Here is a 142773-nt window from a genome sequence, read left to right as displayed (position 1 = left end):
CAGAACCTTTTTTTTTTTTTAGATTCCATATATATGTGTTAGGATATGTTATTTGTTTTACTGTTTCTGACTTATTTCACTCTGTATGACAGACTCTAGGTCCATCCACCTCACTACAAATAACTCAATTTCGTTTCTTTTTATGGCTGAGTAATATTCCATTGTATATATGTGCCACACCTTCTTTATCCATTCATCTGTCGATGGACACTTAGGTTGCTTCCATGTCCTGGCTATTGTAAATAGAGCTGCAATGAACATCGTGGTACATGACTCTTTTTGAATTATGGTTTTCTCAGGGTATAGGCCCAGTAGTGGGATTGCTGGGTCGTATGGTAGTACTATTTTTAGTTTTTTAAGGAACCTCCATACTGTTCTCCATAGGGGCTGTATCAATTTACATTCCCACCAGCAGTGCAGGAGGGTTCCCTTTTCTCCACACCCTCTCCAGCGTTTACTGTTTGTAGATTTTTTGATGCTGGCCATTCTGACCGCTGCACCTTGATCTTGGTCTTTCAGCTTTCAGAACTGTGAGAAAATAATTTCCTGTTATTTAAGCCTCTTAGTCTGTGGTACTCTGTTAAGGCAGCCTCAGCAGACAAACATATAGATGTTGTGTCCAGTGTAGCAAATAATATGTGTTGTTTGAAAGATCTTTGCTTAAGTTTTTTGCTTATTCGTTAGTTTATAAAATCTTGGTAGGGTTTCTTTAGTACTCCTTGTACGTATACATTTTTTCTTATAATTAGGAAGTTATAAAATAATTTTGAAAAGCTCAGAAATAAGAAGTTATGATTTTTTTTTTTTTTTTTTTTTTTTTGCGGTACGCGGGCCTCTCACTGTTGTGGCCTCTCCCATTGCGGAGCACAGGCTCCGGATGCGCAGGCTCAGCGGCCATGGCTCACGGGCCCAGCCACTCTGCGGCATGTGGGATCCTCCTGGACCGGGGCACGAACCCATGTCCCCTGCATCGGCAGGCGGACTCTCAACCACTGCACCACCAGGGAAGCCCAGAAGTTATGATTTTTATTGCTGATTTTCTAGAATTTAATTTCATCATTATAACTGACCTACATTTTAATAAAGCTAATACTATAATTTAGGAACTTTAACCTTAGATTTGGCTTTTACTTAATTTGTTATTTACCTAAATAATAACTTTGTGATCAGCTAGCTTAAGTTTTAGACACTAAAATAACTCACTAAGTGATATTTTGTGGATTTATAATACTGTATTTTAACATCTACGTTGTAAATGTTATTTACCAAGCATTTGGGGGTGGGGGGAATGCCCTGATTGTTTAATCTTTCATTAGTTTAAAATGTGCTTTTCTAAATACCCCAAAGTAAACATAATATTCAACCTTTTATATAGTATAAGCCAATCTACACGTCTTCTCTGGGTCATATAATTTGTTTAAAGGGAAATAATGAAGACTATTTAGTACTTTAAAAAAATGATAAAATGTACAAATGACTAAAAATTAATCTCTCTAAGCCATTTAGCTAAATAGAACCGAAAGCTGATTTATAATACTGGGCTGTGGCCTTAAGATGGCAGTAGTTCTGCACTAGGAATATATTTCATTTAATTTCTTTAGTAACCTTACAATTTTTTAATAAAAAAATACATCATTTTCTACTCTCCATTTCTGCTCTTGCCACAAGAAGAGAAGCCTACTAAGAAATTTTAGTGTGCGTTTTTTTTGTGAGTCTAGTTATTTTTGATGGTGGAGAGGGAAAATGTGATGGGATGAGGTCCTTTGGTAGAAAACTTCTGATTAAGGTGTGTGTGAATAAAAAACCAAAATGTTTAGAATGTGAAATAAGCTCCTCTTGGAGAGAGAGCTAAAATACCAAATGGCAAAATTGTGATTCAAAAAGATCTCAAACAATGTAGCAATGGATTGAAATTTAATTGGGACAAATGTTGAGTTTTGGGTTAGGATCAAGTAATTAACTTTATCAGTATATTATGGAGCATCTTGATTTATCAGAAGTTAAGTCAGAAAAAAATATGGATAAACTCAAGATGAACTCTGCTAGTTATGATTGGAACTCAGTTTCTCTTTAATTGGCTGTCACTTCACAATACTTCCCTTTGCCTTGGCTGTCCTTCTGGGGTGTGAAGGTTTCTACATTGCAAAAGGGCTAACATGTTGTCAAGGAGTCTGGGAAGAGACTTTAGGTCCTTGGTTAATAGCATCCATACAACTGCTTTTCCTCAGCTAGACCATCCCTGTCAGTCTTTGGTTGCCTCTGGTCACATTGGCCACACCATCAGCAGCCATCCCTGCTGCATAAACTCTGAAACACCTCTAGTTACAGTGTCATCAGGAAAATGTTTAGTTTCACTCAAACCATGAAACCATTCCACACTCAGCCAACCTCTGTTCCTCTCTCGAGCAGTTCCAGGAAACTTTCACAGGAGACTTTTGGTTTCGTTATGGTGGAGTCTGGCTACCTCAGACCCTTTTTCTACCTAGTTGTGACCCACCATTCCTATTCTAGTGATTGTCCTGTGCTGTCATAGGACATTCTGCAAAGCTTTTTTTCTCTTAGAATTTCAAATGAGAATTAAGACTCGATTCTCTCTTTGGGACTCTCAAGCTCATGTGGAAGGTTCTGTTGCCTTCCATACAAGGGATTTAACCTTGCAGTGGGACAGAATGTAGGGTTCCTTTCTCAGAGACCCATACAAATGGCTCTCTCTCATGCTCTCCATCCTGTTTCCCTGGGACTCACATTGTCAGATAAGGTACAGAATGCCTTTCAAGTACTTAGGTGAGTAAGAGTTTCGATTCTTCAAAGGCATCCAAATATGAACATATCTCAGAAACCCCTTATGAAGTGTGGTCCAGTCAATGTGGAGTTCCCCATGGCTCAGGCATGAATCCATAATTTCTTTATCTCCGAACCTCTTAAGCAGGATGTTCACTTTCATGACAAATACTGAATGCATCTTATCTGTATATTTTCATTTTGACCTTTTATCTCCTTCCAATCATGCATTTTTTTATGATGTACAAAAAGTTTCCTTAAATGAGTAACACCTCTCATAACTTAATATAGTTTGATTCTTTACTTTGCCACAGTTTCCTCATCTGTACAATCAGATATTTGAAAGTTTTTTAAAATATATTATCTATTTATTATTTTAAAAAACGACTTTCAAAATTGATTATTTTATTGCTCATCCACCCTTCTTTACCAATGTTTTTTCGTAAACACCTGGTAACAAAAATATTCCACACCAGCCCTTTTGAAAAGCAATATACAAATGAGTATCAAGAGTCTTAGAAATGGTTTATATGTGTTGACATCTTTAATCCAATTCTAGACATCCATCCTAAGATCTCTATCCCAGAGAAACATCAGGTAATAGGGTAACTGGGTAATGGTACTGATATACTTTTCCATAATTTGACCCACTCCTGTGTTTCAGCTAAACATTCCAACCACTATTCCTCTAAAATGGATTCTTAAAAAGCATTCAATTAATACAAAAGAAGGCAGACAAAGAGAAGAAAATAAAAGGAATGCTGAACAGTTGGGAGCAATAGAAAGCAAGTAACAATATGGTAGATTTAAACACAGGCATAATGATAATTATATTAAATGTAAATTATCTAAAGACTGCAATTAAAAGTCAGAGGTTATCAGGTTTGTTCAAAAAGCAAGATCTGAGTACAGCATCTAAAGAAACCAACTTTACACATGAAGCTATAAATACCATTTGAAAATATTGGAGATGCACCATGAGGTATCTGCCATCATGAAAGACTTTAGTAATCCGCTTTATTAGTTTTCTCTAACATATTTCTATATAAATTGACTTGTTATAAACAAAAATAAAAGATATAAACAAAGAAAGACCGTTGCTTAGATTTCTAAATTTCTGGATCTTAAAGCAAAATCAGTTTAGTAGTCAAAAGATTTGTTAGGCAGGAAGCAAAAAGCAAATCATGTATTATCTCCCCTATCTTTGTTTCTGAGTTGCTTTTAACCTCTATTCTCTATACTTCATACCTACCTACCCACAGAAACTGGTATTGGGATTTGTGGAAACACAATCACAAACATATCTGGTTGGCTAAGGTGGGTTTCCAGGCCACACCTGTCCCCTTCTCCATCACCACAGTTCCCACTCACAAGTGGCTTACAGTCCTTTAAAAACGTGGCTGGGCTTTTCAGGATCAGAGATGGGAAGTACAATGAGCAATTCTGTGGTCATTCTGTGGTTGCTGCTTCTTAATCCTTTCACCATTTTTGTTAGCATGAAGAAAAGCTCTACTCATTTTGACCATATTAGCTAGTTCTGCCTCATAATAGGAGCACTAGTTAGAAATGGAGTTGAGTAATAGGAAATCCTCCCACTTCTGTAAGGTACATGTTCCCCATTACTGTTAAGTACATTAAGTATTTTTTCTTTAGGGTTGTTTTATTATTACCTGTTTTTGTGTCAGGCTTCTCTACCAGCTGTAAGTTATTTCAGACTGGGACCTGTGTCTTGTGCATCTTTGTATCTCAGTCCGTAGCACACAGCCTGGCACATAATGCCCATTGGATGAATGTATGAATTTCCATTTCCTAATTTCCATCTTCATCCATTGTGAATTTTTGAATGGGTTCAAAGAAGCTTTTACTTGGAGGCAGGAGACACTATATTTCACTGACACTCTAAATCCATGTTCTCAGTAATCAATAAATCAGGATTTTACAGATTTATAATAAAGATTTTAATCTCTTGGAGCCACAGTTTCAGGCAGTGTTCTGACAACCATTAATTTTTAGTCCTGTCAAATACTAGTATAAGTGTATCAGGCACTAATTTTTCATTTGACCTTTGGTAGACTCTTCACTGTCTACATAAGAGCTCTCATGCAGGCTGTATAAATTATCATAGGGTAAAAATAGCCTATGCTAACATTTTGGGAACCTAAGAATTAACTTCCCCAGTCACACTTACTTTTTAACGGTGCATCATGTAGAAAAATACTCATTTTAAAAGCTTTGGTTTATATATTTTATTGTGAGGTTCACAGAATTTTTCTAGTTTCTATTAATAGATGCTGCCTATATTAAGATAATACTGCCTATTAAACTCTTCATTCGAACTGTTGACCCTTGGAAAATAGCATTTTTTTATACACTGTAATTTATTCTTGTTCTTAAAGCTGTATTTTAAAAATGTCATTTGGACATGCAAACAGTTCTTAATGAGAACGGTTGAATAAATTCTGCTTTTGGCTTGCAGTGGAAGTGTCAATATATGCATAATTTATTATTATTAGTTTCTTCTGGAAATTAGCCAGGTAAGCAATATAAACAATATGCCCATTTTTTCCTTTTTTTTTTTTTTTTGCCCCCAAATATGACAGTACTCCAAGGAGAGTACACAAGTGCTACAGAGTCTCTGGGTGCACACGTGACCTCTGTCCTCTCTCTCTCTCTCTCTGTGGTGTATGGGCGTGCACACACTCACACAGCGCACTTGCACATGGGTAGGGGGGCTTGTCAATGAGTGGAGGAATAGCAAACAATATTGAGCTTCTTCCATGCACCAGTCATTGTGTTAATAAGAACATCAAGTAATGACCTCACTTGATCATCACAACATAGAGGTAGGTAAGAGCATACTCATTTTACAGATGAAATTCAAATCCAGATCTGTGTGACAAGAAGTCAGCCCCTTCTTTTTTTAAAGCTCTATTTCACTATAGTTATTTATGCATAATACATGTGTGTGGTAAACAAAAATGAAGCCAATAGAATGAAAGTGAAAATTGTCTTTCACCATTACTCAACAAGTTATAATTTATCTTCCTAGAAATAACTGCTGTACAGACCTATTCCGACATACAAAAATGTAAATATTATATATTTTTAATATTTAAATATATATATATATATTTATCAACCTACCTCAGTCCCTGCCTTCATATTTCCCATTCCTGAAGATTTTAGTTCTTAGCTCATTGTAATTTTTTCCATCTCCACTTCTCTCTTAATTTTGAATGTTTCCAATACCCTAGCCTCTCAATTCCTTTAACTTCTCTTCTACAATGATCTTGTCACTCACACCGTTTCAGTGGCCCACTCCCACCTTCTTTATCATCTCAAAAACAAGCATCCCACTCTCTTGCTACCCGCTTCTGTTTTCCAGCTCATGTCTTCAGGTTTCCAGCTCCAACAATACTTGAGTCCACTGATATCTACAATCCAATGATTCCCATCTCCTCTTCCCTGTCCTTCACTGTCATTATGTTCTTGCTTCTTTTTGCCAAGCTGAATATTCATGGAGAATCATTATCACCACTTAGTTGATACATCCTTAATTCCTATATTGTTTTTTCACCTCTTAAAAAAAAATCACAACACTGGTTGTGGTAGATTTCAAAAACAACCATAATTCTTCTCTTCCTTGTATCTATGCCCCTTGCAATATGACTCTGTAGGCTGTCTCAGTAGGGGTCACATAAGTGTTATTTTCCAACAATTCATTAAACTGCAAGTTTAAGTTTTATGCACTTTTCTGTATGTTTGCTGTACATCACAGTTTTGAAAGTTTAACTAAATAAGGCATTTATTTCACATGGGGTGTTGTGTGTATTAAAATACATAACACAGGGCATTCCCTGGTAGTCCAGTGGTTAGGGCTTCCACTGCAGTGGGAATGGGTTTGATCCCGCAAGCAACGCGCATGGCTAAAAGAAAAAAAAGAGAAAGCAGGGGAGACTACTGCATATCAGACAAAATAAACTAAGAACCCAACCCAAACTAACTCAAGAGACAAAATACATTTAAAAAAAAAAAAAAAACTAATACAAAGCCTGGAACCATAAAAACTCCTCACCAACATTTGTTTTTAGGAGTCTGTGTGTCCATCCCAAACTCTTTATGAGTCCTCCTATATCTAATAACTGGATTCCGGCCTGGTTAGACTCATTTTTCCAGATTGGTCAAGAGGCATTAGAAGCAGAACAAGATTGTCCCTATGGGAGTGTTCTTTTGTCTTTGATCTTGGGAATAAACAATAATGGTAGCCAACAAGTTAAATACCTCTGTCTAACAAATCCTTGGATGCCATGCTCATAACTGTTGGAAGATATTGAGGGTGTCCAGAAGATGTGATACTCTACTCCTGGATCGAAAAACCATCTCCTCCAGTTTTCATTCTCCAATGTACATTCTCTTGTAAGACATGTCAGCGTCCAGCTTTGTGTAACTGCTGTAAGAGCATAAGTTGATCTGGCAGGGTCAGAACAAACGAAGGAATCTGGTCATAGGCAGGATTTGCATCAAGCTCTATGACCAAGTGAAGGTGATTCTCCATCTTCTTTGCAAGAAAGAAGCACAGGCTTTCTCCAGTGCCAGCAGAGTCCCTGGAATATAGGAAGTAGTCAAAAAGTGTTTGTTTAACGAGTAAGGGAATGTATAAATAAATACAATAATCAGGAAAGAAGTTAAGGGGTAATTACAGTTTAAATCAGAGGAGAGGAGACCATAACTTACAGAAAGATCATATTGAAATAGCACTGTGAACCTACTACAAGGATCAAATTACAAATCTGAATGAGGTAAGAGGTGAGAAGAAAAGCGTTGTTATTAGTTTCGTAATTCTAAAGCTTGGATTTAAATAATCACAAGAAGATAAATGATATTATTAACTATCTTTTATTGAGGGCTTACTTTGTGTCAAAAATTTTATAAGCATTTTACATCTATTATCTCATTTAATCTTCACAATGATCCATGTGGTGTAGATACTATAATTATCCTCATTTTTACAGATGAGGAACTGGGCATCACAAGATTCAAAAAAGAAAACCTCAAACTTGCTCACAGTCACGTAGATAGTAAGTAGCCATAGAAGCGACAAAAACCTCGTGACCTAGCAGTCTATTCCATCCATAGCAGAGAAATGAATGGATCATGATGTAAGAGCCAGTTCTTCTCCCAAAAGGAGAGAAGAGTTCAGCAAGCAGGTGGAAGAAGAGAAGCAGAGGGGCCTTGGTGAGAGCAGAGACCCCCGCTGGTGGTTGCAATGAGCCTAATCTCTGCGCCTCCCCTTCTGGCTGAGCACTCACGAGGGAGAGGATGATGGGGGCACCCCAGTGCAGTGAGTGTTCCTTGCTTCCCAGGGTGTAACCAGAGAAGACCTCACCTAGCGAGTCACAGCAGAGAGGAGCCGTTGCAGATAAAACAGGGCAGCAGCTCAGCTTCTCTTGTATCCTGGAGAAGAGTAGGAACTTTCCTTTGTCCCTGAATAGAGCTCTGAGGTAAGACTGCGGAGAGCTACAGATGAGAAGAGGCCTTGGGATGGGACAAGGGGACTTAGATCTCTCCAGTCTGACTCTTATACAAGGAAAGAATCTTAAGACAAGTTTTCAATATGGCTTTTTATGCCTACTGGTGGTCCCCATGGCAATTTGAATACTGTATATGAAGTTTTGCTATCTATGAAAATTTGACCATAATGCAATAAAAAAGTATTTTAAAAAATACTTTAAAATTTTTCCTCAAATTTAATTTTGCCCCTTATATATCTGATTACTTGCAGAAATAAAGCAACTGGATAAGCAAAGAAGAACCAGCATATTTCATTACCGAGAGGTAAGCTCATTAACTATATGGATTTGCCTGAGACCTCCCCAGTTTTAACACAGGTAGTATTTTGTGCCAGGAGATCCTCAGTCCTTGGTAAGCCAGGACCCTTGGTCAGCAGCAGCTGCATACAAACCACATCTCCCTAACATTAAAGGAATTCAGATGAGTCAGTCCCAGTATGACTGGTTGTAGCTCTGCACAATATTCCTTCTTAAGCTCTAAGTAGACTTTCCTCATTCGGACTCATTGAGGGTTTCTTGAGTCGTCAGCAGCTCTCTGAATTGCGGATTTAAAATTTTTAAAAATATTTTCTAAGGAGATGTGAGATATCTAACTCTATGAAACACCAAGGACTAGGCTAGAAGAAGCGTCTGTGGTAGCTTTGCTGACCAGGCAGGTGTAATGTGGGAGCAGATGCTTTTGACTTCTGTGTCACTGGAAGATAGGAGTCAGGACAGGACAAGAAATTCTCTGACAGTCTTCTTTGCCCTAGCAACAGCCAGTAGCCAGGATTCTGGACTTTGCTGTCAGCTCTTTTATTAATTCCCTCAGCAGTCCTTGGCATGTTGTCAGCTCTTTTATTAATTCCCTCAGCAGTCCTTGGCATCATAGCCAAACATCATTTTAAACTCTCAGTCCGTCAACTCTGGATAATTCTTAGCTATCTCACAGTGTTGTTGTGGGAACTGATTAATATTTATGAACACATTTAAATGGAAAAGTGCAGTAGAAATATCATTGAATGAATTGAAAAATTGTTTCCTATATAATATTATGCACAAAGGAAAATAAGCCATGGACTGTAGTGTCTTCTCGGAACAGTTTTAAAATAATGATCAGTTATCTGCCACTTCCCCGTTCATCTTTAATAAGCTTAGTGTTTTGTTATTTAATGTTCTCAACACTGATTTCTGCTAAATTTATTTTTATTATTATTGTATTGATACATTTTGTTTCCTGTTAAATTCAGTACATCTCTTTATTTCCAGTTAAGATTTTCTAAATCATTGACTATGATTTTCCTCCACTGAAATTTGTCCAGTATACAAGGGACATTTGTCATTACTTAAGAATAACTATTGAAACCCACTGCTTAAAAGAATAGATATTTCTCTAGCCAAGATCATTGCATCACATTTCTGTTACATGAATTCTTGCCCCATCCTTACATTCTTCTGAATAAAATTAAAAGTATATTTAACTGGAAGAAAATGGGATTTTCAGCATAAGAAAATTATACTTAAGGATTTGGTTAAGCTCATGAATTATGTAAAATAGAGAAATAATACCTTTCTCATAAAACATGTATTAGTAACAATTCTCAAAATATTTGTTTTGATAGTATTTTACAAATGGTAAAAAATAAATACATTAACTGTGAAAAGATAGTCCAGTTCAGAAAGATTATTTAAAAAAATTCTGCCTCATGTGTTGTGACAGCAGGGAAGTAGCAGTCATTTTAACAATTTAGCATTTAACAATTTAACTTCTGTATCATGTTTAAGACAAAAGTTATTATTGTAAATGTTTCTCTCATTTCTCATAATTTCAACCTACTTAACTCTTTCCAGCCACAGCTGCTATTTAGTTAAGACACTGACAATGTTGTCTCCAATCACCAAATGTTGGAAATTGTTACCAAGCAGATGAGAACTTCACTCTAATATGTCTTAGAATGGGAGCCTTTCTCATTCTTACCAAAATTCTATAATTATAACCGGTAACTAAAAGCAGAGTACATACCGTAGAGACATATTGAAATGTTCTTTTTGTCTACTCTTCTCTTTCAATATTTCTTATTGGTAACATACACAGAAAATCCTTCATAATTACATAACGAATTTCCTCATGACAAACATATTACGTTTACTAGGATCTATTTCAAAGGGATACTTCCTTTTTCAGGGAGTACCCTAAGCGTTTTGCTGAGATTTGAGAATCGCTCTAATCTTATCAGCAGTTTATTTAATATACTTCTAGATGTCTTCCCACTGCCCAACCCCCAATCCCTGGTACACTTTCTGCAGAAGTCTAACTTTTATCAGTCAGTTAGCGTTAGGTTAAGCTCTATGAGAAACAATACTTAAAAACTCTAAAGCCTAAAACAACCAAGGTTATTTCTTCATTAATTTATATGTACCTGGCTGGTAGTGAGGCTCTGTGCCATGTTTTGCTCAGCCAGGGATGCAGGCTAATAGATCACCTTTCATCTGGAACATCGTTGTCATGGTAGGGAAAGGAAATGTAGTTAGTTGCACACTTCCTCTTAAGTGTGCAATTAACTACATTCTTCCTACTTGGAAGTGATACATACTAGTTCTAATAACAGTTTTGTTGGTCAGAGCAAGTCATATGGTCATGCTTATCTTCAAGAGGATAGGAAAGTACAATTTTACCATGTGCTTGGCGGAGGAGGACTAGAAATGTCCTTGAACAGTAATAATAAATACCACATCTAGTTATTTTGATTAATATTTCCATTTTTAAGGAGTACTGTTTTCTGACATGGTTCTCAAATTAAGGGCTCAGTCACTCAACAAATTCTTAAGTGTCAACTTTTTCAGTCTACTTTGCCAAGCTCTGTGGAAGATACAAAGATGAAACAAGTATAGATCTAAAGACTGGTATATAATAGAGTACAACAGTCTTCTTAATAGCACTTGGTACTTCTGCTTCATAGTCCTTAGCAAGTGGTGATTAATTATTTCTATAACTATTTGTGTAATGCTGTCTCATCCACTACATTATAAATTCTATATAGGATATGGGCTGTATCTCTTTTCCTGTCTATATTCTCAAGAGCAAGCACCACCATGCCTGATACCCAGTAGGTGATGTTTCAATGATTATGTACTGAATATATTATAAAAGAGGAAAATTCTTGTGGAAGTCAAAGAGGGAGACATTACTTCCAAACAAACTTATTCCTTATTTAGATCTTTGTCTCCCTTTGTACTGACAGTATTGATCTGGTCACATTTTTGATTTGCAATAATGTCCTTACACAGGACAGACTATGCTTTTTTTTTTAACTTAATGTTATAACCCCAAGCACTAGCCCAGTGCCTGACACATGATAGGAGCTCAGTAAATATTTGTTGACTCAGTGAAGCAAAGGAGATAAGCCCTGAGGATGACTGAAATAAGTAATTGCCAATAGGCAAGCCACAGTTTTATGACAGTCACTAGAGTGTACTTCCTTCAACCAGTCCATTAGTAACATATGGTTTAATCTTCCAAAGTGTGAGTGTTACACACAATTGCTTCTGATAATTTAGCAGATGAGTGTTTTTGTAATTGAACAAAATTCTGATTGCATCGAACACTAACTGGGCAATGGAGCTTTAGCAGATGACCTCCAGTGGCTGGAGACAGACCCTCTGCTGGAGGCCAGAGGGAAGGGTGATAAGAGGGAGGTTTGTCACATTCTATACATTTGGGGCTAGGTTTGTAACATGGCTTTGTAACTCAATTCATATGTACTCTTTTAAGTTTTGATATTCTGTAATTTCTCTTAACTGAGGAGATGTAAAAATGTGTACAGTCAACCGTACTGTAATGAATACTCCTTTCTGAAGATGAGCATAGCACACAGATTATAGGCTTTTCATGCTAACGTGAAACAAATGCATAGATCACTCTGTACATGGGGGTCAAGATGTTACTTATGGTTTAAATTCAATTGAGGAAATGCAAACTACCTTCTAATAGGCTTTTATAATATGTTGAACATATTTACCGTGATGATTCTCCAAGGAACATTAATCCTCTAAGACCTGGTTACACTTCCAAGATGATCAACCATTTTTCAAGGTCCAGGACAGCAATTACACCAAGTACAAGTCTGTAAATTGTTGTGCCATAAAAACCTCTACATATTACCTGGTTTAACAAGAGATTTTCAATATAAATTGCTAAATCATCATTATTATGAGCTTAGTTATTAAAATTCCAAGAGCTTGAAAAAAATCTAACCATCTAAAGTCTTTTATTATTTTTGAAAATTTATTAGAGGTATTTATCTGAAGTCAACCAAAATATTTTTTTAACCTTGACTTTAAATAGTAGGAATTTATGAAGATAATAGGATTGATTTTTCTTTTAAATCAAGGAACAAACGAAAAGAAATGCTTAAAAACATGAGACAATTAGACAATAACCATTTATATGAGCAGTGGAAACCTGAATGTGGTTACTTAGGAATAGTTCAATATCAAAATAAAGAATGCCAAATATACTACTTATTTATTGAGACACAAAAAAAGGCCTAGCTGAACAGGAAATTCTTGAAGCTCTGCCCAATTGCTTGGCATGGACATTGGAAAATTCTAAATCTGGGAAGTTTTGTATAATAATTTTTTAATATAAATAATAATTTGTTTTTATATAAAATAATTTGTTTTTATATAAAATCATGTATATATAAGTAAGAACCAGTACATTTGTTATTGTTGCTAATGACTAACAGAAATAAATCTATTACAATCTCTTTCAATTGGAGAATGCCTATTAGACGTATGCAATATTCTTTTCACCCCTTGGGTTAGGATTTTGAAAATACTCTTGGAATCTTTCAAATACTAAGAAATACTAAGAATGCTAAAAAATGCTACTGGGATTTATTGTATCATAAATGCAGCATTATAAGAAAGGGAAACCTGGGTTCAGGCTACACGATTCATGGACATCATAATTAGAAGGATACAAAATAAGCTGTCCAGACTGAAAATCAGGAGATTGGAGTCCTACCCCAAAGCTCACATAATCCTCTTCTGGGATCCTGGATAGGGTCACATCAAAATGATCCTTGGTCCTTTCATCTTCTACTCCTTAAGTCCTCTTTCCCCCAACTATGACAACCACAGATTGTATGGAATCCTCTTTTGACTGGAGTTCTTGAAGAGGACTGCCGTGTGGTGGAGAGGAAGGATCCTCCCGGGCAGGAGTGCTGGGTATTCCTTTATCATCAATATAGTAGCTCAGTGACCTGAAGCAAGTCACTTCCTCATTTCTGAGCTATTTCCTTCATTCTAAAACGAGGTAATTGGACTAAATGGTCTTTAAAATCTCTTTCAGGATAGAAAGAGACTAGACAGTGGCATTACTTTCAAAGGTAAATGATTGTCAGCTGAGCATTTGCTGATATCCCACTCAGAGAAGCAAGCTGTCACTAAATTCTGCTACACAAACTGTGGTCTAGAAATCAGCAGCATGGGCATCCTCTGGGACTTCGCTGGAAATGCAGACTCCCAGGCCTCACCCCAGATCTACGGAATCAGAATTTACATTTTTGCATGATCCTCAGATGGTTCACAAGCACATTCAAGTTTGAGGAGCAGCTCGATCAGGTTTGTGAATGTTGATGCCTGCTCAGCTCTGCTTTGTGTCAAAGGTGAGAGCGAGAGAAGGTAGCCCAAAGCCCCAGCCAGTTTCCCTTAACCATCTGCAGGTCTCCCAGCCTGAATCCTTTCTTGTTTGATGTGACAAATTAAGCAGAGTTGAGTCTGCTCTGTACCTGGATAAGACCTCCTGGAAATGTCAGGTGAGGGTGGCCTTTAGTTCTCAAAAGACACCAGCTCTTGTGTTTCCTCTGGATCTTTACACTTGCTTTCCCTCTACCTGGGGCACTTTCTTTCACTCCCCTTTTCACTTGAGTAACTCATATTGTTTCTTCAAGTCTCAGTTTAGATGTCATTTCTTATTTCTAACTGCCCTCTTTTCCCACATGCCCATCTGGGATAGATTTCTCTTCTGTATGTTCCAACCTATCTCATTAACAGAGAAATTGGGGTGCGTGCATGCATGCGTGCACACACACACACACACACACACACACACAATCTATTTACTAGTGACGCTGTTAACTTACATGGCTCATACAGACCTACTCTCAGACTTTTCAGAGGTCCTTCCATGCTGAAAGCAAGAGCAAGAAAGAGACTCCTCTACCCCATCCATGGGGCTAGGACATAATAGATGGAACCAAAGCATCCTAGTGTTCTATAACATTATTTTATCATTTAAAATTTTATAATAAATGTTGGTATTTTGGAATCTTTTAATGCCAAATCTTAACATAAAATATAAGATTGAAACATACTTTAGTTGATCTACTGGGGGTGATGCAGGTGTAATTTTATTTTATTTTATTTCACTTATAACTATTATTATTTTTGTCTGTGTTGGGTCTTCACTGCTGCACGTGGGCTTTCTCTAGTTGTGGTCAGCAGGGGCCACTCTTCATTGCAGTGCGCAGGCCTCTCGTTGCAGTGGCTTCTCTTGTTGTGGAGCACAGGCTCTAGGCGTGCAGGCTTCAGTAGTTGCAGCACGCGGGCTCAGTAGTTGTGCCACGTGGGCCCTAGAGTGTGCAGGCTTCAGTAGTTGTGGCGTGTGGGCTCAGTTGTTGTGGCTCGCGGGCTCTAGAACTCAGGTTCAGTAGTTGTGGTGAACGGGCTTAGCTGCTCCGTGGCCCGTGGGATCTTCCCAGACCAGGGATCAAACCCATGTCCCTGCATTGGCAGGTGGATTCTCAACCACTGTGCCACCAGGGAAGTCCTGTAATTTTAATTTTAGTTCATACAAACTTATAAGTTGATATTTTCCTGAAAGAAATATGCGAATGAACGGATGATGAGAGATGGGGAGAGGGATACAGCTGCAGAGGGTGAGAACTAAGAAATGATGGGTGGGATAGCAGTCATATGGAGAGAATTTCTGGGGAAAACCAGAGATTTTAAAAGAGGTTTTAAAAGGATGTTTTCCCATGCAGTGTAACTGTCTCCTTCACATCCTCACAGATCCATAGTTTTAGCTATGTATGTAGCAGTGCTTTTGGAATTGGATATGTTGCCTGCATTTTGCTTTTGTTTGAAGTGGGAGTGAGCTGGGAATGTGATAATTTCCTACAACTGTTTTTAGTAGTACAAGGAGAGGGCACAGGTACCCCAGGGGTGGCCCAGTTACATATTTTCATAATAATGGCTAATATTTATTGGGCAGCTACCACGTCCTGGACCGTGGGCTAAATATTTTAACGCATTTTCTCATTTAATTCTTATAACTCTACGAGGTAAATGTTAGTGTCTAGGAATTGTCAGCATTTTACAGATGAAGAAACTGAGGCTAGGTGGTCAATAATTTATCCAAGACCACAGAGCCAAAGAGTGCCAAGGGAACAGGAATTCTCACCCCCAAGCCATGCTGCCTCCTTGTGATAGTGCACCAGAGACCTGCACTCAAATGGCATTGATTAAACAAGCTATGCTATTTGGGTTCATTTCTTCAGGCAGTTGTGATTCTATCTAACTTTCCTGTTATCTCATGTACATTAGAAAAGTCTTTTCCATAGCAATATTGAGTAAGGGTTAACCTTTTGAGAAGAGTTAGACCCCAGCAGAGTCATGGCTCTACTAATCTTATTTTGCACATGGAGTTTGGAATTAGCCAAGAAACTTAAAAGATTAACCCTAGGAATCATACTTTAACACTATATATGCTCATGCTCTGTCTACCCAGCCACAAATTTTCTATCGCAGGTTTGTCAAAATATCAGAAGGGCTTAAGGAAAACAGACAAACAAACAAACAGACTTCTAGGTGTTTCCGTTTTCTATCATTTGGGGGAATTGTGATGGTCTTTAACAGACTGGAGAGAGTCCTCAAGATTACTAAAATAATTTTGCTGCTAGATAGATGAGAACCTTGATTAATGAAGTATTTGTTTAACAGGCAAGGACAAACCACCTGGGTGAAATGTGTTTACTTATTTCCATTTTAGAAAAGGCTTATCAGCTGCTTCTAGGAGATTGTATACATGAGAATATTCAGTCCTTTTTGAAAGCAAGTGGGATTTCCCTGGTGGTCCAGTGGTTAAGACTGCGCTTCCACTGCAGTGGGCACAGGTTTGATCCCTGGTCGGGGAACTAAGACTCTGCATGACGTGCGGTGTGGCCCAAAATAAAAAATAAAAAATAATAAAAAGACAGCAAGTTCTTTATCCCTTTACAGATATCTCTAGAATATTTTTTCAGTATCATGCTGAAATCTAGACATACTATGCCTATTTCATGTCTTTGATAGTGCCAAAGAAAGAAAAAAAGAGCTTTAACCATTTTTGAATTAAAATTTTTTAAATTTTTTCTTCCAAGCTGAACTGATTTACTTGCAAGCAAGAAAACTCATATCAGTAAAGAAATTCACTGCATAGTTCATAGTTCACTGAGGGGAAATGTCATGGTTTCTGAAGTGTTAGAAATGGAGTTTCCTGGTTATACTCTTTAAGTATTGAAAACATACCCTTTGGATAGGACAGAATGAGTCCCGTGTTGGCTGATGTTTAAAGTAGTCCATTGTCATTGGTCAGGAGAAATACTTCAGTTACGAACAGTAAGGATCTAACGTGCAACGGCTCCTCAAAGTTCATATCCTTCAACAGTTTTAGCTTGTTTCAACTAATGCTGAACAGCATTTGACTTTAATATTCCCTAAGTGCTGCTGTAAGTGAAAAATTTCCCCTTTATAATAGCAATTCCTATGACAAAAGAAAATTGAGGTTAATTTGGCATCTTTTTTTCTTTTTTCATTTTTGAGTCCATGTTGGCTTCTAATAATTAATATGTCTGCTGGAGGTCCAGCCATCTCAACTGAGTTTCAGAAGAGAGGGAAGGGAAAGAGAGTAGATCCTCCAGCTGAGTCTGCCTTTTTTAAGGAACTTTCCTGAAACCCCACCCAATGACTTTCTGCTTACTTTCTTCTTGGCCACTTCTGGTTGTAAGAAGTCTGCAGCCTTTCACTTCTATAAAAGTAAGGTTCTGTTAGTAGGAAGAACAAACTGGACATTGGATAGGCAAGTAGATGTTTTTGTCTCAGGGAGAAAGAAAGTGCAAGGATTTGCAGATGTGGATATATTTTTTGATGTAAGAAAAGGACATTGAATCGGTTAATATTGAACAGATTTGGAATTTCTGTGACAAGTTCATCATTAGAGAAAAAGGATATCTGCAGAGTCTAAGAAGAATGGTGGACGATTTGGAAGAGTGCTACTAGAAAATGAGGAGAACTGCATCTAAGTGGGCCGGCATGTAAAAGAATGTTGAGCAGAGCTAAGGGCTTAACAGGAGTTGGAGATCATTAATTTGTCCTGGTATAAAACTGAGTAGCTGTGGGATTTTTTCTGTTGCAGTGCTCAGCAAATCAGATACAGGAGCATGGCTAAATTCATTTAATGCTGTGTGTATGTTGGATGTGGGGTTGCAGGAGCTAGTAAAACTCAAGGAAAAGAAAAATTATTTTGGCAGAAATGGACAAGGAGTTTCTAAAGGAGGTACGGGATTTTTATTCAGGCCTCAAAATGCAGGCAGAAGTCTGTTGGGAGGAGAAGGAATACCAAGAAAAAGCATGGCAAAGGAGACGGGATCAGAGGTGGGAATGAACAAGACCTATTGGAGACACAGTAAACCTATTTGGCTGAGTGAGAGGGTTAACATAAGGCAGTAATGGGAGGAGGATGTTGAAAGGGTACATCTGATAAAGATCGGATAAAGTGCAAATTTTTCGTCTTGAATTCCAAGCCGTATCTTCCAGGCAATGAGGATCTGTTGAAGGTTATTGTGCAGGAGAGTGATTTAAGGTTCATGGGGTGCCAGTGTGCGGTAAGGATGGGAAGGAGAGTGGCTGTAGGCAGGAAAACCGGTTTAGGAGGCTGGCAAAGGAATCTAACATTTGGGAAACAATGCGTGGAAAAAAGGGGACTAAGAGACAACAGACAGAAAGTCACTATCCTTTGTGGTCCCAGCTCTTTTCACGCTCTTTGCTCTCATTCGTGAACACTTGTACACGTGTTTATCTTACCCCAGTGGCTCCTTCCCTTCCCTTCCTTCCCCTTCCTTCCTTCTTTCCTTCCTTCCTTCCATCCTTCCCTCCTTCAACAAATACTTATTGAATATTTACTGCTTACATACTGGACATTGTACAAGGCACTGAAGATTCCAAGAAGGAAATTTTATTCTCCTGGGGAAAACAAACAAGTAAGGGTATCAAGTGGAATTTAATAGGAGACCAAGTAGAAGTGTGTGTGCCAGGTTTTAGGGGCACACAGAGTAGAGGCCCCTAATCTATTATGGCAGAGAAGGTGCTACTTGAACCTGCCTGGAAAAATCACAAGGAAGTCACCAGGGGAGCAGGTAGAGAAAGGAGCAAAGGTGCAGCAGGAAAGAGGGCCTTGGGCTTCAGGGGCGGCTGGTGGCTTGGTGAGCCTGCATCACAGTGTGTATATGTAGGAGTAAAGGGCCGAGAGGTTCGAGAAGTTACCAGAGCCTTGTGTGTCCTGATAAAGACAGCAGGTTCTATTCCAAACATGTTGGAGGTCCCTGAAGGATTTTACACAGAAGAATATTAGCCTTTTTTTAGAGTCATTGAAACACAGGAGTTAAAACCTCAGACTCTGGAGTCAGATTGAGACCAGGGTGTTACTCATGGTTCAGCCACATGGGGGCTGTGTGACCTTGGGCAAGTTACTTAACCTCTCTGCTTCAGTTTCTTCTTCACTGAAATTAAAAAAAAATACTACCTGCCTCACAAGTATTGTTGTTTTTTATTTTCTGAGAGTTAAATGATGTATCATTTGTAACATTCTTAGCACAGTGCCTGGCACATAGAAAGCCCTCAAAACTGATAGCTACTTTTACTAGTACTCATATCACCTCTGACATTGTTACTATTATAAAAACTGCTCTGGGAGTGGTGTGCAAGATGAGTCAGAAATACGAGATAAACTGGAGGAAAGGGGATTAGTTACGAGCCCTCTGGAATAATCTAGGGAAGAATATTTGTTTTGTTCAACACCCAGCTGTCATTCAGAAGGAATAAAAAAAATGTAGACTAAATGGAAAGACAGACAAGTGGAATTTAGTGATTGATTAGCTCAAAGAAACCAGGGAAAGAGTAAAAGATGACTGCAAGGCTTCAAGCTTGGGTGGCTGTAGAATTCTGGTGCTGTCGACACAAGGAAACCCTTTCTCTCCCCACCCCTTGCCTCAGGTTTCTCAGGCCATTGCTTACCTGATGTCTTTGTATGGCTGGTTTCTTTTTTCAATTTCATTCACTAGCTCAGTGACTGTGCTGTACAGGTCTGCCACTCTGTCTTTTTCTGGAATGCCTTGTCATAACCATAAAGGAGGCATATTTGAATTTAGAAACTTCAAATTTCTTAAGTCTTAAACTCCACTTACAAATTGGTTTTGAATACATCTCTCTAGTTGCTTCCAAATCTTATTTCATATTCTAGATCATGTAGATATCTCTGGAAGGACTTTAGCATCTATGCCTCTGTTTAGGGGCATTAATAGGATCCTACACTTGTTACAATTAATGTTGTGTTTGGAACAAAATGTTCTTATGGCTTCTCAATATTATATAATCATTATTTTCTCTTCTGTTTTATATTGGAATTATATTTTCGGTCCCATATCACAAACAAACAAACAAACCTGGCTTGGCTTTTGGCTTTTCTCTTCCTGCCAAATTAGTACTTTCTACTCTGACTCTGAAGACAGTTGGAGAAACCTAGAACATGAGATCTTGTTTTAACCAAATGATCTGTCTGCCATGAATGCCTGATTTTAGTACAAGGAAATAGCAGGAGGGGCTAAGGCCACGGTCCTCAGGTTGTCTTTCTTTTCTTCTTTTTTTCTTTTTCTTGAGTTCAGTTATTCTGATTACTAAAAATGCCTTGCTATTTGACAAAGAACAGGAATTTTGAGTTTGTACTGGGGTTAGGTTAGCCAGGTTAAAGGCTCCAGCAACATTTAGAGAAATTGTTTTTAAGAGAGCAACTTGGTAATAAAGGCCTTATACCAAAAGAAGTGACACCTCATAAACAAGTCTGCAGGGTTCTCTACTAGTGAAAATGGCCTTGTGTTGACCCATCTAAACTCACTGCCTAGGTGTTCTTTGGGATCCAGGGCACCCATTTGTGAGACAGCTGCCCTGAACTAGGGGAAGTAGAGCAAAACTCACTCCCTATCGCGATGGCTGCGCTGATGTCAACTTCATTAGTTCCTGAGCTCCTGCCAGCGAAGTTAGCAAGAACTAGTGCAGACCTGGAGTCAGAGTTGAATAGAAGGAGCTTCCACAGCAGCTCACATGCAGCCCTCCTACTCTTTCTCTCCGCTGGTCACCTAGTCTGTGCGTGTGCGTGTGTGCGTGTGTGCGTGTGTGTGTGTTTCTGAAATAGTACATGAAGGATGGGAAATTACATGTCTTTGTGGGAAAATGCAGTGTTTCGGTTTCTCACCGTTTTAGTCAGCTGCTCTTGTATTTTTCCAGACTGTAAATGTATTTTGAGGCTATTAAAATCTATTCACAGTGATTAAAAAAAAAGGTAGGAACTCAATGGCTCTTTCCCAATTGCCCTTTTGTCCAGTAACAAATACCCACTTTAATTTTCCATTTTATTCCCCTTAGTGGTGGCAAAACTATCCTACTCGTCCTTATGGAAGAAAAATATCTCTGCCTTTAATTTCTGTGCTGGTAGCATAGCAGGACAAAATGCTCCCTGTGCTGGCCTATCTGTCCAGGAGCATGATTTTTTTTTTTTTTTTTTGCAATACGCGGGCCTCTCACTGTTGTGGCCTCTCCCGTTGCGGAGCATAGGCTCCAGGCGCGCAGGCCCAGCGGCTCCGCGGCATGCGGCATCCCCCCGGACCGGGGCACGAAGCCGTGTCCCCTGCATCGGCAGGTGGACTGTCAACCACTGCGCCACCAGGGAAGCTCAGGAGCATGGAATTTGACAGCTGCTTTTAAGAGTTTGGCTCCCTGGTGAGGGCGCTAGTCTCTCGGGTGTGGGAGAAGGGAGAGGTAGAGAGGACGGGAATTCCATTTAGATCACAGACACAAAAGAACCAGGAAGTAAGAAGAAATTATTACAGTCTGTTCCTAGCTCAGGATGTTAAAGGCAGAAGCCTGGGCCGGTTGGTTATTCATTGGCAAAAAAGAAAGAGCAGTGGGGGTCAGGACTGGTCAAACCACAGAGACAGACCTGACGCGGGAGAGAGCTGCTGGCAAAGGTAAGACGTGGAGATCTTACCTGGAGTTCACCTCTTTCGCTTGGTAACTTTTTCTTGGGACAAGAGGCAGGAGGACTCTTTTCTGTTCTCAGACGTTTGTCTAAATAAAGCCCTCTCAAATTTATTTTTGTGGTGGGATTCCTAAGCAGACAAGAAGAAAAGTCACTCTCTCACCGAGCAGCTGCCCAGCTCCCACCAGGTTTTGCTCTGGGGCAGCAGCTACGGGCACAGAAAGCAAGCCGGTGAGCCTCTCCAAGCAGGTCCGCCGGACTGCTGGGAACCAGGGCTTGGTACACGCTCCCCAAACCTGGAGGACTGGTGCTGATTTCAGAGTTTCCAGGTGGAGGAACAGAAAGTGGATCTGCAGAGAGTAAGGGGAGAGGGAGAAGCCCCTCTCCCCCACTGCCCACGGGGGCGCCATGGGTAACATCTGCCTGAGGCTCCGGAGGTACCTGGAGCCCTGTCTCCCCTGCTTGTCTCAGGAGGCAGACAAGTCGGTGGTGATTCAGAACCCGTGGACTGTCTGCCCCCCCGATCCTCCCCGGCCGCCGTGTCCGGAGCCCGAGAGAAGCCAGGGCCAGTACTTTGTGGCTCTGTTTGATTACCAGGCTCGGACCCCAGAGGACCTGAGCTTCCGCGCGGGCGACAAGCTCCAAGTCTTGGACACGTCCCACGAGGGTTGGTGGCTCGCCAGGCACTTGGAGAAAAGGGCAGACGGCTCCGACCAGCAGCTGCAGGGCTATATTCCTTCTAACTATGTGGCTGAGGACAGGAGCCTCCAGGCAGAGCCGTGAGTAGTACACACATTTTATTTCTCAGCTCTCTGAGGGCGGGTAATGAGGTTTCCTTCTTACCTATCTGCAAACCCACTAATTTTCAAAGAGCTGCCTAGAAAGTATAAGGAAGTACTGGCAAGAATCTTCTAATTGAAACACAACTCCCCTGCTAGGTGAGAGTGAAACTGGAAGGTAGCTGTTGAAATGACTTCTATTAACAGTTTGTATACCTACAGGCCCTGGGTGCATTTTCATCAACATAAACGAATGGTGCATTTAATGCTCTATCTTTTCTTTGGCTGTAAAATAAGTCATGCCTCACTTTAACATAGAACTGCATCTCATTTGCAGGTATATCATAGATCTTCCTTAAACTACACTTGCAAATCTAAAGTCCAGCTCTCTCTTTTTTTAAACTTTTGGAAGCATCAACTCCAGTTCTGAGAGGCACACACAGGGGTAACTAATGTAGAAGGTCAAATTTAGAAGATGCTACATTTTCCCAGTGAAATCATGACTGGATATTTTTCTTTGAGTCCCAGATATGGAGTTATGCTACCCAAATTTTGATATCTTTTGGGTTTTATTATGATTAGAAACTAGTCAGCTACAGATGTTTAGGAAGTTTTAACAAGAAAAATAATGACATTATTTCTCCAGAGAAGGAGATTAAGACTTTACCCTGATATTTGAATAAATCCTATGAGTTATAGTGGAATCAAGGAAGAAAACTTTATGTACTTATGCACGTATCCATCCGTCCATCCATCCATCCATGCAAGTGTCAGGTGGAGTAGTGGCATGGGGGGAGAAGGGGCAAGGTTATGCTAGTGGTAGTTGAATATAAAGTAGATAAAGCAAGGTCTTGACACCGTTGTCATAATTGGGGTCTGGTGTGTTGAGAAGCAGGCTCAGACTGCTACTTACCCTAAACTTCTTGCTGCCTGGTTCCAGTGAAACCTAAGACTGGGAATGTCTCTCAGGACTCATTTTATAGAGTGGGTCCTTAGTAGAGGAACCTCTGGGGATTCACTCATTTTCTCATGTGTTTTTTCTTTTGATGTGAGCTGCAGCATCCCTTACTGGCCCAGGTAATAAAATTGTAGGAAGAGCCATGGTGCATTGTTGCTGATTTCCAAACTCAAATTCAAATACAAAAGGGGGTTGGGGGGCTTTTGAGATTCTTTCCAACACCAAGGGCCTGTAAATGTTAGGAAGTGTCTTATTTTACACCTAGATAGAAATCTCTTCCATTCCTATACACTAACAATGAAAAATCTGAAAGAGAAATTAAGGAAACACTCCCATTTACCATTGCAACAAAAAGAATAAAATACCTAGGAATAAACCTACCCAAGGAGACAAAAGACCTGTATGCAGAAAACTATAAGACACTGATGAAAGAAATTAAAGATGGTACCAACAGATGGAGAGATATACTGTGTTCTTGGATTGGAAGAATCAACATTGTGAAAATGACTATACTACCCAAAGCAATCTACAGATTCAATGCAATCCCTATCAAACAACCAATGACATTTTTCACAGAACTAGAACAAAAAATTTCACAATTTGTATGGAAACACAAAAGACCCCGAATAGCCAAAGCAATCTTGAGAAAGAAAAATGGAGCTGGAGGAATCAGGCTCCCTGACTTCAGACTATACTATAAAGCTACAGTAATCAAGACAGTATGGTACCAGCACAAAAACAGAAATATAGATTAATGGAACAGGAGAGACAGCCCAGAGATAAACCCACACACATATGGTCATCTTATCTTTGGTAAAGGAGGCAAGGATATACAATGGAGAAAAGACAGACTCTTCAATAAGTGGTGCTGGGAAAACTGGACAGCTACATGTAAAAGAATGAAATTAGAACACTCCCTACACCATACATAGAAATAAACTCAAAATAGATTAAAGACCTAAATGTAAGGCAAGACACTATAAAACTCTTAGAGGAAAACATAGGCAGAAAACTCTATGACATAAATCACAGCAAGATCCTTTTTGACCCACCTCCTAGAGAAATGGAAATAAACACAAAAATAAACCAATGGGACCTAATGAAACTTCAAAGCTTTTGCACAGCAAAGGAAAACATAAAGAAGACGAAAAGACAACCCTCCGAATGGGAGAAATATTTGCAAATGAAGCAACTGACAAAGGATTAACCTCCAAAATTTACAAGCAGCTCATGCAGCTCAATATCAAAATAACAAACAACCCAATCCAAAAATGGGCAGAAGACCTAAATAGACATTTCTCCAAAGAAGATATACAGATTTGCAACAAACACATGAAAGGATGCTCAACATCACTAACCATTAGAGAAATGCAAATCAAAAGTACAGTGAGACATCACCTCACACCAGTCAGAATGGGCATCATCAAAATATCTACAAACAATAAATGCTCGAGAGAGTGTGGAGAAAAGGGAACCCTCTTGCACTGTTGGTGGGAATGTAAATTGATACAGCCACTATGGAGAACAGTATGGAGTTTCCTTAAGAAACTAAAAATAGAACTAGCATAGTACCCAGCAATCCCACTACTGGGCATATACCCTGAGAAAACCATAATTCAAAAAGAGTCATGTACCACAATGTTCATTGCAGCTCTATTTACAATAGCCAGGACATGGAAGCAACCTAAATGTCCATCGACAGATGAATGGATAAAGAAGGTGTGGCACATATATACAATGGAATATTACTCTGCCATAAAAAGAAATGAAATTGAGTTATTTGTAGTGAGGTGGATGGACCTAGAGTCTGTCATACAGAGTGAAATAAGTCAGAAACAGTAAAACAAATAACATATCCTAACACATATATATGGAATCTAAAAAAAAAAAAAGGTTCTGAAGAACCTAGGGGCAGGACAGGAATAAAGAGGCAGATGTAGAGAGTAGACTTGAGGACACGGGGAATGGGAAGGGTAAGCTGAGACAAAGTGAGAGAGTGGCATGGACACATATACACTCCCAAATGTAAAATAGATAGCTAGTGGGAAGCCGCCGCATGGCACAGGGAGATCAGCTCTGTGCTTTGTGACCACCTAAAGGGGTGGGATGGGGAGGGTGGGAGGGAGACGCAAGAGGGGGGGGATATTGGGATACAAGTATACGTACAGCTGATTCACTTTGTTATACAGCAGAAACTAACATAACATTGTAGGAATTATACTCCAGTAAAGATGTTAAAAAAAAAAAAAAAGAGAATCGGATCTTGTTTTTGTCCTGATCCATCGTGGTCACAGAGTGGCCTTTTCTGATGTTGGTATTCTGTGACGTTGTTTGTGTTCAAGAGGAGAACACCCAGGCCTAGTCATAAGTGCCATGCAAACTCCTGGACGCTAGGGTCTGCTTTTCTCTTTTTCAGCCAGCATAATACAGATGCTGCTAAATGCTGTAGAGTCACACAACTGTCTGTCATGTAGCATGCACTTAAAAATAATATCTTGGGCTTCCCTGGTGGCGCCGTGGTTGAAAGTCCGCCTGCCAATGCAGGGGACACGGGTTCGTGCCCCGGTGCGGGAAGATCCCACATGCCGCAGAGCGGCTGGGCCCGTGAGCCATGGCCGCTGAGCCTGCGCGTCCGGAGCCTATGCTCCGCAACGGGAGAGGCCACAACAGTGAGAGGCCCGCGTACCACCAAAAAAAAAAAAAAAAAAAAAAAAAAATATATATATATATATATATATATATATATCTTAATGGATGAATGAGGAAACAAATACGTGGCTGAATGTATGCAGACGTAGAAGAGACAAGTCCTGCTTTGGGGATAATCACACCTTTCTTTCTTTCAGGGTTCAGCTCTCATGACCCCCTTCCAGCCTGCCTCTGGAGCTTGTACTTTTATCGTATAATGGCTAGTTGTACAACCTCTCTCTTTCATATAAGACTGTGAAGTCTTTGAGGGCAGGATACTTGTGTTTCCTGTATCATGCCTGGAAAACTATTTAAAGCAGTGCTTGTGCTCCAGCGAATTTATAATCTCAGGAGGTGAGACTCTCTATTTCCTCTTGAAGTTGTAGATTCTGTGTAGTAGAAGCACTCTCCCATTCAGTTTTACTCAATGCTTATTGACGGGACAATTCAGCACAAATTGTTGAACATGGCAGAAGGGAAGTAAAAGTATATTCAGGGAATGGGAAGTTGTACAGTTTAGTTGAAGCATTTACGGAGAGAGCAAATAGAAATCTGGAAAAAGAGGTTGGGACTAGGTTTTGGAAAAGACCATGTGTGCCACGTTAAAGAGTTTGGGTTTTGTCTGATAGGAAATAGATGGAAGTAAGAACTTTGAAAAGGCAGTGATGATGTGAGAATGGAATGGAGAAGAGAGAGGCTAGGGAGGAGTAGGGAAGTTGTACCAAATGTCTTCAGCATGAGGTTGTCAGGGTTTAATTTCTAATTGTGGTACTGTTAAAAAAAAAAGAAGAGTAGGAATATGAACAATCTCATGAATGAAAAATCAAGAGGACTTAGGGGAAGGGAAATAATTAGCACTTTTAAGTACCTTTGATGTGCTGAGCACACAAAACCATATATATGAGCTAATTTAATCTTTATAATAGCCCTGCAAGGCAGGTTTTCTTATCACTGTTTTTAGGATGAGAAAATTGAAACTCAAATTTAAATAAATCCAAGAGCATTCTTATCTGGTAAATAGTAGAGGCAAAACTACAAATTAGATGTAGAAGAGAAAGAGAGAGAATTAAAAATGTTATTTGGGACCACGTGAAATGGTAAGAGAAATATACATTTCATAAAGTACTTCTTATTAGGGGGTGGGGTTGAAACAGAAAAGCTGACAACACATTCGCTTTTAGGCATGTTGAATGTGAAGTACTAATAAGTCATCTCAATGACCATGTCCAGGAGAAATGTAGAAATACAAAACTTTGGGCAAAAAGAAAAGTCTATTCCGTGAAGATAGATTTTTGAAGGCATTCACACCGAGGTGTTGTAGATATTACAGGAATATAAGAACTGCAGGGCATTGTAGGCTTTGCAAGGATTATGAGAACCATAGTGTGAGACTCTAAGAAACAGGAGGGGCCAAAGATTAACTCTTTAGAAATGCCCGTCATTTATGTGAGTAGATGCGGTGAGTAGATTGTAGTAACGGCCCGGTTTTTTATACCTCCTTACTACACACTCTCGGGTAGTCTCCTCACACACAAAATCTTCGTTGACCACGGAACTTGCTTTGGCCAATGGGACGATAGTAAACGTGACAAAAATAGAGATTGAAATGTTGGGGCTTGCTTTCTTATTGCTCTTGGAGTTCTGTAACTACTATGAAAAAACTCAAGCAAACCTCCTGGAGGAGGGAAGACCATGTGAAGAGAAGCCCTATTTTGTCCCAGCTGACTTACCAGCTGAGTGGAGACTCATGATCCCAGCTAAGGTCAGTGGAGCCCATCCCAAATTGCGCACCTTTAGATTCCTGAGTTAACCAAACACAGTCAGTTCTTCATATCTATAGGTTTTGTTTCTGTGTATTCAGCTAAATGTGATAAAAACTAGTTGGAAAAAAAAAATCCAAAAAGTGAAACTTGAATTCACCACATGTTGGCAACGGTTTACATAGCATTTATGTTGTATTAGGTATTATAAGTAATCCAGACATGAGTTAAAGTATCTTTAAGGGATGTGCGTAGGTTATATGCAAATAGTACACCATTTTATATAGGGGCCTTGAGCCTCCACAGATATCAGTATCCTGGAACCAATCCCCCTCAGATAAGGAGGGAAGACTGTAGTTGTTATGAAGCAAAACCTAACTCATACAGGAAAGAAGAGCCCCTGAAGGAAACAATGAGCATCTTACTCAAAATAAGAAGACAAAATGTCAAGAAGGATGTTTTAGGTCAAATGCTAAACAAAGGTCAGAGTAATGAGGAAGAGGTAAAGACCATTAGATTTGCTGGAAGATTACTGGTGACACTAAAAAGCAGTTTTATAATGTAAATACAGATGATGTCATTCAGTAAAGAGAGTGAGTGAGTTATAACAAGGAACTTCATGCTGTGTCTGGGACTCTGAACTGGGAGGTTTAGGCTGGGTTGAGCCATAGAAAAAGTATTGTTTGTTAGGGCTCTACACGTGGGACTTGGGTCCATCCTGAGAACCTGAGACGAGGAAAAGCAAAATTAAAAGAGGCAGTGGAGCTTAGCTGCCTCCGTCTCTGAGCAGAGTATGCAGGGTCCTAAGGACTATGTCTGTTTGGTTGGGATTTACCAAAAATTTCACCTTCTCTAGGGCATCAAAGTTGGTAGCTTTTAAACATCCTCGGATAAGTTTAGATATTTCGATTTAGAAGTTGGGGCAGAGCGAGGATAAGTCAGGGGTTTATCTTTAGTGCAGTTGGGCCTTCCCAAGATTGCCGGCAAAATTAAAGAATTTTTCTCTTGAGTGCTATCCTCCCCAGTTTTGGGGTCATGTGGAAAGACTGAGCTTAGTTCAAGGTCTTAAAGTACAGGCAGCAAATATATGTAACTTTTAAAGAAGATTGTCTGTGAAGGTAAGCCCTGTTGTCTTCTATGATATACTATAGTTATAAGATATTCCTTGGTTTAACTTCAGGCTATTATCATGCAGAGAATACAATGATGTTTCAGATAAAAATAATAGAAAAGTGACTCAATATCTTGTATCTGCGTTAGGCAGTAGTTTATAGGAATCAGGCACATATTGGTGTTGATGCTGAATCACTCTGAACTCTGTACTACCTCTTATTAAAAGCCTCACTTTAAAAAGCAGTAGTTTAGGAAAATGGAGAGTCATGCTATTGATTTAGCAGGTCCTGGTAAAATGGTAGAAAACAAAATAGTTACATGATAATTAATGGAGATCAAAGGATCCCAGTAGACGATTTTTCTCTTATGATAATTTTGGTGCTTACTGAAACCCCTGATATCTTTTAAGGCAAAATTGTCCATTTTCTGAAAATTTTAATGTTAGAAAATATTCTAGTTTACCGATGGTTTTTAAAAAAACAACAACTTTATTTTTAAAAAAAAACATGTTTGATAAATACAAAACAATATGTGCAACTTTAAGGTAAGATTTAAAGCATGATGATTTATGAACATCCATTTAACCAGCTAGCCTATGACCTAGACTATAACTAACAATGAGCCTATGAGTTCTTCCCCTCCCCCATCTCTATAGTAAAACCCTTTCCTAGGCAATGTTGATAGCAATTCAATTTCTAATAGTGAAAGGCTGGAATCAATCCAAATGTCCATTAATAGGAGAGGGATAAATTGTGGTTTATTTATTCAATGAAATATTATACAATAGTGAAAACGATGAAGTGAGTGGCATGCAACAGCATGGGTATGTTTTTGAAATATGTTGAGTGGAAAGTAAATTTCAAGAGATGGCATATAATATGATTCTAGTTTATAAAGTCTGCAAATAAAACCAAATAATATATTGTTTAGGCATGTATATTAGTAAACTATAAAATAAAGTAGGGGAATGATAAACAGCTATTTGATTTATTTATCTGAGTATTGTAGATTCTATGCTTCTGTTGAACATTTAAAGAAATGATTAAAAGAATGATTTTCATGATTCAATCATGAAAAGTAAAGGTAACAAATATTCTGGCCAAAAGTTCAAATGTAGATATTGTGATTGATCAGATATTGTTTATGACTCTGCCCTCCTCACAATACAATTTTCACTGAATTATCCTTTAATATTATCCTCCTAATATAAGAAAGACATAAAAAATTATAGCTTTGGGGACTTCCCTGGTGGCTCAGTGGTTAAGAATCTACCCGCCAATGCAGGGGACGTGGGTTCGAGCCCTGGTCCGGGAAGATCCCACATGCTGCGAAGCAACTAAGCCCGTGAGCAACTACTGAGCCTGCGCTCTAGAGCCCGTGCTTTACAACAAGAGAAGCCCCTGCAATGAGAAGCCCGCACACCTCAAAGAAGAGCAGCCCCCGCTCGCGACGACTAGAAAAAGCCCGCGCACAGCAACGAAGACCCAATGCAGCCAAAAATAAATAAATAAATAAATTTATTTAAAAAAAAACACATAGCTTTTGCAATTACTGTTGTCATTATCCACTCTGACTTTTTTTTTTTTTTGTGGTACGTGGGCCTCTCACTGTTGTGGCCTCTCCCGTTGTGGAGCACAGGCTCCGGACGCGCAGGCTCAGTGGCCATGGCTCACGGGCCCAGCCGCTCCACGGCATGTGGGATCTTCCGGGACCGGGGCACGAACCCGTGTCCCCTGCATCGGCAGGCGGACTCTCAACCACTGCACCACCAGGGAAGCCCTATCCACTGTGACTTTTAAGATACTCCTTCCCCAAATTCCAGTGACAAGAATTCTTAACCTTAGACCATGGACTCCTAAAGGTTACAGAGAGGGGCTTGAGACAGTCTATGAACCCTCTGAAATTGCATATAAAATTTGTGTGATGTATATTTGTGCATTTTCTAGGGTAAGGGGTTATAGGTTTTACGATATTCTAAAAGGAATGGTGTTTAAAAAGTGTAAGAACCTGTTGTAAAATTAGCACAGGCAAAGTTTGTTTGTTTCTCTTGAAAAATTGATTTACTTCCTTATAGCAGATAATAAATTATTAATTTATTATACACCACATTTTTATTCTTAGCTACGAGGAAGCTCAGAGTCCAGTTAAATGCTTGTTCACAGTAACTGTATTTGACCTTAATTCTGGCTTATTTTCTTCCTTCTCTCTCTCTTTATTTTTTTGAATTCTTTTTTATTTCTACTTTCTAGAACATAATATTGAGTTTTGTAGGGGTCTGTTGTTATAACCTACTTTAATACGTAAATAGTGATGATCAGTCTAGACATGTTTTATGATCTTAAATTATAAATAAAAATAATTTTATATCTTTATATACTAATTAAAGGGTACTTAAAAAAATTCTGTTTCTGCGCTTTGTTGAGCGACTAGTTCTAAGCCAAACTGACAGGTTGTTTGATAGAATACAATTAAAGACTGTTGGCCAAAAACCTACCTTGCTACTCCCTTACTTCGCTCCCACTTCGCTTTTCTGGCTCTAACACTGGTTGGTGCTGTTTCCCCTGCCTCTTACTTGTTTGTTTCATTTCTTTTCAATTTCAACCAAGGGCACACATCTTTGTCTGCTGGAGAATTTGATACAACCTCCCCGCCATTTCTCCTTGTTTCCGGGATTGCAGTCAGCTTGTGTTTGTGCACATGTGTAGGATTCATTCTGGTTATCTCTTGATCTGCAGAGTGAGGCAGAAAAGTGCCCTCACTAGAGGCTTCAGCCCTGTGTAAGACCCACATGCATTAGAGGAGAAACACACAAGGAGCCAAGAAAAAAAAAATAGAGACAAAGGGAAGGAAGGGACATAGTAGTTTAAAATGTCGGTAAAAAAGGCAGATGAATTTTTAATAAACATCAGAAAAGGAGATGTAAGGAACAAACCGAAGATCCCATAAGCTAAAATAAAATAAAATAACGTAAAATAAAATAAAGTAAAGCTAATGTGTAAGGAATACAAAGTGAGAGTATGTGAGAAATTAAAGAGAATAGGAAAGAGGATTGAGGAGCAGACAGACAATATGGCTTGGTTTGTAGTTGAGGGAAGACTAGGTAAGGATACTTAGCATTTCCATGCTAAGAATGGAAGTATGTCAGACAAATGTGTTCTGTAGGGAAGTTCATGATTCTAGGCTTATAGTATTTAACTGTATTAAAATAAATATCCCTGGAGCTTTTGCTTTTGTGTTACATAAGCATTTATACTAAGGAGACTATAGCCAACGTAACTTTTCAAAGGCAGACTTTCTGTTGGGTCCATCCATAGTGAAGAAAATAAAATGCTAATCATTGTCACTGAAAGTGAGTTAAACCCTTTTCTTCCCTCATTCTGTACCCTCTTTCTACCACCCAAAAGATATGTTATATTTTAGGGTTCATCATCTTTCACAATGTAAAAAGAAAAGAACCCACAAAATATGCATATTCATCATACAGAGAATGAAACCAAGTGACTTCATGGACCTAACAATGAATTGGCCTCCTGCCTGGACTGTGGGCAATTTGGATGAAAGCAAATTGATAGTGATATAAGAAGTCTTTTACATTCACTAATGGAAAATTGGCTGTATAGGCAAAGTGGTAAAACAGAAGACTTCTGTAGGGAATTAGAGGAAGTTAACAGCCTTGCTTGCTCCCACTGGTTGAGAAGGTCTCACAAAGAAAGTACTCCATTAGGGCAAACAAGAAGGATTTATTATTTGCTGATTTAATTGTCAAAGAAATACTATGTTCATAATAGTAAAACCAACTGTTGTTCTGCTGACATGTTCACATGTAGACTATGAAATCTCTTTTTGAGAAAATAAAAGAATAGATAGCTGAACATTCATCAGCGAAGGTTTACATAAGCTTCTGCACAGTTCCAATGATGACTTTTCCTAGGACAGAGGTCACTTACTTTGCTTACCTTATCTATACATTTACATTTGCAGTTAAGACTAATATTTTTCTTGTAAAGCTATTTCATTTATTTAATGCACAAAATACTATTTTTTTCCTTTTCAAAGGAACATTTTCAGTTTGACTTTGAAATTAACTTAATAGAAGCTAATCTTCTTCAAATGCAAAGAAAGAACATCTCCCAGGAATCTTTGCTTAACAGTTCTAGGAAGATAAAATATTTCAAAAAGCATTTCGTTTTAACATTCTAAGTGCATTGTTGCAGCTGACAGAGATCACTGAACATGCTTAGTGGTTTAGTTTTGTATAGGGGTTGTTATGAGAAAAATGATCCCAACTTGTTTTTCAAACCTATGTTCTTATCCATTCGACATATTTTAGTAACTTTTGGTTATTATAATTTTGTACCATTGTAAAGAAATAGGAGTATAAATAATATACAGTTTAGTTTGATCCAGCAGAAAGTAAGTATATTTGCTAAGGGTAACCCAAGTAATTGGCAAGGTTACTGCATTCCTGGAGCTTAACCTATCTGACGGATCTCAGTCCCAGCTGAAAGAGGGGAGCAAACTATCCTTATCACTGGAGGTTTTGTCATGGAGAGAGGCTTTGTCCAAGCTAAGAAGGTAACTTTGTCATTTCTTCTTAAACTGCTTTTCTATTTTTAGAAACCAAGTATTTGGTCAGACAAACTTATTGAAAAAGAGCAGACAGATCTCCTACTGCATGTCCTTTTTCTGTCTAGACACTTTTCCTAGAATGGAAAATCGAAATGAAATCATGTTTAATGGAACTTAGAGGTAATGGCCATTGAGAAAGAGAGCCAGATGAAGAGAAAGAAAATAGATGGAATGAAGACAAGACAGAGGAGACGAAGGAGAGCATAAGGAGGAGAAGGCAATTTCTATTACAAAGGAAAGTAACAAGTGTCAAACAATCACTGAGCATGTTCTTCTCTACTGTAAATAGAAACCACAGAAACAGACATTCACCCTGCTCACTATTTATTTGTGAGAATTTGTTGCAACACAAAAATTCATTACCTGTTAGCTTAGCCACTAATATTGAAAAAAAGAAAATCAGTACAGTGGAGTATTAAGGAAAACCTTTAATAATAGCTCGATTAAGAGGTCAATGAGTTGGAAAGCTTGATTTTAATGAGTGGCTACACAATTTACATGACAATTTCTCTTGCTTCTACCTTTTTTGATTCAGTCATTTTGTTACATTTAGTTCAAATGTATTGACTATCATGCACAATACTTTGCTAATCAAATATGTTAGCAGATTATAACTTTGAAACAGAATTTTTCAATCAATGTTATTAGGTGAAAAGTTTCTGGTAGTATGTATTTGGTGGGTGCATAGGTGCATAACGGCTGAGGGGGCATATTGAAAAAGAATTAGCAAGTTTAGAATGTGCCTGAATCTTAAGCATTCTGTAGGTTCAACTGAAATTGAATCTATGGATATTCACTTCTTATAAAAATTCTTGACCTCTCTTAAGGTCACCACTATCATTTAAATTCCAGTTAGTAAAGAATTAAATTATTTTTCAGAACTAATTTCCTCTTGGAAAGCTATGCAGCAGCAAGCAAATAAAATCAACATTCTTAACTCTTAAAAACAACCCTTAACTCCTCTCCCCCTCGGGCTATTGCACATAATCTCTTCTCTACAGCAAACCTTTGAAAAAGTTGCCTTTACTTGGGGTCTTTTTCATTTTTTTTTCCCCTCTATCTCTCTCTCAACCACACTCCTTCTTTAAATGTTTTTACTATATGAATTTTCCAACATATACAAAACTGTAGAAAACAGTACCCCGTTGTCTCATCACTCAACTTCCACAAATATCCTTATACTCCTTTTTCCCACCTCTACTCCCACCCCACCATGGGTTATTTTGAAGCAAATCCTAGACATCATATAATTCTATCTGTAAATTCATTTGTAAGTATCTCTAAAATGCATGAAATTCTCTTAAACAAACAAACAAACATAATTGAGTATAATGATCACTCCTAAAAATATAAAATAACACTAATATCATCAAATATCTGGTCAGTGTGAAACTTCCCATAGTTTTATAAACCTTTTCTTAATATTTGGTTTGAATCTAAATTTTCGTGGATTTATTTTGTGATTTGTCTGTGGATGCAAGTAAAGCCCATACATTACAATTGGTTTATTTGTACCTATTAATCTCCCTTAACTTGGATTCCTTTTCTATGTTCATCCTTGGTACATTCCTTGAAATGTATTTCCTTTGCTTCCGAAGCTGGATTTTGCGGACTGGTTCTCTCTTGAATTGACTGCAATTAGACTTTATCACTCCAGGAAGCTGCTCTTATTAAAGGTCACCAAGAAACTCCACATTGCAAAATCCATTGGTCAGTTCTTAGTCTTCATCTTAGTTATCTTACCAATACTATAATATTTAACACACTTGATAACTCCACCATCCTTAATACACTTCTTTTAATTGATCTCCAGGATACGCAGTCACCTGGTTTACTCCCGCATAACTGAGACATTTGGGCTGGCACCCTCTCTTCTCCCAGACCATTAAATATCGGAGTGCCCAGTCCTCTGACCTTGATCCTCTTCTCTATCTGGCCTCATTTTCTTGGTCATCTCGTTCAACTTGAGACATGTATACTTGACATCACTATATCCTAATGGAAGTTTCCAAATTCCAGGCATTTCCAACACTTCCAAAACTGAGCTCCTACATTCCTCCTATGAACCTGTCCCACTGTCTTCCCCAGCTCTGTCAATAACAACTATGCCTCCATTTGCTCAGGCCAAATATCTTGGAATCACCAACAGCCATTTTCCTTTCAGACCTCACTTCTCATCAGTCAGAACATCATTTTGCCTCTATCCTCAATAAATATCCACAAATCAGTACCTTACCAGCCCCTGCCATTGTCTGGTCCAACTCATCTTGATCTTTCAATCTGGCTTAGTATGATAGCATCCTAACTGGCCTCTCTGATTTGACTGTTGCCTTAAAATATAATCTATACCCAACCCAGCAGGCAGAGTGACTCTGTTAAAATGCCAAAAAATTAAAATTACTTCTCTGCTTGAAACTCTCCAGCAGCTTCCTGTCTCACTCAGAGCTAACTCCCAAGTCTCCTTGCAGTGACCCCCCCCCCCCCATTTCTACCATTACCTCTCTGGCTTCACTCCTCATTTCTTTCCCTTCTACCTCTGCCACATGACTTTTTTTGTGGGGAGGGGGAGTGTGGATCTAGCTGAAAATGATTTTGTAAAATTTTGTTTGGAGTCTGGAATTTGAATTATTATTGCTCATTAAACTTGTAAGACATAGGGAGAAATAAAGAACTTTGTAGGTGTTCTCATAGATGCAATAACTTGCTCTACCCTGCACCATTGATATACAAGGTGTGGCCAAATTACTCCTAAATCATTAATTTTGATATTAAGGGAGAAGAAGTCTTTCTTGGTCCATGAATATGTATATTCATCCTAAGAATATTGGAGAACATAACCAGTTTCAGGTCTATTGATCGGGTATGAAAGACTATTATTTTCACTTAGATTTTGGAATTGAAGAGTGGCCTTTTAATTAGCTTGTGCTGATGTTTCATCTGTGTTTGGCATTTCAAACTGATTCTCTTTAATAAGGGACAGCCTATATGCCACTGTATAGTTTTGAGAACACAGTCTTTCTTGCTCATTGATGCTGAGGGCAAAAGGGGAAAATCTGGGAGTTGAACAAATTGGTCTCTTGTACTAACATCAGCAAAAGGCTGTGTTATTACTAAACAGGTATTTAGATTTCAGTCCCAGGCATTTTAAGATCCTTGACATTGCATTTGCTTTTCTCTTATTTATGTCTTTATAGGAGAATTTTTCTTAATGAATTCAATGCAATGTATGCACATCTAAAAATAGCTCTAAACACACAAAAATAATGAGTAATTCTGTTGTCATCATGTAAAATTACCTTCTGCATCTCAAATGTTTCTCCTTCCCGTAAGAAATTAAACACAAACATGAATATATAAACAAATATGTTCTTGCTGTAATGCTACTTGACATTTTAACTGTAATTAAAAGGACTTCGAATATTAACCAACATTAATTAACAATGTAAAGTGCCTTAAGCATGAAGTGTAATAACAATGCTGAGTAGATTAGGCACATTCATCAATACACTTCATGCTTATTAAAGATTTGTTTTTGAATGCTGCATTATTAAACAGGTTTATTATGCCTACTATATGAATCTTGAGTTTCTGCTATATTTGTTCTGTAGATATTACTCCTTCCTGAGGCTGTTGTGGTGTTGAGGACAGGCTCCATGGTCTGAGTATGCAGGGTGAGAGGCTGATTGGAGGTGTGGTTCTGGGAGAAGCAAAGCTGCCTTGTTTTTGATTTTGGTTATGCTAGTATTTTATTTTTCCTAAGTCCCAAAGTGCACGGGGGAGTTGAGGGGGGAAGCAGAAAGGAGGGAGAATAATACCTCAGGAGTCCCACAAAATGCTATTTCTTTTGGTGTGGTACGCCTGGCACTCTATGATATTGCTAACTTACTTCCAGTGAATCCAAGAACTTAGCAAAAAAGCATTCCCCAGGTGGTGCTATTTGTGGATTCTGTTCACTTATAATGTCTATGCCGGTAGTTTTCATTCAAGCAGCTTGTGGCTAGAATGGCTTTGTGCCTCAGCCGCCCATCCTCTCATGACATTATGTTGCACAGTCCCTGCCTTGGACACTTTTTATGAATATTATAATGATTTTCAGTTTTCCTTTTTTGTAGATACTGGCAGGCTTCTCCCTCGACCCCTGATCCTACCTCTGAATAGTTCTTTTTGACCAGTGTCTCTAACTACCCTGACTCACTCCTGTACATTAGCATTAAACGAAAAAAAAAAACCCTCAAAAGTTCTTGTTTCACTTTGAAGTTTTCTTCTAATTTTTAAAAATCTTAATCTTTTTAATCATATTTTTTCTTCTTTAAGCCATTAACATTTTTTTGTTTACTGAATCTGTTGCAGACCTATAATACTGGATTAAAAATCTTCTGTTTTCCCTTTTAATTTCAAGTACTTCTTGCTTTATGTTATTTTGATTTATACTATTTTATACATATTAACATTTTAATTTTTAATTATGATTATCAATTACAATGACCTTTTTATTCTGATGCTTTCAAAAACCTCCAAAGTCTACTTCTTCTAAATTAATATTGTTTATTCAAGATTAAAAAAATTAAGTGGGGCTTCCCTGGTGGTGCAGTGGTTGAGAGTCCGCCTGCTGATGCAGGGGACACGGGTTCGTGCCCCGGTCTGGGAAGATCCCACATGCCGCGGAGCGGCTGGGCCCGTGAGCCATGGCCACTGAGCCTGCGCATCCGGAGCCTGTGCTCCGCAACAGTGAGAAACCCGCGTACCGCAAAAAAAAAAAAAAAAAAAAAAAAAAATAAGTGGATAAGCGTCTATCTAACAATCTACTGTTATTATTTCTGTATCTTTTTACCTTTGGTGCCCCAAATAGTAAAACATGCAGTTATATTTGGTCTTTTAAACCAGTCTTAAATTCTATGACTTGATGGACCATTTAGGCTGCTTATATGCATTATTCATTATATAATATTCATTTGCTTACATAATATTTATTGTTATAAGTATTGTCATTTATCATCCTATTTGACACTTTAAAAATTATAGCTCCTTGTCTCTTTTCTATCGAGGGTCTTTCTTTGGGACTGTTTTTATTTTGCTCTACTAATATGACAGATGGAAGTTATTTCATCTTAAAGGGTAGAAGTGTTTAAACACTACTAGATGATTTAAATATGTTTTCTCATTAGTCCTTTCATCATGTAATTAGTAATTATTATCTACGACACATCAGTCAGTTTAGGGTGGTCCATGGCCAACTCTTTAAGGCCTGATCCTAACCCTGTGGGAGCACATCACTCTGCATAAAGCAAACATGATGGCCATGTCCAATACTTTTTGAGATTTATTATGAACTCCTTATCATCTCTTCCCTACTCCATACCCTTATTTCTTGCGCCATATTGATACCTTTCCTCTGTTTCTCCAGGTCCCAAGTCATGGCATCCTTTACTTACAGGCTGCATTTCCCTTCTTCTGGTAAATCATTTGTGAGGATTATCTCTTTAATAGCTCACCTTTTGTCTTCTCAAGATCTTTCCTTTTCTGATTATTCTTGTGGGAAGAGTAGCCAGTTTTCTCTAACTTGAATCCCTAAGAACTTGGCTCCTTGAAGGACCCATTATTCACAAACCTGACCCTTTTTCATCAGTGAAAACAAATCTTTATCTATCATCTGTTATTTTCTTATGGTAACTGATGTTTGATCTACTCTGGCCCCTTTATTGTCCCTATTATGCTTTGACCATGAATGTGGGAACTACTTAAACGACAACAGCAACAACATCAAATTTCTGGACACTGTTACTCAAGAATTACTCTAGGTGCATCTCTTCTTCAGTCACTTAGAATTTCCTTACTAATCAGTATGTCTTGCTTGTCATCTCACTGACTTCAAACATTTTACTGGAAAACTGAGGCACAGGAACTGGTGCCCTGTGGGTTTTTCTCTGTCATCTTTCCAGAAGTGGATGTTTATCTCCTCCTTGTTCTTTTTCTTTACCTTTTTTTTTTTTTACTTTATCAGTATATGTTATTTTTGCTTGCTGTTCAAATTTGGTTCCTTGAAAAGAGTAGCAGCTCAATTTCAACTAATAATTTGGATACCTTTAAATATACCACACAGTTGATATTTTGACATCTTGTGCCACAGTAATTTATAATTGCTACAACCATTAATGCCTGCAGCATAGATAAAATAAACCTCAGTTTCTTCTTTCTAGGTCTTTTATTTATTAAACAAGAAAGCATATTAAATTATATACAAGTGGGATAACTGATTCCACTCTGAGCTTTAAGAGACTGGGCAATTTATAAACATCAGTTTAATTTAATTTAATTTAATTTTTTTAACATCTTTATTGGAGTATAATTGCTTTACAATGGTGTGTTAGTTTCTGCTTTATAACAAAGTGAATCAGTTATACATATACATAAGTTCCCATATCTCTTCCCTCTTGCGTCTCCCTCCCTCCCACCCTCCCTATCCCACCCCTCCAGGCGGTCATAAAGCACGGAGCTGATCTCCCTGTGCTATGCGGCTGCTTCCCACTAGCTATCTATTTTACGTTTGGTAGTGTATAATCAGTTTTATTTTAATTGAAGTAGAGTTGATGCTGTGCCAATCTCTGCTGTACAGCAAAGTGACTCAGTTATACACCAAGAGACATTTTTTTAAAATATTCTTTTCCATTATGGTTTCTCCCAGAAGATTGTATGTAGTTCCCTGTGCTGTATAGTAGGACCTTGTTGTTTATCCATTCTAAATGTAATAGTTGTAAACATCAGTTTTTAAGTTAAACATTTTATTTTGAGATAATGGTAGGTTCACATGGAGTTGATAGAAATAATACAGAGAGATTCAGTATATCGTTTCCCCTCTTTTCCCTAATGGTAACATCCTTCAAAACTATACTGCAATATCAGAACCAAAATATTGATATCGATGTAGTCAAGATTCAGGCAGTTCCATCACCACAAGAGTCCCTCTTCTTACTCTTTTGTAGTCAGCCACTGCCCTGCTTCTCACCACCCCACTCCTGTTCCCTCCAGCTCCTGGCCCCGTCCCCTGAAAACTACTAATCTCCATTTCTTTAGTTTTATTTCAAGAACGTTACATAAATGCAATTATACATTTTGAGATTGGATTTTTTTCCCACCTAGTGTAGTGCCCCGACAATTCATGTAGGTTGTTGTGGGTATCAGTAGTTTGTTCCTTTTCATTGCTGAATAGTATTCCATGATGTGGATGCACACAGTTTGTTTAACCATTCACCCACTGAAGGGCATTTGAGTTATTTACATGTTTTGGGTATTATAAGTAAAGCTTCTATAAACATTCTTATTCAGGTTTTTGTGTGAACATAAGTTTTCATTCCTCTAGGATGAATGCCCAAGAGTACAATTGCTAAGCATATGGTAGTTGCATTTCAGTTTTATAAAAATTAGCCAAACCGTTATCCAGAGTGGCCACAGCATTTTATATTCCCGCCAGCAATGTATGAGTGATCCAGCTGCTCTGCATCCTTACCAACATTTAGTATTGTCATTTTTTATTTTAGCCATTCTGATAAGGGGTAATGATATCTTTTGATTTTAATTTGCATTTCCCTAGTGACTAATGATGTTGAAGATCTTTTTATGTGTTTATTTGCCCTTTGTATATCCTCTTCCATGAAGTGTCTCTTTATGTCTTTTGCTCATTTTCTTAAAGGATGTTTTTTTCTACTGTTGAGTTTTAAGAATTCTTTATATATTCTAGACACTAACCCTTTGTCATATATGTGGTTTGCGTATAATATACATATTTTCTTTCAGTCTGTAGGTTGTCTTTTTATCTCCTTAATGGGATCTTTCACAGAGCAAAAGTTTTTAATTTTGCTGAGGTTCATTTTATCATGTTTCCCTATTATGTATCATACTTTTGGTGAAAAGTTTAAGATCTCTTTGCATAGCCCTAGATTCTGAAGATTTTTTTTTTTTTTACATTAGTGCATTTTAATTGGAGACTTACTTGCTGCACTCTTCTGAAGTGAAATCAGTAGTCTTGATTCCAAAGTCAAAAACTATGTAAATGAATAAATGTATGAATTAGCCATAGTCTATATTGCTGGAGTCTTTAAAAAATATTTTTGATGGTTTTAGCATTGTGAAGAAACACCAAGTGCCTCTACTGTAGGTACCGTCATGAAGGAAGAAGAGTATGGAATGATAGGACTCCTGCTCTCTGTGCCTTATAGAGTTATTGGTAGATTACCAGAATAAGAGGCATCCAATAGAAATGTAGAGAAGGAAGCTAAGGTCAGAGGTCATGCAGCATGTAAAGCATATTCATTTCCAGAGAGTAAATGGCAGACTTTGGACTCAAGCATAAACCAAGAACTTTTAACTTGTTCTCCTAAGTGTGTTTACTGTCCTGTATTACAGAATCAATGTAACATGACTGATAACAATAAAGGATTATAACCTATGAAAGGTTAGTAATAGGTGAGAACATTGCTGAAAAATAGACTATCAGAGAAAGATATAATCACATACCTTGGGTGTTTGGGCCTTCTAATAAGCCTGGTCTTTTAAAAAGGTCAAAATTATAAGGGTGTGGCTTCAAGCTTTATTATTTCTGAAAAGGGCTTGATTACTTTGAAAATATGTTCAAGGTTCAGGCAGAAGTTCACAATGCCTTCATCAGTAGTGGTAGTTTCCTTTTAGAACTGAAAATTAAAATAATTTTTTACAGTTAAATAAGCATAGAGTTCATATATAAACTTTAAGATGAAGTTTATAGTCATTTTTCAAATAAAAGTGAAAGCAAACAATGTATTTTTGTTTACTTCTTGGTCTTAATATTTCCTTCCTAAAAAAACTAGCTAACCAGAAGCATAGCTTTGTATGACATATTGAAGATTAGATATTTACTTTCTTGACTTCAGGCTTTGAGCACCAGTTAGTCCCCTGAAAATGCGAGTATGTCTATACTGTAATAATCAAAGAAGCAGTGGCAGCCTATGTGGTATCATTTGACAGATGTTATGAGGCTGCACTAATCCCAGCTTCTCCTTTTCATGGAGCCTGGAATTTTTTGCTGCCCTTTGAGTTAAAGCCTTCTGTGCAGAAGATCTTTTTTAAAAAGGTAAATATCTTACCAGGGAAGTAGATATTAATATCCTCAAGAGACTCACATTTCCATACCCATCCCTTACCTGAGAATAGAATCCTAAAGAAGCAGAAGCCAGGACAGTTATATTCATATGGGGTATCTAAAAAGGGAGGGTGGACATTTGTAGGTGCCCAAGGCAGCACAGATACATTTTATTAAAGGGAGATTTCTGAGGAGGTCAAACTTTCCAAGTGAATCTTTTTTGCAAATGCCAACCTACTTATTTTCAAGTATAACTAAGGAAATATTGGCATTATAAAAGCTACATAGTATGGTTTTTTTAAAAAGTAAGTTTTATGAAGTACAGATTACATACAGCAAAATGCATGGATCCTAGACTTACATTTCGAAGAAGTTTGATAACTGTATGCATACGCCCATATAAACAACACAACAATTAAGAAGTAGAACATTCCCATTACCTCAGAAAGTTCCGTCACTGTCCTTTTCCAGACACTCTCTCTTCCCTTGCCCCTGGACAAACACTGTTGTGATTTCTTAGTTTTGCCCATTCTGGCACTTCACATAAGTGCAGTCCTACATTTATTTTTTTGTGTCTTGCTTGTTTTGCTCAATATAATGGTTTTGGGACTCAACCATGTTGTTGTATTACCATTAGTTTGATTTTTAGTGTTAAGTCCTAGTTCAGTGTATGCTGTACCACAATTTGCCTTTTCATTTTCGCTTTGATGGATATTTGGGCTGTTTCCCATTTTTGCCCATCATGAGTAAGGCTGCTATCAGTATTTTTTTTTTTTTTTTTCGGTACGCGGGCCTCTCACTGTTGTGGCCTCTCCCGTTGCGGAGCACAGGCTCCGGATACGCAGGCCCAGCGGCCATGGCTCACGGGCCTAGCTCCGCGGCATGTGGGATCCTCCCGGACCGGGGCACGAACCCGTGTCCCCTGCATCGGCAGGCGGACTCTCAACCACTGCGCCACCAGGGAAGCCCTGCTATCAGTATTTTTGTGCAAGTCTATCTGTGGACATGATTTCATTTTTCTTAAGTAAATACCCAAGAGTGGAATGGCTGTGTCATAGGGTCAATGTATGGGTAACTTTATAAGATATTGCCAAATAGTTCTTCAAAGTGTTGTACTATTTTACACTCTTACAACAACATATGAGGGATGCTTTGTATCTTGCCAGTGTTTGATATTCTTGGTCTTTTTAATGTTAGCCCTTCTACTGGGTATAAATATCTCACTGTGGTTTAAATTTGCACTTCCTTAATGACTAATGAAGTTGAGCACCGTTTCCTGTGGGTGTTGGCCAGTCTTATACCTCCTTTTGTGAAGTGTCTGTCCAAGTCTTTTGCCCATTTTTAAACCCAATATCTGGGCCTACTTGGAGTTAATTTCTATTGACTGCATTTTTTTCTTGAGTGTGGATCACACTTTCCTGTTTCTTTGCAATACTGCTAATTTTTGGTTGAATACAGGACATTCTTGCAGCTACTCTAGATTCTGTCACATTCTTCTGAGAATTAGTGGCATTCTATCTTAGTAGACAGTTAAACTTACTGGGCTTTAGCTGCACACTTTGCCTCTTACAAGGTATATAACTACTTGTATCTCTATCCTATTCTTATTTCACCATTGACTGTGATGTTAGGTTATGTAGTTTTTATTTTTAGTCCATTAACATGGTCAGTTACATTGAATTTTAAATATAAATCAACTTTCTTTATCCCCAAGTGGGAATAAGCCCCACTTGATTTGTGAGATATATATATATTTGGATCTAATTTACTAATATATTTTAAAGGTTTTGCATCTGGACTAATGAGAGATATTTATCTGTAGTTTTCTTTTCTTGAAATATCTGACTTTGATATCACAGTAATTCTGGCTTTATAAAATAAATTGGAAAATATGCTTTCTTCTTGTATTTTCTGAAACAGTTTGTATGTAAGATTGATATTATTTCTTCCTTAAATTTTGGTAGAATTCACCTGTAAAGCCTTGGGGACATGGAGTTTCCTTTGTGGGAAGGTTTTAAATTATGAATACAATTTCTTTAACGAATGTAAGGCTATTAAAAGTTTATATTTCTCCTTGTGTTAGTTGGGTAAGATGTATTTATCAAGGGACATGTCTGTTTCATCCAAGTTGTCAGATTTATTGGCATATAGTTGTTAACAATAGTCCTTTATTGTTATTTTAATGTCTTTGGGAATCTGTGATGGTCCCTTTAACTGCAGATATTGATAATTTGTTTTTTCCTTGAACAATATTGCTAGAGGTTTATACCTTTTATTAATCTTTGAAAAAAATCAATTTTTGTCTAATGGATTTTTTTCTATTTTTTGTTTTTTCCACTGTTGTTTTTATTATTTCTTTCCGTCTGTCTCTTAGGTTCAATTTGTTCTTCTTTTTTCTACTATTTTTAAAGGGGCTCTCTGGTACAGTTTTGAAAAAGCACTAGGAAGATATGTATACGTTTGCTTAGAAAATTTATGTTAAACAGTTTTGCAATCTTATTTTTGTTATCAGGGATTTCTTTTCAAGTGACATGATTACTGCTGTAATTTAATTTTCAGTTAATTACATACAATGGACATGAAGATTGTAGGCAGCATGGAGAAATTATAAGGCAGAAAAATCCTTGTTTTTCATTTGTCAAATCAAACTCCTAAAAATAGCACTTCAATTTGAAAGTAGAAGTATAGTTATATATTTCAGGCAATATACAGCACTAGTCTTTTTTTTTTTTTCATGGTCTCTGCCTTATCAGCCACTATATGTGAAATTTTTTCTGCACCATTGACATATTGATCATACATGTCAATTATGAAACACTTCACAATACATTGCTCTTAAAATGTATTTCTCCAATTATCTGACATCAAAATGATGTATGATATGGTTAGGTAGTGTAAATGTTTTGACGTTTTTTTCTTTTTATACTGATCTACATGTATGTTTTTCCAATTATAATGTAAATTTGTAAAAGCAAGCATAGTCTCAGAGTAGGCCTCAGTAAATGTTTATTTATTTTAACGTTTTTCCTTTAGATATTTCTCAGCATTTAAAACATTTTAAAATTTATTTGTTTAGTTTCTAAAGAATATAAAGAATCTGATTTTAAAAGTTAGTTGATATAAAATATCATTTTTAAAAACAACATAAAACCATTGAAATTTTTGTAGTTCTTTTTTTTTTACTCCAATTTTCCCACCAAATATTGGAAACGCTGTGTTGAGTAAGTCTATTGGTGCCATTTTTCCAACAGCATTTGCTCACTTCATGTCTCTGTGTCACATTTTTGTAATTCATGCTGCATTTCAAACTTTATTGTTATTAATACATTTATTACAGTGGTCTGTGATCAGTGATCTTTGATGTTACTATTGTAATTGTTGGGGGCTCCACGTACCACATATAAAACAGAGAACTTGATAAACATTGTGTGTGTTCTGACTACTCCACCAACCGGCTGTTCCCTCATTTCTCTCCCTCTCCTCCAGCAGGCATCCCTATTCCTTGAGACACAACTATATTGAAGTTAGGCCAGTTAATAACCCCATAATAACCTCTACGTGTTCAAGTGAAAGGAAGAGTTGCATGTCTCTTGCTTTAAATAAAAAGCTAGAAATGATTAGCTCAGTGAGGAAGGCACGTTGAAAGCCAAGATAGTCTGAAAGCTGGGCCTCTTGTGCCAAACAGTTAGCCAAATTGTGAACAGAGAGAAAAAGTTCTTGAAGGGAATTAAAAGTACTGCTTCAGTGAACACACAAATGATAAGAAAGCAAAACCACCTTACTGTTCATACGGAGAAAGTTTTAGTGGTCTAGACAGAGATCAAACCAGCCACAACATTTCCTTAAACCAAAGCCTAATCCAGAGCAAAGTTCTAACTCTCTTCAGTTCTACGAAGACTGAGAGAGGTGAGGAAGCTGCAGAAGAAAACTTTGAAGCTAGTACAGGTTGATTCATGAGGCTTAAAGAAAGAAGCCATCTCCATAACCTAAAAATGCAAGGGGAAGCAGCAAGTGCTGATGTAGAAGCTGTAGCAAGTTGTCCAGAAGATGTAGCTGAGATAATTAATGAAGGTGGTTGCACTAAACAAGAAATTTTCAGTGAAGATGAAGTAGCCTTCGGTGGGAAGAAGATGCCATCTAGGATTTTCATAGCTAGATAGGAGAAATGGTTTGAAAGGATGGGTTGACTCTCTTGTTAGGTAGGGGCTAATGTAGCTCGTGACTTTAAGTTGAAGCCAGCGCACAATTTTCCATTCCAAATATCCTAGGGCCCTTAAGAATTATGCTAAATCTACTCTGCCTGTGCTTTATAAGTGGAACAACAAAGCCTGGATGACAGCACATCTGTTTACAACATGGTTTACAGAATATTTAAAGCTCACTTTAGAGACCTGCTGCTCAGAAAAAAAGATTGTTTTCAAAATATTACTGCTCATTGACAATGTACCTGGTCACCCAAGAGCTCTGATGGAGATGTACAATGAGATTCATTTTGTTTTCATGTCTGCTAATACAACATCAATGCAGCCCATGGGTCAAGGAGTAATTTCTACTTTCAAGTCTTACTATTTAAGAACTACATTTCATAAGGCAATAGCTGCCGTAGATAGTGGTTCCTCTGATGGATCTGGGCACAGTAAACTGAAAACCTTCTGGAAAGGATTCACCATTTTAGATGCCATCAAGAACATTTGTGATTCATGGGAAGAGATCAAGATATCAACATTAAAGGAGGTGGAAAGAAGTTGATTCCAACCCTCATAGATGACTTTGAGGGGTTCAAGGCTTCAGTGGAGGAAGGAACTGCAGATGTGGTAGAAATAACAAGAGAACCAGAATTAGAAGTGGGGCCTGAAGATGTGATTTAATTGCTACAATCTCATGATAAAACATTAATGGATGAGGAGTTGCTTCCTAAGGATGAGCAAAGAAAGTGGAATCTACTTCTGGTGAAGATGCTATGAAGATTGTTGAAATGACAACAAAAGATTTAGAGTATTACATAAACCTAGTTGATAAAGCAGCAGCAGAGTTTGAGAAGGTCGACTCCAAATTTGAAAGCAATTCTGTGGGTAAAATGCTATCAAACAGCATTGCATGCTACAGAGAAATCGTTCATGGAAGGAAGAGTCCATCGATACGGCAAACTTCACTGTTGTCTTATTTTAAGAAATTGCTACAACTGCCCCAGCCTTCAGTAACCACCACCCTGATCAGTCAGCAGCAATTAACATGGGGGCAAGACTCTCCCCCAGCAAAAAGATTACAACTCACTGAAGGCTCAGATGATGGTTAGAATTTTAAATCAATAAAGTATTTTTTAATTAAGGTATTACATTGTTTTTGTACACATAATGCTATCACATACTTAATAGGCTACAATGTGTAAACATAACTTTTATATGTACTGGGAAACCAAAAAATTCATGTGACTCGCTTTATTATTGTGATATTCACTTTATTTCAGTGGTCTGGAACCAAACCCTCAGTATCTCCAAGGTATGCCTGTGCTACAAGAAATAAGATTTAAAAAATTTTGATAATTATTAAAGTTGGCTGTTGGGTAAAAGTGGGTCATTAAACTATTCTCTGCACTTTGGACTGTGTTTGAAACTTACTATAATGCAAAGTTTAAAAATGTTATGAGTATGTACATGGAAACTAAAGGAGGTGGGAAACTTGTGTCTTGTCATTGAGATTTTCTGTCTAAGAAAATATTTCTGAACATGGGTGGATCTAGGTTTCATGGGCCTATAGCTTATATAGTCTGGAGGGGGAGGTTCTCTTTAAAAATAGAATTCAAAATTATGTAGACAAACTTTGGTAAGAAGGGGAATATTTATCAAGAACAGAAGGTGAAATCACTACAAATTATTTAAAGAAGCTGACAAATAATAAACATTATAACTATAGTAAGATATTAATGAACTACATTCTCTATAAAGTTTTCCCCTGCTTTTTTTTAACTTCATTTTCTTTGATTGGCTCTTCATGTGAAAATGATTTTGTAATATCATTTTCTATAGAAAGAATAAGTGATAATTTGGTTTTATTTTTGAGATGTTTAATCAATTTTTTGGTTGATAGTGTAGAAAAGCTGCTTTAAGCTTCATAATTCATTATTTGCAATCTCGTCTATAATTTTAGGATTGTTTTACTTATTTAAATATGTATTTGAATCTTATTTTCCTTTCCATTTTCTAGTTTTGATCCTTATGTAACCGAGCCTACCTCTGAACAACAAACAGGAATTCGTGTTTAACTTTAAAAAAGTATACTCTGTTATTCTGTGGGAACATTTTTTTAAAAGATTTTTTTGATGTGGACCATTTTTAAAGTCTTTCATTGAATTTGTTACAATATTTTTTCTGTTTTGGTTTTTTGGCCACAAGGCATGTGGGATCTTAGTTCCCTGACCAGGGATCGAACCTGCACACCCTGCATTGGAAGGCAAAGTCTCAACCACTAGACCACTAGGGGAGTCCCTGTGGGAACATTTTTAATAAGTTGGCTCTTAGTAAGTCAAAACTATTGAAAGTGAACAGTACTTTGTATGGTATATAATATTTTTTAGGCAGAATGTCAAAGAAAGAAGGGTAAATATCCTCACGTGATTTTCTTTTTTTTTTTTTTTTTGGTGGGAAATCAGTGAAGTTGAAGGGAAATTTAAAAAATGAAAGTATATGATTTGTTACAGCAGTCCAAAGCAATGGTTCACTCTGTTTAGCATTCTCTCTGGGAGATAGCTACAAGAGAACTTATCTATTCACAATGAAAGGGGTGTGTCCCCAAACATCCTGTTTTCTACTAAGACCACCTTGTGGGGCAGTTTTCTAAGAATTTAGGTAAAATTTTTAAAATGTCTTTTTATAATAGTTTCAACCTGATACTCCTCTTTATGCAATCGTTTCTTTATATTTCTGACCCACTCTGTAGAGTAAAATTTTGATTTGAGAACAAGTCCACATTTCCTACTCCACATTCTGCACAGTTTTAGAGAGGTCATACCTAACTGCTTTGGACATCTACCAACACATTGGCACTGGTTGATCTCTGCATGACCCGATCAGGTTATGCAATTTCTCCCGGCTCCAGTTTCCTCCTCCACAAAATGGGGATATTGAAGCACCTGCTCTGACGACCCCAAGATTTGCCGTGAGAATGAGTGCCATGACGTAGGTGATGACACTGTGAATTGTGAAGTGAAATCCAAATGTTATCCTTATGGTGATTGTTGTTATTGTCACCTTTTTTATAGGACTGTGATCATCTGATTGGCTATGAGGATATTCATGACTGATATAATCTGACTTATTCTTTTGCTCTCTGTTCCAAACCTTCAGACAATTCTCTCTATAATAATGATCTATTTTTTGAAGTTATTTGGTCAGCTTTAACTTTGTAAGACTCACTTTAATTTGGTAAGACTCATATCCCCAAATAATAATTTGTTCATTCATTCATGGTATTTATTGAGAGTATATATATATATATATATATATATATATATATATATTTTTTTTTTTTTTTTTTTTTTTTTTTCAGTACGCGGGCCTCTCACTGTTGTGGCCTCTCCCGTTGCGGAGCACAGGCTCCGGACGCGCAGGCTTAGCGGCCATGGCTCACGGGCCCAGCCGCTCCACGGCATGTGGGATCTTCCTAGACTGGGGCACGAACCTGTGTCCCCCGCATCGGCAGGCGGACTCTCAACCACTGTGCCACCAGGGAAGCCCTATATATATATATATATAATATATATATATATTTTATTGCAGTACGCGGGCCTCTCACTGTTGTGGCTTCTCCCGTTGCGGAGCACAGGCTCCGGACGCTCAGGCTCAGCGGCCATGGCTCACGGGCCCAGCCGCTCCACGCATGTGGGATCTTCCCGGACCGGGGCACGAACCTGTGTCGCCTGCATTGGCAGACGGACTTATTGAGAGTATATTTAATACCAGGTGTTGTGCTAGGCTCTGAGCATTGCAGTGATGAGCAGAAAGATAGGGTTTTGCTCTCTTGGCACTTACAAGTATTGTAAGGAGACAAGGATTTCCTAGCCCAAGAGGCTTGAGCTGCAATCCAAAGGAGGAGTAGGAATTAAATGAGAAGGAGGTGTCTCATATAATAAATCTACCATCACTCATTCTCGCCAAAACCTGCCCCTCATTCTTATTGAGGGCCCCAATCCTGAAGCTCTAGGGTATTCCTGTCCTGTGCTCTCATTCCAACAGCAAGTCTTTTCAAATGTGTAAGATTTAAAAATCTCTTTTCTGGGACACAACTGACAGGTCAGAGTTTAGTGTACTCTGTATTTCACTGAGTTCTTCAATTAATCCCAGGCCAAGAAGTTAGCATAGTGTTTTAGTAGCTGGAAAAGTCTTTGTATCACCCAAATTATGAAATGATACCTTATTGAATTGCAATTGGCTAATTAGTAAGGTGGCCATCCACACAGGGCATATTTCAGCTTCTTAGAACACATACTTGTGTACAAATAGCTTATGTGCTATTTATAAGTAATATTTACATTGTGTATCATTGGAGTTTATCCCCTATGAAGATACTTTGAGACAGCAACTATTTTAACCTAATTCAAGAAATTCATTATTTTAATAAAGTTGCATTATTTAAAGCATAAATTGTAACTGGACGAAACTTTGCCCCTTCACCCTTATGCTTGGGTGTGTCTTTGTCGGCAAGAGAATGCATAACTACATCTCCACCCTCTGATATGGGCTATGGTGTGAGAGATGCTCTGCCCAAGGATTTGATGTGCTGAAAAAAATTCTATTTGCAAAACTCTGACTGTTGGTGCTGATGAGAATCAAGACCTGGAGTGGATGGGCCTTTATAGGACAGAATAATTTAATGTCTATTGGAGTATCCAGAAGGAGGCCCAGAACCAAATTGCTTTGCATACAAAAGCAGAGGGTATTTTGTTGTAAAAGCAGGTGGCCCTGGACCTGAGGGAAAAGAGGTGATGGGAAATTTTCTCCTCAGGGGAGAGGATATAAATTTCCAAGAACAGAGATTTCTGACACATGTTTGAACTTGTTTTCCATTCTAGATTGTACTTAAATCTTTGCTCTTCACAACTTTTGCATAAAGTTTGGACTGAATTTATAACTTGTTGGGTGGGTTGAAAATGAGAAAGTGAAGTCCAGTGTGGGGCAGAGTAGACCCGAGAGAACAAAGGTTTGGGGTCGATGATACAGACATAAGAGAAAGGCTTTCCACTCAGAAAACAGGGCTGTACTTCTCAGACCATGGTACCTGGTTCCAAGCCTCTCTGAATTGTGGGCTGGGCTTTGGAACCTGCAGCATCCTGAGCTCCACCTCAGGCCTGGGGGCATTTGCCTTGTACACATTCTTCCTGGCATTCTTAGGCAAACTGGGGTTGGAAACAGGCCCTGGAGGAAGTTAAGTGGCCCTGGTGTGTGTGCGGCAGGTGAGGGACAGTTTTGCTTTTCTCAGCAACCTTTCCTCATAACAGTTCCCAGGAGTGAAGCTTTAATATACTTGTGCAACTGTCTTTTCCTCTAACTCTGAGCAAAAACAAGCAGAAAACCAATTTTCAGGTTCAGAAAAATCCTCCAGGGCTGGCAGAGCCTTCCTTTTGTTTCCTGACAAATAGCTTGTTGACACTGAAAACAAAAGGTGTATTTTCTGCCACTGCTTCTGGCTTTCCTTTTGACAAGGATTTGTGGACGTGTTCAGCTTCTACCATTTCAAAGTCCAGTGGTTGGCATTTACATAGGTTATAAACTTTGGTTATTTATGCTAGCATTATTATTGGTTATTATTAATGATATCATCTTTAGTGGGTAGCTGGGTGCACAGGGTCAAATTATTAAAAAAGAAAAAAACTGTTTTTTCTGACCTTTAGTGAACTCTTTGTCTCACTCTTTGTCTGCCTGGGAACACCTGCTTCATTTAAACCCCTAAAAAGGCAGTGAAATTAGTGCACATCTGTGATGGTAGCTGCAGGCATACACACACACACACACACACACACACACACACACACTTACACATCCACATCCACATATATGTGTGTGTCTCTGCCACATATGGATAAAGATTAGTAGAGATTTTGTTTTTCATTGTATGTTTGCCAAATGTGAAAGACAATTTCATTTAAACATTTTGATTTTTATATGGATTTAAGAGATATCTATGAACAAATCCTACATTATTTATTCTATTAGAATCAAAAATATTATTTCTGTTCTGTGTATAGTTATTTTTCATAAAATGGTGCTCTTGCCTTTAAACAGATTGCTCACTTTTCTTTGGCTAACGAGCCATTGCTTCCAAGAAGACCCTTGGAGGATACTCATAGCTCCTGGTGTTTTGCATTTCCATAAACATCAGTGATAGAAATGAGTGGAATTGATGGACACTGTTTATTCCTTAATTAGAAAAAAAAACTGCTGATAGATCTTGGCCAAACTGCAGTTGAAAAACCTGGATATTGGCTTCAATCCTAGAGTGGATTATGATCCTCACTCATTTACTTCTCTCAAAGATTCAGTTCAGTTTTTCTCCACAGCTCTATTTATTCTGATTACTTTGACTTTAGGAACACACAGGAAAACCCTCTGGAATTACTGCCGCCTACTAAGAGTGATTTTAAAAATGCACTCTCCCTCTTCCTTCTTTTGCTTCTTTTTTCTTTCTCCTTTGCACTTATCACCTTCGAACACACTATATAGTAACTCATTTATTTTGTTTATTGCTGTCTTTCCCGATTAGTACGTGAGCTCCACAGAGGCGGCGCTTATTGTTTCTTTCATTGACTGCTGTAATTCTACCAACTAGAACTGTGCCTGGCACAGTGTAGGTGCTTGAATGAATGGTTGCAATTGTTGAATGAAAAATGAATGAGTGAATGAATTTTATGGTGGTAGACTCTGGTTATAGCTTTGTCACCAGCTCTTGTGTGAACCTGGAAAAAACACTTAGCCTTACTGAGGAAGATGAGTATTTTCTGTCACAGGCATCACTGAGAATTTAATGAAATGATGGATTCTTTTCCCAGAAAAGTGCATGTACTCTTTCAAACACATTTACAGTAAGTTTCAAAGATTTACCCATGGGCCCAGATAAAAATTTCTTTCCAGCTCTAAACTGATCAACTCTCCTGTGTTCCTCCCACAGAAGAATTCTTCCTTGTTCCCACCCTTCATACTGTCATCTCTTAAGTTTATTGTTTAAATAATTTTTAAAGAACAAGTCAAAATTTTCTATCATTTTTGCTGGTGTGCCCCAAACTTAATATTCTCTACCATGCTAAATCTTAAATGCAATATCTTATCCTCCTAATGAACTTTTTGAATTTTGCTGAAGATCTACTTCTTCCATGGAGTTAGTAGTTTCCACATGGAATTACCTATAAACATCAAAGAAATGGTTTTCTTGTTTCTTCCTTTAATGGACCCTTCTCCCCCGCTGTTGCCCACCAAACCAATCTGCTCACAGACACCTTGTTGGTTCTTTACTTGTGCACATGCCCTTGCCCTTCATTTCTTTGGATTTCTCATCTTTTCCAAATCCGTATTCACTTAAGAAAATACACTTAAAGTGTATTTTCTTTAAGAAGGCTTCCATCGCTGACTCACTGTTAGTTGTTCATATCTCTGGCGGTACACCCTTGGTGATTAAATGTTCTTTTTGTTTTATCACTTTCTTTTTGAGTTATTACTCAGTTAAAAAGGTCTTTTATCCCACCCTCGATACTCTAAGATTCTCAAAGGAAAGGAAATACACCCTTCTTTTCCTCTTTTGCTTTTTTCACCTGTTCTCCATATAGGTATTATGAAGTAAATATTACTGATATATTTCAGCTTATAAAGCACATAGAAAGTTATATCAATATTACCCTGTAGGGTAATAAGAAGGTTAAGATATTTTAAAGATGTTTACTATCTTTTATTTGGATAAAGGATTTAATGAAAGTAAGGGATGACACAGTACATCCTTTAGTGTTAAAATGATAAGTACCACGGCTGAAACGTGGACGTGAACCTCTGGTTTTGCTGGTGTCTGTTCTAATAGTGGGCACCTGTGCTGTATCAGTCATAAAATACTTTGAATATCACCTCCGATATTGGCAAAAAAGAAGACAGATACTCCTCATTTTTTCTTTTTGTATGAGAAACCTGTATCCAGTAAATGCAGACTGGGCTGCAAGTCCAAAGCATAGCATTATTAACCCATCCAGAGCAGGTGCACACAGGGACTACCAGCTGATTAGAGTCAAATGTTTGGTCTTGTTTATTCCATGAAAGTGGTCCCAAAGAACAAGTTATTTTGTAGCTTTTTAAAGGATACTCAGTGGCTTAAATAAAGTGGGATGAGATAATATCATTCATGACACCAGAAATTAAAATTCTTTAAAGTTAAGTGAATTTAAAAGTTCCTTTTATTTTTGTCTTGGAATGAGAAAGGAAATGATTCATGAAAGTAGGTAACTATTTTTTTGGTAGGAAACTAAGTGGGGCTGTCACTCTGAAATTAGTGACCCATATAACTTTTAAAAATAAATGCTACTACCCCAAAGCTTATTGATATAAGGAATCCGAATGAACATTTGTGGTGTTTTGTGAAGTAAAGCATTTCCCTAGGAATTATAAAATCAACTGCATATACTTTCTTTGGATGGGACAAAGGTAGAAACTATTTAATGGTTAATGCTTTCAACTCTAACCCATATTCCTCTAGTTTCTAGGACAAACATTATCACAAATGTTGTACAAAAACAAAGCAGACATTAAAATTTACACTTTTATCTCAGGCTTGATGATTGGAAATACCATAATATATGTGCACATCTTGTTTTTTATTTTAAAAGAGACATCAATATTAGCTTTTACTTCCTTTTACACAGTCGGGAATTGTTGTGAAGCAAAAACACTGCCTTGAGATTAAATGCCCATCTGAACTTTGCTGTATTCTTTGTAAACCTTTTGTGAGGAATTGCATACTTTTGATGACTAGACTCAGGGAAGTGGATTCAGGTTACAATCAGATTCTTTCATAAACACACGGTACATACCTTCCTCAGTGGGGAAAGTACCAATTCACCTTACTTCCTCCCTAAGAAAATTCCTTCAAAAGCCCCTTTTGTGATGACTATAAAGGTGAATAATAGCAACAAAAAAGCTTTATCAAATGACCCACGCAAGGAATTTCCTGTTTCCTCTGTGACTGCAAGTCATACTTCAGATACTGGATGTGACATTGTCAGTTTATCACACACGGTTTTCATGTGTGCAGACCTGACATGCTTGTGTTTTGGAGAACAGAAGAGTCAGCCTCAGTTTTGGTCTCTACATTCATGTGGAAGTGTTTTTCCTCTTTGGGAGAAGAGAGCGGTCAGATTGGAATCTGTGGTCTGAGGCCAATTAACATTCGAATCTGTGCTGCAACTGGCCCAGAGCAGATAAGGCTTCTCTCTTAAGTGCTTTACCCTCCATGCACTGTGGCAAGCACAGATAAAAGGTTACGTGAAAACACAGGTGTTATCTAAAGTCCAACATTCAGTATAAACCAAAAGACTATATAAGATGCCCACATTGAGGTACAATGTGTTAACTGTTCATCAACAAGTATTTATTTAACTGCTCCAAAAGGCATATGTGGTGTTATCAGACTCAGTCTCTGTGCCAGGAAAGCCTGCAGCCTCAGGTGAACACAGGGAATAATCTAAAAATAAAAAGTAAAACTGTGCAGCACTAGCTTTTGTGTGCTCCATTCCAAACCAGAGGAGTAGAGGCTGAGAACTGTGGGAATAGTGGGTAGGCAGGTTTAAGTAATGCTACCACCGACAACGGTGAGAGGATGTGTTTAGCTGGAGCACAGTTGATGTAGGGAAGATAAGATTGAAGAAATGGATGGCATCTAGATGGAGGTGGGCTTGGAATTCCAGGTTAATAAGGATTTTCGTCCATAAGCAAAGGGAACCCTTAAAACTTTTTTTTTTTTTTTTTTTTTGCCGTACGCAGGCCTCTCACTGTTGTGGCCTCTCCCGTTGAGGAGCACAGGCTCCGGTCGCGCAGGCTCAGCGGCCATGGCTAACGGGCCCAGCCACTCTGCGGCATGTGGGATCTTCCCGGATCGGGGCACGAAGCCGTGTCCCTTGCATCGGCAGGCAGACTCTCAACCACTGCGCCACCTTAAAGGGAAGCCCACCTTAAAACTTTTTTAATGTGTATGTACCAGTGAGATGTCGCAGGTCATATTTTCAGATGATTAATCTAGTGGTGGTGGTGTAAGCAAGGGGGAGAGAGACTGAGGTGATGTACATACAACTTGTAGCAACAGTGCCTGGCTCCTTGTGTGTGATCTGGAAGTGGAAGCTATTAAGATTGAAGATAAGAGATAGCAAAATATTACCAGGGTCCAAATAGTGATGATGCATTGGACAAAGTTTGTGATGGGGAAAATGGAAAGGAAGGAAAGAATAAGAAAATACACGGAGCAGTATTATTATTATTATTTTGTCCTTATCATGGTAGAGGAGTGGGGAAAAGTGACAGCGTTCATTTACTGCAAGCCAAGGGGGATGCTGAGCCTAAGGAGATTTTTATAGAGGGGAAGGGACATGATTGCCTGGACCATAAGGAACTGGATATTGGCTTTCCTGGCAATGTTGCTGAAACACAGATCAATGCAGGCGAGCCATATAGAACTTCCATAGCTCGAGGGGTTATGATTCCAAGCCTTACATTTAGGCACCATAAATGGCTAAATGTGATTATGAGCGTACCCTGCAAACTGTAGTTATTTTGCAAAAATGTTAGTGTCACTGATCCTCCCAAACCACACTGGTGAGGACAATAGGTGGGTTTATCCCTGATAACGTGTGTAACTGTGATGACAACAATAAAAATACCCCTAGCCTGCATTCCACCAGGGGAGGCGCCCAGGGCACTTTCCCCATGGTGGCTATGGGTCAAGTTGATCTACCCACTTTCCCACATGGAAGATCCATGTGTTTTTCTGGGACTGGTTTTAGGAGTTTGTTTTTTTAGGGTCTGTCTACTGTGGTTTAAGGCCAGCTGTCCTGGATTTTAGGGAGACATTGGGGAAAGAAATTGTTTGTTAAATTTTGTAAACCTTAGCCAGCAGTTACTAAGGATGGGTTTTCCCTTTTAAAAAACGTAGGAGGAAATTACCTCCATCTGATTGGAATTATGAGTGTCCTACTGCATGCCAGTCAGTGAGGCAGCAGAGTGGATAGAATAAGACTCCAGTAAATGAAATGAGGAAACATTCGTGGAGACACCACATCTATTAACAGGTTGATTTCCCTCAATTTTGATTGACATCTATATTATTTAAACTTTTTTTCTTTAGGAAAAATGTAATACATACACACAATCAAAAAATAAACTGTACAAAACAGTGTTGGGTAACCTTCCACAAATGTTTTATAAATATTCAAGAGTGTGTATAAACACATCCTGCTTTTCTTTTCTTTACTTAATTTATTTATTGTTTTATACAGCAGGTTCTTATTAGTCATCCATTTTATACACGTCAGTGTATACATGTCAATCCCAATCTCCCAATTCATCGCACCAGCCCCACCCCCCGCTGCTTTCCCTGCTTGGTGTCCATACGTCTGTTCTCTACATCTGTGTCTCAATTTCTGCCCTGCAAACCGGTTCATCTGTACCATTTTTCTAGGTTCCACATATATGTGTTAATATGCGATATTTGTTTTTCTCTTTCTGACTTACTTCACTCTGTATGACACTCTCTAGATCCATCCACGTCTCTACAAATGACCCAATTTCGTTCCTTTTTATGGCTGAGTACAACTCCATTATATATATGTACGACATCTTCTTTATCCATTCGTCTGTCGATGGGCATTTAGGTTGCTTCCATGTCCTGGCTATTGTAAATAGTGCTGCAATGAACGTTGGGGTGCATGTGTCTTTTTGAATTATGGTGTTCTCTGGGTATATGCCCAGTAGTGGGATTGCTGGGTTACAGGGTAATTCTATTTTTAGTTTTTTAAGGAACCTCCATACTGTTCTCCATAGTGGCTGTATCAATTTACGTTTCCACCAACAGTGCAAGAGGGTTCCCTTTTCTCCACATCCTCTCCAGCATTTGTTGTTTGTAGATTTTCTGATGATGCCCATTCTAACTGGTGTGAGGTGATACCTCATTGTAATTTTGATTTGCATTTCTCTAATAATTAGTGATGTTGAGCAGCTTTTCATGTACTTCTTGGCCATCTGTATGTCTTCTTTGGAGAAATGTCTATTTAGGTCTTCTGCCCATTTTTGGATTGGGTTGTTTGTTTCTTTAATATTGAGCTGCATGAGCTGTTTATATATTTTGGAGATTAATCCATTGTCCGTTGATTCGTTTGCAAATATTTTGTCCCATTCTGAGGGTTATCTTTTCGTCTTGCTTATGGTTTCCTTTGCTGTGCAAAAGCTTTTAAGTTTCATTAGGTCCCATTTGTTTATTTTTGGTTTTATTTCCATTACTCTAGGAGGTGGATCAAGAAAGATCTTGCTGTGATTTATGTAAAAGAGTGTTCTTCCTAGGTTTTCCTCTAAGAGTTTTATAGTGTCCAGTCTTACATTTAGGTCTCTAATCCATTTTGAGTTTATTTTTGTGCATGGTGTTAGGGAGTGTTCTAATTTTATTCTTTTAAATGTAGCTGTCCAGTTTTCCCAGCACCACTTATTGAAGAGACTGTCTTTTCTCCATTGTATATCCTTGCCTCCTTTGTCATAGATTAGTTGACCATAGATGCGTGGGTTTATCTCTGGACTTTCTATCTTGTTCCATTGATCTATATTTCTGCTTTTGTGCCAGTACCATATTGTCTTGATTATTATAGCTTTGTAGTATAGTCTGAAGTCAGGGAGTCTGATTCTTCCAGCTCCTTTTTTTTCCCTCAAGACTGCTTTGGCTATTCGGGGTCTTTTGTGTCTCCATACAAATTTTAAGATTTTTTGTTCTAGTTCTGTAAAAACTGCCATTGGTAATTTGATAGGGATTGCATTGAATCTGTAGATTGCTTTGCATAGTATAGTCATTTTCACAATATTGATTCTTCCAATCCAAGAGCATGGTATATCTCTCCATCTGTTGGTATCATCTTTAATTTTTTTATCAGTATCTTATAGTTTTCTGCATACAGGTCTTTTGTCTCCCTAGGTAGGTTTATTCCTAGGTATTTTATTCTTTTTGTTGCAATGGTAAATGGGAGTGCTTCCTTAATTTCTCTTTCAGATTTTCATTGTTAATGTATAGGAATGGAAGAGATTTCTGAGCATTAATTTTGTATCCTGCAGCGTTACCAAATTCATTGATTAGCTCTAGTAGTTTTCTGGTGGCATCTTTAGGATTCTCTATGTATAGTATTACGTCATCTGCAAACAGTGACAGTTTTACTTCTTCTTCTCCAATTTGTATTCATTTTATTTCTTTTTCTTCTCTGATTGCCATGGCTAGGACTTCCAAATCTATGTTGAATAATAGTGGTGAGGGTGGATATCCTTGTCTTTTTCCTGATCTTAGAGGAAATGCTTTCAGTTTTTTACCATTGAGAATGATGTTTGCTGTGGGTTTGTCACATATGGCCTTTATTATGTTGAGGTAGGTTCCCTCTATGCCCACTTTCTGGAGAATTTTTATCATAAATGGGTGTTGAATTTTGTCAGAAACTTTTTTTGCATCTATTGAGATGATCATATGGTTTTGATTCTTCAGTTTGTTAATATGGTGTATCACATTGATTGATTTGCGTATATTGAAGAATCCTTGCATCCCTGGGATAAATCCCACTTGATCATGGTGTATGATCCTTTTAATGTGTTGTTGGATTCTGTTTGCTAGTACTCTTTTTTTTGTTTTTTGGCTGCCTTGGGTCTTCGTTGCTGTGCGCGGGCTTTTCTCTAGTTGCGGCGAGCGGGGGCTACTCTTCGTTGCGGTGCACGGGCTTCTCATTGCGGTGGCTTCTCTTGTTGCGGAGCACGGGCTCTAGGCACGCGGGCTTCAGTAGTTGCAGCACGCGGGCTCAGTAGTTGTGGCCCATGGGCTTAGTTGCTCTGCGGCATGTCGGATCTTCCCGGACCAGGGCTCGAACCCGTGTCCCCTGCACTGGCAGGCAAATTCTTAACCACTGCGCCACCAGGGAAGCCCTGTTTGCTAGTATTTTGTTAAGGATTTTTGCATCTATATTCATTAGTGATATTGGTCTATAATTTTCTTTTTTAGTAGTACCTTTTCTGGTTTTGGTATCAGGGTGATGGTGGCATCATAGAATGAGTTTGGGAGTGTTCCCTCCTCTGCATATTTTTGGAAGAGTCTGAGAAGGATGGGTGTTAGCTCTTCTCTAAATGTTTGATAGAATACACCTGTGAAGCCATCTGGTCCTGGACTTTTGTTTGTTGGAAGATTTTTAATCACAGTTTCAATTTCATTACTTGTGATTGGTCTGTTCATACTTTCTATTTCTTCCTGGTTCAGCCTTGGAAGGTTATACCTCTCTAAGAATTTGTCCATTTCTTCCAGGTTGTTCATTTTATTGGCATAGAGTGCTTAGGATGTTTTGTATTTCTGCAGTGTCTGTTGTAACTTCTCCTTTTTCATTTCTAATTTTATTGATTTGAGTCCTCTCCCTCTTTTTCTTGATGAGTCTGGCTAATGGTTTGGCAATTTTGTTTATCTTCTCAAAGAACCAGTATTTAGTTTTATTGATCTTTGCTATTGTTTTCTTTGTTTCAATTTCATTTGTTTCTGCTCTGATCTTTATGATTTCTTTCCTTCTGCTAACTTTGGGTTTTGTTTGTTCTTCTTTTTCTAGTTCCTTTAGGTGTAAGGTTAGATTGTTTATTTCACATTTTTCTTGTTTCTTGAGATAGGCTTGTATAGCTATAAACTTCCTTCTTAGAACTGCTTTAGCTGCATCCCATAGATTTTGGATCATTGTGTTTTCATTGTCATTTGTCTCTAGATATTTCTTGATTTCCTCTCTGGTTTCTTCAGTGATCTCTTGGTTATTGTTTGGGCTCCATGTGTTTGTGTTTTTTACATTTTTTTCCCCGTAGTCCATTTCTAATCTCATAGCGTTGTGGTCAGAAAAGATGCTTGGTAAGATTTCAGTTTTCTTAAATTTACTGAGGCTTGATTTGTGACCCAAGATGTGATCTATCCTGGAGAGTGTTCTGTGCACACTTGAGAAGAAAGTGTAATCTGCTCTTTTGGATGGAATGTCGTATAAATATCACCTAAATCTATCTGGTCTATTGTGTCATTTAAGCTTGTGTTTCCTTATTAATTTTCTGTTTGGATGATCTGTCCATTGGTGTAAGTGAGGTGTTAAAGTCCCCCACTATTATTGTGTTACTGTCCATTTCCTCTTTTTTTTTTTTTTTTGTGGTACGTGGGCCTCTCACTGCTGTGGCCTCTCCCGTTGCGGAGCACAGGCTCCGGACGTGCAGGCTCAGCGGCGATGGCTCACGGGCCCAGCCGCTCCGTGGCATGTGGGATCTTCCCAGACCAGGGCACGAACCTGTGTCCCCTGCATTGGCAGGCGGACTCTCAACCACTGTGCCACCAGGGAAGCCCCATTTCCTCTTTTATAGCTGTTAGCTGTTGCCTTATGTATTGAGGTGCTCCTATGTTGGGTGCATATATATATATAATTGTTATGTCTTCTTCTTGGATTGATCCCTTGATCATTTTGTAGTGTCCTTCCTTGTCTCTTGTAACATTCTTTATTTTAAAGTCTATTTTATCTGATATGAGTATTGCTACTCCAGCTTTCTTTTGATTTCCATTTGCATGGAATATCTTTTTCCGTCCCCTTGCTTTCAGTCTGTGTGTGTCCCTAGGTCTGAAGTGGGTCTCTTGTAGACAGCATATATATGAGTCTTGTTTTTGTATCCATTCAGCAAGCCTGTGTCTTTTGGTTGGAGCACTTAATCCATTCACGTTTAAGGTAATTATTGATATGTATGTTCCTATGACCATTTTCTTAATTGTTTTGGGTTTGTTTTTTTAGGTCCTTCTCTTCTCTTGTGTTTCTCATTTAGAGAAGTTTTTTTTAGCATTTGTTGTAGAGCTGGTTTGCTGGTGCTCAATTCTCTTAGCTTTTGCTTGTCTGTAAAGCTTTTGATTTCTCCTTCGAATCTGAACGAGATCCTTGCCAGGTAGAGTAATCTTTGTTGTAGGTTCTTCCCTTTCATCACTTTAAGTATCATGCCGCTCCCTTCTGGCTTGTAGAGTTTCTGCTGAGAAATCAGCTGTTAACCTTATGGGAGTTCCCTTGTATGTGATTTATCATTTTTCCCTTGCTGCTTTCAATAATTTTTCTTTGTCTTTAACTTTTACCAATTTGATTACTATGTGTCTCGGCATGTTTCTCCTTGGGTTTATCCTGTATGGGACTCTGCGCTTCCTGGACTTGGGTGGCTATTTCCTTTCCCATGTTAGGGAAGTTTTTGACTATAATCTCTTCAACTATTTTCTCGGGTCCTTTCTCTCTCTCTTCTCCTTCTGGAACCCCTATAATGCGAATGTTATTGTGTTTAATGTTGTCCCAGAGGTCTCTTAGGCTGTCTTTATTTCTTTGCATACTTTTTTCTTTATTCTGTTCTGCAGCAGTGAATTCCACCATTCTGTCTTCCAGGTCACTTATCCATTCTTCTGCCTCAGTTATTCTGCTATTGATTCCTTCTAGTGTAGTTTTCATTTCAGTTATTATATTGTTCATCTCTGTTTGTTCTTTAATTCTTCTAGATCTTTGTTAAACATTCTTGCATCTTCTCGATCTTTGCCTCCTTTCTTTTTCCGAGGTCCTGGATCATCTTCACTATCATTATTCTGAATTATTTTTCTGGAAGTTTGCCTATGTCTACCACATTTACTTGTTTTGGGGGTTTTTATCTTGTTCCTTCATCTGGTACATAGCCCTCTGCCTTTTCATCTTGTCTGTCTTTCTGTGAATGTGGTTTTTGTTCCACAGGCTGCAGGATTGTAGTTCTTCTTGCTTCTGCTGTTTGCCCTCTGGTGGATCTATATTATTTAAATGTTGATATTCAGTAACACTGCATAAATTCTCATTTTTGTTTTTAAAAGACACATTGTGACTTTTTTTGTAAAATAACGTCCAGTTAATCACCTTACAGCTTTCGTTAACCTTTTTGCTTTAGTAAAATGGTCTACTGCCACCTGGTGGCAGCATGACCTAGTGAAGACTGGGCAGGCAGAACAGCAAAGTTAGTACAAATACAGTTAGAGAAGTGAGATCATGTTCACATATTCACTCATGTTCTGTCTTTACCTCAAATCCATCGTGTCTAAAACCAAATATATAATTTCTCCCTTAAATCAGTTCTCTTAAAATAGGTGCTATTAAGCGTGAATGTGGCCAGGCATGAAGCACTTTACACACATTATTTTTCTTCATCTCAAAAGAAGCCTACAGGGTAATGATTATTACTCCCACTTACAAATGAGGAAATCCAGGCATAACTTTCCCAGTGAGGTGCTGTAGCTCTTACTTGTTGTTACACTCTGCCTTCTGATGTGCTGCTGAGTACATTGTCCTCCAGTCATGCAGATTTGAAACCCTGGTGTCATGTTTGATCTTCCATCTGTTTCACTGCTCATCTATAATCACCCATCCCATATTCCTTTGAGATTTTTCTTGTAACTATCAATTCTGACTGCCAAAATCTCTAGTCCAGATCTTTATGACATGTAGGCTTTTGTAGCATATACCTGGTTGACTTCTTTCATTTTTTTGTGTATAAATAAATTGTGAAATGATATAACTACATCTTATCGTAAACATCCAATTATAGAGAAGAATGCAGAGTAAAAAGTGAAAGTCTTTTGTCATCTATTTTGTCATCTCTCCCTAACGTCTGGAGAAGTAAGCACATATAATTTTTGGTTTGTTGGTTTTTAAAATATAAATAAAACTATAATATTCCTAGTACTCTGCAATTTACCCTTTTTCATTCAGCAGTATGTCTTGCAGATCTTTCTGTGTCCATGCTACAGAATTTACACACAATGGACACTCAAATGTTTGCAGAATGAATCTTAGATTTCAATTACATATTCCTTTCATCTAAAACAGGCAGTGTACTTTTTGCTCCATTTTCACCTAACTGAAGCATTTTTCTCCAAGGTTATAGGTTATTATGGATCTCTTCTCGTTTTTGGTTATTCTTAATCAAGATCTCTTTCATGGCAGGTATGGCATAGTAATAAAGATTATTTTCATTAAATATCAATAAAATGTGTATGTGAGTGTGTGTAGTATCATTTTATTGGATAATAATTTTTACATGTAAGTGCCAAATCTAACTTATTTTCAGATGTCTTGTGTAAATTTCCAACTTCTTTACTATTTCTGTACCTCAGTAGTTCTCAATCTTTGGTGTGCATAAGATTTACTGGGGAACTAATTATTAAAACCCAGATTTCCGGGCCCCACCTTCAGAGTTTCTGATTCACTTGGTATGACGTGAAGCCTGCAAATTTCCAACAAGTTTCTGTGTGATGCTGTTGCTGATCCACATTTCGAGGATCACGATCTATAAGACTCTCCCCTGATGCTTTCTGCCTCCTAGGATATCCTGATGTCTTCTCAGCACTCACTGTTTACTGCACATAAGAACTACAGCTTAAAGAGAGCATTGAAAATGGCTGTGGCCTGTGGACAACGAGGCTTGGGGTGTACGTGCCCTTCCAGAGTGGGACCAGCAGGGGCTCTAAAGGCAGAACTGAGGAGAATGACAGTTCTGCCCATGGCTCAAACCACAAATTAAGGAGTGGGTTTCACCTGTGCAGAGGGTGGACCGAACTATCGGTTGCCCACCAGTCTGTACAGCAGCACATGCTCTAGCGATCACAATCTATAGCAGACGCATCATCTTTGAGTATGAAAAATGGCATTATAATGCCACTGCATCCAGAAAACAACGATTTATTTTCTTCACTTCTTGATGGCATCTCAGCCAAGTAAAATTCCAGGTATTAAGTGAGCTGATGCGTCCATTCAAATAGTTACATGTATTTCATTCTTATTATCAATTCATTACTGGTGTGATTTGCCTTGTAAGGTGATTGTACAAGAATCCAGAATTCGGGGTGGTGGTGGTGGTGGTGGTGTGATGCATTGGGCAATTAGGATTGACGTGTATACACTGATGTGTATAAAATGGACGACTAATAAGAACCTGCTGTAAAAATAAATAAATTAAATTAAATTAAAAAAAAAAAGAATCCAGAATTGGTGAGACAGAGAGAATTTAAGAAAAAAAATTCATCACACAGTTCCTCTCTACAAATGTAGTAAAATTATTATATCTTTAATCATTTGATTTACAAAACCTGCTTGCTTATACATATATTAGGCAGAGAAAAGACATCATTTTATAAACTAGATTATCCAAAATACAAATGTAATGTATATATGTAAAGCTTATCTAATGGAGTATTTATTCTTTAGAATTATGAGATATATGAGATATAATTGTACTTCTAAGAATTTAATCTGTTAGATAAATTGTAATTCTTGTAAAGGTTTACATATTTATATTTGGACCAAACATTTTAATGATGCTGCATAATTAATGCACTAGAAATCAGGAAAATGCATGGGGTTGATAAGTATATTCGATCCATGTTGCTTCTTTGCTTGAAATATTTGTGTGAAGAAATTTTGCCATTGCTGGAAATGGAGTCTAAAAAAAAATTGCCTGAGTATTTTAACTATTAGCTTTCACTAAGCATGCTATCCATAAAAATATCTAATGTTTTTCATGTGTTTGTTTAAACTTTATATAAATAGTATTATAAAGGTATGTATCATTCTTCAACTTCCTTTTGTCCCTCAACAATTTATTTGTTTTAACTGCCAGATAGGATTCCATTTTATATCCATAATGAAGTTTATTTATTCCCCTACAATGGGCCTTTAGGTTGTTTCCAACTTTCCATGCTAGAATTCTTCAGTGAATGTGCTTGTGGTATATTTCCTTGAGCACACAGAGTATACAATCTAGAAGTGAAATTAAGTAGCATACAAATATTCAGCTTTACTAGATATTGCCAGATGTTCTCTGAATTAGTTGTATCAAATTGCATTGCCACTAGTATTATATAAAGGTTCTTGTTTCGTGTTTTTTCCAGTGCCTGAATGTGAGTTTTAAATTTTGTCCAGCCTGAAAAGTGTGAAAGTGCATTTCATTTTTTAAATTTAATATTCTTAATATTCCTAATTACTGGCAATAGACAGAGGCTGTACTTCTTTCCTTATTTTTATTAGTTATTGGGTTTTTCTTTTCTGTGATCTATCCAGTTATATACTGTGTCAGTTTTTCTACTGTGTTGTCTTTTTTTTTAGTGATTATAGGTCTCTATATAACCTGAATACTAATCTTATCCTTGTTTATATGCTCTGCAAATACCTCCTCCAGGTCTGTGGCTTATCGTTTAATTTTATTTCATGGTAATCTTGGTGTTGCAAGTTTTTAATTATGGTGTAATAAATATTATTAATCTTTTCCCTTAAGGCTCGTATGTCTTCTTTTTCTTTTTGTCTTGTGGAAGAAAACTTCCTTAGTCTAATAGTCTCAGAAAGTTTTAGAATGTGCCTTTTACATTAGGTTTTGTTTTTTTTTTCCGGTACGCGGGCCTCTCACTGTTGTGGCCTCTCCCGTTGCGGAGCACAGGCTCCAGACGCGCAGGCTCAGCGGCCATGGCTCACGGGCCCAGCCGCTCCGCGGCCCGCAGGGTCCTCCCGGACCGGGGCACGAACCCGCGTCCCCTGCATCGGCAGGCGGACTCTCAACCACTGCGCCACCAGGGAAGCCCTTACATTAGGTTTTTAATCTATGTAAAATTGTTGTGTATGCTATAGGTAGCAGCAATTAATTTTTTTATATGGATTATGATTGGTACCAGCATCATTTATTGACTAATCCATCCTTTCATCACTAATTTGTATGTTTGTGTCTGTTTTTTATTATGTTCCATTATTCTATTGATATTTACTTATTTCTGCAATAGTGGAAAACATACGTTTCTATTTTTCTGTGAATTCATTCCATGGCCACCTTGGAATGTTTCCAAGCCTTTTAAAATTTCATTTGGACAAACAGTAGCCTGTGGACATTAATTTGGTTCCTGATATTAAATCAATATGGTAGTCATTAGTGTAGTCTACCAAACGTTTCCAGTTTTCTGCCTTCAGGGAAATAGTAGGATTGCATTTTCTACTCTCTTTGGATTTAGTACGAACATACAACTTATTTCTCAGTGGGCTCATTCTTGAGCAGAAGCTTTAAATAGAAACTCCAGGAACCAGCCTGTGATTTGCCACATTTTCCAATCCAGCCTGCCTAGTCAATCGTGGAAGCATGGAGATGGAAATTCTTTGGTGGACATAGAGATGGACATGGCACAGATAACCTTCAGTGGACGTGCAGTTGAGTGAAAAACAAATCTTTGCTGTCTTAAACCACTGAGATTTTTGGAGTTGTTCATTGTTCCAACATAATCTGGCATTTCCTGGCTAATATAGTTAATATTGTGTAATTTGCAATTTGATGATTGGGAAAATGGTAAACAAACATCTTACTTTTGTTAGAAGGTAATTATATTTTAATGTCTCTTTTTTTTCAATTTCTTCCCCTCTTCCTTCCAATTGTGTCACCCTTAGTGCACTCATATTCCCCAATACCCATGACCTGTCAAACCAATTGGAACCAATTTTTGAGGGCCTCTCCCAGCCTGCAATTTCTCACCTGGCCTGTATTTCTTCCCTCAAGCCTACATTTCTTCTCTTCGAGTGTTTACATTTTTAAAAATGATGCCTAGAAAGATAAATGTTTTACCTGAAGTCTTTAATGATAAAGATCGACATTATGACCCTACAGTGAAAGGTCATTAACGCAAAGCTGGCTGTCTCAGTTTCCTCTTATCACATTAGTGTCTGGTGACTTGATATATGTTTTAAACTGGTTCTGATATTAAAATCCATAATTCTTTGTTGGGGTTGATCACATTCACATTTACTGACTCTTGTAGTTCTGGAATGTTAGGGATAAGAGTGTAAAGATGAGAAGTGGAGGGGACACTAAGAAGATACTTCCCAGGCAGAAGTATCTTTTTCACATAATCTCTCCACCGATGAACATTTCCTTTTAAACATGCAAAGCCATCTTATATTATGGGGGTCGGGGGGGTTGGGCAGTGATGGAGGGGAGAAACATGGGAGTTAAAACCCAGAGAACTACATTTTTACTGTTCCCACTTTGATGTGAAATATATGAATCCCTGGATTGGAATGTTTGCCTCCTAACACCTAGAAGGTGTTAGGAGCGGCAGCGGACAGTCTGATGGTGATGTGAATAGTTTTAGAGCGTGGAACATGGCAAACTTACCGTGTGGTGGGCCCACCCTAGAAGCTTTGGATTTGACAGGAGAACACAGGGTTTCTCAGACAGAATGCAGGTGTGAGAAGACATGTGGTAGCAGAGGCATCAGCTAAATTTCTATTTTGTAATATATTAAAGACTCCTGGTGAGTGTTGCAGACATGCAGAAAAATCATGTCAAGTATCAAAAACTACCGTTTATACCTGTTATAGTTTCACTAAAGAGTATAAGCCCTTCTGATATTGGAACTTTCTTGCCAAACTTCTTGCTCCTTAAAAAAAAAGAATGTTGACTGGTTAATTAAAGTTTATCTCTCTCTCTTTTTAGGTGGTTCTTCGGAGCAATCAAGAGGGCAGATGCTGAAAAACAACTATTATATTCAGAAAATCAGACAGGTGCTTTTCTAATCAGAGAAAGTGAAAGTCAGAAAGGCAACTTCTCCCTTTCAGGTATGGGCATTGTTCTGTGTGATTTAAATGTGGATTTGAGAGTCTGTAGTCATGAACCTTCTGTGTGAACATGGACATGTTAATTTTAAATTTGCCTTATCTGTTATCTTCACAATAGTACCAAAATTAAATCTATTGACCTACTCAAGAGTAATGTAAAAATTAGCAAAACAATTTCTGTCTGTGGCTAGATGTGACTATAAATGTTTCAAATACACACACTCTAGGTATGAGATGAAAAATATATGGATCTGCCTGTGTTTTCTCACTTTTGCATTATCTAGGAGCCTATCCATTTAGGGAAATGATAAGCAAGAAGCAAAGTCTAAACTGTTGTCAAAATTGATCTTGCCATAATACCCATTTTTTTTTCTTTTTGCATTTCATTTGTCTTTGCCTGGTAAACAGAAAATGAATTGAAATGCTGAATGCAAATGTGCTTAATTAACCAATGACATGTAACATTTGGTCAAATGTAGTTTTCCAGCTGAGAGTCAAGTGCATGTTTACAATACCCTAGGAAAGAAAAAGCACAGGAGACCTGAGAATTATCTTTAAGTGTTACAGGTGCTTATATATTAGGTAGTCATTAGTTAGCCCAAAGCTAGATTAAATGTTTTAGATTCTAGCATTAAAAATATAGAAGTAGAATATTTCCATGAGGAAAACAAAGAAAAAGTAGAATTAACTGAGTCATATCTCTGAATAATTCCCAGGCTACAGTGACTATGCTGAACACTTTCTTAGTAGAATATTATGGAGCAAAACAGCTTTACAGGCTTAGAACAAAATTACAAGGATATTGGCTGGTATGTGCCGAGAATACTGTAATGCTTGCTTATGGGTTCAGCAAGCTTTGTAGGCCCTACTTGGAGACTAGCATAACATTATAGATTCCTTTTCAATGAAGTCAAACCATTTAGAGTCTTTCAAACAAATTATCTGATTGCTGTGTATTCACTAGGGGACAAAGTAAATGCAGACCATTATGTCCTACTGAAAGGATAATTTTCTTATTAGCCAGAAGGAGGACTATACAGGAGAAAAATGGAAAGAAAAGGGTCTTCGATATAATCTACATTAAAATGAACAAACAAGTGTACAACCCAATTGCTGACTGTTGATTACCACTAAGGATCTTCAGGTATACCAGTCATGGATTTATTTCTCAGGGCAGTTGTCTCCTAATCAGTCGGAATTGATGGTCTTCAATTTTGCTGACAGTTATGCTGCTAAAGGAAGGCAAATAATATCCCTTTTCTATCTCTGTCTTTCCCACGTGAGTTTTCCTTAGAAGTATTGTCTTTATTCCTCAGGCGACAGTGGCTCGCAGCTGTCAGAGAAGCGCTTCCTGAGGGGGGCATGATTTATTGATGCTGCGGCAGAGCTGCCGAGACACAGCAGCCCAAGGTTGGGGTGGGTGCTAATTGGCTTGTTGTGATCTTGCCTGGCTGTCAGCTCTTGTGAGGTCTGAGTAGAGAGTTGGGGAGAGAGTTAGGGCTATGACACCTCTCATAGCGGCAAGACACTAATTAGCTGTGAATTACAGCAGTGCTTTTGGATATCATGTATTATACGTGGTAGCCAGAGAATCCATCTTCATTAGATGCATGACAGGTAGTTTTAGGGGCTTTACTGTTATTTGTCATTGGTAGAGAATTGTTTTTCTGATGAAAAATATAAAATTCTGACTGCATGTCAACTAGTTTGGCTATTTCTTGACTTCAGTCAATTACTTTAAAGGAAATTATTATTGTTATTGCCATTAATGTAAATTTGATGTTTGGCATTCCATAAGCATTTATATTGTTGCTTAAAGTACACTTTCGGAAACATACACCTTGAGGGATAAAACTGAATTTCAGGCGAGTTTTTTCAGAAAGGATTTTGCATTGCACATTGTAATTTTACTTTAGGCAGCTCTGCATAGGAAAATCTCTAGAGTAGTAGAGGGAATTCCAGATTCATCCTCAGCGAAAGCTTTTTAAGAGCGCATGATAATAGATTGAAGATAGTTGAAAAATGACAGAGGACATGAGGCAAAAAAGTTCATCAGCAGTGTTCAGGGTGATGCATCTAGTAGCTGATATCATTTATTTATATACTGTCTATTTCTTGAACAAATATTTGAGTGCCTAGTCTGTGCCAGGCTTCTGCTGGGTCTACGGCAGCAAGGAGAGTGAGGCACAGTCCCTGGCCCCAGTCTCCAGGAGGGTGATAACACAGCTGTCTGGTGAGACAAGAGGGGGCAGGGGCCAAGTCTCAGAGAGGAGTTAGGAAGGTTTTACAGAGGAGGCAGCACTTGTGTTCAGTGTGTGTCACAAGGTAGCTGTGTGGGAAGGATTATTCCCGGCAAGGCAAAGGCACAGAGTGGAGGGTAGGGAGGGGGGAGGACAGTGCAGGTGTGTGTGTGTGTGCGCGTGTGTGTAGATGGGGAGCAGAGGTGGAGGAGAGGAGGAATGGCCAAAAATGAGCCTGGAAAGGAAAGCTGGAACTAGACTGTTCAGGGCCTTGTATACCATGTTGGGGAATTTGGAGCTTTTTCTACAGGTCCAAATATAGAGGGAAGTTTTAGGCAGAAAGTGACTCGGTCTGACCTTTGATGACAGAGTGGAGAACAGAACGGATGAAAGATTTATAGGTAATAGTCTGGGGAGAAGTGACGGGGCAAACACAGAGGCATCACTTGCTGCTGTCTGAAATCACAGGTGTGAGACAGAAGTCAGTCAGCGTTCCGCGGAGTAGGGCCAGGGAACCTACACTCAGCCGGCTGCACTAATGCTCCTCTGTCCCCAGAAGCCTCACGACCCCTCTGTTGCTCTCCTTTTTTTATGGGGCAAGTGTGGGAATGGCCTTAGGACTCTCGATAGCAGTCTTTGCTTTGGTGCTAAGAAGTGAGTTTGGACATCAACTATTTGCAGGGTGGTTTGAAAAGCCGAGCACCTCTGGACTTTGGCACCATGCGAAATTGCAGCTTCTCTTTTGTAGAAAAGGAACCATAGGGCCTGTTGGAAGTTGAATTCAGCTGCAGTCCTTCTTGCTGGCCATAGGGGGCGATGGTGGGACCGGCCCAGTGGACCATTACCATGCCATCTAGAAAGAGCTCCTGGGGCTCTTTGCTAGAGAGTCTTGTTTATCTCCACAGGTGATGGCTTGATCCAGGGCAGTTTTGGCAAATAGAGGGTAGGGCATGGAGGTGAGAAATATTTAGACGATAGAGCCAACAGGAATTGGTAGTTGATCAGAAATGGGGTAAAATAAGGGAGAATGCAGAATCTAGGATGACTTGCAGATCTCTGACTTGAGTGATTGGGGGATAGTGGTCAATTGAGCCAAGATGAGGTCCATGGGAGGATATACTTTCAGGAAGAGAGAAGAGGGGACCAAAGGAATTAAGTTCAGAGGTGTTTGAAGTAATTGCAGGAGGACATACAAGGGGCCATTATCTCTTTTTTGACTTGTGTCTGCTGATTTTGAGCTGAGAACTCACTGTGATACATCTCCATTACAGTGAACATGTAGGTCCCATGGAACGTGCAGGACTTTTATAATAGTACTTTGTGATTGCTATGAAGTCTCTTCTTGAGAATATAGGTAGGTCTCTGTAGCAACATAATTTAATTTTAAAATAAATATACTAGAATTTTTAGAATGAAATAAATGTTTTATCCTTCAAAGGAATAGACTGCTGTTGTTCAAAGTATTGCAAAAATGGTAGAACTCCCTTTCCAGAAAGGATATCACTTTATGTTAAAGGCCTTAGCTGGGCAATTATATGTTCATTAAGTGCAGCTTTGATACATGGAATTGACCAGAGTTATCTGAAGCCACTTTCTGAATAATCTGGATGATTAGCCTGAGCGAAACCATGGACTTGTAACTTTGTAAATATTTCTGCATGCCTTATCAGTTAGTTCTGAAGGCAATTCAAAAAGTAATGAGAATAACAGCAGCTTCATTAGGGAAGACGTGTATCTGTTCATGTTGACCTTGTGTGTATCCTTCATGTTGAACTTACATATTCAAAGAGTCTTTTATATTTATGAGTAACTCTTTCACTGTAGGTAAAAGTGTGCTTCTCAAACTAGGTTATACAGTCCTTGAGCCGAAGCAACATACTTTATTGCTTCTGTTTCATGCTTCTTCTCTATCTCCATAGTTCCTAGTACAGTTTGTAAAGACAGTAGATGCTCAAACACTCAGCTCTTTACACTGTCATCTAACAAGAGCAAAGATAAGCAAGGCCATTGTCATATTCTTAAACCTCTGAAGTCTGGACCATGTAAGATCACAAATAATCCTCTTCCTTGCTGTGTTTCAGACTTATTTTAGAAAGACAATTTCTCACCTTAACAGGTTAGTTGTTTCCAGGTAACAAGACTTTTGTAGAGGAGACAAAATTGGAAAAGGATGTCACTTGCATTGTGGCCCTGTCTCTCTCCACCTGGCACAGGGTTCAGACCCAAACTCACTTTCCACCAGCCACTGAGATACCATTATTGCTCCCAAACTTTTTTAAGACCTGCTGATTCATTCTAATCTGATGCTGACCAATGGCAAAAGGCTGTGTGTTTCATTGTCAGTCCTCTGAGCCTCCATTTATTCTTTATTTAAAATGAATGTGGACATAGTGGCCATAAGAGTGTGTCAGGAATTCTATTACTGTTAACCATGGATGTAAATACAATTGTATATCCCAAGGAGGGGCAAGTATTAAGTGGTTGGAAAAAAATTGCTCCTTGAATTTATTATGCAATGAAATGTCTGTGGATTCTGGGAGCATTTTGATATTGGTTAGAGATGATGTTTTGCTTTTTAAAAAATACACAAGCTGCAGAAAGAAATTTTTGTTAATAACTCCAGTACCTCATATAAAATGTATTGAATTTTAAACATGTCGGTGCCATCTTAGAAAATGCCTTTTAATTAAAGTCATAATTTAGTTGTGTTCAACTTAATTACAAATATCATTGCCTATAATAGCAAGTGGCTTTTTGGGTCAGTTATCGTATATTCTGCCTTTTCTTAATGTTACTACTGATAAATTATATTCAGATGTTTTAAATACTCTATAAAGTTAAATTAACATTTTATTATGTAGTACATATATCTGTGTTTGTGTGTGTACACAAACATACACACACAGATGCACAGGCAAAGAACTTTTTTCTCTAGGGCACTGCTCATGGAGAAATATTCTATTTTATTGAAAATCCATGGCTAGCATTTCTAGAAGTTGCAGTATTCTTTAGGGTGCTTGCATTGTTTTTTCTTTTGCTTCTCTGTGAACACCACATGTTGACTCATCTAAGTTTTCTCTTCTCTTCTGCTTACCTTATTTTGTTTATTAAAAATATCTTTTCTGTATGAGTAGTTTGAGCTATTTGGAGGCAAGCACAACAAAGAACTGATGCATATTATTGCCCTTTGAATGTAACTTTATAGTAATCAATTCCAGATATTAAATAAATGAGAAGTTGATAAGTCACGTGGAGGTTGGTGAAATTGCTACCTTTTCATACTTCATGACATATTCCATTCTCTTATTTTTTTTCATTTTATTGGCTGCCAAATTAAATTGATCCTTTATTTACATTTTGTCCAATGTTGTACTTCAAATGAATATAGCAGCTAGCTAACAGTCATTTAAGTTAGCATCCCCTTGAATAGAAATTCAAGAATATACATAAGAGATACAGAATCAGAGTAGCCCTGTAAACTGAGTCTATCAATCAATGATTTGTTAGACTCTAGGTAAATATTCTCCCAACTTCAGTGTGAATACAGGTGAACTGACATATAGGAGCAGACTTTGACTTTTGCATCGGTCAGGGCTAGTCATAAAGAAGGTGCGAGGATACTTTGACCCCTGCTCAGTGTGTGCCCCTATCTTAGAGAGGCAGGACATGCAGATACCAGGAAACCAGGCAACCACTGTTTTGGAACCTACTTAGTGATTTTGGTCTTCCCTGGGCATCTGTGCATAGCCTCCCCCCACCCTGCCTTTTCTACATCCAAGTGGAACAGAAGCTTCCAGCACAGTAAATGTTATAAGGGCAGAAGATGACAGATGATGACTGTGTTTTGCAAATTAGGTGACGTTAACCTTAAAGAAAGAAGGAAATAAGAACTCTGTTCTCCCGTGATTGTGTTTTTCATACATTCTTCTGGTTAAACAAACAACTCAGCATTGCTGCCTTAGTTTGGGCTGCTATAACAAAATACCACAGACTGGGTGGCTTAAACAACAAATATTTATTTCTCACAGTTCTGGAGTCTGCAAGTCCTAGATCAAGGTGCCAGCAGATTTGATATCGGTGAGGGCTCTCTTCCTGATCTGCCTTCTTGTTGTATCCTCACATGGCAGAGAGAGAGAGAGAAAGAGCGCTCTGGTCTCTTTCTCTTCTTATAAGAGCACTAATCCCATGATGAGGATTTCACCCCCATGACCTCATCTTAATTACCTCCCAAAGACCCACCTCTTAATGCCATCACATGGGAGATTAGGGCTTCAACATATGAATTTGAAGGGAAAACATTCAGTCCATAGCAATTACAAAGGACTGGATTCTATTTCTTATGGCAGGCATGCCAAGTGAGTAGGAGAATATCCACCATTCCTCCAGCAAAGCCACAGGAGCTGAACATTTGCTAGACATCGGAAGTATGGTTAGAGGCTTGGTGTGTTAGCAGCCCTGCTGTGCGTGTGCTAAGAGAAGGAAATGTACGCTCATCTAAGTGGATGGAAAGGAGGACCAGTTGCATATGTTTTTCTCCTGAGCATCAAATTTCTTTGCATTCAAGGATGAGTATAATAAAAACAAAAGTCATGAGATTCTGGATGCTCAATAACAAAATTTTCCAACTTATGTTCTAGAACAGGAATTCTTTGGTAAGTCAAAAGCATTCCATAAGACAGGGTTTAGGAGTTAAAAACATTTGAAGAACACCTCATATTATATCTTCTCTGCCCTGACTCAACAAAAGCACATTAAAGTCTCAGAAGTCCTACAGCCAAGAAAGTTAGCTTTTCAACCCAGAGTTTTCCAAATTACTTGATCATAGAACCATTTCTTCTTCTCTCAAACATGATTTGGGAAAAAATAATTGTATAATAGATGATAAACAATAACCTGAAGATGTAGAGAAAACTCGTTTTTTGAGACATATTCACTAAAAGGAACAGAAGAAAAAAATTGAAAGCATTTGATTTGAAACTATAAAATACAAGAAAACACAAACTATGAAATTAGGCATCAAAAGGGGCATGAAAAGACAATAGATGGGAGATAGGAAGCAGAAAAATTGTCACTTTAGGGATGTAAAGAGCAGACTTGAGATGCTCTCTAGAGAGAGAAGAGAAATCAATGAAAATACGTAAGGGTAGATCATGCACAAACAGGAGACATTTCTTTGACATTTAGTAGAATAATTAAATGGAAGCAACAGCTAAATATGTAGTAGAAGAAAACTTTCCTGAGTTAAAAAACAATCTGTGCTTGTAGATTAAAAGTACTCCTAGTTAGGGCTTCCCTGGTGGCGCAGTGGTTGGGAGTCCGCCTGCCGATGCAGGGGACGTGGGTTCGTGCCCCAGTCTGGGAAGATCCCACATGCCGCGGAGGGGCTGGGCCCATGAGCCATGGCCGCTGTGCCTGCATGTCCGGAGCCTGTGCTCTGCAATGGGAGAGGCCGCAACAGTGAGAGGCCCACGTACTGCAAAAAAAAAAAAAAAAAAAAAAAAAGTACTCCTACTTGTTCTAAGTAGCATAAATGAGAAGATACATACCTAGGGTATCTTTTCAAAATACTTTAATATCAGGCATAAAGGAAAAATTCTCTGAGCATCCAGGAAAAAAAAATTACAAAACAATTCCACACCATTAAATACCAAAACTCAATATAAACATATAGAGTCTTTGTTTCTCCCTAACTTTATTGATAAAGTTGAAAAGATAACTATGTCCTTTCACCTAAATTCATCAGTTGTTAACACATGGTGACATTTACTTTCCATCGTTCACATATCTATATATGTCTCATATATGTAACATATATGTAAATTGCAGGTATTATGTCACTTCACCTTGAAAAGCTTTAGTATTAGTATGTATGTCCCAGGAATAAGGACCCTCTCTTACATTATTACAACCCCATTATTAACCCCCCAAATTTTCACACTAATGCAATAATATTATCTACCATAGAGTACATACTCAAATGTCTCCAAATGTCCTTGCTAGCCCTTTGTTTATTTATTTGCTTTTTGATACAATAAAGGATTATGCATTGCATTTGGTTCTGTACATAAAAAGTCAATTTTCAAAAATATTGGCAAGAATATTTTGAATTATTTTTTAACCATTCATGTATTCATTGATTCATTCATTCACCCGTTCATCATAGAACTTTCCTTTGTGTTTGCTATACGGCATAATTGTGTAAACAACTAAGCAGTTCACACTATAACGTGCACTTGATTATTATGCATATAAAGCACTAATATGCAAAGTGCTTTAAGAATCCAGAAAAGAGAACTGTTATTTTCTGAAAGGGATTAAAAAAGGAGGGCATTACAGGGAAATGAGACAACAGTCAACACTATACCAAATAGTGAGTAAGAGTAAGTGGAAAATAGCATGCATAAAACTTATTTTTCTCTTTAGATAATGTTCATTCTTAAGAATCTTTCTTCCTTTGAAAAATCAGGTGATGCTCCTTAGATTAAAAATAAATCATTTTCTGTGATGCACTTTTGAACCCTTTAAAAAATAAAATGGAGATCTGTAAATTGTTCATCCCTTGCCACCAGTATGCTTTAATAACTAACAAGGTGCTAGATTGTATGTATTATAAATGCGATCATGATAAATTCAATGTGGGTTATAATTTTGGATAGCAAGACATTGCCAGACCTGAGGTACCCGACCAGTTCTCTCTGGGTCTTGGGCTTTGATAATATATAAATTTAATGATCTCAAACTGGGAAAAGGGGGAAGGATTAAAAGCAGAGTTGAGCAGTGGAATACAAAAGGAGGCACGGATAAGGAAGAACATTTGAGGCATGGTGCTGAATTTTGGGTTGAACAGAAAACTAAGCCATCTCCGCTCTGGAAATGAAAGTCAGAGACCAGCAGGCCTTCCAATTCCTCCTCCTTACCACCAGGCTTGAGCAATTTAGTCCATTTTATACTTCAGGGAAATAATAACTAAATAAACGTTTATATTTCAAGGTTACCTGATTCTTAAAGTATCTAAGCAATTTCTTTTTGTTACTCTAAGTGGCAAATACGTGTTATTGAAAAAAAATTGTAAAATTAAGCTTAACCAGAATATTTCACATGGTGTTTATACAAACAGGGACATTGTCTGCAATGCTGAATGCTATATGTGTACCTTTATTTTAAAACCAGAACACCATACTGGCTTCTGCTTTCTGCTCCCCACTCTACAACTGCAGCTACTGAGGGCTTTCAGTCAAACATGTGCCCCCTCTTGTGGCGTGTCAAGAAATAGCATGCCATCATGGAAACAATACAGTAGTTTAGATTGTCTGTTTTCATGACCCATTAATTTATAGGAAGGGGAAGAATATCTGATTTTAGTTGAAAAGAAGTTTATAATTTTAAAATACCTCTAGCAACTTGTACTGCAAATATTAAAAACATCTGACTGGCAGTAATCTTACTTTATTAATGTCAAAAAATTGACCAGGGTTTACATTTTTCTTAATGATTCAGGTATCTAGTTTCTCTGTAGTGAAAGTTACATAAGATGTGTTCATAATGTAAAAAGTAAATGAAATAAATACAGTCCAATTTAATAAAAGAGTAGCTCTAATTTTAAGCTGTGTATTTAAAATGATATATGTATATTAGCTACTTTCTATTTGTCAGCATTGCATCTATCATGAAGTCATTTCTAATGCATTTTAGAAATGTGCTTTGCATTAAGCTATTAGGTGCTTTGGCACAGGGATTACAATTTAAGAAAGTATTCTGTTGTCTTAAAAGCCTATGCATGGCAGAGACTAAATTTATTTCCTTATTTGTTTCAGCAGGGCAGGGACTTTCCTTAAATCCTCTCTCATAGCTATCTCCCTTTCACCTGCAGATGCTTTAAAAACGGTTTTGCTAGAAATAAAATATGCAGGAAGCAAAAACATAAAAGGAAAGAAGCAAAAATTATTTTCCTATTTTCATATAATTTTAGTAAGCATCATTTTCTGTATATCTCTTATGTGTATTATCCTGAACAAAATGATGATCCAGGCCTTAAAGAACTTGGGATTCATTCATTCATTCATCAAATACTTATTTAATGCGTACTATGTGCAGTTGGTATTCAGAAGGCTGGGCTATAGTGGTAAACAAGACAGTCCCTGACCTCATGAAGTGTCTATTCTAGTTGGCAGTGGAGGAGAGATGCCAACTAAATAGAAAAGACACACTCGTATAGGAAAGATATCTACTTATTTGTTGTGTTACTCTGGTTTTTACAAGACTAAGCAAATAGCGGAAATCAAGGAAAGCATTTTGATTTTCTTTCTTTTTTTAAAATTTTTATTTATTTTTCGGCTGCATTGGGTCTTCTTTGCTACGCACGGGCTTTCTCTACTTGCGACGAGTGGGGGCTACTCTTCGTTGAGGTGCGCAGCCTTCTTTCTCATTGTGGTGTCTTCTCTTGTTGCGGAGCACGGGGTCTAGGTGCACGGGCTTCAGTAGTTGTGGTGCTCGGGCTCAGTAGTTGTGGTTCATGGGCTCTAGAGCGCAGGCTCAGTAGTTGTGGCGCACAGGCTTAGTTGCTCTGTGACATGTGGGATCTTCCTGGACCAGGGATTGAACCTGTGTCCCCTTCATTGGCAGACAGATTCTTACCCAATGCGCCACCAGAGAAGTCCCACACTTTAATTTTCTATACAGACTAATGGTAGGTTGGAGTAGAAATGAGGATTGCTTTCTTACATTGGAAATTTGAGAGAAATCTGGAAGCAGAATATTATGCTAAGATTAACTCAGTTGGGAAGATGAGGTCATCAGAGTGTCAGTTGGATTCTCCCATTAAACAGTAATAAACTCTGCAGCCTGGGTATGGCGCTCTCCTTGGAAGGGCGAGGGGGGAAGGGGAGGACGTACTGTTCAGACTCTTTAAAGCTTCTGCTAGGATGTGCCATATATTGTGTTTGCCCACACTCCAAAGCAAGTCACAAAGCTGCATCCTAAGTTCATGTGATGGGGAATGATGCTCCACCTACTGCAAGCCATTGCAAAGGCCAAGAGAGAATGATTCACTGACCTCATGTCTCATATAAGTAAATGCAATCAAAGGGCTCAAAATCCAGTAGGAGTGGTACAGTATAAATTACAGGAGCAATACTGTGAATGAATTCAATAGCAGAAGTCGATGTGCAGTGGGATATGAAGGGCCAAGTGAGCTGCTCTGCTTGCTTAAGTCTAGGGGCTTAATGGAGGAGGAGACGCCTGAAATGGGCCTTGAAAAATGAACTTGTCTATAGCACGTAAATAGAGTGACATCGTAGTTGGAGTAAATAGTCTGTGCAAATGCACAGAAACAGAAAACACCATGGTGCATTCAGGAAACTACAGATAAGTGTTTAAACGTTGAGGGTAGGGTGCAGGAGAGAATTCCGTTAAGGCGTGTGAACTTTAGGCGATGGAGTGCCCTTGAAGAGCTTTAGAAAGGAGAATAACAAATTCAGATTGTGTTTTAGAAGAGGACTCTGGTGACTGTGGAAGCTGGATAGTGATGCAGGACACAGGGAAAACAGTGTATGAGCTTACTGCAGTGAGCTTACTGCAGTGGTCCAGAAGAGAGACTTCAAGGGGCACGCCACAAGGTGATGGCAGTGGAGAGTACGGGCTGCCAGGACATAATGCTCGGTCAGAGATGAGAAGTCAGAGAGAGAGAGGATTCGGCGTGACCCTCAAATCTCTAGCTTTACTGTCTGGGTTTCAGGGTGGCAGTGCCATTCACTGAGATAGAATATTCAAGCTGGGGAGGAAACTTGGGGAATAAGATAATGTGAATTAAAATTTTGACTTGGTACATTTGAGGTGCTGGCAGGGAAGTTGAGTGAGCAGCGTAGCAGAGAGAGACTGGGGGGTCATTACACATTCAGTACAGTCATCAGAATCCAAACGTCTGCAATATTACTAAGAATCGTTGTGAGAGCTGATATGCTGGCCCAGGTGAGAACCAATATAGAAGGAGAAGATGGAGGCAGAGAAGCCTGAGAACCAGTAAAAATAAGAAAAGTAGAATCACTGTGTTAGATGGAGGAATGTTCAACCTGTGTTTCCCTTTAAAGGTGTCAGTTGCAGAAATAGACCTTCTCTGCAGCATTATCCTCATCTCAAGATTAAATAGTACCAATAAGCATCCTTGCTCCCGGAGCTGTGAGCAGTGTCTTGTGAGAGTTGCCTAAAAATACTTGCTGTTTGGCAATAGAAGGAGACAGTTGGTGGAGGGATTAAGAATGTGGTGTGGGATTCAGAGTCTCGTTCTCTGGTTTTGACTCACAGAATGAATATTTACCTGCTTTGTATCCAGGGGAAAAGTACTTAATCTCCCTCGACTTTAGTTGCTCCTCTGTAAAATGATGAAAATAATATCCATATCCCTTAGGGTTGGTATGAGAATGAAATAAAATACTTCACAAAAAAGCACTTAGCACAGTGCTTGCTTAAGGCAGGTGCTCAATAAAAATCCAGTTGCTTTTATGTTTATGCGTCAAGAATACTACCTTTTTCACAGAAAGATGGAGGTGTTGGCCCACCTTGCATTGGAACGTGTACTTTGAACTGTTTTTCTGGGGTAGTGGTGAGTCATCCTGGGTACCCATGGTTGTTTACCTGGTTCACCCCTGAACTAGTGAGAGTCATTAGGAAGATGGCTGGCCAGCCTTCAAAGTGTAGCCTGTGACTAGGAGATGGTTTGTCTTTATATGAAGTGTTACGTGAACATGACCTGAACTGTGTAGGCCGGAAGTTATGACAAATGAAACCAAATCTAAACAGACTTATGTAAACTTTGCCTAATACTTGTCCGAAATAAATAACAGGAATATATCTTATATCAAGGGTCCTCATTTAATATGATGAAATTTCCAAGAATGAGAGCTCTCTGCTTTTGGAAACATGAAGGAATAATGAGCAAATTACCAAAAGCTGTCTTGCATATGTAAAAACAATGAAAAAATGGAAGGACACAGTATTCTGCTGTGAAAATCAATTAGCTAATAAACGAGAAGGTCCTTTGTATTTTCACAAGAAGATAAAAATTGATTTCAAGGTATTTCAATTATCATCCATTACATATCTCCAGGACTTTCATGTTCACTCTGTTTAGCATGTCTCCTCATTACCGAAATGGGGCGCAGAGAAGAAGAGAGATTCAGGGACTGAGTTCTCCTTCGTAATAGAAAAGGCTTCCCAAGAGTTTGGGAAGAGTTTGATAGGGACAGGAAAGATGGCATTCTAAAAGTCCTAAAACATTCTCCTGAGAAATTAGTAAATTATTACTTGAAAAAAAAGAAAACAACTAAACAAAACAGGAAACAAGAAATAAACAGTTAAAGGTTTCTACTATTTCTACTGTCATTCACAGGACACCCTAGAAGACTAGACTTGGATTCCAACCCTGCGAACAAATAGTAGTTTATTGTGAAACTCTAGACTCATCAGTAAAAGAGGAATTTAGACTAAATCATCTTTAAAATTTCTTGTCATTCATATATCATATTCACCTTCCGTTGATAGAATAGTAGGACTTGCAAAAACTGTCTAGTCTTATGTTGCTCTTTCTGAGATCTCTTATAATTTGAAACTTCTAAGGGGAGCATCAAACCTCCCATGAACAGAAACCCCAGAGAACCAGCCTATTCTGGTGTTGGACAGTTCATTTCATTAGAAATTCTTTCTTATGTTTAGTAGGTGTGCCATTTTATTTGATTATTTATCACTTCATTTGTGAAAGGATTTAAGTTGGCTTATGTTGCTGAAACAGTGCAAAATACAGCTAAACATAAAAAACATAAACATAAAAAAGGCAAATCAATGAAAAAGAACAGAGAAATAGATCTTGCTGAGCCTCAAATGGGAGAAAAGTATCACAGGTTAGAAATCAGTTTAGCTGGGAGTTCTCTGGCAGTTAATGCAGAATGGGAACCATATTGTGCTTCTCACTGGGTTATGTAAGAAGAGATGCACTATATTTTAAGCGTTAAGTTCAAAGAGAAATGAGTTCATGGGGGTCTTTATATAAAGAATATCAAGTATCATTATAGTCAGTGTCTTGAGACGTATATGTGGACATTGTCTTAGGTAGTTAATTCTTATGTTGCCTCTCTAACAAAGTGGGAAGCATTATGTATATATTTTTATTTTAAATTCACTATACCTTCATTACAGTGGGTTTGGAAAAACAGAGTAAAATACTCACAAATCTGCCAATCTAACTCAGCTGTTACCATGTTGGCAAATTGGATCATCTTGGCCCTCATGCAGTTATGGTTTTCACAAGGAACCTCAGCTGGGTTCCTTCAGCAGGAAAGGGCTCCAGGATGTGTGAGCAGCCAGATGTATCCTCATGTTTAAAATAATACTATGCTCTTAATTCTGTATCCCAATTATTTCACTTAACACATTTTATTTCACTTAACACATTATCTATTTTTTTCTTGTTACTACATAATTTTTATGATTATCGTTTTAACTCTTAATTTTCAGATTTGCTACAATTTTCCAGTCATTTAATGCTGTAAAAATGCTGCAGTGAACATTCTTATACGTATTGCTTTCCCTGTTTTGGCTGATGAACAGTAGTTAGTTTCCTATACAAATGTTTTCATTGAATTTCATGTTGGAAATGGGCCCACGTTAGTGGACATTATAAGAACCAGCCCTTTGCAATGTGTTAGTGTATTTACTATTAAGAATCTTGATGATGATATTGCTTATTACATTTGCTCTGTGTGTGTGTGTGTGTGTGTGTTTTATGAAGACCTATGTGAGAAGTTTCTCTCTCATTTCAGTACCAGCAATAGTGTTTTGGGTTTTTTTTTGAATAACAGTTTATTAATATTTTATTCAGGGAATCAGGTAACTGAATGAGTTTCTCTCATGGTTTTGAGCTGTCAAAAATGTGGAGAGCCAAATCTTTGGTCCACATCTAGCAAACACGGACGGAAATCTAAAGAATACCTTACATAAAGCATACCAGCCTTGTTCCTGGAGTCATCGTCCTTTCCTTTCCTTTTTGTCCACTTATCTTAAATTTCATTTTATTTTGATAATTTATGCAAGCCTTTGGATCTTTCTGGAACAAAGCAGATATATAACTAAGTGAATGCATGTAAATACTTGGATTATTTCCTTAGGGTAAGTTTTGAAAAGTAGAAGCACTGGCTTTCATGTCACATTAAATCTTAATCCAGTGAAAGACCTTCTGTAGGAAACTGAGATAATATAATCCACAGATATAAATTCCTGATGATTTATTGCAGATATAATACTGAATGAGAAGTTAAGAGTCCCAAGAGGAATAAAGAGTCAAGTTGTTTCCTAGAGACTTTCTGTGCAATATCAGATGCTGCAAATGCTATTTTCATGTAAAACTGTGGTAGATACTTTTTGATTATATGAGAAAATATTGAATGTTATAATTATGTATTAATTAAAGTGATACTCATCTTCATAAGATATCATATGTATAAACAGCAAAACTGACATTTTGTTCTGAAAATTTAAGAGCCAGCTTTGATTGGGGATTGGCCTGTTTTAATAAGGAGTTAGACCATAGGGGTCTTGAGGATAAGACCAACAGTTTTCTCAAACATATCCTAAGTATTTGGACAGATATGAGGTTCAGGCTCATGGATTTCCATGCTATATAATATGGAAGAGATAGTTGATTTTTGCACGTAAAGGCAGTTGATTATGTTGTCTTTGACTATAAAAGTACCTCAGCTGGTCTACTGGACCAGTAACAATGCTGAAGACCTCAGGACATGAGAGCTATCAGATGTATCTTCAAATACATTTTTTAAGTTTTTTGAGTCACCTAATGTAGACATTCTCTTAATGAGTCTTCACTTAACCTAGCAGTTTAGTAGTCAAACTTACAGACTGATGTCCACAGCACACTGAATATGCCTGGCTGGGGACCCAGTAGTTGAGTTTTATGCATGAAGAGAGTCAAATCTGTTTGTTCCTTTTGGTTTAGTGGATTTTTTTTCATCAGAAAAGAACAAGTCTTCCACATGATACCACTTTAATATTTTGAGACAGGTGTAATTTCTTCTTTCAAAACTACTCATACAGGAATTCTATTCTGTTTGCTGTAGAACAAAACACAGTGTAAAATGGGTGTGTGTGTTAGATTCTGTTTTAATGGGGGATACAGTGTAATAACTCAATTTAATGTTATTTACTTACTGGTATAGAACTATCTTAACATGATTTCTAAAGCAATGGTATAGGAGGTGTTATCATGATTATAATAGTTTTGAAAAGTACAAACCACCCTTCCAAAGAGAAATCAAATAAACAGGAGTTTACATATGTAGGAGTTCTCTCACACAGAATTAATGGCAGTTTCTTCACTTAATATGTTTGGTAGCCACTATGTTATGTAGCCTTTATTGTGCAAAGAGTGGAAACTTTTACTTTGGAAGTGGCTCTCTTGTTGACAATGCTATTTGATAATACTGATATTCTAGTACAGTACTCATACATTGCACATTTAGAAATGTCTATCATCCTTTGTGAATAATGACACTCAAACTATCCCTGTGAGAGTATATAGATAAGATCATTATTTTCATTTTCTAGATAAGGAAACTGAAATGAAATTCCTTGCCAAAGGTCAAAGAACAAATCACTGGGAGAATTAGATTAGGGCAGTGAGTTCTTGATTTTCAATCCTTTGCTTAATCATCTAAGTCATATTGTTTTACCCAGAATGGGAACAGATTATTTTCAGTCAGTAAGAATAAGGCTGTGCCCAGATGATGCCAGAAGACTAGCTGAAAAATGAAAATCTGCTCAATCATTTGTTTATCTGTAAAATGCCAAACTACTTGTTATACTGATATCTTTCACTAAGCCTAATAGGTTGTCTCATGTTTTGCAGGCATAGCCTCTAACTTAATGTTTGTATTGTACTAAAATTAACTTTAGTTAATTTCTGGAGGGTCTATCTTTTAAAAACTTAATTTTGGAATATTATAATTATTTAATATGTTCTGAATAATATGTTAGTCATGTGGTAAATTGAGGAAAAAAGCTCTTTGAAAGTGTTTTTTGATGAAATCTCACACCTTTGTGCAGTGGTAGACAAACTCTTTTCTATCATCAGAGACTATGCGATAAGATCTCACCATTAGGAGAAAGCTGGGCTTCTACGTCTGCCACCAACTCCTTCTAAATTCATTTGGGCCTGGCATTTAGGACTGAAATCATAAGACTCCATCTATATCACATGTATTCCTGCAGAATCAGTTACCCTGGATGTGAAGGTGGTCAAATAATCAGGTGACCAGTGCCATGGTCCTTATAGAAGGTCATGGGCAGAAATAGCTGAATTCTTTCAATGTTCAACAAACCTTTATTGTATTCCTCATACATACTTACCTGCATCTCTGCAATATATCCTAATTCTTGGACGTGTTCTGGTAGATTAAGCAGTTGACAGGTGAAACATTCTCCCCTAGGTCAAACAGCATCAATGAGAGTCAAGATGTAAACTCAGGATGCCTGGCTTTCAGTAGCTCAATTCATTCAACTGTGATGCTACTGAGTTTGTTGAGGGATGATTCCATTATATTTTATATAACGTTTACATGTTTTGCAGTTAAACTACTAAAATGCTTAACTAATCTGAACTCACAGTAATTCACAATAAGAATAGCACAAGCATTATCATTCACTTATAGCCTGTAGAATTTGGAATAGGTTTGGTTCAATAATAAAGATCAAAGCAAACCAGAAAAGGAATAGAAAATTCATTTCTCCTTAGTTCTGAGACCTTCTGAATTCAATCTTTATTAAGAATGACAGTTTGCAAATGTGTGGACTCACTAATATCAAATTTAAATCACTTTAAAAAACCCACTTATTTTGGATTTGATTACTCAGGAATACAATATTAAAAGTGCCTTCATCCTGACTATGGTGTATTGAATTTCCCTGATGTAGCTTCTGTGATCTAATTTTAAAATTATATATATATATATATATTTCAGTCTTGGCTAGACTGAAAACTTAAATGAACTGCATATAAGTAATCTATGATGCTGGTCAGAGATGGAGTACTTATTCCTGTGTTATGTTGCAAAGCTCAAGAAATTAGATATAAACATGAATGACTGTCCTCTAATAGTATTTATATGCTGGGGCTAAGTTTGTCTTCCTCTATTTAAAAATAAAATTCCAGGGAAGACTTGACTTAAATGTATTTGTATAATTACCTGTTTAATTTTGCAGCAGACATTTCAGAAGCTTATATTTCTCTTCAAATCCAAGAGTTAGTGACATCATTCATTCATCTAGCAGATGTTTATGTTAGTTGTTACTCTGTGTCAGGCTCTGAGTAGGTATTAGTTCAAGACACAGAGTCCCTGCCCTTCACAGAGCCGCCTCCACTGAGATAAATCCACCATCACAATTAAACTGGGTAATGTGATAGAAAGGAGCTGGGAGGAGTACATGCAACAGGGTGATGGGGAAGGCTCGTTCTGAGGATATAAACTGAGACCTGAAGAGGGGCTGGCTACTAGAAAATTCATAGAAAAAGCATTCAAGTGGTGTTCAAGGCTCCAAGGTGAGAATTACTTTCTTTTTGGTAATGTGTAGTTTTCACAATTTGTAGTTTTCTGAAAGCACTACAGAAAGAAATGAGAATTCGGAGAGAGAAAGCAACAGCCATTAGAAATGTTGGAACATTAGAGTGGAAACATATGGAAATTTGGAGTTTTCTTAAAGCCTGCTCTTTTAATGATGAAGAAATGGAGGCCCAGTGACATTGCCATGTTTTGGTCACATACTAGTTAAATTGTAACCTGGGTCTCCCATCGTCCTGTCTATAGCTTTTTTCTATTAAACAAAATTACCTTTATTGTGCTTGACAACTCCAGATGTATTGAAAGTATTGGTTTTTACAGTTGAGAGTTTAGACCTTTATCTACAAATAGTTGGCAAACATTTATTTAGGCTTTCTTTATGATCAATGGCAATTGCCAAAGCCATATCAATCATTGGGATTTGCATCCCTTATTAAGAAAACCACAAAGAGTATTTTAACCTTTCAGTCATCTATTGACTTTAGTTTCTAGCTTAGAAATCATTAAGTCTTTTGTGATGCATTAAAAGGGAATTCCTAAGTTTAATTTCCATGTAGTCCACTTCAGTTTGGAACCAGATATGGTCCATCTTGATTAAAAAAGGAGAATTTTTTTATTGCTTCCCATCATTTCCAATTATAGATCTGTTGGCTTGCTAGACACCTCAGTCATACTTTATGCACTTTTCTTTTTGATAAATGGCAAACGAATTTTCAGGCCAACAATTTATATAAATTGCAGGTATAATTTATACTTAGCTACCTTTCTACTTCTAATATTTTTATTACTTTGTGGAGAAATGAATTGGGGCTAATATTGTTTACATCTCTCTTTGATTTTTTTTGTTAGCCTTTTAATCCATAAATGGAATCTGTAATGAGCTTAGCTCTGTATCCTAATAAAACCCCTCTTTTTGGTGATGATTATATAAGGCAATTAACATTGCCCCAAGAGTTATAGTCAGTGGGAATGGTAATTTGACAGATCAGAGAGTACAACGATGTGTTCCAGACACTTAAAAAATTGTAATTTAAGAACCTTATATTACTTTTGGAGGAGCTAAATGTTTGCCTGTTCTCTGCATTTTATTATAAAGAACCGAAAAAAAATATTCTCCTGTATGCAGATGAAATGCTTTTTTTCAGTTTTATTGAGGTATAATTGAGAAATAAAATAAAAAGGTATTTAAAATGTACAACATGATGATTTGAAATATATATACATTGTGAGAGGATTCCCCCTTCCCACATCGAGTTAATTAACATATCTATCACCTCACATATTTCTCTCCGTTTTTGGTGAGACCATGTAAGTTCTACTCTCTTAGCAAATTTCAACTATATCATACAGTGTTATCAACTTTAGTCACCATGTTATATACTAGATGCTTAGAACTTACTCATCTTATAGCTGAAGTTTTATGCCCTTTTACCAACTTCTCCCTTATCCTGCTCTCCCCAACCCCATTCCCAGGCAACAATTTTTCTACTGTTTCTATGAGTTTAATTTTTTTTTAAAAAAAATTCCACATATAAGTGATACTACACAGTATTTGTCTTCCTCTGTGTTATCTCACTTAGCACAATAGCCTCAAGTTTCATCCATGTTGTTGCAAATGACAGGATTTCCTTCCTTTTTTAAGGCTCAATAATATTTCTCTCTCCCTTCCTCCCTCTCTCCCTCTCTCCATCTCTACCTGTATTTATATCTATATCTACACATAGATTTTGCTTTCTGAGAACACTGTTTATTTTATTTTAGTGTCCATGTTATAGAATTTCATGGGAGGAAATTCTCCTTTGTCTCTGTACCAGAAAGAACTGTTTCTAAACATCTTTTGTGATTTTATCTTATGAACACTGTGGTTTCTGAAACTGTTTCCTTCTTTACATTGCTAGAATGACAGAGTCCATTTTATAGCTTGTTTTAAACAAGTATACTAGGCCTCAAATCAAAGTTTATTTTTGGTGCTAACTGTACTCTTTTATTTTTATATTTCCTTTAAAATATGATTCCACATTCTTTTTTCCTTTTTTAGTCTGCTGTATGTCCTTTATAAGCTTCCTGAAGTCTTTTCTGAAACAAAGTTGAGAAATAAATAGAATTTGTTAAGATTTTATTCCATGCATTGAAACTATCGTCACAAAATAAGCAAATCTCCTTTGCTTTGGCAAGAAGTTTATTAAAAGGACTTATTTTGGGTTCCAGTTTTAGACAATGGGGTTGTGAAACACTACAGAATCAGAAGACTGGATGAAGGGGGCTTTTTCCTTACCCGGAGAAGAACCTTTTCGACACTGAATGAATTCGTGAGTCACTACACCAAGACAAGCGATGGCCTGTGTGTCCAGCTGGAAAAACCATGCTTAAAGGTGAAATGCTTTCAAGCTGTGTTCCTTTATTTTTGAAGTTAATTTTATTTCCCTCAGGTGTTGGAGTTATTTGTCATGTGATATGTCAGCTCAGAAAAAAAGGTCATTGAATACCCAAGTCATGGATAGGCAAACTGTGGCCCCTGAGCCAATATGGCCCCACACTTATTTTTATAAATAAGCTTTACTGGAGCATAGACATGCTCATTCATTTACAGATTGTCGTTGCTTTTTTGCTATAATAGCAGAGTTTAATAGTTGAAACAGAGACTATATGGCTCACAAAGCCTAAAATATTTACCGTCTCATTCTTTTCAGAAGAAGTTTGCCAAGTCCCGACTTCAAGCAACCACTGAACACAGAAAATATTCATTCTTTGCACTAAGAAACTAATCTGGTATCTTGTTATTGCAGCATTTAATGATATGGCTGGAGGGAAAGAAAATTCTGGAATACAATTCTTACTTAGATGATCTGTATTCAAGATTATTAACATGAAACGACCAGGTTCATTACCTGGTTGTCTGTATATAGATATCATTTAACCGTTCTAATAGTTTGATTGTTTGGCCTGGCTGTTTAGTGGGAGGAGGTAACATTTATAGAATTAATCTATATCTATCATTAAATTCTGTTGTTTGCATGTTTTACCTAAATGTGTTTAAAGTTAAGTAGTGGTCATACACCTCAGTGGGGCAAGCCTTCAGCTCCACATCAGAGTTCAGGTCTCATGTACTGTCAGTGGTATAGCCAACCCTGTGGTTTATACCTGGATGACCAGTGAAAGCTTCCTTGTGATGCCTGATTAGAATTCTACAGACAAGTAGAAGCTGAAGAATTCTGTCCCGTATGCAGGGAATTTATGAGCTAAATCCTGAGACGTGAATAGGCAATTTTGGTATAAGTATGTACATCTTAGATGGTACAGGAATGACCTCACAAGAGTATCTAAGCTTATGCTAAGAAATAGTTCAACTGATAGAAAGATATGACTTAAAAATTCTTAGTTTAACCAACATTGTTGAATTCTGGTAGGGAAAAGGGTTTACAAAGCATAGGTGACCTTCTGTGCACTCAAGATACTGATGACTTAGTGGAGGAGATAAGATAAATTTCTAAAGGCAGATGACAAACTAGACTATGCACTCTAGGAGAGCAGAGACCTTGCCTATTTTGTTTACAGAATGGAACCTAGTTGGTGCTTGAAAAATATTTATTTATTAAATAAATGAGTGAACAAATAAGTAAATGAATTTGAAAAAAGATGAAATTAATTATGAGAAATTTTGTGACACATGTGGTAAATGCTATAGGCCAAAGAGTTGGGGAGATAATTGTGGATGAGATGGAACTTCAGTTTAGCCTTCAAACTTGATTTATGTAGGCAAGGAGGCAAAGAGAACTCCCACCACATAGGTGAGAGGGTGGTATTTGGGTGTCATGTGGGACAGATGGACAGCAAGGTGCCCAACTTAGCAGGATTTGGGAGATCTGCTGGAAGAGGCAAAGATACAGATTCTACCACAATTGCTTTCCATTTAAAAGTAATTAGAATAAAATTTACAATATTTTGTTTTTAAAAATGACGTCTCTTTTTAAAAGTACCTAGACTGTTATTTTCAACCAAAAAATTGTTGAATATAACTTTTTTCTTACGAGTATTCTAATTATTCTGTGAAGCAGATACAAGTCCCAGCTCCCTTTGATTTGTCATATAAAACCGTGGACCAATGGGAGATCGACCGCAGCTCCATACAACTTCTGAAGAGATTAGGATCTGGTCAGTTCGGCGAAGTGTGGGAGGGCCTATGGAACAATACCACTCCGGTAGCAGTAAAAACATTAAAACCAGGTACGAGAACAAGAATGGCAAAGGTTAAATGGCGTATGTTGATACTTATAAGCTCAACTTGCCACTGTAAATGTCCAAGAGGTCATGGGACAGCCAGTGTGGGCACCAAGCGAGGGTTATAATCACTTTCTGTAGTGACCACAGTGATCTATCCCAGCACCTGAGATTTTCAGAATTACCGCAGGTATGATTATGATTTTGAATCCTAATCTTATTAACAACTGAGACTAAACTTTATTGTCCAATCTGATCATTTTTTTCCAAAAAAGAAGCAGCTAGCTATCCATCCTAACACTGCTCTCTAAGGAAGGCCTTTTGGAGGTCAAAAGAGAACAAAAACTCAGATTTCTTATATTAAAAAATAGCTCCATGATAGTTTTCTTTCCAAGAGGAATAATTATTATTGATTTACAGTGTAATAGCAGCAAACAGCTTTGGTGATTGCTTAAATGTCTTCACTTCACTGGGGCCATTAATCAATCTTCTCAGCTATTTATTGCTTAGCAGACTACCGCGCAATAAAGACGAGCCTGAAATCAACTCCCACAGTAGCTCTGACAGGCAAAAATTAATATTTAATGTTGCATTACTAGCTGAGTTGAGATTGGGTCTCTTTTGCTGTGCAGCTGGTCAGCTGTAACCAGCGTAGCCAAGGAGTGCTCTGAGCAGGCTTCCCCTGCAGAGGCTCCTGACATACCATGGTTTCAGCTCTAGCGGATGGTGTGATCTGGCAATGATTTAAGTGTCCTGCATTCCATGAATCTGACGGCCACCCAAAGCATCAACATAGAAACATATTGTAGATAAATCGTCTGAATGGAGATCATAATTGCTGCTATCACTGGAAACATCAATCAGATTGTTTGGGGGTGGGGGAATGATCCTACTATATCGGTAACTAACCATAGGCCAAACTAATTATAATAACCAAAAGAGGTCCTTTATTATGGTTTGGATGCCTCTTTTATTCTTAGCTCCATTTTGCCACAGTGATTCAAGACTTTAATCCTATTTGATTATGTGGAGCAGATGGAAGTGAGGGAGCTCAGCAAAAATTGATGGAGAACAGAATAGGCCATTTCCCCCCATTCTCCCTCTGTAAGTCCTTGCCTCTTCCCCTCAGCCTGTGAAGAAATGCTTACAGTTGATCTGTCTGGTTTTCCTAAGAATATGCCTATTTTTAATAATAATACAAATATAGTCAACACTCATTGAACACATATGTACCAGACAATGCTATTATCCTGACAATGATTTTATGTCGGTAGGATTATTAACCATGTTTTAGAGATGAAGAAACTGAAGTTCAGAGACATTTGGTAACTTGTTCAAGATCACACAGTGAGCTAGGATTTGTTCGAGCCTGGGTAGTGAACTTCTAGACTCTCAAAAGGCATACCAAAGGATAGATTGCCTAAATGCTTGATGTGAAATGATCTGCAGGTCACATGTAACTCTTTCTAACTGCATATTAATAAACAGTCAGAGTGTTAGCTTGGAATGCCAAAGCTTATCCATACCTGGGGTTCAAATATTAGCTGTGAAGTCTTCTATCTGAGAGAATGAGGAACGAAACAGACTCTTTAAGCATCAGTGAAAATGATATTTGCACTATCCATAGTGAATACTGAGATGTGAAACGACAGTATTCCTTCAGTTACAACAATGGCTCTGAAACATCATATCCTAAAAGAAATAAAAGATCTTTAAATGACTAATGAAAGGTAACTCCAGGTATTCTTCTTTCTCTTAGGTTTTATTTGACATTAACTGTTGATTCTTGGCACTTTGCATGGTGAGTCAGAGTTGAGCCATTTAAGTGCAATTTAATTGTAGATGAGTCTTCAGAATAGGCTCCAATATCTCCCTTAACATTTGGTCAAGCTATTAAGACCAACTGTGGAGATATTAATACAGGAGAAAATGTTGAATATCAGCTTCAAGAGGAGGAAAAAAACACTAAGTTTTGGGAGTGGCCCTTGAATGTTTTCTACTGGGCCTACACTATGGATATATGTCCTTGCAGAATTAAAGACATAAATATGGCAGAATATCATTGCTTTTTAGAAACGTTATCCAGCTCTTCCCACAGTGGGTACCAAGGACAGGGCAACTATTAATCTTCTCTGCATCCTGGACAGAAAAACTCACTGCAATAATTAAACATTCAGTGTCTTCCAGTGTTCATGTTAATAGAATGTCTTCTCTTTGTGTTCCTAAGATGCCTGCCTTGTTTTATCAACTAGACTGTCAGTGTTTCCTTTTCCTTCATTTTTCACATGGACCTGAATCAACCTCTCTTCACCTACAGGTCATAATACATAAGCTGCACAGCCCTGATGCGCCAACACATCAGTTATTAGGTTGCCCTGGTTGAACTGATTCTCTTCCTTGATAAATCTGAAGATTTGTGACACTCATGCTCTTACTTTACTGAGAGGCAGGAAGCAATCTTGGTGATTCCCACCAGGCTTCTGTGAGGATAGGAATGCCTCAGTAACATAAAGTGATTTCCCCTCTTCTTGTTTCAGGTTCAATGAATCCAAATGACTTCCTGAGGGAGGCACAGATAATGAAGAAACTAAGACACCCAAAGCTTATCCAGCTTTATGCTGTTTGCACTTTAGAAGATCCTATTTATATTATTACAGAGTTGATGAGACATGGAAGTCTGCAAGAATATCTCCAAAGTAAGCTAAAGACTTAATAAAAGGAAAAAAGAGGAATTTAGTTTAGCTAGTCCTATAAATGTCAATTTAGCAAGGCTTCTATAACCCAAAGGATATCTACTATGGTATATCTGTGACAATGAATGTCTTACCATTGAATTGCTCAACTACTCTTTAATAGGATATATACTGTGTACTCAAAGGGAGGAAAAATATTTATGTAGTGGAAGAACAAATTGTTCACCATAGACATATCAGAGTACTTAAGTGTCATGTGGAAAATTGAAGAATTGATGTTTTTCATGATGCTTTGTTTCCTACAATAACTAATTGAACATTATCAGTCATGGACCAGTATTTTCTATGGCCCAGAATTAAGGGACATGGAATGCTTTCGGGTGAAGGGAGGGAAAGGTACCCTCATTTTTCTCTTTGCCAGTTTTGGACAACATTGTGCTTGTTGGAATTTAAAATACTTCCAACGGCTAGGCAACATTAGAATATTCAGACTAAAAAGAAGAAATATACTATTACTTTATTTTTACATCTGCTTCCTGTAGTCTGAGAAGACTTAAGGGCACTGTAGAATTTTGATGTTTATTACAAATTAATAATTTAATAAGCCACAATATTATAAGCGTTAAAATGAGATGTTCAGAGAAGTGGAGATCAAGTACTGAGAGAATAATTCATGCTTTAAAAAGAGGCATTTTCTATACTTTCTTGGAATGTCAGAGTGGGACTGATAGAATGTATAGAGGTAAAGGGAGGTGAGAATAATGGAACAAAGATATCGGAAAGATAGGAGTATTCTCTCATTTCAGGGTGCCTTGTGAAGCTGGTGATATTAAATTGCAAGACTAGATAGGAACAAAGAACGTAAGACTTGCTAAGTGCTGTTAAAAACAAAAATATACCTAGCTCCCTTGCATAAAGATATCAAATTTAACAGTATTAGATTGTGTTACCCACCAGAGAGAGACTAACCTCAGCCATTGACTCCTTTTGCTTTATTCCCAGGGACAAAAGTATTAGGAGCCCTTTCAGGTCATCTCTAACGAAAATGCTTTGTCAAATTAGAAACATTCGCGCTGTTATATCTCACAGTCAATGCTCAATCCTCAGATCTATCAGCAGTATTCAATTCAAGGAGGACAGGACACTGCCTCCTTCTGGTAACACTACCTTCTGGAAACACTACCTTCATTTGGCTTCTGGGACACTTCATCCAATGTCCTTTTCTCTTCCTTTCTTGCCAGTTCTTCTCAATCTATGTGATTTCTCTCATCTCCCACACTTCTCAATATCTTGGAATTTTCCAAGACTCTTTTGCAACATCACCAGATTCCTTGCTAATCTCAACCAGGCTTATTGTTTAATAACATTTATGTATTAACCAATTGCCTAAATTATATCCCTCCATTACTTCAGAATCATATATCCAACTGCCTTCTTAGCTTCTCCACGTGAACACTGTATCAGTCTGGATAATATGGGTATGATGCAGTAACAAACCCCTCCAAATCTCAGAGTCTTAACACAGGTGTTTATTCTTGCTCTTGCTACATGTGAGATATAGACTGGCTGGTGGCTCAGGTCTTTTGATCACCTTGGCAGCAGCAGGGGATATGACTATTCTCATTCTGGCTCTTAAAGCTTCTGACCAGGAGTGACAGAGGTCATTTCTGTGCCCTTTTCATTTGGTTAAATCAAGTCAAAGGGAGTAGGGGAGTACAGCCCTCTAAAGTGCTTAAAAGCAGGAAAAAACAAAAGTTTCCAAACAGCCCTCATTTCTACTACATATGTCTATTAGACATCTCAAAATAATTTGTCCAAAAACTGATCTCTCATATTATCCTCAGTAATCTGCACCTCTTGTGGTCTTTCCTTCTCTGACAATGTCAACACACAGGCCTAACATCTTGGAGTCACCTCTACTTCTCATATCCTATATCTGACCAACCAGCAAATCCCACTGGCTTGCTTTCCAAATATAGCCAGGATTTTACCACTTCTCAACACTCCTACTCCAGTCCGAGTCATCATCAACTCTCTCCTGGATTCTGCAGTAGCCTTCTAATTTGTCTCCCTCTTTTGGTTCTTGACCCCTTCAGTCTCTTCTTAACACAGTAGCTGGAGAGATCCTGTTAAAATGTAAATCAGGTCACGTCCCTCCTCAGCCCCAAACCTTCAGTGACTCCTTGGTTCTCTCTGTGTAACCCATAAAGTCCTGCCTGACCCGGCTCTCCAGTACCTCTCCGACCCCATCTCCCACAGGTTTGCCCTGGTTCACTCTGTCAACTACACTGCCCTTCTTTGCTACTCTTTGTATCTTCCAGATGTGCTCCGCTGCAGGCCCTGCGCACTTGCCGTTTCCTCTACCTGAAAATTTTTCCCGTTACTTATCCGCACAGCTCATTTTCTCACGTCCTGAAGGCTTTACTCAGGTATTCCCATTACAGCGAGTCCTTCCTGCGTCACCCTCTAAATTCTGAGATTTAATCTCCCTTTGCTGACTCTTCGTATTCCTCTTTCCTGCTTTTTGTCTTCTCTTCCTAGCTGTTAGTTGTCATATAATGCATGACATATTTATGTAGCTTATTTTTAGTGTCTTCTAAAATACAACTTGTAGAGGACAGAGATTTTTCTTTGTTTTAGTGCTAGAACGGTGTCAGGCACACAGAAGGTGTGCACTAATTGTGTGTTGACTAAGTGAATGAATAAATTAATGGATAGATTGAGTCAGGGCTATCCTGAACCTAATACAGTTGGGACTTGTTTTGTGCTTGGTATCAGCTTGCAAAGATACGCTTAGTATATTGCAAACTCCTTTGACATTGAGGATTTCTGTGGTTTGTTGATGTGTTTTACTCAGGGTTGAGCACAAACTCTGTCATCTTCTGGGTTGAACTATCAGGGTCAAGTTTACAGAGGCCTTCATTTGCCCGGATACTTAGCAGCCAGGGGGAGTAATGAAGGCATGCTCATTACAGACAATCCCTTCCCAATCAAGAGGATTTGATTTCAACAAAATGATCTTAAAATGTATCTGCCAGTCTTAAACATCCCATAATGATAAATATTATTAAGCTGAAATGCTCTTGAGTAATGGAACATAACTGAAAATACTTCCTTGCTGCAGATGTAAATTGTCACAGCTCTATGAACGTTTATATCAGTTTTGACATCTGGCTGCTGTATTAAAAGTGTGCTCTGAGGTTGTATGCAGTTCCTAGGCCACTGTGCTTTTCAGGGCAGAAAATATGTTACTACTCAGTTTCCTTCACTATTGTGCCTGTCAGTGAAAACCTTTTTATATCCACCGTAATAGGATTGGATGTTGTATTTGATAGCTGAAATAACACACATTTTTCTATAGAACCATCTTTGTAGTCCCTAAGCTTGGCTGAATATTTTTTTGTAATACATTTTGCCAAAATGGAAAAAGCTTGTCAAAAAACTTTAGCACTAAGGGTAATTGATGCCTGGTATTTCTTACTGAAGTTTAAAGAGGATAAATATCTGCATTTTTTACTTTAGCTGGGCTTGTTTTCTTTCCAATAAATACTTATAGAGCATCTAGTATATGTCTGTATATTTTCTTTGTTTTACAGATCAAGTCCTAGCATGTTGTTCATCATTCTCACAGACAGTTCAGTTAAGTGGATTGAAGCAGATAGGAATGTTTTCACTGAGATACCCTTTAACTGAACACAACTCCATAACTATTTGCTGTCTGCATGAATGGAAGTCTCTTCATAGCCCCTGACTTTGGGTGCTCAGGAGTGTAAGGTGGATTTTAGGGAGGCAGTACAGAATAAATTTATGACGCATGAGATTTCAGCCTCCAACATATCCTGGATTGGAATCTCTACTCTATAAATTATTACCTGTTCCTCTGAGTGGTAGGAACACCTATCAAACAGGGCAAAATACTTCCTATAGTTGTTCTGAGTATTAAATGAGGTGATGTACTAGAAAATCAACCATATGGGATAGTGGTAGGAGAGGAGCATATATATTTTAATTTTTTTTTCCTCTAAAAATCACTATATAGCACTTACTGTGTGCCAGGAATTTTTCTAAGTCCTATACAAGTATTATTTTAGTTCATTCTTCTAACAACCTCATGAACTAAGTATTATTATTACCATCCCCATTTTACAGTTGAAGAAGCTGAGGTATGGAGAGATTAAGTAACTTATGCAAGGTGGTTGAACAAGAATCAAACCCAGGAAATCTGGCTCCATAGTCCATGCTTTTAACCATATACATAGCACTGATATTATTCTCCTAATATCCACCTATTATTTATTGCTGCACGACAAATTACCCCAAAACTTAGTGGCTTACAGCAGCAAACATTTATTATCTCACAGTTTCTGTGGTCAGGAATCCAGGTGCAGCTGAGCCGGGTCTTCTGGGTCAGGGTTTCTCACAAGGCTGCAGTCACGGTGTCAGCCGGGGTTCCAATCATCTTTATCCATTCATTTGTTGACGGACACTTAGGTTGCTTCCATATCATGGTTATTGTAAATAATGCTGCTATGAACTTTGAGGTGCATATATCTTTCGAATTAGTGTTTTTATTTTCTTCAGGTAAATACTCATGAGTAGAATTGATGGATTATGTGGCAGTTTTATTTTTAATTTTTTGAGGAATCTTTATACTGTTTTCCATAGTGGCTGCACTAAATTCAATTCCCACCAACGAAGCACTAGGGTTCCCTTTTATCCACATCCTCACTAACACTGGTTACTTCTTGTCTTTTTTGTTTTTGTTTTTGGCTGCGTTGGGTCTTTGTTCCTGTGCGTGGGCTTTCTCTAGTTGCAGTGAGTGGGGGCTATTCTTTGTTGTGATGTGTGGGCTTCTCATTGTGGTGGCTTCTCTTGTTGAGGAGCATGGGCTCCAGGCACCAGGCTTCAGGAGTTATGGCTCGCGGTCTCAGTGGCTGTGGCTCACGGGCTCTGGAGCACAGGCTCAGTAGTTGTGGAGCATGGGCTTAGTTGCTCCGCAGCATGTGGGATCTTCCTGGACCAGGGCTCGAACCCGTGTCCCCTGCATTGGCAGGCAGATTCCCAACCACTGAGCCACCAGGGAAGCCCCTATTTCTTGTTTTTTTGACGATAGCCATTCTTACAGGTGTGAGGTAATATCTCATGGTTTTGATTTGCATTTCTCTGATGATTAGTGATTTGAGCATCTTTTCATGTGCCTGTTGGCCATCTGTTATGTCCTCTTTGGAAAAATGCCTATTCACGTCCTCTGCCCATTTTTTGATCAGATTGTTTATCTGTTTTTGATGTTGAGTTGTATGAGTTCTTTATGTATTTTGGATATTAACCCCTGATTTGATATGTCATTTGCAAATATCTTCTCCCTTTCAGTAGACGGTCTTTCCATTTTATTGATGGTTTCCTTCATTGTTTGAAAGCCTTTTAGTTTGATTTGGTCCCATTTGTTTATTTTTCCTTTTGTTGCCCTTGCCTGAGGAGACAGGTCCAAAAAAATATTGCTAAGACCAGTGTCAAAGAGATAATTGCCTATGTTTTCTTCTAGGAGTTTTGTGGTTTCAAGTCTTACATTTAAGTCTCTAACCCATTTTGAATTTATTTTTGTATATGAGAAAATGGTCTAGTTTCATTCTTTTACATGTAGTTGTCCAGTTTTCCTAATGCTACTTATTGAAGAGACTTTCTTTTCCCTGTTATATATTCTTTGTTGTAGATAATTGACCATGTGAGTGTGAGTTTATTTATGGGCTCTTTATTCTGTTCCATTGAGCTATGTGTCTGTTTTTATGCCAGTATCATACTGCTTTGATCACTATAGCTTTGTCTGAAGTCAGGGAATGTGATACCTCCAGTTTTATTTTTCTTTCTCAAGATTGCTTTGGCTATTCAGGGTCCTTTGTGGTTCCATACACATTTTAGGATTATTTATTCTAGCTCTGTCGGTATTTTGTGAGTATTTTGATAGGGATTTCATTGAATGTGTAGATTGCTTTGGGTAGTTAAAATGGACATTTTAACAATATTAGTTCTTCCAATCCATGAACACATAACATCTTTCCATTCATTTGTATTCATTTGTATCATCTTCAGTTTTTTTCATCAATGTCTTATAGTTTTCAGAGTACAGGTCTTTTACCTCCTCAGTTAAATTTATTTCTAGGTATTTTATTCTTTTTATTTGCTTGTATATGGGATTGTTTTATTGTTTTCTCTTTCTGTTAGTTCATTATTAGTGTATAGAAATACAACAGATTTCTGTATATTAATTGTGTATCCTAAAAGTTTACTGAATTCATTTATTCTAATAATAAATGAATCTTATTTATTATTGGGATTTTCTGTATATGGTATCATGTCATCTGCCAATAGTAAAAGTTTGACTTCTTCTCTTCCAATCTGAATGCCTTTTATTTCTTTCTCTTGTTGGTTGCTGTGGCTAGGACTTCCAATACTATGTTAAATAGAAGTGGTGAGAGTGGGCATCCTTGCCTTATTCTGGATCTTAGAGGAAAAGCTTTCAGCTTTTCACTTTTGAGTATGATGTTACCTGCAAGTTTGTCATAAATGGTCTTTATTACTCAGAGCCTATTTAAATATGCTGCTTAGATTAAAAAAACACACACTCTCACACACAAACTGTGCTTAGGTCTTTCCCATTTGAAAACTTCCCTTGACTCCATTTATTTCATTTTTTTAATTGCAAAAGATGACATACATGTAGAAAGGACATGCATGACTTACGTCCTTGCTACATATATATTTATAATGTAATTATAAAGCGAGCAAGTAAACAACTGTGTAGCCACTATGCAAATCAAGAATGAGAACATAGCCAGCAGCCCAGAAACTCCTCTACTACCTTATCAATGACAATCCCTCACTATCAGGAACTTCATGATAATTGCTTTCCCTTCCTTGACTTACATTTTTCTCTGCTAGCTTCTTCTTGTCTTCCCTTCTTGACTAGGTTTTTGGAAATTGACATCTCCTCTTGCTATCTCCACATCCTCAGCTCCCCTTCAGCCCTTAACCCTTTATACTCCATCTCCAGCGAGACTCTCTTCCTGCAACCAATGTTTCCAGTGACTTCTTAATTATTATATTGTAGAAATGCTTTTTAGTTCTTATCTTGCTGGACTTATTTGACAATGGTAGTGATTTTCTCTTCTCAAACCTTTGACTGTTAGGATGTTCTCTTCTGGTTCTTCTCTCATTCTTTAGGCTGATTCCTCTCAGTTTTCTTGCAGGTTTATTTTTATATGCCCACTCTAAGTGTTGGCATTTCTCATGATTCTATCACTTTCTAGCAATCTCACCCACTTTTAATGTTTAACTCTTGCTCCTAGACAATGACGGTTAAATCCATCTTTCTAGCTGCATGCTTTCCTCTGAGCTTCAGAACCATATGCTTGTCTTCTTTTAGACATTTCCTCTTGGGTAATCCGTATGCATCTCTAGCTTAACAAATCTTAAACTGTTTAATTCTGATCAGACAGCAGCAATGATAGATAATAAGAACAGGTAGGCTTTACTAAGTTCTTCCTAGGTGCCAGGTACTGTTTTAAGTGCTTTACATGTATTATCTCATTTTAACAAATAATACCACAAGGTGATGATCATTATTGCTGTATATATGGAGAAATTGAGACACAGGAGTGTTAAGCAGCTTGCCCAAAGTCAGGAAGAAATGTAAGGCAGAGCCCTGATTCAAATTCTGGCACTCTAGCTTCAAACCAATCTTCCTCACTCTTGTACTGTAGTTGCTCAAGTCAGGAATTGTGTCTGGGACTCTTGACCATAAATTCAATACATTTTTGGTAATATCTGGCTTATTCAGATAGAGATAATGATAATTTGGATTTATATGAGACCTTTTCAGTTCTCCAGAAATTTGAAGACCTCTACTAACAGCGTGGCATCTAAACACTTATCCAGGGATGGCTGACCCCATTTCACAAAGTCACCACAAAATAACACTAATCTCTCTAGTAATGATCAAACTGACTCAACTACATAAATTTCCTATACTTAGTTATATAGAATCAGCAGGAGGAGAAACTATGTCTACGAAAGGTATATCATGCCTATACCTTCTCTTCATAGAGAGATGAGCAACCTATTCTAAGAATAACAGGCTAAGAAAGGAAAATGTAATGCATGCATCAAGCTTAATGGAGTACAAATGTAATATACTCAGCTTATAACTATGTAACATATATAGAACCTTCATTATTTTGTGAGCTAGTTTTTAAGAACAATGTGATGGAAGAATGAGAACTTTTCATTGGTTCAGCCATGCAAATTAGTACTATTTTTAGGGTTAAAGACTAAAACAACTAAGAAATGTTTCAAAGAAATCCAGAGGCAACCAAGTAACAGTTTCCATGAAGAGATGAGTCAGTGATGTGTGGTATTAAAAATGGCAATACCTGGACTCTTCCGGATATTTATAGCTGTGTTTGGATCATGTGGTACTGTTGCTCCTTTCTCCCAATAATGCTCATTTAGGGAAGGGAGGGCCTCAGCTTTGAAATGTGTTTGAGCTCTGAAGCTTGTTGCCTCATTAACCCTTCGCAGGAAATGGAACGGTTTGTACCTGTTATATTTATTTTCTCTCAGTGCTATGGCACTTAATCCCACTGATAGCTCATTCATCAAAATTCTTAGAATTTGCTTCAATAGTTCAAATGTTCTCCAAAGTGAATCTCTTATTTTCTCTTTTTACCTAGATGATGCTGGATCAAATATCCATCTGATGCAGCAGGTAGACATGGCAGCCCAGGTTGCTTCTGGAATGGCCTATCTGGAGTCCCAGAACTACATCCATAGAGATCTGGCTGCCAGAAATGTCCTTGTTGGTGAACAGAGTATCTACAAAGTGGCAGATTTTGGACTTGCAAGAGTTTTTAAGGTAGATTTGGCTTTGTTTTAATTAGTTGGTAATGGGTCAAAAGGCTAGACCAGTATACTAATAGATTTACTGTTATTTTTCGATATATTTCTCCAAGTTCTATTGGTCCATAGACCATTTCAGGATCCCAGGGCTCTACAGACAAACTACTTCCTATTTCTATTTCTTCACCAAAGAGAAAGAAACAGAAAAAACGATGATCAACCAGATGGGAAAGTATGTAATTAAGTTTGCAGTTGAATAAATGATCAGTTGTTCAGTACCAGTAGCCTCTGTTTGTCTGCCTCTATTTCTCTTAAAAAAGGCAGCACACTTTGTACAGAGTTACCCTATCCATTGTTGCTCACTTTATGCCAGACCAATATGCATGCTGCCAGGCATGCTGCCAAAATTCTTCAGCAAACCTTGGCTTTTAAAATCCTGCCACCCCCGCTCCCATTTTATGACATTAGGCCAAAAGACACTAATATAGGAGATATAATATTAGGTGTTTTTTTCTGAATTTAATTTTTTATTTCTACATTGTATCGTAAAAATATGAGTGTGAGGCATGACACATAAGTAAATGATTCTCTTTTGATCTTTATGAATTTATCATCTTTTCTCTTTGTAAATTAATTAGATCCCCAGTGAGTTGATACATTAATTTAAATCATTTGGACCCTACTTTTCAGTATTAGAAAATGGTTACATGGTAATTATCAACGTCAGTGGCTCTTCAATACCAGCAGTAAATCAGAAAACAGGCTTTGCTTTCACTTTCTGTATTTGCTAAAGACCAGGTGTAAAGCCAGTGTTATCACAGATGCATTTCCCATATGTATTACAGTGCTCCTTCCAGTGCTACTTTTAGCACATAGTAGGCTCTCAAATAATATTTCATTAATGAAGTCCCGCAGATTATTCAGTCTTGTGTGTCAGATTTGGAATTTGCTACTGTAATTATCATTTGAACTAAACTCATTTTGAATCTTGTCCCTCTAAATTTTAATGCAAAGCAAGTTACAGACGAATGAGGGTGACCAAAAAAGAACCCCACTTTAACCTAGCTTGATTCCTTAATGCATTATCAGGTAGATAATGAAGACATCTATGAATCTAAACACGAAATAAAGCTGCCGGTGAAGTGGACTGCGCCTGAAGCCATTCGTACTAATAAATTCAGCATTAAGTCTGATGTGTGGTCATTTGGAATCCTTCTTTATGAAATCATTACTTATGGCAAAATGCCTTATAGTGGTGAGTAATTAATTCTGAAGTGGGCCTTTCTGCTGCAGGTCACTTACTTAGGTGTGACTTTAACTGCTTTGCCCAGACTTAGAGGGCAGAGTTATGAGGCTGACCACACCATGTGCCTGTGGGAGCATAACAGATAAAATTTGATGATGATGATTTGCCTTAATGAGTTGGTTTATTGCCTCCTTCTCCTTTGCTCTTGAATTGCAGTCTTACAGACATTACTTGCTGTAGGATTTAGTTTAGTCTCTGCAGCCTGGGAAGGGGATGGTAGACTTCATAGTTTCTCCGGGGAAGACAGTTTGCTTTGTCCTCTAGAGTGTCAGTATCTATGAATTTAAGACTCTGATTTCCAACTTGTTTTTTGTTGGTTCCATTTTATATTTTTTAGGTATGACAGGTGCTCAGGTAATTCATATGTTGGGTCAAAACTATAGACTCCCTCAACCATCTAACTGTCCATTGCAATTCTACAACATCATGTTGGAGTGCTGGAATGCAGAGCCTAAGGACCGGCCAACATTTGAGACACTGCATTGGAAATTTGAGGATTATTTTGAAACAGACTCTTCATATTCAGATACAAATAACTTTGCATGATGAACACTGAAGAACATCAAATAATGAAGTAGCAACAGAGTTCAATAATCAGTTCAGAAATACAATCATATTAACCAACTGTAAAAATGAATTTATCTTGACATATTCAAGTGATAAGGTACATTTGGCCATATAATACAAAAAAGATTATATGTGTATTTTATCAACTGGGCAATACTGCAGGACAGTCTGAGATGAAATATCATCTCCCCACTGCCTGGCAAAATCAAATGCACTAAACAAAGTTATTTTTCTTCTTAAAAGAGACACATTTCTATTTATTGTTTGAAATGCTGTTCAAGAGGATCAACAGATGATAGCGAATTTTTACTCAGTGACTGTTGTAGCATTTTCCCGTTTACTGATTAAGGTGGCTATTCATTATTCCTCGGATTGCTGAATCCCATCAGGCTGTTATTATGAAGGAATCTGATTGCTTTGCTGCACAGCAGGACCTGTGCTTTGAGATTTTTTTTCTCTTTTAAAATATCCTGTATAACTACAATGATGGCAAAGACATGTTAAATGACTTGATTGTACTTGGAGTAATTGCACATATTTTTTTCCTATGCATAAAAAAATGAAGCAGCTGTTGAGAAAAAGAATTAAAATCTCTCTCATTTTGTAGAAGGAAATGATGGAATTTTTCTCTACCTCGGTATGTGTCATCTGAGATTCATCTACATTAGTTTTAATCTCTTAATGCTAAGAATCAGCTTGCAAAGTTGATGAGTTATTATCTTGGAAATATGCAAGAAACATCTAATAGCCTGCCAGATCTGAGAAATAAGTATCAAAATAGTTTAGGAAAATGAGAGGAGAGCAGTAGGATTGCTAAGGCCTGGGATTTCTGAATAATTTAAAAAATGTACCTTTGCTATATAGGCTACAGAACAGGCCAAACTCTGTTTCAGATCTAGAGAGTAGGAATAAGGAATAATAAGGTTTCATTACGTTGGTTATGAAACTGTATTTTTTGTCTGATAGGACAAGAGGGTTTTTACTCATCTTAAGTTTTCATCAACCTTTGTAAGAATGTTATTTCTTCTTAAGCAATGGGTGTATCAAGTTCTGTGCCTCATTAGATGATTAGGGAGAGCTCTCAAAGGGGGTTTCAAAATCAAATATATATTCAAAGATCTTCTAATGTAAAGCAATATGAATGAAAAAATGCATAAGAAAATTTTGAGTATATTGAGAATAATTTGAGTATCTTCTTTCATCTTTCTTTAAAGGAGAAGAAGAGCAGTTTTAAGTGGTTACGGAAACCCCAACACAAAGTAGATTAAGCACTAAGTAAATCTGTATACTCTGTAACTGGAAGACAGGAGTTGTTAAAAAGGAGACAGCAGGCCCCAAATGGAGTCACTTGTGCTAAGCCCCATAGCAGCAAACCAAGACTTAATACTTAAACTAATTGCAGTTTCAGCATTTCCCAGAAATGTCATCTTTAACCAGTCAACCTGGAATTACCTGGCCAGCATGATAGACCCCTTCCATCCCACTTAGAAGGGCAGGAGGGCGACCTCGTCAGAAACAATGCATTCTTTGCTAATGACGTTCTTTTCCCACCTCCTTTCTCCTTTTAAAAACCCTTGCTTTTCTACAGCATGGCCGACTCCTTTCTATTTGTTAAATGGGATGCTGCCCAATTCACGAATCACTGAATAAAGCCAATTTGATCTTTAAATTTACTCAGTTGAATTTTTGTTATTTAACAAGATAGAGAGGACTCCATGCACAATACCATTAACAATTCAATGATGTTAACAAAGACCCAAGTCCTTTCCCAACCTTCCCTCTGCCATCAGCATTGTCCTCATTCCTATGGTCATAGATGGCTCTCAAAACCAACTGGGGTTCCCTCTTCTCTTCACCCAGCAGGAGAAAATGGGAAGCCTCTCTCTTTGCATTTTCAGCTTACATAAAAATCATTCTTTTTCAGGCTTCCTTGGTGGCGCAGTGGTTGAGAGTCTGTCTGCCAATGCAGGGGACATGGGTTCGTGCCCCAGCCTGGGAAAATCCCACATGCTGCGGAGCGGCTAGGCCCGTGAGCCATGGCCACTGAGCCTGCGCATCCGGAGCCTGTGCTCCGCAATGGGAGAGGCCACAACAGTGAGAGGCCCGCGTACCGCAAAAAAAAAAAAAAAAAAATCATTCTTTTTCTGTTCAGGCAAACTGGGGTCATGTGCCTAACCCTAGACCAATAATAGACTCTTATGTGCTGGCTGAGAATAAATTCTGCCACACTGAAGCTGGGAATATGGTTACCTTTTCTGGAGACAGGTTGGGAGTTTGGCTTATCTGAATAAAATTAGAGAAGATTGGATCCTGGGTAGGTGTCCATTAAGGAGAAAGTCCCCTGAGATGAAGTATCTATACTGTACATATAAAATAGGTGTATGTATGTGTATATACACTAAACTTTTTTGAAACTAAAATGGGTCATATGGAGCTAACAATTATAGAGCCCCTTGATTCCTTTATGAACAGCAAATATTTATAAGGGAAGGTCAACACTAATCTTTCTAATTAGTTGACTATGTATAGGACAAATTCAATTATTTATTTAAATTCATAGAATCTAATGCAAAGAGCAAATTATAAATAACCAGTTATTAAAAATTAAAAGAAAATAGCTCATTTTCTTTGAGTTTATTTCTTGGAGTTCAATCTAGCTTGAACATATACAGAAATGAATTAAAATATTCCCATTTCATTGTGAAAATTCAACTACTATATAATTTACTTTTTTTGGTAGCAGCTAATAACAACAAATTTTTTAGTAAGATCTGATTTTGAAATGTAAAAAGAAGGTTGTCCTTTCTTGTTTTTATACTACCTGAAACCTGTTTGACTTACCACATTTGATTCTTGGAGACATTTATGTTCAAGTTGCTGTCAAAGCAATCTATTATTCTTGTTTTCACCTGAGGGATCACAGAGAAAAATAATGGATTCAGTTAGGAGAAGCAGGAATAGATTTTTTTTTTAACTGACATAAATTTCTTTCCCTGTATAGAATAAAAGGATCAAGAAAAGGTAAGTTGAATTTTCCTACAACGAGCCAGCTCTTGTTAAATTTACGTCCCCTAAATTGTAGCAAAGCACTTTCTATGTAATGTTTTATTTATGTAATTCAGTTATTTGGAGGTGGTGGTGAGGGAGGTGAGTACATCATTTCCTGTGGTATTTCAAATCTCTTTTGACAAAAACCTAAGAATTTTTACAATAGAAAAGAATTCAAAATTCCATTAAGGCTCTTTTAAGAAGGTTATGAAGGAAATAGCTTTACATTGTCTAAGGTCAAAAGAGACACAGAGTACAACTTCTAATAGTTTTGAAAACTGAATATTGTGTCATTAAAAACAAAGATAAAGTCTAAGTGACCAGCAATCTGCAAAATGGGCTGTGGCAATGGGTCGTCTTAAAGGACACCGAAGAACAAGACATTGGGAAATATCAGGCTGGGCGCATTCACTCACACATTTTGCTCACAATGTGTGTCTGCATGGTGACTGCATGGATGACTGAACTATAGCGGGCCCAAACTCTTTCCATTCTCTGATGGCCCGATGGGAACCATTGCCCCTGGAAGGATGCCAACTGTCACCCAGCTGGTGTTTCCTGGAGGAAGCAGGGCTCAGCTGGTGACCCAAGGCTTTGCCAAGCATCTGCCCTACCTGAAATACTGTTTTTCATGGTATACTTGAGCATATGGTTTCTGGTCCAAATGGCCTGGTTGGTAGTGTGTTTTGTGCTGACTTTTCAGGACTCTTTGCAAAGATATATTATGTGAATTACAATGGTGATACTTTGGATACTTATTCAGATTGTGTGAAAGGCCACTTTAAAAGAAGTAAATGAGGCTTTTATACATGGGTATTGGAATTGCCAGTGGGTCATCTGGAAATGTTCAGTTCTTGTAATTCCTGGCATCATTACAGAGAAGTTTTGATCTATAATCTTCAACATGATCCCCAAATTCCATGGAGTAGGCTAAAAAAAAAGAAAAAAAGCTGGAAAGTTTGATGGAGAATACTTACAAATCTTTTAAATCCATGACCCTTGAAATACTTTAATTTTCACAGTGTCATCTTTTCACTGCTTACATTGCCCCATTAAACTCCTTCAGATTTTCCTTTTTTATATTAAGGAACTGATAGTAAAAGTCTTAAATTATTTATTATATTTAGAAATGAACTGGAGAATAAAAATAGTGTACAACCCTGAATCTCAGAGACTTTAACAAGTTTAGCTTCAATCTGCACTCAGATGACACTATCTACATAGAAGTTATAAGATTAAGTTATAAGGAAAGAGACACCCAATTATTTCCATTTACACTTCTTGCTTGGGTAGTTAATCTATCAGTCATCTAAAGCAGCTGACTGGAATGTAACATCTTTTTCGTCCTCATAGAAAATAATCAGCTCTTCCAGAAAAGGGTAGCAAATCTCGAACATGCCTTAAGTATCTAGTTAAATGTATTGCTTTACAGGAGATTCAAATCATATAATATAATAACCATGGACTCGTATGTTAGGGGAAAATGGTTAAAAGCAACTAAAATTGCTTGGTTTGGAAGAAGCTAAATATTGTCTTGTAATAATTTCTTGAAATTTTAGAATAGAGACTTTAATTGTACTATTTGTGAAGGATAAAATTGCTTGATATTAGCCAAATTATGTTTAATTTTTATGGCCTACACAATTTCAGGATAAAAGGTATGATAGCTTTTAATCATTTTTCGAAATCTACATTTAATTATAGATTCAGAAAGTGGGAAACAAAGCAGATTAGCCAGATTAATATATTTTAAAGATACTTCTGAGATTTTTGTCTCTAAAAAATGTGTATTTCTATATTGTACTCTTTAATAATATTTATTAGGTACAATTACATGTGAATGTATTACACACGCTTAATTTGTATGTGTAACAAAAAGGATAAAAAAGACCTCTTTTAATTGTACCACTTGTTATACTGCTATTACTTACTTTGGTTCAAATGCAAGTATTTAATTTAAAAAAAAATTTATTTCTGTGTTCTTTAAAATACTAAGGTAAAGGCTTTTCTTGAAAATATATTTTACCCTAAGTGTTCTCTTTTCATTCACACTGGGTTTGTTTATTATGCTAGTTATTTCAAACTGATTATTTTTAACTTGACTTTTAAAAGTTGACTTTATTGTTTCAGAGGTCAAGTTAGTTGTGAATCCACTACATGAATTTAATGTATTTCATAGCAAGTAAAATGTTTCCTCAGTTGACTATATTAAAAGAATTTACATTTGTATGATGGGGAGGGTCTGTGAATCTTAGGAATATGGTCTTGCTTATGTCACATATTCACTAAAGGTTGGCTGCTTTATATCACCTTTCTCAGAAACCCAAGCAAATGGAGAAACTACCAGCTCTTAAGTTGTTGGTTGCTCTGGCAGTGGGAATGAGAGTGCTGGTGGGTCTCATGTTGGCAGTTAAATCCTTGGGCTTACAACTCATTGGCCACAATCACAGGGCTTCACCCAGACTCAAGGAGCGCTGGATGTGCAATCCTACCATGTACCCAGATACAGGGCACAAGAGATTCTCGGTAAATAGCACTAACACTATCATACTGCATTAAAATGTCAAGTAAGTTTTAAGAGATATTGTGTGGTGGAAGGTCATGTACACTCATTTATCCATTTCTTTTCCTTAATTATTTTATTCATTTGTTCAGCAAACATATATTGATTACCTGTTAAGTAGCAGACATTGGGCTAGATGCTTAGATAAAATTGTGAACACGGGAGAAATAGACCCTGCTTTCCTAAGTTTACAATCTATCAAGAGAGGCAGATCGGGATACGTGAATCTCAACTCATACACATATAAGCACAATTTTACTTTCTCATTTTCTTCCTAAGAATTAACTTATTGTCTGCAAGCTGCTACCCAGTATCCATTCTCTCCTTGCTCCTTAATAGCAGAACCTGTTTTCTTGGATCCCAGCTAAAGATCACATTTCTTAGCCTCTTTTGCAGCTAGGGGTGCCTAGGAGATGTAAGAGAAAGTTGTTTGGCAAGACTTCTAGGAGTGTGTGAAGTGAGGGGGAAAGGCACAAATTAGGGCTAGCCAGGCAGGTCCTGCCCCAATCATGGGGGGCTGTGTAGTCCTGGTTAGTAATCTTAATCTTCCTGGACAGACATTGATAGCCTTTAAATTGGTAGCATAATCGAATTTGAACTTTTAAAATATTATTTTCATAATGTATGGAGAATGGATGTGGGGAGACAATCTAGGAAGACTGATTGGGGGAGCGATGATAGTGGGTCAGGTGAGTGGATGGCAGGAGACAGAGAAAACAATGAACACACGTGAGACACTGGAGGTAGAACCAGCAGCACTTGATAACTGTTTGGTTATGTGGATGAGGAATGGTTAGGTATCAAGGATGACCTCACATGTCCTCTAGGGGAAACTAGATATGACATAACAGAAAAGAAGCAGGCAAGAGAGACGATGATCATTGGAGCTAATTAGCTGATCAGTTGTCATGACATCCAACTTGAGATGTTAAGGAGTTGAGTATTTGTACCTGGAGCCTAGAAGTGAAGTACAAAGCCAACTGTAAATTTGGGAGGAGTTGGCATAAGAAAATCACGTAAGGGAAGGGGACCACTGAAGGAGAGAATGGAGAATGAGGAACAAGAAGGGTTCAGCATTAGTCCCTGAGGAGGTGGGACATTTAAATTTAGGTGGAGAAGAAGCCAGAGAAGTGGGTGAAAAATCAGGAGTGTTTTCACAGAAGCTAAGAATTAAGGAACAGACAATTGTATTGCATGTTAATGAGAGGTCAAAGACCTTGGAAAGTGAAGGTTTTCCATTAGCTTTTAGCAACTTGGCGGTCCTGAGGAAGTGCATTTTCACTGGAGAAATGGGATCAAAAGTGAGACTGTAGTAGGCTGAGGCAGAAGCGAGAGATGAGTGGGGACAACGCCTATGGCCCTGGCAGTCTTTCCCCATGTGTGGTCGCGAATGTAAGAGAGAGGCAGCAGCTCACCGTAAATATGGGATTCGGGAGGCAGGAGTGTGTGTTTCTAAGAATCAGGAAGACAACACCTTGTTTGCATGCCGTTAGGATGGTTGTTGGAATTTATCTTAGCAGGAGTAGAGTACATAGTGTAGAAACATTTTCCAATTCAAAGAAATCTGAAAGAACAACTGCTGTCTTGCTCACTGAATTTGTATGAATTTTATATTATGAATATTTCGTTGTTAAACGAAATATCTTTGCCATAGGGGAACTAAGGCCTGGAACCTACAAAAACATGTTTTGAACGAATATGTCTCTGTTCCAGGACCATTTATTTTAATGAAAATTTCATGGTGAAGTTTTCTTACCTGTTTCTTCAAGATTGATCTAGTTTCCTGATATTCTGTGAGTAGATAGGTGGCTTTTCTTTGGAAATGTAAGTTTTATCTGGATTAGAGAAACAGGGCAAAGAAAAAAAAAATGAATTCAAGTAATTCCAACTAAAGTATCTATTCATTTTCCTTCAATATGGATGTCAGGTCTAATTGTTCAAAATGAAACAATATGGCTTATTGCAGATGAATTATGAAATCCATTTAAGAGCATGTTAAAATAGTGTCAAAGAGGTGATAAGAAAGCTGGAGTTTTAATATTTCAGGGAGAAGACATATGAACCACCCCAAAGAATATAATTATAAGAAAGAATAAGAGGGAAAAAGAAAGGAAAATAAAGCAAAGAAAGGCAAAGCTATTTCAAGAAAACATATCGTCAAAGTCTTAGGAGAAATTATTCTTCCTGTATTTGGTTAATTGGCTTATGAATAATGCAGAAACATTCTTATTTGGCTTTAAAATATCCTTAGTTCAAACTCTAAGTTTTAGGACCTAAGTCAGACAGAAGGGATTTTGTAGTAAAATCTTTCCTGGGCATTATCAACATCAATCTATTTTCATAGAACTGCAGAATGTTAGAGCTGGTAGAAACCTTGGAGATCATTTGTCAGTCTCTCAGGAGTTCTTCTCCATCTTTTGGAATAAAAACTCAGAAGCAAAAATCATAAAAAGAGGTATTTAGTCATTTGAGAGAGGTTTTCCTTCAAGTAAAACTGCTTCATAGACTCCTTAAATCCTTGCAGAATTATTTGCAAATCTTCAGGAAAAGACTTGGCATAAATAAAATTGTTTCAAGTTAATTGTCTCTTCCCTGTATTTTGGAGAAACTTATGGCACTTAATTTAGAGAACAGCAAAGATACACGTCAAGAGTTGATTTTGTGGCTGCACATTAAAAATATTTTAAAGCATGCAAGTTGTGCTATGTTGTGCAAATGGGAATGGGTGCCAATCTTAAGTAACAGCCAAAAGTCAAAGCAGCAGGATAAATTAATTCCATAAGTTCTCAAGCTGACCAGCAGGTGGGGGCCCAGATTGCTGCCAAAGAGCTTTTGATTGGCAGAGAAGAAGAAAAGGGACCTTAAAATAATCTAAAATTCTCATATAATATTCGGTCCATGTGAAAAAAATTACTGGAAGTAAACTCACTTGATCGTAGGTAACTATGCTCAGACCTGCAATGAAGACATTGATTACAGATTACAACACAGTGCTCCCAGTTTCGGAGAAATGCAAAATTACATAGTTCACTTCTCACCAAACTGTAATTATCAAAGTAACTGAGTGGTCCTCACCAAAGTAGAGTTACTGGTACATAGCCCTCATGAATGTGTCTTTTTCTATATATAGGTTCTAATATTTCAGCTCTTATTTTTATATGTATTTTTATGATGCACTCAATATCTTCCCACATGCTCAATTATATTTCAAAAGCACTGAAATCTTTTTTATATATCTTTGCTTGCGTTCTTTGCTTATTCACTCTTTTAACAAAGAAGTATGAATAGACTTCTGTAAAATTAATTTTAAAAAATTACTGGCATTTGGAGTTTGTTATTAATACAAAAAGTAAAACATTTTCAGTACCAACTTGCAAAACTGACAACTAATCATAGTTCATTTTTTCAACCATAGGAAAGTTAAATTATTATTATACCAGTGAAAAATTGTGCAATTTTTCCTACTGTGGTTTAGAACTTTTAGTTCACAAAACAGTGAAAATGATATATTGTTTGTGGCATTAACTCTACTTAATTTGGAACCTTAGAATAATTTTATTTTCTTCCATTAAATCTTTAATGCAGTTTCAGCATAAAATTTAAATGTATTAATATGTCAAATATTGATTCTGTGTTAACCTTTTAAGGCTATCTAAATTACATAGATACTTTTTGGTGGATCCGAAAACCAGTTGATCCGTACTTTATTATCTACTCAATAGTATGATTTTAAGTTAATTTGTTGACTAAAGAAGAATTACATCCTTCAGGTTCATTCTATTATGATAATAACATTTTTAATACTGTGTAAAAGACTTAGGAAGATTCACGTACTTCTTCTGAATAAGTGATACAGTTGTATTTTCTTTCTCATTTTTGACATTACATGGTTAAATTCTGGCAGTCTCTTCCATGATGAGAAGGTTTGAAGAAAGGGAGGCACTACTCGATTAATGCTGGAAAAATGCCAATGGAAGGTTGATTTTACATCTTGTTGGCCTTATTGTTTCTCGGGTAAGACGGATGAGAAAACATAGAATGTTAGAACCCCAGTCTGGTTCTGACAGAATGCTGTGCTAAGAGAAAATTTGCCTTTGGGCCCATTTAAGAGAACATTTGATTTACCTATGGAACGAGCTTTCAGTAATACCTTTATAACTACTAAGTGGTTTCAGGAAAAGACAAAGCTTCCTGAAAGGGCAAGGGTGGATGCTTTCTGAGGAATTCAGGGATTTTTTTCTTTATGGATCCCACAGGCGTTGTCCTATTTTCCCTACAACATACTTCCTGTGTTTGGCCCAGGGTAGGAATGAGATAAGAGAGAAAAGGAGAAAAAGGGAACTAGGAAGAAGAAAAAATGTAGTTAGCAGCAAGACGGTGAGCTGGTGGGAGAAAACTAGTTCTTTCCTCTTGAGACGTAGTAGTCAGATTTATAGTATCTATTTCAGTCTCAGCCAGAGATTTACTGACAGATCTTTGCCAAATCAAATCACTTAATTCTATAAGCCTTTTTTTTTTGCTCTTGGTAAAATATTATTGTTAGTATTTATGAATTGCAATGAGGATTTCATAAATATAAAGCCATGAATATTTCATGACGATCTTGAGATATTTGGATCTAAGTATGTGTTATCAAATACAGCCAACTCTCAAATATCACTTAGTGGGTAATGCGTGGAGAACTTAGTTCGGGACTGATATCCCCTTGCCACATAATATATTTCTGAGCTGTCGCCCTTCACAAGTTAGTCAGTGTGTAGTTAAGGAAAGCAATCTAATTTAATTTTAGTCTGGGCAGTAAATCTCCTGCAATGAAGGTTGAGATATAAGGAGGTTGGGGAGTGGTGGAGGAGGAACTGATCTGGGCTTTCATTCAATCATCAGTCCAACATGTAATGAGCATCTGCTCCACGTGAGGGACTCGGTTAGTGTTTGGGAGTAAAAGTATGAACAATAGAGGAAGCCTGGTGTGGTTATGAGCTAAGGCTTTGGAGCTAGATTTATAGAATTCTGGATTTGGGTTACTAGTCCTTAGCTTTGAGCATGGTACTGAATCTCTTCTACCTGTTATCTGTAAAATGAGGATAGTACCTAGGTCAGAGAGTTGTTTTGAAAATTAAGTGAGGAAAGCACTTGTAGTGAGTGGTGTCTGGCACATGCCTGTGCACTCAATACATACTCAATACATGTTAGCTGTCAAGATCAGGTCTCTGTCCTCCAAGATAGTCATCTATGGGGAATTTGGGTAACTGATGACTATATAACATAGTGTGGTAAGTGGTGTCACCCAGACATGCATGGGCTATTAGGAAGGCTCAGGAGACACACTGAAATCGGACTAGAGGGTTAATACAAGTTGGAAGAGGATGTCAACATCCGGTTTTGAAGGGAATTGCATGCTAACCTAGGGACCTATATTCTAGTCTGAAAAAATATGGTATAGAATTTACAAGCTTCTAGTATGAGTTTCAAGCTCGGGTGATATTTGAAAACTGACTAGGTTTTCAACCTGTGACCTCTCTCTTAAGACATGAGAGAACTTAGTTTTACATCTTTGGCTTTTGACCCTTTTAGTCCATCAAATATTTCATTTAATTTTTAGGGATCCCTTTATCTGATCAAAATTTTAAAAATTAGTTTTATGTTTGACCTATTTGTATCTACCTTTATTAGCAATATTTCTCAATTTATTCTTTACATTTTATTCCTATTTAAAAAATGTAATCTCTTCCTTTAGAGGATTTTGGAATTTCTTGGCCCTCATAAAATGTGTTTATTTGCCTCACATTTTCCTTCCGGTCTGGAATATATTGTGGAAGAGGAAACACTGATTTAGGACAGATGGCTCCAGGGTAGCAATCCAGCACGTAATGAGGTTTGGTAGAGAGAACTCAGTATGTGGAGGAGAAGGCCTGTTCCCTAACTCTGTGACCTTGAGCTGACTAATTAATCACTCTCAGTCCCATTTTTAAAACTCTTAAAAAATATGTGTATCACATGGAATAATGAATATGAAAATGGCCAGCCCACCAAAGATACTGAACAATCTGAGTTGCATCTAGTTCGTGTTCATGAATAGAACCCCACCTTGCAGTTTACAATTATTTTCTTGTCCTAGAGGAAGCTGGCCTCACACTACAAATGACCAGATCTTAGCATAGCACTGGCACACAGTAGGCAACTGATACATAATATTTGCTTGAATAAATTAAAAAGTGAGACAGCCAAAATCTCCACAACTAAAGCACAGCTTCTGTCTTCTCAGCAGGTTGCAGGTATACCCCAAGAGCATATTGGAGATGGTGTGGTTTGCTTACACCTGGATTAGCTGGTGCCTGGTGGTCAAGTGGTAAAACTTTCTGCTTCCAGTTAAGATATCATGCAGTTGGTACCATAGAGTAAATGTGAATAATGGAGCCTAAAAGCTCCATGTCAAAAGACATTTTCCAGTATTCACCTACTCACAATTCTGTTTCTACAAAAAATCAGGTGATAATAAATCTTTTTATTATTATTATCTTTTTTTGCAGTACGCGGGCCTCTCACGTTGTGGCCTCTCCCGTTGCTTGCAGGATAATACAAACAATGGATTAAATTCATTTTCGTACCGGGCGAAATTTTACAAGGATTCTTTATCTCCATTCCCTTCTCTCAAACAAGTTACCTGTGGTTGGGATCAATAGAATCCAAATTTAGTATAAAGATGGGTCATCTCATTTACATAAACTAGCTAAAAGAAGTACTTTTGTTGTTTCTATTTTCATCCATGCAAAGAATGAAAACTAAGTACACATGGAACCTGCTGTGGGTGATATCTGTTTGTCAGGTTTGTGACTTAATAATCTGAAACGACTTGAAAGTCAGGATAGGAAATGATCTATCAAATCTTAGACTGAGAAGTTTCCACACTATGGGCTGGTTCTTACAAAGAGCCTCCTGAATCATAAAGGAAAATTTCAGGTGAAACAAATTTATCATTATAATCTAATTCAGGTACACTCAGGCTAAGTCTTTACTCAGGTTCCCAGGATGATTCACTATTAGTGCTTTTCTCCATTCTGAAGATACATGTTTTAGATCAGGTTAAAGTGATCATTCTTTCATTCATTTTCATCCAGCAACTATTTATTGAATGCTTATTATGTGTCAGGTATTTTCTAGGGATAATGGGTCAAAAAAAACAGAGCAAGTCTCTGCCCCATATTCTAAGGAGGATTTCATGCTTAACCTTACTATGACCCAGTATTCCTGCCTGAATCCTGCAGTTTACATAATCAGTAGGGTAGTATTATGGGTATATAAGGGTGAAATGGAGCTAAAATGCTTCTGATTATGTAGCTAATCTTCAAAGTTCTAAAAGACTCTAATCTACTCACACTGCCATATATGTTTGAGTTTTCCCCAAAACCAAATTCCAAGGCCTTGGTGATTGAAATTGGTCTCAACTGCCCTGTGCTTGGAAAACAGAGAATTGACAATCCCATCTCCTGGTTAAATAAAGATTATCAGATTTTTTTTTATCCTATAAAATTTCTAGACACATTTCCGGTAGAACTCATATGAAATGATTTAAGTACGTACATTAAATTTTTTTTTTTTTGCAAAAATTGTAACATTTCAAGCTTAGATTATCATAGTTTACATTAGGGGAGCTACAGCAGGGCACTGTTGGCAATTATAGGTCTTTTAAAAGAGAAACTGAAAATACAAACACTACTGATACAAATACAAGCATTTCACTCAGTTCTTCTATGAGGGTCCATCTGAGTTTTGTCAGTTGCAGTGTTTCTGTAGCCGTAACAAAAACAACAATATCTCTGTGTTTTTTTAATCATCTGATCAGTAGACGAAAGCTGAAAAGGGCCTTATATCTTTTTTCATGAATCTTTGCTCCCCTGCTTTTCAGACTTCTCTGATAAAGCAGGACATTTTGATATCTACTTACTTCTCCTTTTCCAAGTTTGCTTTTAAGGTTAGTGAGAGTAATTTGCTTAGTGATATGGTGATTGCAATCAATTGATTTTCTCCCTCTTTTTACTATTTATCATTTTTCCTCACCAGTGGACTCAAAGGCAGAACTCTACATTCTAATGAAGTCAAATAAACACCACAAGCTTCATGATGGATGAGAAATTTGTCTCAGTTGAAATGTGGGATGGGACAGTTTGTTATTGAAAATATTCATGGGTAAAATTATAGAATCAGCATATGAAAAAAATGGGTGACCAGCAGCAAATATCATGCATGTTCCTTCCTTTAAACACCCTTTCTTGGTCCCTAAATATGGGCATTTCTTAAGATTTGCTCCTGGATTTTCTTTTCATTTCTAAATGTACTTCTGCTAGAATTCTGGTCTACACTTTTGGCTTTAACTGTCATCTCTACGTAGATTGAGCAACTACTAGGTCTCACTGGACACTGTGCTGGTTATTCTCTGCTTGCCCTTGAGTTTGTCTCTGCTCTGCTTTGTTCTATGAGAGGCTGATTGCCATAGACTGCATTACCCTAGCTCCTTGCCCTGCACTCTGGTTGTATGTAGACAATGGAAGGATGGGAGGAAAGTGAATTAGGGTTATTATTTATCTTCCCTCCTCACTGCTGAACCTCGATTCTGGCTTCAGCTCTTGTTGGCAGGCCCCTTCTGTACCACCAGTTCTCAGTGGGCTCAGTGTAACATCATTTCCTCCGCTTTCTCCTTTGTACCTGGAGTTAAGGGCAGTTTCCTTCCATTGCTAGTTTATGTGACTATCTCTTTTGAGTCCCTTAATCCTGCCACACTTTGTATCCTGACAGAGGCAGCCTCTCACTGGGTACCTGGAATCATGGTAAGTGGTTAACAAAACAGGTACTGTTTTTGTCTTTGTGGAATTTAATGTCCTAGTCTGTGGGCATAGTCGATAAACTAGCAAACTAAAAGTAAAAACGACAGCTACCGTTTATAGTAAAATTTATGGAAGGGGCTTCCCTGGTGGCTCAGTGGTTGGGAGTCTGCCTGCCGATGTGGGGGACACGGGTTCGTGCCCTCGTCCGGGAAGATCCCACATGCCGCGGAGCGGCTAGGCCCGTGAGCCATGGCCACTGAGGAGCCTGTGCTCCGCAACAGGAGAGGCCACAACAGTGAGAGGCCCGCGTACTGCAAGAAAATAAAAAAATTATGGTAAGAACAAAATGGTGTAAAAAACAGACAGATGTGGGGATTTGGAGGGTGAGCTAATTTAGACATGGAAATATGTTCCCGTGGGGCTAACACATGAGGTAAGACATCAGTGATTAGAGGTAAGCTAGCCATTTGAAGGGCAGGAGAAACAAGTCAGCAAATACAAAGAACCTGAGGCAGAAAAGAGGTTAGTGATACTTTAATCGATACCTAAGTAGAGGACCTCATATTTAAAATCTCTTCTTACATCTTAAGCTGTTTATAGATGTATATTTATATACTAAACAAAGACTTAGATTGTACTTGCCAAGCACCAGACACTGTTCTAAGTGCTTTATATTACCTCATTTAATCTTCATTAATATCTTAAAAACAGGTGCTATTTCCTCCACATTATAGAGGTGGAAACTGTAACACAGAGAAAATATGTCCTATTGTCATCTCAGATTTGGCAGATCCAGGACCAATTTTATTATTTCTCATTTTTTCAGACTTATTTATATTAATGGAATTCTCATTATTTCAATCCCACGGGGTACAAACTTGATATTGGACTTCTCTTTTTTTTTCCATTCCTCTCATTCCCTTTATCAGGCATGAGCCCTTGTCAATTATTCCTTCAACACATCTCTTATATGTGTCACTGTCTTTCCATTATCACCAGCCATGCCCTAATGCAAGCCCACTTCCCCCCTAGATCACTGGATTACAGTAGCATCCTCTGATTGTCCCCCCTCCTCAGAAGGGGAGGGTCTGAAGAAGCTACCAGATTATTTCTTCCTAGAAAAATCAATTCATCATGTTAGTCCCCTTTAAAAAAAAACCTGCTAAAGTCCTCCCAATTCCAAGCAAAAGGACCCATCATTAGAGCGTGTGGCAATCTAACTTTGTTCTCTTTATCCTTAATCCCCTGTTCTTTCATCGTGGGTCTTCTGTACCTGCTTTTCTGATTTCTCTACTCTTTTCTGAACATGAAGGAAACAAATTCCATGTGTACCTCTGTCTTCAAGCACAAATCAGGTGAACATGTTAGTTGCAGGGGAAAACGTGTTAATCTGGGAATCTATTAATATTTGGAAGATTCAATTAATATATATTACAAAAAGATTACACACATGTGACTGAGAACACATTTATAAATATGAGAAATGACTCCCTCTTCCTGCATCCACCATGCTGATTAAATAACAAGGTAGTGTGTTTTAATTGTTTTTGTGTGTGTGCATGTAATTATCACAATTTCATTTTCTTTAGTCAGCAGTGCTTTTGCTAACTTGAATGTTATATTTAGCTATGAGGAATGTATTTAAGGAAATTAAATCAATTCATTTAATATAGTATATTTACTGAGCCATTATTATGTGAAAATTCTGTTTTAGGAGCCATAGGGAATAGGAGAATAGGATATGCTTTTCCCCCCTAAAGGACCTTAGAGACCACCAGAGTTCAAAATGAAGCTTATACAAGTTCACCTGGAGGGTTACTAGCGAATAGTGGAAGGAGCTGTTAGAGGAACCCAGGCACCAGGTAGGTAAAAATCAGTCATTAATTGACACGGTACTTGGATTCACCACTTTGTAATGGAGTTTGAATTTCTTTCCCTTTAGCCCAAAGCTGCTCTCTGGTTCAGTGCTTAATCTTCACTTATACCTTTTAGCATTAAAAAACTGCCAATATTTGTCTGAAATTAAGAACTGAGAAATCAATGTTTTTAAAAAGTCCATAATAACCAATCTCCTAGGGTATTTACTCACTTTCAGAATCACTTCTATTTCAATCAATGCAAAAGCTCTGGATTTATTATCCTGCCTCAAGAGCTAGTCCCTTTTCCCCAACATGACATGTTCTTGTGTCTGCATAACTCGGTCTGGAATAATGCCCCAGGAGTTCCAGTCTGTGGTGGCTTTTGTCGTTCTCTGTACCTCAGGGTAGTTAGGGGACAGGAGAAGGAATCTCAGTATTTCAAATCCTTTAGAACTCTTTGGGGTGGCCATGTGCACCCCGATTTCAGTTCTCCTTTGAAATCTCCCCATTAATATAAGTGGTATATATGCCTCTTAGTTTTTCTCATTGTCTAAAACAATAACTATAGGAACATACACACTTGTCACTCCCAAAGACAAACATTAGCTCTCACAGACAATACAGGTTAAACTAGGGGGGTCTAAATTCAACTGTGTGCTGAGGCCAGCTAGGAAAACCAGGTGAGCGTGGGGACACAGTGTCACAGGGAGAGATGGGGACTGTGACAACCTCTGCTTTCATCCATCTTTTTGTTGCTACACGGGAATGAGAGTCTTCAGTGTTGCCATACAATCTGAATTATGTCAAGAGGAGGTAGAAATCCATATTTTTAAAATAAAAAGACATAAATTTTTAAGTATTGTGATGATAAATTTTATGTGTCCACTTGACTGAGTGCCCAGGGATTTAGTCAAACATTATTCTGGATGTGTCTGTGAGGGTGTTTTTGGATGAGATGAACATTTAAATAAGTAGTCTGGGTAAAGCAGATTGCCCTCCCTAATATGGGTAGGCCTCATCCCCTCAATTAAAGACCTGAAGAGAACAAAAATACTGAGTAAGAAGGAATTCTTCCTGCATGACGGGTTGAGCTGGAACACATGTTTTCTAGCCTTTGATTTCAAACTGAAAAATTGGCTCTTCTTTGGGTCTCAAGCCTGCTGGATTTAAAATTGGAACTTGCACAATCACCATCAGCATTCCTGGTTGTCAGGCCTTTAAAGTTAGATTGGAACTACACCACTGGCTCTTCTGGGTCTTCAGCTTGTCTCCATAGTTGTGTAAGCAGCCAATTCCAACCTCTTTCCCCCCGCCGTCTCTCTCTCTCTCTCGCTCTCCATATATATACATATGTGCACTCATACATACATACATATAGTGCCTATTGGTTTTGTTTCAAATAAAATAAAACAAAACAACGGCCTGAAGTCCTTCATGACATGCCTGAAAGCCAGTGCCATCATTTCAGACTTTATATTAAATCTCTAAGAGAACAGGTAAACATTTCTTAGCTGCTCCACACTTTTCAAAGTTCATTGCATCTCACAATGAAGATATGATTTCAACTTAGTATGTAGAACAGTGCTAGTGATTTTATTAATCTTCCTTATCCCTTTTAATGATCTTTTTTTTGACCTTTCTAAGGCCTTCTAGGAATAAGAACTACCCTGTTTATGGGCCACACACTCGTCAGTGACTGTTCTCTTAGTGACACAAAACCCATGCCAAAGTTTACTGGGACTAGTAAATTCTTAGATCAGACGCCTCATCCTCCTTAGTCCCCGTTAGAGGAGGTATTAGAGAAGCAGGGGATGGAGTTTCATTATTCCAGTTAAGTAAGTAAAGAGACTTCACTTTTAAGCACACCAAACCATATACATCAAAAGGGTTGTTGATCTTGAAGGTAGTCTCCTTAAAAACTAGACTTCTAAAATAAAAATTCTGCCATTTATTCAAATAATATTTTCATTCCTCTTTCAGAATTGCGTTTTAAAACAATTTCACAAGGAAATTTTCTACAATTAAATTAGTTACTCTTTGTGTTTGACTAAAAACATGAACAGCCAAATTAAAAAATTCACCTTTTCAAATAACTTTTGGTTGAAAGGTGAATTTAAATATACCCTCAAGAAAAAAAAAAAAAAAAGATTTGCTACCCCTAAGACTACATAAAAGAATGCACCATAGACAGGTGGCTAAAATATTTTAAGCAATGGACATATCACTGGAATAAATGCATATTATGCAAAGATGGCTGCTCCGAAGGGGTCCCATGGAAGGCCTTTGGTGCATTTTATTAGAACTCAGTCTTGTTACTCAAAGCAAGTGTTGCAAACTCATTGAGTGACTTGGGTTGGGAATAAGACAGCCGGAAATGTGGTGAGTTTAGGAACGAGGCTCTGGCAAGAGCAGGCAGCTGCTCTTCAGCAACACCAGGTGTTGTCAGGGAGGCTTTGAGCCATGTGTTCTCAAACTGCTGGTATTTCAACATCTGTGGAGAATGCAGAGGAGTCTGGTGACGTGGGGCTGACTGGTACCATTGGTGGGCATGTTTCAGTCATGTGGTGGCCAGAACAAGAGCGGGGGGAAGTAGAAACCCTGAGTGCAGATTGTGCATTTGCATTTACCTGTGAAAGGAAGAAAATAAATTAGGGTATTAGCAAGGCCCAGTGGATTTTCCTTAAGGTGTACGTAAGTGGGAAGGAAGGATTCTGAGCGTAGGATATGAGTAATGTGAGTGGAAAGGGAAGGGTGAAAATGTTGTAGAGAGCAGGACTGAGGAACATGGAACCAGGGAACTTGAAAAGGATTAAGCCAAAGGTCCAGGATGAAGGGAAGGTTATGGGGATGAGGAAGGAGATCTCATCCTCTGAAAAAGAGATTTATTGTGGTAGAGTGAGATGATCGATTACTTGGATAAAAATAGAAAACATACTTATCAAATCTGTGCATTCTACCAATCTGTGAGGAATAGCTAATGTGATTAATAATAGAGTTAAGATTCAAGAAGTCATGTTGGAATGTGGGAATGATGAATTGAAACAAAATTAAGTTTAGTGATGATAAATGCAAAATTTTCCCTTTATACTGAAATAAATCATTTAAAGTAAAGAAAGAATAAATGACTTTATACCATTTCACATGGAAAAGATTAGCATTTTACTTGATAAAAAGCTTACGTATTAGTAATACCAGAAGGGTAACATAATTGCTTCAGAGCTAATGCAAACCTAAGTTTAATGAATTGGGAGCGTACAGGGTCCACCTCAGGAGAGTCTATAATTATGATATGTGAAAGGTCTAAAATTGGGGCAGAAGGAGCAGTCTATAACTGGGGCACTAATTAAACAAACTATGATATATCCTTATAATGGAATACCCTGTAGTTATGAAAAAGAATAAGGAGGCTCTCTGTGTACCAATTAGGAAAGATTTTCAGAATATATTGTTAAGCAAAAGATGAGGGTGCAAGATAATATATATAGCTGCTACTTCTTGTCTATGAAATGGAGAAAATAAGAATATGTAATCATATTTTTAAAGTTTACATAACAGAATTCCAAAATAATAAAAAAAGGAATTAAAAAATGTGGTTACACATAGCAGGCTGAGTGGGAATACAGTAGACGATGACAGGGTAGGAACCGTCACTGTCCAAATTGGAGAGGGACCCTATCCAAAATTATATTCTTCCTAATGATGGGGTTTGCACTACATTTATCTGTTCTTCTTCTGTAGTGTCTTTAATAATATTTGTCAGGTAGAAGGCTATCAACTAAATATTTGCCCATCAAATGAATGAGTACATGAATGATATGACATGAGATGACAACTCTCCTCAAACGTACAAATGACTTGTGTCAAATAAGAATTAGCCCTGTTTTTAGTTCTATGTGATCAAACTAGAACGAATGAATGAGAGTTATGGGAAGAGGAAAAAAAAAACCAGTTTGTTCTTTCAATAACCATTTTTGAGAGACTATTTTGTAGTGGGTACTAGAATTATCAAGCAGAATAAGACATGGTTTAAGCTTTCAAGAGGGTCGCAGTTTAGAATCAGGGTGTCAGGCTCAGAGATAAGTACATTATAACAAAACAGACACAGTGCTAGAAGCAGGCATAGAGAGTGTGGAGAGTGCTGAATAAACCTGGGATGAAGGGGTATGTGTGAGTTTGGGGTGGTCATAATTAGTTTCCTGGAGAATGGCATGGCTGAGCTCGATCTTAAAATAAAGAAGGGGAGGGAAAGGAAAGGGGAAAGAAGGGATAATCCAGGGAGAGGGAAGGCAAGCGCAGAGACTCAGGGCAGAGGAGAGTGGAGTGTGTTGTGAGGAACATCAACCAGTTCATCTTGGTGGGAGCATAGAGCTCAGAGCAGGGAGGGCAGGAGATGTGACAAGAAAGGGACGCAAACAACCTTGAACTCGGTATATTAAAGAGATTTCTAGCAGGCTGCGTCATCTAAAGGCGGGAAATGGTCCTCAGTGGAGGTTTTCACGTTCAAGCCCAGGCAGGCTACATGACCTCTTGCTAGTGCTGTAGAAAATAAAAGAGCAGGGGCTCAGAATTTAAAGTAGACTTTTGTCTTTTAAAAGAACTGCATTGCAGGAAGAAAGGAGGGTGGGGACGATGACATTTGAGTTCCCTGACACATCAGAATTGCAGGTTTTCTTTTACACAAGTGCTACTTGCGATCACATCTACCATTGCCTGCTGGTTAGCAGGAGAGGAGGGTGTCGTGACACTCAGGGAAAGGAGAGGAGACCTCATGATACTAAGCAGTGGGGAGAAGGTGGATCTTGGAGTAAACTTGAAAAAGGTTGTTTGCAAAGGGTGTTGATAACATGCATTTGCAAAAACCCTGTAACCAGTAAAGCATTAAGCAGCTATCATTTTGTTGAGGCTTAACTTTCTCTAAGGACTCTCATATAGAGCGGTCTTATTATGGAGAAGCTGATTTTTTTTCTTCAGAAAAGACAGTACAGAGAAGAAATCTAAGCGTGGTGTAAGGGGTTGGACTGGATCGTCATTTATGATACTTTACAGTCCTGAGTTCAGAATGTGGAAGATCGCTGTTAAAACCTGCCTTAGGACTGTCTGGCCTCATATCATTCTGAGAAAAAATCTTTTTGAGAGGAAGGAAGGTTTTTTGTTTGCCTTTGCTTCCCACGACTTACTACAGAAGCTTGCTACCTAGTAGGGACATGTGCTAAGTAGCTTCTATAAATCTTAATACACAAACACACACGCACACCTTTACAGATGCGAAAGCTGAGGAGCAGCAATGTTAGGTAACCTGCCTGAGATCACACAACCAGTCAATGGTGGAACACACAAGGTTTTCTAACTCCCAAGCTCATGGTCAGAGACTACTGTACTGGCAGATTTATTTGGCTTCTTCTATTATTCATTCTTTTTCTATGTATTTTAGATTTTTAAAAAAAATTTATTTATTTTATACAGCAGGTTCTTATTACTTATCTATTTTATACTTATTAGTGTATACATGTCAATCCCAATCTCCCAGTTCATCTCACCACTACCCCCTCCCCCGCTTCCCCCCTTGGTGTCCATACTTTTGTTCTCTACATCTGTGTCTCTATTTCTGCCTTGCAAACCAGTTCATCTGTACCATTTTCTAGATTCCACATATATGCGTTAATATATGATATTTGTTTTCCTCTTTCTGACTTACTTCACTCTGTATGACAGTCTCTAGGTCCATCCGTGTCTCTACAAATGACCCAATTTCATTCCTCTTTATGGCTGAGTAATATTCCATTGTATATATGTACCACATCTTCTTTATCCATTTGGCTGTCGATGGGCATTTAGGTTGCTTCCATGTCCTGGCTATTGTAAATAGTGCTGCAATGAATATTGGGGTGCATGTGTCTTTTTGAATTATGGTTTTCTCTGGGTATATGCCCAGTAGTGGGATTGCTGGATCATATGGTAATTCTATTTTTAGTTTTTTAAGGAACCTCCATACTGTTCTCCGTAGTGGCTGTATCAATTTACATTCCCACCAACAGTGCAAGAGGGTTCCCTTTTCTCCACATCCTCTCCAGCATCTGTTGTTTGTAGATTTTCTAATGATGCCCATTCTAACTGGTGTGAGGTGATACCTCATTGTAGTTTGATTTGCATTTCTTTAATAATTAGTGATGTTGAGCAGCTTTTCATGTGCTTCTTGGCCATCTGTATGTCTTCTTTGGAGAAATGTCTATTTAGGTCTTCTGCCCATTTTTGGATTCGGTTGTTTGTTTTTTTAATATTGAGCTGCATGGGCTGTTTATAAACTTTGGAGATTAATCCTTTGTCTGTTGATTCGTTTGCAAATGTTTTGTCCCATTCTGAGGGTTGTCTTTTCATCTTGTTTATAGTTTCCTTAGATTTTAAATAATTTTCAAAAGCTACACAAAGGAAACAGGGTGGGATTCTTTCCCCTTAAATTAAACCACAAGGTCCTCGTGCTTGTTAAGAAGGAATCCCGGGGTAGCAGCCTGCATCCCACAGGGAGCCCGTGTCTGCTTTAGAGATTTGTCTTGTAATTTGGAGAATGGTTGAAGCTGACAGTGTAGTGAAAAGGGTACAGTCAGCTTCCTGACATGGGAAGAAAGCCTGCTAAGAGGTAGTCTCCCTGGAGCCCCTGGGTGCCAAGTGTGGGACAGAGCTAACAACTTCCAGAGGGATTTGGGGCCAGCCCTTCCTCTCCAGATGGCTCATTGCAGGATGGACGGTCCCACAGTGGGGGGCTGTGGACGGGGCTGTCCTGGAGGCAGGAGCAAGCGATAACAATGAGGAACCCTTCCGATACCAACTGGGGCACGCTATCCCTGAAAAAGAGGGATCTGAACTACTGTCGCCTCACAGCAGGAAGCTGCCTCTCACACTGCTCAGCTGGACTCACCCGGGCACTCCTTTTGATGTGAATAATTATAAAAGCACTAGATACAATCTTGCATATGTTTCATTCTTTGGCAAAAGTGTTTATACTAATTACTAGCATTTTTAGGGTGTGTCATTGTAGCCAAACACTTGAGGTGAATGCGTTTTTTTTAACCTCATAAGGGAAGCTACAACACCCTACACGTGTGGTCCTGTATTAATGAGTTACCGAGAATATAATTTAACTAATTTTGGCTGTTTTCCTCTTCTGTGTGTTATTTCCTTCCTACTTCCCTGAGCGATTGGGCTTGCAAAGTCTGCAGCAAATGGAACCCTGTAGCCATCATTTCTCTAACAAACAAGAAGAAAAATCAAATATAAAACCCACAAAGTTGGTTTCCCTTCACATATCTATGATTTTCTGTTTTCTACCTTCCTCCTATAAATAAAATCTAAGAGAAACATAATACTTTCCAAGAGCTTTTTTAGTTTTTCTAAGATTGTAATTATGATAACATTCAGTTTTACCTTCTGTTGTACATCTAACCTCAAAGACCTACACTTGCTAAGACATTAAATTTAACACATCTGGAAACCATTGTTTGACTCCTTGTTTCACTGTTACTCGTTCGGCAAACAGCTGTAACACTTTACACTTTTTTTGCTACTGGGCGGGGCCAGCCCGCCCCCTGCCTACTCCTCCCCCACCCTTCCGGTGGCGGACCTGGCGTCCCAGGCTTGAAGGCCCCGGCGAGCAGGCCGCCTGGAGACGCGGGGCGAGCGCGGCCGTGTGGCCCGCCCTCCTGCCGCAGACAAGGTGACCCTTGTCCAGCTTCCCGACGCTAAGCCCTAACGCCACCACACTGCCGGTGCCCGCCGGGCCTGCGCCCACCTTGCTCCTTACGCCTCAAGACCTGCGGAGGAAGAGACTACCCTGCATTTTTGCAGGTGGAAACCCAGGGACCGGACAGGTCACATGACTAGCCAAGGTCACACTGAACGGGGACAAGGGCAGCGGGGACGGGCCGGGCTGGCCGCCTCCGAAGCCAGGCGGTTCGTCGAGGCCCACGCGGCAGCCCGCCTCCCCGCAGAGGCCGCAGGGGACGCATTGGGGCCGCGCTGGGCCGCCCGCGGGCGAGAGCTCCCAGCTGCAGACCTCGGAGTTGCAGGGTGACGACTCAACGCCAAGGCCAACCGAGAGCAGGCGGCGGAGGCGTCAGGTAGGCGAATCCGAACGAGGGGCTCGGAAGCGACACCTCTCACTTCCACAGCAATGTCCTTCCAGACTGAGGGAGAAATGGACCGATAGTGTATACTTTTAAAGAGCTTTTAAGACATACGTTATGTGCTCATTAAAATAATTAGTCCTGTTTTGTAGGAAGTTGAGTGACTTGCAGGTTGGCAGATGGTAGGTGGAAGCTGGTCTCTGATTTGTAATTTAGGGCTTCGATCATTGCGTTTTCTTGTTTTTCTGAGAGAGAAAATTTATCTCAGCTCCTAGGAACCCTTAGGCCATTTTCCTCTCAATTTATGGCTGCTTCATGTACAGCTATTTAATACAGGGGGAAGAAGCGGAGGGTGGAATTAGAGACGAGTATCTCTGGAAGGGTTGGTCCTTGACTGATTTCTTCTGCCTCCCAGGAGTATTGCTCTGGTCACTGTTGTTCAGTTGGAAGCACCATTTCTCTCAGAGTTGGTTTTTTTGGGTTACTCCACAGGAAATAAAAAGGATCAGGAGAAACTGAAAGCTCAAACAACCCCCTCCTAAAAGAAGTGGGGAGTGTGACAAGAAGACATTACTCAATCCTCCCGAATTTCCTGGGTCTCTTCTGCCATCTTCTCTTCTACATCTTCTCTCATCCCTTTCCTAATTCTCTTTCCCCTTTCCTTCGGTGTTGATATCCATTTCTCACCTTCATCGGCTCTGGGAATCTCTTGCCCTTTCCCTTTCCCTTTCCCTTTCCGTCTTTCTGTGGTATTTACATTTATATCTAGAGAGGGTATGACATTGGCTCTAGGTAGAACAAAGGATCTTAGTCTGTTTAACAAATAGTTGAGGAGTCAAGAGCTTAGTGGCCACAGTGTCACGTCATGCTTGTCTGTGTCACTTTAATGAACAGTAGTATCTCTTCCTTTTACCAACAACTCGTTTAGCTAGAGTGGGCAGTGTAGTCAGGATATAGCTCTCTATCTCCATCTCCAACTCTGTTTGCATCTGCATCTCCACCTCTCCTCTATTTCTGTATCTTCATCTATGTATCCGTGTATCCATGGCTCTCTCTCTTTCACTCACTCGCTTGCTTTCTCTCTCCTTCCTCCAAAATGAAAAGGAGAAAACTATCAGTTATATTTTGATTTTACACATCTAAGTAAAAATTTATTTTCTTATTTGTCCCAAGGATTTGTAAAATAAGAGTAATATAATGATACCTATAACCAGTATGTTGATATAAAAAAGTAACATTTAATAAGAAAATTAGAAAGTGTTACAGTTTGGCTGGGGATGCTAAGAGATGTCTGATTCCTGCTAGACACAATTCATCTGAGGAGATTCTTAATTATAAAGGTCCAGATATCTGGGAGTCACTGAACTTGAGACTGTGTCCCCTTTTAACAAATTTTATGCTGAAATTTATGGAAAATTTCCATACTAATAGTGATATTTGTTGTTAAAAGTCAGTTATCAATTTAGAAGACAGTAATATGACAGCTTTTCCTGTGTTTTTTTTATTAAAGGAAAATATCAAACATTTGTGGTAGTCAAGCAATTAGGAAAGACTGGGAGCAAAATGCTGGGAGTGGAGAAAACTTCAACAAGAAGTAAACTGTCTATATGAGTGGGAAAAAGGACTATTTACCTTCTTTGTGTGAAAGTTTAAGGCAATAACTGGAGGGAAAAACCCTAAGTACTTAATACTAAAATTTATACTATTAGTTTAAGACTCTCAGAGAGACAGGAGGTCTAAGATTAATTACAACTTTATATTAAAACTATTGTGGCAGAATTGTCAGTTGCCTACCCAATATCCACTTGTCCTTTTCTTTATGCACTAAAAGAAATTTTGTATCAATGGGTGGCTATCTACCCAGCTGAAAACCATTTCTCAGCCTCCCTTTAGATATAGGTGTTAATGAGCTATAAGCAGGAATCTTTATGAAGGGTACTTACTCAGTGACAAGTGCCTTTTTTGTGCCTCTTTATCTTTACTTTTACCTGTGTGTAGACGTGATAGATGGAGAACAGTGGCTATCTTGTGACCACAAGGTGACCTTCAGAATTGGGGCCATGGGACTGGCAGGCTGATAGAAGAGCCTAGGGTATCAGTTATACCTTGGAGCTTCCATACTGGCTTTAGTCTGCCGTACATCAGAAAAATTATCCCATTTATCTATGTGTGTATGTACAGTTTGTGTATTTCATGTGTGTATATATACACACATATATCATAATCAAACTGGTTGATTCCCTCAGTGTTTCTTCTCCGACTTTCAGCAGTCTCCGTCACATTACGCTGTTCTACCTTTTCTTTTTTTCTGTGCGCTTATCACTTTTTCACTGCTCTACAGTTTCTTTTGTATTATGTGTATTGTCTGTCTCTCTTAGATAAAATATCAGCTCTACTAAGGCAGGGATCACTGTCTGTTTTGCTCGCTGAAGTACCCAGAGTGCTTAGAACAAGGTCTGGCACGTGGTAGGTGCTTAGGAAATATTTACTGGATGAATGGATGTGCTGCTAAATACAAATAATGTCAATGAAATACTTGGCAACATCGAAGAATAAATTGTAAATAATAGAGAACATAATCTTCCATGCATATGTGGGTTATTTGTCCCTGGATTTTGTGTGTAATGTTGGTTATTAAAACTTGAGAAAGCACAAGGGGATTGGTGAAGGACTACAAAAGGACAGCTAGAGAGGGCTGGATATGAAGGTGGACTTTAAAAGATTAAGATTGCTTAGTTTGGTCAGCCAAGCTGAAAGGAAAGTTAACCAAAGTTCAAAAATTCTGTATGGAAGTGAAGTGCCTTGTTCATCCCTACCCTGCCCTCTCCCTCCACCTCCACCAGGCAGAGTTAGAGGCCCCTCCTCTGTCTTTCCCTTCTCTACTTTCATGAGAGCTGCCTTATAGAACTTCTGAATGCTTCACTTTCTAAGGCGCTCCCTGTGAAGCTGGTGTATTAATAGGTGTTATGCAAAGAAAAATCATGTAAATAACTTTACATAAAGTCTAAGTAAATAATTTTGGATTCTTAGTAAGTAATTTAAAAGAGCTACGGCTACTTAGAGTATACAGATGACTTTTTGGAAGTTAATATCTATGGAATAATCCCACCTCCCATGAACCTATTTTGGGGTCATTCTCAGAAAAGTGTACTAAAATGGAGAAGCCATGAATCTAATTGAGTTTATCAATTTATGTTTTTAATTAATGAGTTAAACTACAAAAGAGAAAATAAAACATTTCCCTATAGAACGTTGGTTTTTAGTATCATAACCATCACTAACCCACTTATTTGTAATCTTTCTCCTTTGGCTTACTTTTCATATTTGCATAAGGAGAGAATTTGAAAAAATCACATTGCCCATTTTTTTAATGCCAGTATGCCAAAACATTTATCTGTAAAATTATTTCACCACATGTCTTGAAGTTTGTTTCTATAAATGCCCTGATTTTGCATTTTTTAGGCAGTATTCTAAAGGAAGATATTGTGGCATTAATTAACCTTTTTTTGAGAAAGTATAACATGGCTGGGTTTGTATATATGTGCAAAGATTATTTATATAGAAATGGACTTAGGGAATAATGAATTCATATCGGAGCATTGTGGTATGTTTATCAAAACAAATATGCTATTATTAAAGTTGGGGACTTTTTGGATCCTCATTGGCTACAACCAAGGAATGATTCTGGTTTCTAGGGGTGATTCTGGTTTCGACAGGTGGTTCTTTGCCAGTATTCTTCATGATGGCCTTCACGCAAGGAAGTTGGGCCCTACCTATAAGGCAGTACTCTGAAAAGTCATTATTAGAAAAAGGAATGGCCCTTTTGCCAGCTAAGGAAACTAATACTTTTTATCCTTTATTCCCCTCTAGTCACGATGGATAAACACACTAATTCACTGTGTACAAAGGGCATGCAGCTCAATTATTTACTAGAGGCATAAATTAAATGCTGAGCATAGTTCAGGAGGCAGAGCATCTTTCTTTCTTGAAAATGTAAAAGGAGAGAGAAAAGCTTTAGATGCTTCTAATCTTGCCTGTTCATATTATAGTGAACAAATCAGGTTTAATCCATTTCACTGTTGGGCTTTAAATTTTCATGTTTTCTCTCTGTTTTTCAGTAGAAGCTGGCGTGCAGACCAGCCATAGTGCTTGTTTGTTTTTATCAGAACAAATGTCTCCATTCCCACCAAAGGGCTTGTGTATTCTTTACCCTTTCTCTTCCAAATGACCTGTCAAAACTCAGAAATGTCATGTTAATGTTTTATGGACAGACTATCCCAGCTGCTTCAGGAAATGGCAACATCTCTTCAATAATTTACATGGCATTTCTGCTCTACTTCTTGTGTCTGTGAAGTTTCAGCAGTGAAAAAGCAGACAGCAGTAGGGCTTCTAGGTAGCGTATCTATCTCTAGAGCTTTGTCCACTTCTAGTCCTACTTTTTCCTTCTTAAATCAAAAAGTCAAACAATTTCCATTTTCCAGGCCAGTAGGAACCATCAGTCCATTCTCACACAGGGGCTGTGTTTCAAGTTCATTTTGTGGTTCAAGTTTCACACTTGTTTTTACCTGTTGGATTTATTAACTGTACTTTGTAATTAGCAACTTATTTTACATTAACTTGTTCATTAAGGGTTCCATCCATAAATATCTTGGTTCCTTATCTTGAAGAAAATGTCCTGGCTAAGAAGGGAGTGCATATTTCTTCTGTGCCAATTTGATTTATTCATCTAAACTCTGCCACATTAGACTCAAGTATTTTTCAAGTGTAAACAATATTATCATGAACAAAGTTTGCCTTTGGTTTAAATATGGTGTGGTGGAAAGAACAAAGGCTTTGCAGCCAGGAGGCCTCGAATCAAGTTCTAGTTTTGCCCCTAACCTAACCTTTTTGGAATCATAGTCAAGGATCTCTGTTTCTTCATCTGTGAGGTGGGAATTCTTATACTTGTCTGACATCTCACAGGACCTGTGTGAGGACAAAATGAGATGCTGTATTTATAATGTTTCATAAATAGAGGATCTTTAATCAGATCCTTTCACTCTGTGAGTCTGGAGCTCTCACACATATTGACGTTTGTATCAACCTTTCCAGGCCTTGGTGCTCTGAGTCAACACAAGTCCAAGTGGGCAGGGCTTATTAGAAGTAACATAACCTCGTGGCTTCTGGAAGTGTGAAAACGCCTCCCAAACAAGAAAGCTGTAGCAGGGCGAGTGCAGTTTGGTGCAGTCTTGTGTCAGAGAGTGTGAAATGTGTTAGATAAGAGAAAACCATTTCTGCTAATTTCCTTCCAATTAAAGGATGCCCTACACCAAGGCCTGGTCATCTTTTTCTGAACTCTCATTCTGAGGCATTAAAAGGCATATACTTTTCTGAAGAACCTTAAACTTATAGGTCTTTGGTAGATATTTTTTAAATAAAAGGGCATGTGCTTTTGTTTAGGGATTAATTTCCAGGGCAGGTTAGCTTCTATGCATAATCTGAAGCCTTGGTTTATAAAACAAAAATCTAGCATCCACCAAGAGGTACATATTTTCCATCTTGAAGATGTATATTTGGAATTTTACTTTACATGTAGATTCTTTTTATACATAGCACTAAGTATCTATTATGGCAACTGTATATAAATTTGAATGCATTATCTTATGTTCTGGTATGTTTAATTGCCCTGCATCTAAATGGTTTGTACATAGTTTCAGACATTTCCCAACTTTATTTCTTATATTATAATATCTCCCTTACCGAAATGGGTTATTGCCTTGAGGTGGGGATAGTAAGTAGAGAGGCTTAACTTACATACACAGCATTTATAGTCTGCCTTACAGTTACTTTTGAGCTTACCTTTTCGTTCTTTTTTTTTTGGCTGTGTGTGCACCATGAGGGATCTTAGTTCCCCGAACGGGGATCGAACCCGCACCCCCTGCATTGTCAGTGCGGAGTCTTAGCCGCTGGACCACCAGGGAAGTCCCTTCTGAGCTTATCTTATCTTTCCTTTGGTGCAGGGGATTCAATCATGTTTTCATAAGTCACATAATTATTGGAATATATTAGTTGCTGAATAGATACTTGTAGAAGGAATAAATTACTGTACTTTGTACTGTCTTGACAGAATGATTTCCTAAATGATTTTCATAATCTTTTCCTTTCAGCACTTTACTATGGCAGACTTAAACCATCTAAACTCTTGGGCCTGTTCAGTGTGAATTCATGAGGCAAGTGATTTCATGTCTCCAGGTATCAGTTTCCTCACCTGTAGAGTGAAGATGCTGACATGGGCAATTCCCAAGTTACCAGAAGCTGAGTCCATTGTTTTTCTTATCACTCAACTCAATGCCAGCTCCCTGATTTAGATGCTGTTACTCCTACCTGGAGTTTCTCATGTGCATTAGGGCACACATGTAACCGTATGGAATTAATGACTTTATCATTCTATCTGTGTCAAATTTCCCTAGAACTTCCTTGCACTTTTGAAGTAGAAATTAGGTGGAAGCAGGAGCGTGAGTGTATGTGTACAGAAATTGGAAAATGTTTGCAAAAATAGGTATTTGTTGTCTGTAGGTGGACTGATTTTTCTTAACTAACTGAAGAAAAGGAAATCAGTTTGTTGAACCAGCAAAGGATGATTTGCAGCTCTTGAGAATTCTCCAACTGTCTGCAGATTAGGACACAGTCATGGGAGATGCCCAACATCTTGGAGAAGATAGTTGCAGAGAGTAGGGAACCTATGTACAATTTGGCGGGGCGGGTGGATATCCTTCTTAAAAATATGTGATGCAGGGACTTCCCTGGTGGTCCAGTGGCTAAGACTCTGTGCTCATAATGCAAGAGGCCCGGGTTTGATCCCTGGTCAGGGAACTAGATCCCGCATGCTGCAACTAAAGATTATGCATGCCACAACTAAAAGATCCCACGTGCTGCAACTAAGACCCCTGCACAGCCAATAAATAAATAAATAAATATTATAAAAGAAGAGGTCACAGGGGAGCATGTTGCTGTAGAGCTCTAGTACCTATAAGTCCCTCCAGAGCACTCCTGGACCTCTTCCTAAAAAGAAATGTGATGCAAATAACATTATTTATTCCAAGGAAATTACATTTACCAGTTAACCTAAATATGTTGCTAAGTGATGCGAGCGCCATAACTTAAGTTTAACGTTTTTATAATGGAATATATGCTTAGAAATACAGTTTATTATTTCTCACTCATAGTTATTTTTCACTCACATAGTCCATGGTGGTGTCTTACTGCAGCACCCTCCTGCTCACCATTACGATGGAGAGGAAAGCATCCCTGGGGGTCATCATAAGGATGTTTATCCTGCATTGTGTGGGTGCGAAGGCTCTTGTGTTGCAGAGTTCCAACTGTTAACTCTCAATTTTGGTATTGGCTTAAAGAAGGACCACCCCCCATCTGCTACTTGCAGAAAAAAATAAACCAGTTTCCATTGCTGCATGTCACCAGTCAGGAGATGTTACCACTGTCTTTAACTGGGCATGATCCATAAAAATTATTTAATGTACCAACTAACATTGTAAAATAACCTATTATTTGATTTTTTGTTTTATGATTTATTAAAGAAACAAGCAAACAAGAGACTTTGCCTTTCCAGAGGGAAATAAAGTGGATACAGCTACCAATTTAGGTATCTGTTGAAATAATAAAATAATGAAAAAAGTTAAACCTAGGTGAAGAATATTACCGGTCACAGTTACAGAAAGTGAGGCATAAATATTAGGTATTAAGGACTTCTTGAATGCTAAAACACGTAGTTGTGACGTCTCCCCCTTGAAGGAAGCTGGGCACTAAGAAATGTGCTACGCTTTTGGCAGAAAGTTGCTGGCTCAGTTACTGAGTGGTTTGGTCCCAGCTGTGGGTTGATTGATGGCACTGCATTGGAGAGCACTCTTAGGGGAGCTGTTTACCTCCATCTTCCATCTGGAGCTGCTGGGATATAGTTCACTGTGATGATGGCTACTGAATGAGCTGCACTGGCAGGACCTCGGCAACAAGGAAGGATGGTGGCTGGGGAGCGGGCCCAGAATCAAAGGATGTCAGGGTAATGAATGGAGCTAAGCACAGAACAGCCAGCGCTTCTCAAACATGATGGGGTGGCAATTCAAAAAGAAGGATGGTGCACAGCTTTTAAAACTACAAATCGGGGAAATATCACGTTCCTTTGTTCTGTTACTTAGAGACGTTACTTTCTAGAGATTTATTTCAAATCAAGGAAACATTGTACTTATGACTGAAATACAGTGACTTTGTTGACAACTACCTATTTAAAATTCATTTGACCACATTAGATTATAAACTTCTTTTAAGGAAGGTATTTAATATTTATCTGGGCACATTGACAACCAGTAGAAGAGGTGCGTTCTTGATCCACAGGTTCTCTAGGAATCTGTAATTATTATGTATTAGGAAAATGACCAAGAAGTAAATGTCATATATATATATATTTTTTTTCTTTATTTAATGGGAGACAGTACAGAAAAGTCCATAAAAATAGTACAGAAGTGATAGTACAGAAAAGTGTTTGCAAGAAGTGGATGCACTCAAGCACACACTCCACCAACCACAGGTGTAGGTGGAGTGAGTGCTAAGTATTACAGGGATTTGAGAGGCTATTGTAGAGGTGAGGGCATGTCTGGGAATGAAGCCAGCAGGAGAGTGTCTAGAAAACCTCTGTGGAAGGGAGTTGTAAGGAGAGATTGCAAGGAAGGAGAGATGTGAGTGTCTGGGTTTTTTTTGCGGGGGGTTAGTTTACTCTTCTGCTTGTGGTTATGTATTATCCCTCTGGCACTCTAGTTTTGCACAGTGTTACTAATATCCTTTCCTTTTCATGAAAAAATCCATTTCCTAAACTATGCTGAGAGTTACTGAGCATGGCATGTAAAATATCCCAGAGATGAAAAACGTAAGACTTTTAAGAAGAGTGAATACTTAGGCTAGATCCTGAGTCGGGTTTGAATTGGGGCAGTTTGGTTGGTGGAATAAAATTTGTGAGCATTACTTGTAATTTGATAAGAGATTATTGCAGTGATGAGATCAAAATGGTAGTTGAGGGAGGTAGAGTTAGCTGCGTTGAGTTCCCTAGGATTATTTTCTGGAAGGAAGTTTGAAGGAAGGAAAGATGGAGTAATGAGAACATAGCTGAAGTAGCTACACATCTTGGTTCTCACGCAAACAAGGAAGGTCCAGTCAGAGCGTTGTATCTGTTTGTCAGCACTTTCTTTTATGAAAGTTTTGTTCAGTTTGCTATTTGGAGTTCATGGATCGATTCTGTGATTCTCACTGTCCTGGCTATGCCACGTATTATCACTTTGTTCCCCATTTTTGCACAAAGTTAATATAATACTTCTATTTTTTTGCGATAAAATCCATTTCTTAAACTATGCTGATTAGGTAAAAGAATGTGCTTTTTGGAAGCAAAATTGCATTGTGTATTCTTTTGCTTTGTAGGCAATATTTTTTTAAGGCCTGCACTCATAGACACTAAGATTCTCATTAACTGAGGCAAGTACAAACAGGTGCAAAATAATTAACACTTGAAAATCAGTAAAATTACCAACTAGGCACCTAATTCGTGTCCACTGCTTTGTATTTGACTGCTTTTTAATCTCTCCACAACAGTACCATGATGTCGGCATTAAAGTGGATTGAGTAAGTTGCCTGGGGTTATGTGGTTAATGAAAGGATGCGCAGAGATTTGCACTGGGCTCTCTGAGTGGACGCCCACCTTTTACCCATTACTCAATTTTGCTTGGATTTTTCTATGCTTGATTATCTAGATGTTGAGTTTCTCAAAGTTTTGACATCCTACATGCTGCTTTGTAGCTAGCTGCCCCAGGGAAAATGAAAAAAGGTAGAATATAAAATTCATCAATCTTGTTACTTAGTATAGCTCATAAAAAGTTTTGCTGAAGAAGAAATGGAAACAAATGCCTCAAATTAGAAGTGTATAATTGTGTAACTATAATTTAAATTTTTAAATTCTGTCTCTGATGTAGAAAATTGTGACTCAAAAACAGGAGTTACAATGTAAAACCTTTGCATCTAAAGTCAACATTTTAAGGGAATGAAAGTTTCCCATTCTTCCTGATGTTCCCATAAAGTGTGATTGACACTTTTATTAGCTATAAGTATTGCTAGATATACTAAACATTATTCTAAAGCATTTAGCTCAAGTTACAATGCTTTTTTTAAAAAGAGATTTTCCTTTTTAAATGTGCTTGCTGTTTCTGTTTACTGTTAACTTCTGAAAAATTTATGGAAAATTATTTTCTGAAAAGAATTATGAAAAAGTTTAAATTTGGGTCTGTTTAGTGTATTTGAGTCAGACATTTGTTGTGGGCTGGATTGTATCATCCTAAAATATATGTTCAGTTCCTAACCTTTGAATGTGACTTTATTTGGAAATAGGGTTATTGCGTATGAAATCAAATTAAGATGAGGTCATACTGGATTACAATGGACCTTAATACAGTGACTGTGTGTTTATAAAGAAAAGAAAATTTGGACACAGACACAGAAAGACACATAGGGGAGAGTGCCATGTGAAGATAGAGGCAGAGATTAGAGTGATGTGTCTGTAAGGTAAGAGACACCAAGGATTGCCAGCAACTACTACAGTCTAGGAGAGAAACATGGAACAGATTCTCCCTTAGAGCCTCCAGCAGAAGTCAACATTGCTGACACTTTGATTTTGGAATTCCAGCCTCAGAACTATAAAAGAATAAATTTCTGTTGTTTTATGCCACCCAGTTTGTGGTACTTTGTTCCAGAAGCCCTTGGAAACAGATACAAAAAAATCAACAACAAAGTGCATTTTTCTCCTCTAGCAGGTATTTTCTTTTTCCAGTTTTACACTTTTTCCGTAATGATATCAATAAACTCCTAATAGGGAACAACCAAGAAGTATACATATATTCCTTAAAAAATTTTTATTGAAGGCAAAACATTTCCTAGTATAAAGGCATTTCTAACTTCATAGCACTGAGTGCATCTGGACTACATTTTGTTTTTAATATAGCTACAGTGCTTTTTGGGAGGAAGACTTTTAAGACTCTCAGCAAATTTCAAATATGCAATATAGTATTATTAACTATTTTCACCATGCTGTGCGTTACGGTTTTATTTAGGAATGGCAAAGGAAGACTTCCTGGTTCAAGATAAAAGGATTCAAACCATTTATGTGAATTCTTAGGCATCAAATAACATCTACACAATAAGATGTAGCAGATGTGCTACTGTTAGGAATCAATGTGTGATCCTATCTCTGAGAAAAGAGGAATGTGTTGGGCAAAAGGATGGTGGGCACACGCCAGCAAGGAGACACTCAGTTTGAAAAGTTTGAGTCCCTGCACTTGACCAACCTCGCTTATATTTTGTCATTTATAACTGGGAAGACTATCCTTCACTTTAACATCTGTTTGTTAAATAAAAAACGACTAAAAGTAAAACTCAAGATAACTATAACTATTATAAAGGATAAAGTCGTAAAAATGATTTAGAAAACCCAATACCAATTGGGTACTGTATACTTTGTGCTTTTGCATATGTGGTCTTGTTAATCCTTTGGTAAACCCCATGATATACAAATATCATGGACAATTTCCCCTGGTTTTTCAGTCAAGGAAACAGCATCAGGGATGTTTCATGACTCAGCTGTGGCTGCAAAGCTTGTTATTTGCAGGGTCAGGGTCCTAACTTGTAATCCAAATCTTCTGACTCACATAGTCACCAGTTGCCTCTTTTATGCTAAACTGCATTGAGGTGACCTTCTGTCTACTAATCTAGAATATAGAATGTTTATGAAACATCCTGGCTGAAAGAAGGCTCAGTGAAAGAGATGCAGAAATGATTTCTTACCTGGGGACCAGAGGCTTGGTCTGAGGGATCAGATCAGGTCTATGTAATTCAAACATTTATATGAACTTGAGCATTTTACAAAAGGATCTTTTTTTGAGTGCCTTCATCTGCACTAACTAAGGAGAAGTAGAAATAATCAGCAGACATAAAATGAACAACATGCAGTGGGTTCCGATACCATTTTTCAGTTTTTACTCATGAAGGGGTTGCTGAAAATGCGTCACCCGCGGCTGAGATCTGTCTGCAGCTGGTCCTGTGGGATCCTCCACAGCGTACCTCAGGGAATTCCACTCCTGGCAGGGCAGTTTGCAAGGCTTCAGGCATTTTACTAAGCCTCAGTATTGACATTTGCAGTGG

General features: G+C 38.0%; 1 protein-coding gene and 1 non-coding gene across 2 annotated transcripts; one reads left to right on the top strand and one right to left on the bottom strand.

Moving 5' to 3' along the window:
• Positions 1-21522: 21522 nt before the first annotated feature.
• On the top strand, positions 21523-107828 carry FRK (fyn related Src family tyrosine kinase). Its single transcript, XM_019929213.3, has 8 exons — positions 21523-22463; positions 69486-69607; positions 90672-90835; positions 92519-92687; positions 95219-95377; positions 104101-104282; positions 105356-105521; positions 105910-107828. Exons 1-8 carry the CDS (start codon positions 22093-22095, stop codon positions 106116-106118), a joined length of 1542 nt encoding a protein of 513 aa, XP_019784772.1. The 5' UTR covers positions 21523-22092; the 3' UTR covers positions 106119-107828.
• A 28607-nt stretch (positions 107829-136435) lies between these two features.
• On the bottom strand, positions 136436-136508 carry TRNAV-GAC (transfer RNA valine (anticodon GAC)). Its single transcript has one exon. It is a non-coding gene; the product is annotated as a tRNA-Val (tRNA).
• Between the last annotated feature and the right edge of the window lie 6265 nt (positions 136509-142773).

The sequence above is a fragment of the Tursiops truncatus genome, chromosome 12, assembly GCF_011762595.2.
Source record: "Tursiops truncatus isolate mTurTru1 chromosome 12, mTurTru1.mat.Y, whole genome shotgun sequence".
NCBI lineage: Eukaryota > Metazoa > Chordata > Mammalia > Artiodactyla > Delphinidae > Tursiops > Tursiops truncatus.
Note: the sequence above shows the minus strand (reverse complement) of the source record. Positions and strands in the feature narration are given on the sequence as shown.

What these genes read in the sequence shown, in the direction of transcription:
- FRK (XM_019929213.3), top strand. Translation starts at nt 22,093, where the DNA reads ATGGGTAACATCTGCCTGAGGCTCCGGAGGTACCTGGAGCCCTGTCTC. An exon ending in AGGAGCCTCCAGGCAGAGCC is followed by an intron (nt 22,464 to 69,485) that starts GTGAGTAGTACA and finishes CTCTCTTTTTAG; the next exon opens with GTGGTTCTTCGGAGCAATCA. An exon ending in TGGAAAAACCATGCTTAAAG is followed by an intron (nt 90,836 to 92,518) that starts GTGAAATGCTTT and finishes TCTGTGAAGCAG; the next exon opens with ATACAAGTCCCAGCTCCCTT.